We start from the raw sequence: 121896 nt of genomic DNA, 5'->3' as shown, positions 1-121896 counted from the left end.
ATTTCCTGCAGGCTTCAGTGATTTCTAGTTGGAAATTGGTGATTTATAGTGATCTTTGGTGAGATTTCATTATTTATTGTGGGGTTTGGAGCTTTACGATGGTGTTGCAGTGATTTCTGGTGATTTACAGAAGTGCTTCAGTAATTTCTGTTGATATCCAGTGGGAGCATGGCGGGGCTAACACAGTGCACTGCTGCCTCATAACATCGGGGGCCCAGGGATGATTCCTTGGGTGACTGTCTGTGTGGAGTTTGCACGCTCTTTCCATGCCTGCATGGGTTTCCTCCAGGTACTCTGGTTTCCTCCCACAATCCAAAGCTGTGCAGGGTGGGTAAATTGTCTATGCTAAATTGCTCCTTAGACTCCCAAAGTGTGTGGTTTAGGTGGATTAGCAGGGTAAATATGTCAGGTTACTGGGATAGGGCAGCGGGTTTGGATGTTCTGTTGGAGAGTCGATGCAGACTATGAGCCAAATGGCCTTCTTCTGTGCTGTTGTGATTCTTTGATGACTCGGTTACTCAGTAATTTGCCACAACACCTGGTGATGACTGGCAGGCACTTGTTGATTTCTCATGGGGAACCGGTGACTTTCCCACGATACTCAGTGATTTCCACCAACACTCTGATTTCCAGTGGGGACCCAGTTATTTCTGGTGACACTTGGTGATTTCTCGTGATATTGGCTAATTTCCAGTGACACTCGGTGATTTATTGCGACAGCCAAAGAATCACAGAATGATTGAATCCCTACAATGCAGAAGGAGGCCATTCAGCCCATCGAGACTGCATTGACTCTCTGACACAGTGTCTTACCCAGGCCATCTCTCTCGCCCTATCCTCCTAACCACACACACTCCAGATGGCTAATCCAACTCAGTGATTTTGGTGACTTAGTGAAATGAATTCTGACGGGGGCTTGGTGAATTCCAGTGGGAACTCGATGATTTCCATGACATTCAATAATTTCCCATGACACTCTGATTTCTTGATTTGATTTATTGTCACATGTGTTATTAAACAGTGAAAAGTATGGTTTCTTGCGCATAGAGAAGGAAACGTGCAGAATGTAGTGTCCGTCATAGCTGGAGAAAGATCAACTTTGTATGAGGTTGGTCCATTCAAAAGTCTGACGGCAGCAGGGGAGAAGCAGTTCTTGAGTTGGTTGGTACATGACCTCAGAATTTTGTATCATTTTTCCAACGGAAAGTGGTGGAAGACAGTATGTCTGGGGTACATAGGATCCTTGATCATGCTGGCTGCTTTTCCGAGGCAGCAGGAAGTCTAGACTGAGCCAACTGATGGGAGGCTGGTTTGCATGTAGCCTGTGACTGGGCTTCATTCACGACCCTTCGTAGTTTCTCGTGGTCTTGGTCAGAGCGGGAGTCATACCAAGTTGCAATATATCTGAAAAGAATGCTTTCTAAAGTGCATCTATAAAAATTGGTGAGAGTCGTAGTGGACTTGCTGCATTTATTTAGCCTCCTGAGAAAGTAGAGGCATTGGTGGGCTTTCTTACTTATTAGTCACAAGTAGGCTTACATTAACACTGCAAAGAATTTACTGTGAAAATTGCCAAGTCGCCACAATATGATGCCTGTTTGGGTACACTGAGGGAGAATTTATCATGCCCAATGCACCTAGCCAGCATGTCTTCCGGACTGTGAGAGGAAACCTGAGGACCCGGAGGAAACCCACGGAGACACAAGGAGAACGTGCAGACTCTGCACAAACTGTGACCCAAGCTGGGATCGAACCTGGGTGCCTGGTGCTGTGAGCAGCTGTGTTAACTATTGTGCCTTGGAGACACCAGCATGGAGGGACAAGGACAGGTGATCTGGACACCAAGAAAAGGCTCTCAGCCAATTCTACTTCAAACCTGTTGTGATTTCCTGAGGGAACTGAATGACTTACAGTGACAATCTGGAAATTTCCTGCAACACTTTCCAGCAGAGTTTTGGTGATTTCAGGTGATGCTCCTGAAATAACTTCTGAGAGGCTGGTGCCCCTTCACCAATACATATTTGTTTACAATGATTTGCAATAATGAGACAGGTACTTCCTGGTTACAGAGTTTTCACTCCTTGGTGGGGAGGTAATGGCCACATGGTATTTGTAATGAGTTCAATCAGGCCATTGTTGTATGAATTTCTTCATTAAGAATCCAATTGACGCACCAATCAAAGAGTCTTTGCCCTGTACTTAACCAGGATTCTGTCAGTTCCTCTGATACTCCTGGAGATAGACTGCTAACAGACAGCGCTCTGTGTGCTGCTAGTTGTAAATAATGGGATTTTGGTGAAGGGACTTCTTCCTCCACAGACTTATTACAGTATTATTGCTAGAATACTACTCCAGAAACTCAGCTAAAGTTCTAGAGACCCGGACTGAAATCCAACCATGGCAGGCGGTGGAATTTGGATTTAATAAAAAATATCTGGAATTAAGAATCTACTGATGACCATGAAATCATTGTCGACTGTTGGGAAAAACCCTTCTGGTTCACTAATGTCCTTTAGGGAAGGAAATCTGCTGCCCTTACCTGGTCTGGCCTACATGTTACTCCAGAGCCACGGCAATGTGGTTGACTCTCAACTACCCTCGAAGGGCAACTATGAATGGGAGGTAAATGCTGGCCAGCCAGCGACACCCACGTCCCATAAATGAATGAAAAAAAAAGTCGTGTTGACCTGCACACTCCACATTATATTCCTGTGTAGACTCCCTGCACCAACAGGCCTCAATCAGGGAGCTCATATTCCAGCAGCTCCAGCTCATGGACCTCGTTAAAGTCAACACACCGCCATCACTTCCAAGGACTCGGGTATTTCCGGTTACGCTCGGCGATTTCCGGCAGAACGTCGGGCATTTCCGGCTTGGACTCGGGCATTTCCGGCCGGGACATGGGTATTTCCGGTAAGGAGTCGGCGAGGCTCGGGTTTTTCCGGCTGGGACTCGGGCACTTCCGGCAGAGACTCGGGTGTTTCCGGCGAGGACGCTGCCGTGCTGTCGGCCGCTCGGGTCTGGTGACTGTTGAGATTTGAATCTGGGGCCTCGGGCTGGGTGATGAGAATCCGCGCCGTTCGGCACACTCTTATTCCCGCATCATGACAGTGCTTCAGGAACCCGTGCAGGTAAAACTCGGTGCGATCGTTACTCTTCCTTGGCCCGGACCTGGGCCCGGCGCCCGCTCCGTGGCCGGGGGCCCCGCACCCGGCTCCACAGCGGCCTGCCTGAGAGAGGAGGCTGCGGCAGCATCTCTCCCCCGCCCCGCCGGCAAACCAGCCCCGGACACTGGGCAGGGGGAGAGGGGGTGGGCGAGTGTGTCTGGGACACGAGGGTGGAATGTTAGGAAGGGAGCCCGGGGGGGGGGGGGGTGGTAGTTGGCTGGGAAGGGGATGTTTGCGGAGATGGTTGGGGGGGGAATGAGGAGGGTGTGTTTGGGGGGAATGAGGAGGATGTGTTTGGTGGGTGTGTGGGGTATGAGGAAGGTGTGTTTGGGGGCAATGAGGAGGGTGTGTTTGGGGGGTGTGGGGGGAATGCGGAAGGTGTGTTTGGTGGGTGTGGGGGGAATGAGGAGGGTGTGTTTGGGGGGTGTGGGGGGAATGAGGAGGGTGTGTTTGGTGGGTGTGGGGGGAATGAGGAGGGTGTGTTTGGTGGGTGTGGGGGGAATGAGGAGGGTGTGTTTGGGGGGTGTGGGGGGAATGTGGAAGGAGTGTTTGGTGGGTGTGGGGGGAATGAGGAGGGTGTGTTTGGGGGGTGTGGGGGGAATGAGGAGGGTGTGTTTGGGGGGTGTGGGGGGAACGAGGAGGGTGTGTTTGGGGGGTGTGGGGGGAACGAGGAGGGTGTGTTTGGGGGGTGTGGGGGGAACGAGGAGGGTGTGTTTGGGGGGTGTGGGGGGAACGAGGAGGGTGTGTTTGGGGGGTGTGGGGGGAATGAGGGTGTGTTTGGGGGGTGTGGGGGGAATGAGGAGGGTGTGTTTGGGGGGTGTGGGGGGAATGAGGAGGGTGTGTTTGGGGGGTGTGGGGGGAATGAGGAGGGTGTGTTTGGGGGGTGTGGGGGGAATGAGGAGGGTGTGTTTGGGGGGTGTGGGGGGAATGAGGAGGGTGTGTTTGGGGGGTGTGGGGGGAATGAGGAGGGTGTGTTTGGGGGGTGTGGGGGGAATGAGGAGGGTGTGTTTGGGGGGTGTGGGGGGAATGAGGAGGGTGTGTTTGGGGGGTGTGGGGGGAATGAGGAGGGTGTGTTTGGGGGGTGTGGGGGGAATGAGGAGGGTGTGTTTGGGGGGTGTGGGGGGAATGAGGAGGGTGTGTTTGGGGGGTGTGGGGGGAATGAGGAGGGTGTGTTTGGGGGTGTGGGGGGAATGAGGAGGGTGTGTTTGGGGGGTGTGGGGGGAATGAGGAGGGTGTGTTTGGGGGGTGTGGGGGGAATGAGGAGGGTGTGTTTGGGGGGTGTGGGGGGAATGAGGAGGGTGTGTTTGGGGGGTGTGGGGGGAATGAGGAGGGTGTGTTTGGGGGGTGTGGGGGGAATGAGGAGGGTGTGTTTGGGGGGTGTGGGGGGAATGAGGAGGGTGTGTTTGGGGGGTGTGGGGGGAATGAGGAGGGTGTGTTTGGGGGGTGTGGGGGGAATGAGGAGGGTGTGTTTGGGGGGTGTGGGGGGAATGAGGAGGGTGTGTTTGGGGGGTGTGGGGGGAATGAGGAGGGTGTGTTTGGGGGGTGTGGGGGGAATGAGGAGGGTGTGTTTGGGGGGTGTGGGGGGAATGAGGAGGGTGTGTTTGGGGGGTGTGGGGGGAATGAGGAGGGTGTGTTTGGGGGGTGTGGGGGGAATGAGGAGGGTGTGTTTGGGGGGTGTGGGGGGAATGAGGAGGGTGTGTTTGGGGGGTGTGGGGGGAATGAGGAGGGTGTGTTTGGGGGGTGTGGGGGGAATGAGGAGGGTGTGTTTGGGGGGTGTGGGGGGAATGAGGAGGGTGTGTTTGGGGGGTGTGGGGGGAATGAGGAGGGTGTGTTTGGGGGGTGTGGGGGGAATGAGGAGGGTGTGTTTGGGGGGTGTGGGGGGAATGAGGAGGGTGTGTTTGGGGGGTGTGGGGGGAATGAGGAGGGTGTGTTTGGGGGGTGTGGGGGGAATGAGGAGGGTGTGTTTGGGGGGTGTGGGGGGAATGAGGAGGGTGTGTTTGGGGGGTGTGGGGGGAATGAGGAGGGTGTGTTTGGGGGGTGTGGGGGGAATGAGGAGGGTGTGTTTGGGGGGTGTGGGGGGAATGAGGAGGGTGTGTTTGGGGGGTGTGGGGGGGAATGAGGAGGGTGTGTTTGGGGGGTGTGGGGGGAATGAGGAGGGTGTGTTTGGGGGGTGTGGGGGGAATGAGGAGGGTGTGTTTGGGGGGTGTGGGGGGAATGAGGAGGGTGTGTTTGGGGGGTGTGGGGGGAATGAGGAGGGTGTGTTTGGGGGGTGTGGGGGGAATGAGGAGGGTGTGTTTGGGGGGTGTGGGGGGAATGAGGAGGGTGTGTTTGGGGGGTGTGGGGGGAATGAGGAGGGTGTGTTTGGGGGGTGTGGGGGGAATGAGGAGGGTGTGTTTGGGGGGTGTGGGGGGAATGAGGAGGGTGTGTTTGGGGGGTGTGGGGGGAATGAGGAGGGTGTGTTTGGGGGGTGTGGGGGGAATGAGGAGGGTGTGTTTGGGGGTTGTGTGGGGGGAATGAGGAGGGTGTGTTTGGGGGGTGTGGGGGGAATGAGGAGGGTGTGTTTGGGGGGTGTGGGGGGAATGAGGAGGGTGTGTTTGGGGGGTGTGGGGGGAATGAGGAGGGTGTGTTTGGGGGGTGTGGGGGGAATGAGGAGGGTGTGTTTGGGGGGTGTGGGGGGAATGAGGAGGGTGTGTTTGGGGGGTGTGGGGGGAATGAGGAGGGTGTGTTTGGGGGGTGTGGGGGGAATGAGGAGGGTGTGTTTGGGGGGTGTGGGGGGAATGAGGAGGGTGTGTTTGGGGGGTGTGGGGGGAATGAGGAGGGTGTGTTTGGGGGGTGTGGGGGGAATGAGGAGGGTGTGTTTGGGGGGTGTGGGGGGAATGAGGAGGGTGTGTTTGGGGGGTGTGGGGGGAATGAGGAGGGTGTGTTGGGGGGTGTGGGGGGAATGAGGAGGGTGTGTTGGGGGGTGTGGGGGGAATGAGGAGGGTGTGTTGGGGGGTGTGGGGGGAATGAGGAGGGTGTGTTTGGGGGGTGTGGGGGGAATGAGGAGGGTGTGTTTGGGGGGTGTGGGGGGAATGAGGAGGGTGTGTTTGGGGGGTGTGGGGGGAATGAGGAGGGTGTGTTTGGGGGCTGTGGGGGGAATGAGGAGGGTGTGTTTGGGGGCTGTGGGGGGAATGAGGAGGGTGTGTTTGGGGGCTGTGGGGGGAATGAGGAGGGTGTGTTTGGGGGGTGTGGGGGGAATGAGGAAGGTCTGTTTGGGGGTGTGGGGGGAATGAGGAGGATGTGTTTGGGGGGTGTGGGGGGAATGAGGAGGGAGTCTTTTGGCGGGGGAATGGGCGGGTGCGTGTTTGGCGGGGGGAATGGGGGGTGTCATTGGAGATGGGGGTTGTTGGGTGTGTTTTTCATAAGAACTCGGAGCAGCAGGAGGCACGTGAGCTCCTTGAGCCTGCACTTCCGTTTAACACAATTATGGTTGATCTCACCTCAGCCTTAACTCCACTTTATTGCCCTTTCACTATTGCCCTTCAAACCCTTTCAGATGAAAGATCTGTCCACTTTTTCTTAAATATATTCAAAGTCCTAGCATCCTTCCACTCTGGGGTAGTGAATTCCAGAGACTCACGACCCTTTAAGAGAAGTAGTTTCCCCTCATTTCTCTTAAATCTGCTACCTGTTACCCTGAGACTATGACCTCTCATTCTAGATTGCGCATGAGAGGAAACATCCTCTCCATGTTACTTTGTCAATCCCCCTTATCCACCTTAGTTGGATCTCTGCTCATTTTTCTGAATTCCAGGCAGTAAACTGTCTAAACTCTTCATAAGACAAAACCCCTCATTACTGGAGTCAATCTAGTGAATCTCCTCTGAACTACCTTCAATACAGCTACATCCTAGTGGTGTGCCTCAGGAGTCAGTGCTGGGACCACAACTTTTCACACAATATAGTAACGATTTGGAAGAAGGACTGAAGGCATTGTTGCTGAGTTTGTAGATGATACAAAGATATGTAGAGGTAGTATTGAGGAAGTAGGGGGCTTGGTCAGGTGAGGAGAGTGGTCCAAGAAGTGGCAGATGGAATCAATGTGAAAAAGCGTGAGCGTATGCACTTTGGAAGGACGAATGGCAGCATAGACTATTTTCTAAATGGGAAAATGTTTAGGAAATCAGAAACACAAAGGGACTTGGAAGTCCTTGTTCAAGATTGTCTTGATGTTAACATGCAGATTCAGTCAGCAGTTAGGAAGACAAATGCAATATGAGCATTTGTGTTGAGAGGGCTAGAATACAAGAGCAAGAATGTACTTCTGAGGCTGTATAAGGCTCTGGTCAGAGCCCATTTGGACCCCACGTGAACAGTTTTGGGCATATCTAAGGAAGGATGTGTGGCCTTGGAAAGGGTCCAGTGGAGGTTCATAAGAATGATCCCTGGAATGAAGAGCTTGTTATATAAGGAATCATTGAGGACTCTGGGTCTGTACTTGTTCACGTTTAGCTTGATGATGGGGGGATCTTCTTGAAACTTAGAAGATACTACAAGGCCTGGATAGAATGGATGTAGAGAGGATGTTTTCACTAGTAGGAAAAACTAGAACCAGCTAGCACAATCTCAGGCTAAAGGGATGATCGTTTTAAAACAGAGATGAGAGGGAATTTCTCCAGTCAGAGAGTGGTGAATCTGGAACTCTTTGCCGCAGAAGGCTGTGGAGGCCAGGTCATTGAGTGTCTTTAAGACAGAGATAGGTTCTTGATTAAAAAGGGGATCAGGGGTTATGGGGAACAAGCAGGAGAATGGGGATGAAGAAACTATCTGCTATGATTGAATGGTGGAGCAGACTCGATGGACCGAGTGGCCTAATTCTGTTCCTATGTTTTATAGTCTTAACCCTCTTCAAGCAAGGGGACTGAAACTGTACACAATATTTTAATTGTGGACTTGCTAATGCTTTGTATAGTAGCAGCAATATTTGACTACTTTTATATTCTATTTCTTTAGCAATATATACCAAGATTCTGTTTGCTATTTTTATTACTTGTTGGTTAATGCATGACGACAACCAGATCCCTCTGCACTGAAGTACTCTGAAGTTCTTTTTTGTTTAGATAATTTGTCTTTGTATTTTCCCTACCCAAATGGATAATCTCAGGCTTATCTCTGTTAAAGTCAATCTGCCATAACCATTTGTAAATTTCTTAATTCATTATCGCAAGTTACCATCCCACCTATTTAGTGACATCTGCAAATTTGGCAATAGTACCACTTGTTTCTGTATCTTAGCCATTAATATAGATGGTAATATATGTGGTAAATAGTTACAAATAAATGTTTGGGGGTTGGGTGAGGGAACGGGTGACTGTATTCAAAATTTGTTTGAGTGTCATAAATAGGCTTACGTTAACACTGCAATGAAGTTACTGTGAAAATCCCCTAGTTGCCACATTCTGGCGCCTGTTTGGGGGCACTCGGAGAATTTAGCATGGCAATGCATTTAACCAACACGTCTTTTGGACTGAGAGGAAACTGGAGCACCCAGAGGAAATCCACGCAGACACGGGGAAAACGTGCAGACTCCACATGGCGACCCAAGTTAGGAATTGATCCCAGGTCATTGGCGCTATGAGGCAGCTGTGCCAACCACTGTGCCACCCTGCTACCCCAAGTTAGGTACAAGCTTGATACAGAACCCTCATTACTTAATCTTAGGTGGCAGCAGCACGGAAAACACCTGGAAAGAATGGAATACCAGCTAAGCGGTTGAAGTGTGGAAACCCCACTGGCAGATATATTTCCACCTCCGTTTTGAACTGTGGGAGGAAACTTGAGCACCTGAAGAAATGCACGCAGATGCGGGGAGAACTTGCGAACCCCACATACCCAAGGCATGAATTGAATTGAGACAGCGGTGCATGTGTGGAACGGGGGCTTGGGGAGGGGGTGGGGTGGCATGGCAGTGGCATGTGGAGGGGCGATTGAAAGGGGCATGTGTGCGTGTGTCTGAGGTGTGTGTGTGGGGTGAAGCAGTGGGTTCTATGTGTTTGTGGGGGGAGTGAAGGGGTGTGTGTTGTGGGGGTGTGTGTATGTGTGTTGGGGGTGGGGGTAGGGTGGGGGCATGGTTGGGAATGGGGTGGGGCATGATGGGGGAGTGGCAGGGTGGGGGCAGAGGCATGCGTGGGGCAGAGTGGGGGCGTGCGTGGGTGTGTGGGGTAGGGTGGGGAGGCGGGGGCGTGTGTGGGGCAAAGTGGGGAGGCGGGGGCGTGCGTGGGTGTGTGGAGCAGGGTGGGGAGGCGGGGGAGTGCGTGGGGCAGGGTGGGGGGGGATGGGGCGTGGGTGGGGGGGGCGGGGGCGTGCGTGGGGCGTGGGTGGGGGGGGCGGGGGAGTGCGTGGGGCGTGGGTGGGGGGGGATGGGGCGTGGGTGGGGGGGGCGGGGGCGTGCGTGGGGGGGCGGGGGCGTGCGTAGCGGGGGCGGGGGTGTGCGTGGGGCGGGTGGGGGGGGCGGGGGTGTGCGTGGGGGGGCGGGGGCGGGCGGGGGCGTGCGTGGGGCAGGGTGGGTGGGGCAGGTGGGGGGGCAGGGCCGTGCGTTCGGGGGCTGGGGGGTGGGGGCGTGCGGGGGGCATGCGTGGGGCAGTGGGCGTGGGGTGCGCATGTATGTGGGTCAGGGGCAGGTTGCCTCTGTGTGTGTGTGTGTGTGTGTGTGGGGTGGGGGGAAATGGGGCATGTGTGTGTGGGGCAGTGAAGGGGTGTGTATGTGGCACGAGGGTGGGAGCATGGTGTGGGGGTGGGGAAAGGGGCATGTGTGGGGGGCTGGGAAAGGGGCGTGTGTGGGGGGGTGATGGTGTATGGGGTAGGGGTTGGGGGCTTGGTGATGGAGCGTGGGTGGAGGGAAAGGGGCATGTGTAGGGGGGGTGTGTGTGTTGGGGGGGGTTGAGGAGGGCAGGCTGTGTGTGTGGGATGAGAGGATATGGTGGGGAGGGAGGGCATGTGTACAGGGAATGGCCATGTGCTTTGATTTGGGGGAGGGAGGTGTCCATAAGGTTGTGGCTGCGTATCCTTGCTAAGTTGAAGCTGAACTGGGTATACATTTTATTGGTGGTGTCTTCCAGGTACTGGCCTTGCATTTCTAGACGAAAGTTAATTTAATATTCTTCTCAGCCTGGTTTTACTCTTCATTGTGATACTTCAGGTGAAGAAGACAGTTTGACCGCTCTCTGTGAACAGGATTTTCACTGCATAACACTGCCATTAACTGTTTTTTCATCATCGCTTTGTCACCTTCAGGTGTTTCTCCTGGGGGGTGGGGGGGTGGTGGTTGTGGAGGGTGGGAGGGAAATGTTACCTGTTGGGACGGTTCTTTGAAAGTTAACAACTTTCATGATGGTCTTTAAAAGTAGAATAGTGGTTGTGAGTTTGTCAGCTTTGAACAGTAAAAGTACCATGAGATAAGATTGGTCAAAAAAGGCTTGAAACATGCTTTGTATTTGAGAGAGCATTTCTAGCTGTTCAGAATGAAGCATTGCTGATTACAGGTTTTATAGGGAATGGGAATAATTTGTGGTAATCATTTTAAGTGTATCTCACAAATTGCAGAGATTGGTCGATCTAGTGTAAAGTGTTGGTGCCAGCTGATGTGAATTTTGCTTAGATTCAGTTTTATTTAATTGCATTCACTGGAAGAAAATTGACTTGTGTGGAAGGAAATTCTGAAAACTATCAAATTCTTTATGCTTTAGAGGACAGGAACAAATAATGTACCAGAAATATTGGGGAACAACCAGTTTAGTGAGAGGGAGGAACTGAAGGAATTTGGCATTAGTAATGGTGTTGGTGAAATTGATGGGATTGAAGGCTGATAAGTTCCTAGTGCCTGATAATCTGCATTCCATAGTACTTAGGTTAATGGTGGATGCATTGGTGGTCATCCAAGTTTCTTTAGACCCTGGAACAGTTCCTACTGATTGGAAGTTGGCTAATGTAACCACACTATTTAAAAAGGGAGATAGAGAGAGAACGGAATTATAGATCAGTCGGCCTGATGTCCATTATCAGAGATTAAAAAGCTGAGCACTTGAAAAACTGTGGCAGAATAGGACGGAGTCAGTGTGGATTTATGAAAAGGAAATGATGCTTGATAAATCCACTAGAATTCTTTGAGGATGTAACGAGTAGAGTTGATGAGAGGGAGTCAATGGTTGTAGTTTATTTGGACTTTCAGAAAGCAATGACAATGTCCCACAGACGAGATTAATAGGAAAAATTGAAGTGTATAGGATTGGTGGTAGTGTATTGAGATGGATAGAAAACTAGTTGGTCGACAGGAAACAAGATAGAAATAAATAGTTGTTCCATGTGGCAGTCAGTGATTAGTGGGGTACTGCAGGGATCAGTGCTAGGACCCAAGCTTTCGCTGTAAATTAATGATTTAGATAAGGGAACTAAATGCAATGTCTCCAAATTTTGCAGATGAGACAAAGCTGGTGGGCGGGTGAGCTGTGAGGAGGATGCAGAGATGCTTCAGTGTTGTTTGGACAAATTGAATGCGTGGCAGATGCAGTGATGTTCAACATGGAAGAGTTCATCAGCTGAGGGGGGACAGTACGTGGTAATTAGCAGGAGGTTTCTTTTACCATATTTGATCCAGTGGAATGAGACTTCATGGGGTCCAGATTCAATGCTGAAGACTCCAGGGCAACTCGCTCCTGACTATACTATTGTGCCACTGCAACCTCTGCTGCGACTGCCCTGTCTGTGAGACAGGGCATACCCAGGAACAGTGGTGGCATCAGGGACATTATAATGTATGATTCTGAGAGTATCACTTGTCAGACTTTGAGACAGATCTCCTAATTTTGGCACAAACCTCGAGATGTTAATTAAGAGGGTTTTGCAATGTTGACAGGACTGAATTTGCTGTTAGCAAGGCTGAGTGGTCCATCTGGGTGATTTCATTTCTTTTGTTTCTTTTTGTAGCAATTAAGTAACTTCTAGGCCATTTCTGAAGGCAAGTAATTGTCAACCACATTTCTGAGAGTCTGGTGTCACATGTAGGAAAGACCAAGTAGGAAGGCAGATTTCTTTCCCTAAAGGACATGAGTGAGCTAATTGTGTTTTTATAACAATGGGCAGTGCTTTCATGGTCATCAATAGACTTTTAATTCCAGTTAGTTTTTATTGAGATCCACCATCTGCTGGGTTCCCAGAGTATTGCACTGGTCTCTAGGTTAACAGTCTAGTGACAATATCACTGTGCTGCCGCCACCTCCCCCTTGCATAGCCTTGCCCATAGCCTTGAATGTTGTGACATGCCAAGTGCTCATCCAGGTATTTTTTAAAGGATGAGGCAATTTATCTCTACCACCTTCCCAGGCAGTGCACTCCTGACCGTCAACACCATCTGGATAAAAGAAAGTTCTTCCGTAACCCAGATAAATGTGTAGTGGTCCATTTTGGTAGGTCCAGTGGGAAGAACATAGAACACTACAGCACAAACAGGCCCTTCGGCCCACGAGTTGCGCCGATCACATCAACACCTACCAATCTATAGACCTATCTATAACCCCCAATCCCATTAAACCCCATATACTCATCCAGAAGTCTTTTAAAAGACCCCAGCGAGTTTGCCTCCACCACCACTGACGGCAGCCGATTCCATTCACTCACCACCCTCTGAGTGAAAAACTTACCCCTAACATCACTTCTGTACTTTCCTCCCCGCACCTTAAATCTGTGTCCTCTCGTAACGACCATTTCAACCCGGGGAAATAGCCTCTGAGAATCCACCCTATCTATTCCTCTCAACATTTTATAAACTTCAATCAGGTCGCCTCTCAACCTTCGTCTCTCCAGGGAAAAGAGACCCAGCTCCCTCAACCTAACTTCATAAGGCATGCCTCCCAGTCCAGGCAACATCCTTGTAAATCTCCTCTGTACCCTTTCAATAGCTTCTACGTCTTTCCTATAGTGAGGCGACCAGAACTGCGCACAGTACTCCAAATGAGGCCTGACAAGGGTCTTATAAAGTTGCAGCATTACCTCCCGACTCCTAAACTCAATCCCTCGATTAATGAAGGCCAGTACACCATATGCCTTCTTGACCGCCTCTTCCACCTGCGAGGCCGATTTAAGAGTCCTGTGGACCCGGACCCCAAGATCCTTCTGCTCTTCAACACTACTAAGACTCCTGCCCTTGATAGTGTAAGAAGGAGTATAATATCGAGGGTAAGACTCTTAGCAGTGTAGAGGATCAGAAGGACCTTGGGGTCCGGGTCCATAGGAGTCTTAAATTGGCCTTGCAGGTGAAGGATGTGGTTAAGAAGGCGTATGGTGTAATAGCCTTCATCAATCGAGGGATTGAGTTTAGTGAGATAATGCTGCAGCTTTATAAGACCCTAGTCAGACCCCACTTGGAGTACTGTGCGCAGTTCTGGTTGCCTCATTACAAGAAAGATGTGGAAGCTATTGAAAGGCTGCAGAGGAGATTTACAAGGATGTTGCCTGGATTGGGTGGCGTGCCTTATGAGGATAGGTCGAGGGAGCTCTGTCTTTTCTCCCTGGAGACTCGAAGGATGACAGTTGACCTGGTAGAGGTGCATAAGATGTTGAGACGTATAGATGGGGTGGTTTCTCGGAGGCTTTTTCCCAGGGCTGGAATGGTCGCTACGAGAGGACACGGGTTTAAGGTGCTGGGAAGCAAGCACAGAGGAGATGTCAGGGGTAAGTTTTTCACTTAGGGTAGTGGGTGAGTGGAATCGGCTGTCGTCGGTGGTGGTGGAGGCAAACTCATTGGGGTCTTATAACAGACTTCTGGATGAGTACATGGGATTTAATGGGATTAAGGGTTTCGGTAGGCCTAGTAGGAAGGAATATGATCAACTCAACTTGTGGGCCGAAGGGCTTGTTTGTGCTGCAGTTTTCTATGTTCTAATTTAAATGAGTCTTAATTTAAATAGCCTGATTAGAAATAAAAGGTTTAAATTGCATTCTTTTGTTTGAAGCCGAACTGGTGTGTGAGTCATCTCAGTCCACCTGAGCTCGATACAAGAGAGAGGCATGAGCGCATTCTCAGTAAGCTTTGTGCACCAGATTGGGAGAGAGTCTGAGTGAGGCAACCAGAGTGGGATTGAAACTTGGTAATTTGGAGCAGTGTAACACAAAGGTTGGTGGAATTGTAGATAGCAATGAGGACCATCAGAGGATACAGTAGGATATAGATCGGTTGGAGACTTGGGCAGACAGATGGCAGATGGAGTTTAATGTGGACTATTGTGAGGCAATGCATTTTGGAAGGTCTAATAGAGATAGGAAATACATAGAACTGTACAGCACAATACAGGCCCTTCGGCCCTCGATGTTGTGCCAAGCTATGTCCAAACCCAAGAGCAAGCTGTCCCATTCCCTATCATTCTGATATGCTCCATGTGCCTATCCAGTAACCACTTGAAAGTTCCTGAAGTGTCCAACTCCACTATCACAGCAGGCAGTATATTCCGCACCCCAACCATTCTCCGAGTGAAGAATCTACCTGGACATCCCTCCTATATCTCCCACCATGAACCTTATAGTTATGCCCTCTTGTACCAGCTACATCCACCTGAGGAAATAGTCTCTGCATGTCCACCCTATCTATCCCCCTCATCATCTTATAAACCTCTATTAAGTCGCCTCTTGTCCTCCTCTGCTCTAAAGAGAAAAACCCCAGCTCCCTCAACCTTTTCTCATAAGACCTACCCTCCAAACCAGGCAGCATCCTGGTAAATCTCCTCTGCACTCTCTCCAACGCTTCCACATCCTTCTTATAGTGAGGTGTCCAGAACTGAACACAATATTCCAAATATGGTGTCACCAACATCTGGTATAGTTGCAGCATAACACCATGGCTCTTAAACTCAAACCCCTTGTTAATAAACACTGACACACTATAAGCCGCCTTCACGGTTCTATCCACTTGAGTGGCAACCTTCAGAGGTCTGTGGATATGAACCCCAATATCTCTCTGTTCCTCCACATTCCTCAGAATCCTGCTGTTGACCCTGTCATCCGCATTCAAGTTTGTCCTACCAAAATGAATTGCCTTGCTTTTATCAGGATTAAACTCCATCTGCCACTTTTCTGCCCAGCTCTGCATCCTGTCAATGTCTCTTTGCAGTCTACAAGAGTCCTCCACCTCATCCACTACTCCCCAATCTTGGTGTCATCAGCAAATTTACTAACCCACCCTTCAGCCCCTTCATCCAAGTCATTGATAAAAATCACAATAGCAGAGGACCCAATACTAACCCCTGTGGTACACTGCTGGTAACTGGCCTCCAGTCGGAAAATTTTCTTTCCGCCACCGCCCTCTGTCTTCTATGAGACAGCCAGTTACTTATCCAATCGGCCAAACTTCCTTCTGTCCCACACCTCCTTAGCTTCTGCATGAGCCCATCATGGGGAACCTTATCAAACACCTCACTAAAATCCATGTATATGACATCAGCTGCTCAACCTACACCTCTTTAGACACTGAGGGGGTATTTAACATGGCCACTCCACATGACCTGTATATCTTTGCATTGTGGGCGAAAGCCGGAGCAACCTGAGGAAGACATGGGGAAAATGTGCAATCTCCAACCAAGGCGTGAATTGAACCTCGGTCCATGACACGGAGGCAGCACTCTAATATCGAGTTCTATAATCTGGAGCATGGATAAAGGGGAAACCTATCTATCTGATGCACGTAGATTTGCAGAAGGCATTTAACAGTCACTTAATTCAAGCTAAGATGCATTGTGAGGGAAGTGGATTTCCAGGGAATGGGGTAACAGATGGGTGGCATGCACCTCACCGAGGGAGGGCAAGAGTCAGATTTTGACATCAGGCAGTCAATTTGAGCTGAGCAGACAGTGACTTTTAGAAATACAATGAGCGTTGCTATTGTAAACAAGACAATGCAGGGAGGCATGGTGCATGAACATAATTTCTCAATTTGTGTGCAGTAAACAGACAGCCTGCCTCTTCTGTCGCTCACAATTTTTTTTACCTCCCATGACATATGGGAGTTGCTGGCTGGTCTAGCACTTATTGCACATCCCTAATTGCCCTTGAACTGAATGGCTTGCTGAGCCATTTCGGAAGGCACTCAAGAATCAACCACATTATTGTGGATGTGGAGTCACTATGTCGGCCAGACCAAGTAAGGTTGGCAGATTTCCTTTCTTAAAGGACATTCATGAACCAGATGGGTTTTTACGACAATTGACTCAAATACTGCCTTCCTTTTACCCTTGGCTTTATAACATCGCTATGATTTGCATAGCTCAAGATTGTGTCTCCTTGTTTGTGTCCTTCCACCAGAGGCAGTAGTTTATCTCCAGTTGTCCGAAAACAGACCCCAAGGTTTTGGTACGATCCAGTTCAGGACCAAAAATGTTTTTAAAGCAGACACAGTTTCAGATTTAAGACATCTGCTCAGTAAATAAAGCCACAAGATTCGACAGGTTTTGAACGAACAAAAATAAACTTTACAAGATCCAAGTTAAAACAATTGGCAATATCTATCGTGTATTCTAATATTCAGGATTAATCTGGAAGACATGTAAAGTAACATGCAAGCTGTGGTTGAACGCACCATATTGCACAGGAAATGACAAATGTAACTAAGACAGTTCATGGATTTGTCAACAACCCACCCAGATGTCATTAACACGGAGTCAACTTGCCTTGCTCAGCAAGGGTTGAAGTCTTCACCTTCAAAAACCTTTTCTGAGATCTTTCCAAAAGTAGCCCCAATTAAGGATGGCATTAACAACAGCCCACCTTGCAGGGTCTCCTTCAGTTTTTCTGGATTCCCGCATATGTACTTCGAGTACCAAATCACAAATCTCTGTGCAGAGCAGAAATGACTGCTCCAAAGTTGGATACATTTATCCCATGGTCTACTGAATCATAAGAACATAAGAAATAGGAGCAGGAGTAGGCCATCTAGCCCTTCGAGCCTGCCCCGCCATTCAATAAGATCATGGCTGATCTGAAGTGGATCAGTTCCACTTTCCTGCTTTCTCCCCATAACCCTTAATTCCTTGTCCATCAGAAATCTATCTACCCGTGACTTAAATATATTCAACGAGGTAGCCTCCATCACTTCAATGGGCAGAGAATTCCAGAGATTCACCACCCTTTGAGTGAAGACGTTCCTCCTCAACTCCGTCCTAAACTGCCCCACCCCCCTTATCTAGCTCCTTCATTACCTTGTAAGTCTCTATAAGATCCCCCCCTCAGCCTTCTAAACTCCGATGAGTACAGGCCCAGTCTACTTAATCTCTCCTCATAAGCTAACTCTCTCATCTCCAGTATCAACCTGATGAACCTTCTCTGTACTCCCTCTAAGGCCAATATATCCTTACGCAAATAAGGAGACCAAAACTGCACACAGTACTCCAGTTGCGGCCTCACCAGTGCCTTATACAGCTGCAGCAAGACCTCCCTGCTCTTATATTCTATCCCCCTCGTGATAAAGGCCAACATTCCATTCACCTTTTTGATCACTTGCTGCTCCTGCAGACTGAGTTTTTGTGATTCGTACACAAGGACCCCCAGGTCCCCCTCCACAGTAGCATGCTGCAGCTTTTCACCCTTTTAAAAAATATTCCCTCCTACTATTATTTCTACCAAAGTGGATAACCTCACATTTGCTAATGTTATAGTCCATCTGCCAGGTCCTCGCCCACTCACTCAGCCTATCCAGATCTCTCTGCAGACTTTCTGCGTCCTCCACACAATTCGCTTTTCCACTCATCTTTGTGTCGTCAGCAAACTTTGTTACCCTACACTCAGTCCCCTCCAGATCGTCTGTGTAAATGGTAAACAGTTGAGGCCCCAGCACCGATCTCTGTGGCACTCCATTAGTCACCAACTGCCAACCAGAAAAGCATCCATTGATTCCAACTCTCTGCTTCTTGTTAGATAACCAATCCTCAATCCATGCTAACACTTTACCCCCAACTCTGTGTATCCTAACTTTCTGCAGCAACCTTTTGTGAGGCACCTTGTCGAACGCCTTCTGGAAATCTAAAAACACCACATCCACTGGTTCCCCTCTGTCTACTGCACTAGTCACAATCCAGTAAATTCGTCAAACAAGACTTCCCCTTCACGAATCGGTGCTGCGTCTGCTTGATCAAACCATTCTTTTCTAGGTGTCCTGCTATTTCTTCTTTGATGGATTCTAGCATTTTTCCAACTACGAACATTAAGCTAACTGGCCTGTAGTTCCCTGCGTTTAGGTTACCAATCTTTGGCTGCTTTCACATGCAAGTCTGTTTCCTGCAGCCCTTTTTGTCTTTGGAGCCTGTTACTCTGCTTCCGTCTTTTTAACTGAACTGGGATATATTCCTGTTCTGTCTTCTCTCTGAAACATTTCTTTTGAATTGCCTTTCTGTTCCCTCTCCTTTGTGACCTCTACCTATGTCCTGCCAGGAACACTTATTTGCAATGATGCTGCAGTCACACGACATATGCTTTCACACCGTTTTATTTTCTTGCATGGTCTTGCAGGGCCCAAAGAACTTAGCACAGCAATGTGCATGTGAAGTTTGCTGCTGGTCTCTGCATGCATAAAAGCTTGAGGTCTGTTGGGATTTTTAGGTCTCTGAGTTCCGTTGTCAACTCCCAGGCAAGTTGGCTTTCATAACTGTACCCGATCAACTTGTTCAATCTTAAAACCAGTGGTTGACAGTACACTTTTTAGTATTCAACAAATTCAAACCTTGGTCTAAACATCAGTTTCCAGTCCAAAAGGATACGTCCAATTCCACACACACTCATGTTTGTTGAATGCCTTCAGAAAGCCCATATACATAATATCTATGGATAGACCCATACCTGCTATGTTAGTTACCACCTCAAAAACTTAAACTGGTTTTGTTGGACATGACTTGCTGTTCACAAATTCATGCTGACTCTACTTCGTCAACTCATTTTCTCAATGCTATTAATCTGATATTTGCAGTTCTCTAATCCTGTAATTTTGAACCAAATTTTGGGAAATACACCAACTGTATCTCTACCTAGTCACTTAAATATGAGGTTTTATGGCTCATTGGGTAGTGTTCCAACTTTTGAGCCTGAAGCATCAGGTTCAAATCCTATTCCAGGGCTTGATGGCCAAGGAAGATGTGTCCATAACATAGCCAAACAGGTTGAGCGTGAATTTTTAAGTGCAATGGCAGGCGCTAAGAGTGGCAGAGATTCCTGGTCAACCACGTGATGGAAAGAGAATTGGAGCCTCTACCATCACTGTCCATAACTCCAGACTTCGACATGCATGTAAAAGTGTGTGCTGCCCCAGCAACTGAGATCCTTTGGGCTGTTAGCTGCCTGGCTGTTACAGATTACTTTGGTGCCAACAGCATGGTATTCAGCCTCCTTTCCAGCTGGGGTAGATTTGAGACTTGCCTAATCTGTGATGGCAATTGTGGCACTGGACCAGATCTGCCTTAAGGCCGAGAACTGTAGAAGTCAACTTGTTTTGAAGCTAGAGAGCAGCACCGTGGTTAGCACAACTGCTTCAATTGACCTGGGTTCAATTCTCAGCTTGGGTCACTGTCTATGCAGAGTTTGCATATTCTCCTCGTGTCTACGTGGGTTTCCTCCGGGTGCTCCAGTTTTCTTCCACAGTCCAAAGGTTAGGTTGATTGGCCATGCTAAAATTGCCCTTAGTGTCCTGGGATGAGTCGGTTAGAGAGATTAGCAGGTAAATATGTAGGGAAATGAGGTTCGGGCCTGGGTGGGATTGTGGTTGGTGCAGACTCAATGGGCCAAATGGCCTCTTTCTGCACTGTAGGGTATGTATGATCTATGACATCAGACTCTAGAAATTTGTCTGTTTTTTGTGTTGTTGCATATGTTCAATCAAGTTATTTCCCTCATTTTTAATTTTCCTGTTCACATCAACAGAGCTTGTTTCTGTTATCTTGTTAACTTGGATATGCAGTTCCTTCTTGATCCAAGACTTCCTGTTTCTGCGTAATGTGCCAGAGGGGCTCAATGTTTTCCATGTGGGGAAAGAATAGGAAAATGGAATTTCCTGCGAAGTTCTTTGAAATAACTGGAATAGACATAATGGGCTGATTGACATCCTCCTGAGCTGTAAGATTCCATGTGTACAGAATTATTCAAAGCTTAAATAGAAAGTGTGGATGTACAAAGGGACCTGGATGTTTTTTTCAAAGCTAACATGCAGATGCAGCAAGCAATTAGGAAGGTTCATGGTATATTAGCCTTTATCGCAGGACAAGTTGTGTACAGTAGCGAAACCTTGCTTCAATTGTATCGAAACATGGTTAGACTGCACCTAAGACTTGACTTCAGTTTTGGTTCCCTTAGACGGATGTTATTGCGATTGAAGGAGTGCAACAGAGGGTCACCAAACTTGTTCCTGGGTTGGTGGAACAGTCTTCCGAAGAGAGATTGGGGAAATTAAGCTTGCATTCTCCTAAATTTTGAAGACTGAAATGTGGTCACATTGAAACCTGCAAACTGCTCAAAGGGATAGAAAGGGTTGATGGTTGGGGAGTCTAGAACCAATGGGCATGAGTTCAAAATAAGGAGGAAGCCTCTTAGGGCTGAGATGAGAAGGTTTTTTTAGTCAGAGGACCATTAATCTTTGGAATTCTGAGTGCACCAGACAGTTGTGGAAGCTCTATGTGTGTGTTTAAAGCAGAGATTGATAGTTTTCTAAATAGAAATGACATGAAGAGTTATGGGGATGGTGTGTGTGGGGGTAGGGGGAAGAAAACATTTAAGGGGGTGATTAGCAATGATCATATTGAATGATAGAGCAGGCTTAATGGGCTGAATGGCCTATTCCTGCTCATGTGTTCGTAAGACATAGATAGTGTGAAAAGCACCTGATGTAATACTGACCTCTGGGGAGCAGACTGATCTGGGCTTTGAACCCAGGATTTTACACTTCTCTGCCACTCAAAATGATTATCAACTTATTAGTTGCCACTTGTCACATCAGTCTGAGTGAGCTTGCAGCCAGATCTGAGTTGAGAGGTTATTGTGTGAGCTGATGCACAGTGGAACCCACGCTTTCAGATAATAGTCTGATTTCCAATTGGAAGCCTGTGCACATGTATTAAATATTTTTCATATTGATAATTTAGATCACCCTGAATAAAATATAAAGCCTGTAGCTCAGTTCAAAACTGTATTGGTTGAATTGAAGCAAAAACAACTTGACACATGAGGGGCACTTTGTTAATGCTGCATGCAATCTGAACTTGTTTTTCAGAATTAAAACTATAGTACTTCTGAATAAGCAAAGCAGTACCTTTCTCTTGGGGCAGCACAGTTGCACAGTGATTAGCACTGCTGCTTCACAGCTCCAGGGACCTGCGTTGAATTGCTGGCTCGGGTCACTGTCTGTGTGGAGTTTGCACATTCTCCTTGTGTCTGCATGGGCTTCCTCCGGGTACTCCGGTTTCCTCCCACAGTCCAAAGCTATGCGGGTTAGACCGATTGGCCATGCTAAAAAATTACCCCTTAGTGTCCTGAGATGCGTAGGTTTGAGGGATTAGTGGGTAAAATATGCAGGGATATTGGGGTAGGGCCCGGGTGAGATTGTGTTCGGTGCAGACTTGATGGGCTGAAGGGCCTTTTTCTGCGCTGTAGCGATTCTGCGACTATTTGAGTGAACACTGCCAGACGGAGCTTGCTCTCAGATTGGACTTGCTTTTATGTGACTGAAATGTATTGGAAGTGCGCTGAACTGATGTTGAGATGCAAATCTTCCAAGGAGGAGATGGTAAAGCTGCTATTCATATGTACACTTCCAAGAGGTGATGGAGAATGAAAAGCGCATCTTCCTTTTTAAGCACTAAGTTAAATTGGATAATTTAATCTATTCACTCGAACAGGAGTGGTTAAGGTAGTCAGAAGTGCACAAATTTCAGAATATGTCAAGCCAGTGTTTTCAGGCAGGGTGTGCTGGCAGGCAGAGTCGTTGTAAGAAGTCTCAACACCAGGTTGAAGTCCACCATTTGGTAGTAAGTGCCACTAGTTTTCGGAACGCTGTTCCTTCGTCAGGTGAGTGGAGAGTTCTGATCACAGACAGGGTATATATAGGCGCACACAGTTTACAGAATACCGATTAGAATGTGAGTCTTTTCAGCTAATCTGCTATTCGAGTCTTAAAGGTACGGACAATGTGAGTGGACAGAGCAGTAAGCACAGGTTAAAGAGATGTGTATTGTCTCCAGACAGGACAGTAAGTGAGATGTTGCAAGTTCAGCTAAGTCGTGGGGGTTACGGATAGTGTGACATGAACCCAAGATCCCGGTTGATGCCGTCCTCGTGTGTGGAACTTGGCTATCAGTTTCTACTCGGCGACGTTCTCCAAGGTGGCCTTCATGACACAAGACAGCACAGAGTCGCTGAACAGTTGCCTCAACCGGGATCTTGTCTTCATGTCCCACTATCTGTAACCCCCATGACTTGCTTGAACTTGCAACATCTCACTTACTGTTCTTTCTGGAGACAATACACATCTCTTTAACCAATGCTGAATGCTATCACCACTCACATTGTCTGCACCTTTACGACTTGAGTAGCAGATTAGAATGCGAGTCGTTGCAGCTAATCAGTATTCTGTAAACTGTGTGCCTTTATATACCCTGTCTGTGATCAGAACTCTCCACTCACCTGCTACCAAATAAACCAGTTGGACTTTAACCTGGTGTTGTGAGACTTCTTGCTGTGTTTACCCCAGTCCAACGCCGGCATCTCCACAAGCAGAGTCATGCCATCTTGTACAGAAGTGCTAACATTGACCAGACTGCCTGAAATGTGGGTTTGCCGTGGGTTCATATTCTTGTTTTCATCCTTGCATTGTTTATTCAGTTTTCTCAAAGGAAAACTCAACAGTTGTGTTGAACTAATTTATGTATCCTTGTTTTTGCTCTTTCCCTTTGCTGAGTCATCTCATGAACAATGATAGATCTGCTTTATTGCCTCTTCCCCTTCAGAATGTAGCTGAGATCAGCCAACTGTCCCACAAATTTGTTTCTTCACAACTGTTGCACTTTTTTTCTGGAACATTGCACTGAGTTAATTTCTCTACTGTGCCACCAGTTGTGTTCCTGGCTTTCCCCTTGCACTCTGAACTTGAAGGTTTATTTTTATGGTCTTCCATTAACTCTGGTTCCGTAAATCTCATCTTGTTCTCTTTGCCTATCTGCCTGTCTCCTTTTGCCCAAAAGATCATCACTTTCAGTCGACAATCTGCCCTGCCAGTGGTTCCATGTCTGTATTGAGGCCTTGTTCCATCAGCCTCCATTCTTAGTCTGTATTCACTGAGACTCTTAGTTTGACACTTAGTAATTTTTTTTCTGTAAAAGACTGGGTGATCTCAAGTTGCAACTCTGTATGCTTCTAACAGCACAATTAACATATGTTTTGTTCAGATTGACACTGCTAACCATTTGTCTTCTATCAACAGGCTGCTATTTGGCATGCACTTAACCACTATGCTTACCGGGATGCTGTCTTCCTCGCAGAAAGGCTTTATGCTGAAGGTATGTAGGAACTGGAGCACTGAATGTGACTGCATGAGTACCATCTACCCATTAGTGTTAAATTAACAATTCAATCATAGAATCTCTACAGAACAGGAGACCATTCGTGCCATCAAACCTGCACTGACAGTAATCTCATCCAGGCCCCATCCTCTCTTAACCCAGCTAATCTCCCTGACACTAATGGGCAATTTAGCATGACCAATCAACTAACTCACACATCTTTGGACTGTGGGTGGAAACTGGAGCACTTGGAGGAAACTCAAATAGACACTGGGACAATGTGCAAACTTCACACAGTCACCTGAGGCAGGAATTGATTCCGGGTTCCTGGCACTGAGGCAGCAGTGCTAACCATTGTGCAGGATTAAAGTAACCTTGTCTTTGCCTACTGGTTGTAGACGGAGCCCTGAAAGCTCAGCTTGCAGCTGGGACATTGGATGCACAGGTAGAGGGCAGTGTGGCACTGTGTATTGCAAGACAGCTTCAACTATGTATTTTTCTTCCCAGAAAATGTACAGCACGTTCTCCACTTGTAATCAGTCTTTACTTTTTCCATCCATTTCTACCTCTCAACCAAAAATAATCCTACAGTTCAGCACAGAACTTATCTGGATCGCAGCATGATGCAATGTACATCATTTAAAAAAACATAAGAAATAGGAGCAGGAGTAGGCCATCTAGCCCTTCGAGCCTGCCCCGCCATTCAGTAAGATCATGGCTGATCTGTTGTGGCTCAGTTCCACTTTCCTGCCTTCTCCCCATAACTCTTAATCCCCTTGCCTATCAAAAACCTATCTACCCACGTCTTAAATATATTTAGCAAGGCAGCCTCCACCACTTCAACGGGCAGAGAATTCCAGAGATTCACCACCCTTTGAGTGAAGAAGTTTCTCCTCAACTCCGTTCTAAACTGCCCCCCTCTTTATCTTGAGGCTGTGCCCTCTAGTCCTACTGTCCTTTCTGAGCGGGAAGAGCCTCCCCACCTCTATCCTATCCATCCCATTCATCATCTTATGTCTCAATGAGATCCCCCTCATTCTTCTAAACTCTAACGAGTACAAGCCTAGTTTATTCAGCCTCTCCTCATAGTTCAACCCCCTCAACTCTGGACTTGCTGCCTCATTTGTATAGTGGAAGTGGTGATTTTTTTTTAAAGCACAGCTTATGCTAAATGACCTGTTGCCGAAATCCCAAAGGGAAATGTGGAACAGCTGCCAAAATGATTATTGTAGTTATTTTGAAATCAAGAAATGACATCTCTGACCAATTGTGATGATTTTACATTAATGTAAACATTTATTCAAAAATCAAAAAAAGCACTTAAAATCACAAGAATTACTTCAGATAGTTAATAGTACTTGAGAACAATTCAAAAGATCTTAACTTAAAATACATTGAGTTAACCTTCCCTTTTCTACTGGCAGCAGCCCTTGTAGATTTTTACACCTATAGAATTCCAGTAATTTTTAGCACAAAAAGTGTCTTTTTGCTTTTGGATGTCCCCTGAGGCTGACGGCAACTGGTTCTCTAGATCTGATCTTGTCCACACTGTCTTGTGGGATATCCGACCAGCTGCCATAGTCTTCTGGAAGACTGAATCAGCTGTCCCCTCGCACAGTCTTCGGTGTTTTCATAAATGCATTTTGATCTCCTTTGATCTCTGTCTCTCACTATTGTTTGACAGTCAGAAATTCCTTCTCCCAGAACTGATCAAACACTTTTATTTTATAAAGTAAACATACTCTATCTTTGCCTCAGTTGCTGACAGTTTTTACAACTGGCATGTGTTCCCTTTTAAACAGAAAGAACCAACTTCAAATCTACTTGTATTACCTTTGGTAAATTCCTATTGAAGTTCCTCTTGGTTCATTCACGTATCAAAACCGCTGCTTAGTAATGTTTAGACCCTTGCGGTTTCTGTCTTTTTATCCAGTTCCAGAAATCGCACTCCAGTACATATTCCAATATATAAGAACTATGACAGTGATATTACTAGAAGTGAAAATATTACAGTTCCTCCTTTTCCTGACAGGATACATACATTGAGGTACTTGGCAGAGTACCTACCATAAGTGTGTCTACTAGTGATTCGTTGCAGTATTGGATCTATCTATTATCAGTGCTGAAATTCCTTCCTAGTTAGAGTCCAGCATTTGCTTGAACGATTCAATCAGTCTGTGTCATGGAGTCATACAGCTACGGAAATAGGCCTTTCAGCCCAACTAGTCCATGTCGACCATGGTGCCTTCCCAACTACTCCTAATTGCCCATGTTTGTCCCATATCCCTCTAATCCTTTTCCATTCATGTACTTAGCCAAATGCTTCTAAATGTTGCTAGTGAAACTGCCTCAACCACTTTCTCTGGCAGCTTATTCCATACATATACCACCTTTTGTGCGAAGAAATTGCCCTCAGGTCCCTTTTTAAAATCTTCCCCCCTCACCTTAAACCTATGCCCTTTAGTTTTCAATTCCCCTACCCCAGGAAAAAGATTGTGTTCTCGGCACAAACTGGAAACCTGTTCAAAGGACCAACTTTCTCTGGGGGAAGGACCACCACCTGACATGTAAACTAGATCTGGCTTTCAGTAACTTGCTTGGTCCTCAAAATATTTAATTGGAATAGATGGTTAATGAAGATGCTTCATGCTGAGAATTAGCCTGGATCGCAATATCCCTCATTCTGTGATGAAGCCAAAACTGGACATTGTATCTGAGCTGAGGCCTGACAACCAACTTATACAAAGACAAAATATTATGCTTTATCTTGTAATCATATGATCTATGAATGCACCCTTTCAACAATGGCATGAAATGATTTTAGACACTTGTCCACTACAACGTTTCTTATACACGTACTTGAATAATTTTCCTTGAAGAATGTGCGTTTTTCAGCATTCACCTTGTACGTAGCATGATTGCTAAATTGTATGCTTCTCAATACCAGCATCTGGATGAATAATAAAAATGGCCCAAACCGATGGTCCCATAGCACTAATTTCTGTGGGACAGTTCTTAAAACGATCCAGATCTGTAAGTTGTGACTTTGAGCATCTGGCCTTCCAATGATCAGTCAACTACATTTATTGCCATTATTTGACTTGATTTATTATTGTCACATGTATTGGCATACAGTGAAAAGTATTATTGCACGCTATACAGATGAGGTATACCACTCAGGAAAGGAAACGAGACTGTAGAATGTAGCATTACAGTCCTAGCTAGGGTGTAGAGAAACATCAACTTAATGCAAGGTAGGTCCCTTCAAAAGTCTGGCAGCAGCAGAGAAGAAGTTGTTCTTGAGTCAGTTGGTACGTGGCCTCAGAATGTAGTATCTTTTTCTTGACAGAGGAAGGTGGGAGAGAGAATGTCTGGGGTGTGTGGAGTCCTTAATTATATTGGCTGCTTTGCCGAGCAGTGGGAAATGTGGACAGAGTCAACGGATGGGAGGCTGGTTTGTGTGGTGGAATGGGCTGCATTCACGACGTTTTGTAGTTACTTGCGGTCTTGGGCAGAGCAGGAGACATACCAAACTGTGATACAACCAGAAAAAATTCTTTCTATGGTGCATCTGCAAACGTTGGTGAGAGTTATAACTGACATGCCAAATTTCCTTAGTCTTCAGGGAAAGTAGAAGTGTTGGTGGGCTTTCTTAACTATAGTGTCGGCATGGGGGGACCAGGACAGATTACTGGTGATCTGGACACCTAAAAACTTGGAAGCTCTTGACTCTTTCTACTTCATCTCCATTGATACAGACACGGGCATGTTCTCCTCTAGGCTTCCTGAAGTTGATGACAATCGACTTAATTATTGAATTAACTTGGATCTCTCAGAGAAAACTCCTGTTTCTTGATGCCTTAAGTGGACATTGTCTACTGGGTTTCTCTAATATTTGAAGAAGTTAATCCGATTTGTGAGGCTTTTCAAGCCATGTTTGGCTTAAATATTTTCTTTTATTTATGCAATCACGTATTGCATCCCTCTTTGTTCCCTCAAGAATCTTTCCTATTACTGATATCAAACTAAAGCCTCCAATTATTTGTCAGTCTTGTCTCCTTTTCTAAAATCCATATTCCAGCCGGTTGGAAGCAAAATGCAGTGCACCAAGTTATTTAAAAAAGAAAGGGGGACTCAGAAAGCGTGTTCCCTGTGATCCTCGCTTGTCGGTCAAATGCCCAGCTGCTTCATCTGGTTCAGGTTCTTAATTTTGTCTTGAACAATCTTCATCTATGTTAATGCTACCAGTTTTCTTGTTCATTTAGTTATAAAGTACAGCACAGGAATAAGCCCTTCGACCCACCAAGCCCGTGCTAATAGCTGACTGCTTTTCTAAACTAAAGATCTTCTGTCCCTCTATTCCCTGCTTTTTCATACATCTGCCAAGATGCGTCTTGAACATTACTATTGTAACTGCTTCTACCACCACCTCTGGCAGTGCATTCCAGGCACTTATCACCATCAGTGTAAAACAAAAACTTGCCCCTCACATCTCATTTGAACTTTCTCCCTTTTACCTTAAACCTATGTCTCCAAGTAATTCTCATTTCTACCCTGGGGGAAAAGATTCTGACTATCTGTTCTATCCAGGCCTTTCATAATTTTTTGAAACTTCCATCACGTTGGCCCCTCAGCCTCTGATATTCAAGTGAAAACGAAGCAAAGTTTGTCCAATCTCTCCTCGTAGCTAATACTTCTCAACAGCCAACATCCTGATAAATGTTTTCTGTACCCTGTCAAGTCTCCATATCCTTCTGGTGGTGTGATGACCAAGAACTGTGTGCATTATTCCAAATATGGCCTAACTAAAGTTCTATATAGCTGCAACATGGCTTGCCAATTTTTATGCTGTATGCCCCATTTGATGAAGGCAAGCATGCCATGTGCTTTCTTGTCCACTTGACCCACTTGTGTTGCCAGTTTCAAAGAACTGTAGATTTGTAAGCTTGGAGCTCTATGTATGTTAATACTTCTAAGGGCTTTGCCATTTACTGTTTATTTTTGTCCTGCATTAGACCTTTCAAACGGAATCACCTCACATTTGGGATTAAATTCCAGCTGCCGTTACTCTGTCCAAGTCTCCAGATTATCAATATTTTGCTGTATCCTCTGGCAGAGGGATATCCTCACTGTCTGCAGCTCCCCAATCTTTGAATCATCTCCAAACTTAGTAATTAGAACACCTACGTTCTCCTCCAAATCATTTATATATACAGAGAGTTCCCAGCACTGATCCCTGTGGAACACCACTGATCACAGATCTCCAGTCAGAAAAATACCCTTCCAATGCTACTCTATCTTCCATGACCAAGCCAGTTCTGTATCCATCTTCCCAGCTCACCACAGGGCCCATGTTCTTCATCTTCTGTATGCCTGCCATGATGGACACTGCCAAAGCCGTTACTGAAGCCCATGTAGACAACATCCACCATCCTGCCCTCATAAATCATCTATCACTTCCTCAAAAAAAACTCAATCAAATTGGTGAGACACAACTTCCCCAGCACAAAGTTATGCTGCCTATTGCTAATAAGTTTTTTTCCCAAATGTGAGTAAATCCTGTCTCTAGTAATCATATCCAATAATTTTCCCACCACTGCCATAAGACTCGTTGACCTGTAATTTCCCGGTTTATCCTCATTGCCTTTAAACAAAGGAACAATGTTGGCTATTCATCAGTCTTCTGTGACCTTGCCTGTGACTAAAGAGGACACAATGATTTCGTCCAAGATCTCAGTAATTTACCCTCGCCTCAATATTGTGGGATAGACCCTGGGGACTTGTCTACTGTAATGCTTTTCAAAACAACCATCACCACCTTTTTCCGAATCATAGAACCCTATAGTACAGAAGGAGGCCATTCCGCCCATCGAACCTGCACTGACCACAATCACACCCACACATTTCCCCTAGCGAATACCCTTAACACTAAGGCATAATTTAGCATGGCCAATCCACTGAACCCACACATCTTTGGACTGTGGAAGGATATCGGAGGAAATCCACACAGACATGGGGAGAATGTGCAAACTCCACACAGACTGTTACCCAAGCCGGGAATTGAACCCGGCTCCCTGGTTCTGTGAGGCAGCAGTGCTAACCACCTTGTATATTGACATGCCCTAGAATATGAACATTTACTTTCTAGACTCACCATCCATCATGCTGCCCTCCCCCTTTGTGGATACCGATGCAAAATTGCCGCCAAGAACCTCGTCCACGTAGTCTAGCTCCATGCGTACATTCCCTTCTTTGTCCGTGACTGGACTTGCCCTTGCCCTAACTACCCTCTTGCTCCTTTTGAATATTATAAAATGCCTCGGGATTTTCCTTAACTCTGTTTGCCAAGGATGTTTCATGGCCCCTTTTAATTATCCTAATTCTTTAAGGGCTCTGCTTGTCTTTGGTTTCCTAAACCTTGCATGTGCCACCTTTTTGACTGAACTCTCAATTCCTCTTGTCAGCCAAGATTCCTGAATCTTGCCATCTGTATCCTTTATTATTGTAGGAACATACTGGTCTTGAATTCTCATCAACTGTCTTTCAAAAGATACCCACATGACAGATGTGGCCTTACCCCCAAACAGGTGCCCCCAATCCACATTCCTCAGTTCCTGTCTAATGTTGTTGTCGTTGGCCTTCCCCCAATTTAATACCTACTTCTGAACAGGCAAAAAAAACTGTACTACGCTTAACTTCAGTGCTGTTGGTGACACTTGGCGTTTGGATTATTAACCCCCTGCCCCTTCACCGCCAATGTCCTTGGCCTCAGTGAAGAAAACATTTTTGTTGAGGAGTATTTTTGTTTAAATTGAGTTTTTGAGAGCTTCTACCACTGATAGAAACACTCTGGCACCCCAGAGATCATGACTTCAAATCTGACCACGATAAGATGTGATTTATGAATTTGTTAAATCAGCAAAGGATGTAAAAAAAAACTGACCAATTATGGTAATCGCTCTAGAGTTTGCCAAAGTCCTCAGTGAATGGAACTTAACCACATCCGGTCTCCAGTAGACAACTCCTGAGTTCTAGTCCCAAACTCGAACAAAGTGGGCAATGAATAACCTGCATCTCCCATGTTCTGAGAATTCAAGAGAATTGCGTTTATCTACAGGAACCTGCAGTGGATAAAGCATATTAGAATTTAGCTTATCTCAATGGTGAAGATGCATATGAAAAGCAAAATATTTGAATAATATTCATAGGTTAAACATTTAGTTTCCTGTCACCTTGGTGTCAGTGATTTGTGTTCAGTGAGAAATTGTGAATTATGAGTCTTTAAGAGCTGCGTTCTTTCATCTTGCAGTGCGTTCAGAAGAAGCTCTGTTTCTCTTGGCAACCTGTTACTATCGCTCAGGGAAAGCATACAAAGCCTACCGGCTTTTGAAAACACATAGCTGTACTACCCCTCAGTGCAAATATCTTCTTGCCAAATGTTGCACAGATCTTAGCAAGTAAGTAAATGGAAATAAAGTTTGAAGGTAATCATAACTTTTAAAAATTCTAAACAAATTGTGCTAGAGGCTGTAATTAGGTGCTGCATAACAAAGCTCAGATATGTGGTGCTGTTCTCTGAATGCAGAAGGTCATGTCTCATTACAATCATATGCTCCATTGGCACTGGGTGGGTGAATGGCTTTGGTTCATTTAACTAGATCTAGTAATGCATTGCAGGCAGGCGTGCTACCCTGGGTCTGTTTGTCTTAATCCAGATTCGCAGAGTAATTTCCTAGTGTCCAACACTGAAAAGATGCAAGTTGATGCAAGTTGATGCAAGTTGATGCAAGTTGATGCAAGTTGATGCAAGTTGATGCAAGTTGATGCAAGTTGATGCAAGTTGATGCAAGTTGATGCAAGTTGATGCAAGTTGATGCAAGTTGATGCAAGTTGATGCAAGTTGATGCAAGTTGATGCAAGTTGATGCAAGTTGATGCAAGTTTCTTCTGTTGCCTTTGTTTCCGTGCTCACTTCTTTGGGCAAGAGTCCTTCCCCCAATCCACAGATCCTTTCATGTGTCTCCAACATTCTGTCTCCAATTGGACACCCCCACCGGGACAACTATCTGCCTTGTTCTTTTAATTGGGAACTATCGCCGGGACATTGGCTGCCTCAATTTTTCTGCCCCCCTCACCCATTCCAGCCTCTCTCCTTTCCAGTTTTCCACTCTTTGCTTCCTCAGGTCCATCCCTGACATTGTCATCAAACCTGCTGACAAAGGGATGCTGTTGTCATCTGGTGGACTGACCTCTATCCCACAGAGGTTGAGTGCCAACTCTCATACTTTCTCCTACTTACCCCTGGACCATGACCACAGCACTGAACATCAAACCGTTATCTCCAACACTGACCTCATTTCCTCTGGATGCCTCTCCCCTCATAGCTTCTAACCTCGGCATCTCCCAACCCCAGACAGCCCGCTTCTACCTACTTCCCAAAATTCACAAAAAGGACTGTCCTGGTCGGCCCATTGTGTCAGCATGCTCCTGCCCCACTGAACTTAATTCCTCTTAGCTTGACTGCATCCTCACTCCATTTCCTCCCCACTTACATCCGAGATCCCTATGATGTCCTGCATCATATTGACAGCTTCCAGTTCGCAGGCCCTAACTGCCTCCTGTTCACCATGAATACGCAAGTCTCTACACCTCCATCCCACACCACGACAGCCTGAGAGCTCTTAGTTTCTTTCTTGAAATGAGGCCTGAACAATTCCTATCCACCAACACTCTCCTCTCTTGGCTGAACTTGTTCTATCTCTCAACAACTTCTCCTTTAACTCATTCCACCTTCTCCAAATCAAAGGAGTAGCAATGGGTCCACGCATGGGTCCTAGCTACGCTTTTTTTTATGGGGTATATGGAACGTTCCTTGTTCCAAGCCTACAAAGGTCCCCTCCCACAACTTCTTTACCGATACATCGATGACTATTTTAGAGCTGTTTCATGCTCTCAGCCAGACCTCGAAAAACTTTGCTTCCAGTTTCCACCCCTCCATTACCTTCACCTGGTCCATCTCAGACACTTCCCTTCCCTTCCTTGACCTTTCTGTCTGCATTTCTGGCAATAGACTATCTACCAATATCCATTACAAGCCCACTGATTTCCACAGCTATCTGGACTACAGCTCTTCACACCTGACATCCTGTAAGGACTCCATGCCTTTCTCTCAGCTCCTTCGCTTCCTTTGCATTTGTTCCAATGATGCCACTTTCCAGAGTGATGCTTCTAATATATGCTCCTTTTTCCTCAACCGTGGATTCCCATCTACAGTTGTCGACAGGGCCCTCAACAGCGTGCAGTCCATCTCTCGTGCCGTGACCGTCGCCCCCTCCCTTCTCCCCCAGAACAAGAATAGAATCCCCCTTATTCTCACATTTCACCCCACCAGCCTCCGCGTGCAAAGCGTAATGCTTATTTTCGCCAACTCCAGCATAATGCCACCACCCTTCATTCTCTCTGTCGGCATTCCGCAGAGACCATCCCCTCTGGGATAACCTAGTCCACTCCTCCACTGTATCCAACACCCCTCCTGTCACTCATGGCACCTTCCCATGCAATCTCAGAAGATGTAACATCTGTTCCTTTACCTCTTGCATGGTCCAAAACATTCCAGGTTAAGCAGTGTTTCACTTGCACCTCTTTCAATTTGGTCTATAACAATCGCTGCCCCTAATATAGTCTTTATATTGGAGAGACCAAGCGTAGACTGATCGCTTTGCTGAGCACCTTCAGTACGTGCGCAGTCAGGACCTTGACCTTCCGGTTGCTTGCCATTTGAACACAGAATCCTGCCCCTGTGCCCACATGTTTGTCCTTGCCTTGCTGCAATGTTCCAGTGAAGCTCAACGCAAACTGGAGGACCAGCATCTCATCCTCCAGCTAGGCACTTTACAGCCTTTTGGTCTTAACATCGAATTCAACAAGTTCAGATGATTTGCTCTACCCCACCTCAACACCTTTTGTTTTCATTCTTTTTTTTAAACTGTTCTCTACCTTTTATTTCTTTATTGTCTGCCTTCATTTCTCTTCACTCCCACTCTTTATCCTCTTTCCCTTAGCTTTTCTCCCCCTTTTCTAAATCTTATCTCTGTTCCATCTATTTCCCTCCCTTTAGCTTCTCTGCTGGTTGGCCATTCACACCACTTATTCTCTCTGTGAACAGCTATTAGGAGTCTTTTCCACTGGTTTCTGTGGCTATGACTCATCTTTCATTCCCTCCTCCTGCAGTATAAATATCTTCTACTTTCTTTGCCTTCTAGCTTTGGCAAAGTGTCACTGGACTCAATGTCAGCTCTTTTCTCTCCTTACAGATGCTGCCAGACCTGCTGAGATTTTCCAGCATTTTCTCTTCTGGAAGTTAATGCTTGTGTCCTGCTTAAAGGAGGTGTCGTGCATGTGCTTGCAGTATCAAATTGAATAGATCCCCCTTGTCTCTGATGAATGAACAATCATGATGTTGAAGTCCCAGGATGATGTTTAAAACTTGGTTTTGATGATTCAAACATTTGAAGCTTGCTGAATGTGGACCACCAGTTTTTATACCAGATAGTGCATAACAAAGCTTCAGCACTCTCCTTTTTCTTTCTTGCCCCCCTTCCAAATCCATTAATCTTTCATCTCTATCTTCCCCAACTTTCTGATTGTCTTGATTTTTTGGTCTTTTGACCTTGGACATTATAATTGAGATTGCTAACTTCAAATAAAGCAGGAAGCCAACTTGGAATTCTCTTGGCCGAAATGGCTGAGCCACCTTAATTTGTTGATCATTTGACAAGCTGACCCTGCCAATGTTTTAACTGTTCATGATGAACCATGCTTTACTGTCCTGGTGAAGGAAGTCCAAATGATCTTTGGTTTAGACAACTTCTTTTAAGAGAGCTATTGCCCAATCTCCCTCCTGTTTTCCTTAGGTGCTATTCCTTGGTTGAATTCTTGCGGCAGGATGCTGTTTATTATTCTGTGAAAAATATGGAATGACATGCTGAGAGTAGATGGCAATGAAAAGTGTCCTACCACCAGGGATTCAGTATATAATAGGCTTGGAGCTACACTTAAGAAGTAAATTCTCTAAAATTAAAATGATGTGCTTCAAATAAATGTTTGGTGGCTGTGTTGTTTATTTTTGAACCTAAATTGCCCAGAGAGGCTGGAAATTTGGACTGCATTTTTGCTGACTTATCTAGGTTATGGCAGGAAAAGAGTTGCTCTCACTGTCTACAGGGATTTAACCTTCTAACTGGTCACCTATTAAATGATCTCTGAATTGTAATGCCTTCAGTCGGGGAGGAAGGTAACTTATTGTTCTTGGTCAAGCAAAGATGGGGGGAAAAGAACTCCAGTATATGGAGGAGAGAGTTGTGTTTTAAAAAAGACAGCTTTGTTTGACCCTACCCCAGCTATCTTCTCTTATTGTTCTAAAATAATACCCACTTCTTGTTTCCCTAGGTTGGCCGAAGGAGAACAGATTCTAGCTGGTGGAATATTGAACAAGCAAAGAAGTCATGATGACATTGTTACAGAGTTTGGAGACTCGGCTTGTTTTACTTTGACTTTATTAGGTCATATATACTGGTAAGGCAACATCAAACTGAAAGAAAAAACAAAAAATGTGCAGGTCCGAATTAGTGAGCGTACCAGAGTAGCAAAGGGTGCTAAAGCAGTTGGTAACAGCTCAAAAAGGAGTATGAAATAAAACTTAGAAGGGATACCAAAATCAGCATAAACCATGTGTACAAGTACATTGCCTTGATCATCCTTTTTCCCCCAATGTGGGCTCCTTAAACTGGGATGATGTCAATGAAAATAAGGAAATGGCAGATATGCTGAAGCATGATTTTGCATCAGTTTTTTTGCTAGTGAAAGAAGGAAATTATCAGGGACACAAACTCTGCAAAATTGATATAAGTAAGATAACTGCACTTGAGAAATTAGTGAAACAAAAATCCCAGGACCAAGTGGTTTCCATCCAATGTTTTAAAAGAAGGAATTGAGAACATGGCAGATGCCCTAAATATAATCCTTAATTTAGAAACCATTCATTTAGACTGGGAAATTACATGTCTCACTTTGCAGTTTAAAAAAAGTGAAAGGGAAACCAATCGGCCTAATGTAAGTTATTAAGAAATTTAGAGTATTATTAAGTTTAGAATGACGGAACATCTTGAAAGTTTCAGCTGGTCAGAGAGGGGCAACATTGATTTATATAGGTTAGGTCATGCCTGATAAATCTGATCCTTTTGAATAGTGACTAAATTAATAGACAGAGGAATTACTATGTATTTAGTCAACATACCTACTTCCAGAAGGCCCACGTGAAAGACTGTTAGCTAAAATTGAAACTATTGAAGAGTCATAGAAGTTACAGTGTAGAAACAGGCCCTTCAGCCTAACTTGTCCATGCTGCCCTTTTTTAATGACTAAGCTAGTCCCTATTGCCTGCATTTGGCCCATATCCCTCTTACTCATGTAACTAAACACTTTTTAAAGGACAAAATTATACCTATGTCTACTAATACCTCTAGTAAAAAGTCTGACAACACCAGGTTTTAGTCCAACCGATTTATTTGATAATAGATTCACAAGCTTTCGGGGTTAGTCCCTTCGTCAGGTGAATGGAGAGTTCTGGCCTCAGACAGAGCATATAAAGCACAGACAGTCTGTCTGTGCTTTATATGCTCTGTCTGAGGCCAGAACTCTCCATTCACCTGACGAAGGGACTAACCCCGAAAGCTTGTGAATCTATTATCAAATAAATCGGTTGGACTAAAACCTGGTGTTGTCAGACTTTTTACTGTGTTTACGCCAGTCCAACGCCGGCATACCCACATCATTACTAATACCTCTGGCAGCTTGTTCCAGACACTCACCATCCTCTGAGAAAAAATTGTCCCTCTGAACTGTATTTCTCCCCTCACCTTAAACCTATGCCCTCCAGTTTCAGACTCCCCTAAATTTGGGAAAAGATATTGACTAACTGATCTATGCACCTCTTTATTTTATAGACCTCTATAAGATCAGCTGTAGGTTTCCTACGCTCCAGAGAAAAATGTCCCAGTCTATCTGGCCTCTCCTGAGAACTCAAACCATAAAGTCCCGGCAGCATCCTAGTAAATATTTTCTGCACTCTTTCTAGTTTAATAATCCCTTCCTATAATAGGGTGACCAGAACTGTACACCATATTTCAAGTATAGCCTTACCATGTTGTTCGTCCATTGTCATCGATGAGGACCTCGACACCATTAGTCATTTTGAGGCTGGTTGAGGTGTGTCCGAAGATGACTGATCAGGCCAATTCGGGCATGGAATGCCCTGGCACATATTGAACAGACTTGTATAGACACTGTAGTTGTTGCACTGGTGGCTCTGGACTTGCACAGCTCGCGCTTAAGTTGTGCTTTGGCAATACACCTTGCTTTGTGAGCTTGACCACCTTTGTGGATGAGGCAGCACCAGGTAGGGCGGTTTTGTACCAGCGTTTCCCAGGTGGTCGTGTCAATGTCAAGCAACTTAAAGGAGAGCTTGAGTCTGCCTTTGAAACGTTTCTTCTGCCCTCCATGCGAGCGTCTTCCAGCAGAGAGTTCCCCAAAAAGGAGCCGCTTGGGTATATGCTTGTCTGACATACGGATAACATGACTTGCCCACCTGATCTGAGCTCTCATCAGCAGTGTGTGGACTGGTGGTAGACTTGTTCTAGAGAGAACTTCAGTGTCTGGTACTTTGTCTTGCCATCGGATGCATGATATTCTGCAAAGACAAGTCATGTGGAAATGATTGCACTGTCTTGCATGACTTTGATACACAGTCCACATTTCACAGGCATACAGGAGGGTAGTGAGTACCGCGGTGCTGTTGACCTTCAGTTTTGTTGCTGGGCTGATTCCTCGACGTTCCCATACAGTGGAGCGCAGAAAACAGAACTTGCCTTTGCTATCATGCAGTTAACTTCTGTATCAATAGTCACTGCTTGGGAGAGGGTGCTGCCAAGATAAGTGAACTGGTCCATTGCCTGTAGTTTCTGCCCTTCGATTGTGATTATGGGTTCATGAGGAGCAGGCTGGTGCATGAGTTCGGTCTTTTTAATGTTGGTAATCCCAAAGTTGTCACAAGCCCTTTATCTAAGATAAATATCCTGAATCCTGATTAAAATGTTTTTACTTTCCATTTACCAAATGTCCCTTTGCCTGCCAACAGACTACCCCCATTAACTTTTGAAATTTCCTGTCTATACCTTCAAAATTGGCTCAATTTAGAATTTAAACTTTTGGGCCAGATCTATCATTCTTCATAGCTCTCTTAAAACTAATGTAATTACGGTCACTGGTCCCAAAATGATAACTTACTAACACTTTTGTCACTTACCCTTCCTTATTTCCCACGAGGAGGTCAAGTTTTGCCCCCTCTCTGGTCGGGCCATCCACATTCTGAATGAGAAATTCCTCCTGAGAATACGCAAATTTCTCTCCATCCAATCCTCTAATACTATGGCTGTTTCAATCAATGTTGTGAAAGTTAAAATTCCCTACTATTATCACCATATTTTTCTTGGAGCTGTCTGTAATTGCTCCCCAATTTTCCACTGACTATTGTACAACCCTATTAAAGTGTTCTCCCCCCTCTTATTTCTCAGAATTAAAGGTCTTATTCAAAAATGGAGATAAGAGTTGTTTTCCAGAGATGTGGTGAGAGTGACTACCAAGGCAACATTTTACTAAGTGTGGCATCAAAGAAACCTAAGAAGACTGAGTTCACTGGGAATAGGGGGAAAGCTCTCCATTGGTTGGAGTAATGCCGAGCACAAAGGAAGTTGGTTGCGGTTGTTGTAGGCCAATCAGCTCAGCCTCAGGACAGGAGGACATTGCAGATGCCCAAACTATAATTCTCAAGTTCTCTTGATTTGGAATCTATTCCTTTGGAAAACTCTGTGTCATTTTGCTAGGCTGAGCAATCTTCAGCTACTTCATCAATGACCATTTCTCCTTCAAAAGTGGGGATGTTTGTTTTATGTTTGCATGTTTGGGACAATTTGTGATTTGACAGAGTGAAGCAGTCCATGTCCATCTGCAGCAAGGCCTGGGCAACATTCATGCTGGGGCTAAGTGGCAAATTTCTTTTTGCTAGTACTTTTCAACCAAGAATCTGACCATCTCCTTAACATGGAACAGGCATAACCATTAATGAATTTCCTTCCATCAACGTTGTCTGAATTAGTGTTGCCCAAAAACTTAACTGGAATAGCCATGTAAATGCTTTGACTACGAGAGCATGCCAGAGGCTTGGAATTCTGCAGTGAATAACTCCCCTCCTAACTCTCCAATGCCTGTCCACCATCGATAATGCTCAAGGCAAGAGTGTGATGGAATACTCTGGCTTGAATGAGTGCAACTCCAACAACACTTGAGAAGCTTCACACCACCCGGGACAAAGCAGCCCATTTGATTGGCACTCCAACCACAAACATTCACCACTGATTAAAAATGGCAGCAGTGTGAACCATCTGCAAAATGCACTGCAGCAACTCACCAGCACTCCTTTGACAGCACCTTCTGTGATCTCTACCATTTGGAAAGAGAAGGCATGAAAGCACCACCATCTGCATGTTCCCCTCCCAGTCACACATCGTCCTAACTTGGGGCTATACTGTCATTCTCATAGCACTCATGGTGCAGCTGCACCAGATGGCTTGCTCACTACCACCACCTCCAGGGCAAGTAGGCATGAGGAACAAATCATGACTTTGCCAGCAACGTCCACACACAATGGAAGAATTTGGAAAAGTCGAATCATCACTTACCTGGACAAGTGCTGCACCAACAAGTCTGTTTGACCTCATCGAAGGCAAAGGAGCGTGTTAGATCAGCATTCCCCTGTCACAGTGGCTGCAGTGTATACTCTGCAGAAACTCACCAAATTTCCTTTGACAGCCCCTTCGCCTGCAAACTGTAGCATCTCGCAGAACAAAGGCAAGAGAAATGTGAGAAATGTAAGAAACCACTTGCAAATTTTTCTCCAAGTCTCCCACTATCCTGCTGTGACATTTGAACTGTTCTTGCTGTTCTTTCACTGTTATTGAATCCTGGAATCAGCTGCCCAACATCAATCACCATGAGGCAATTCCTCCAGCCCAAGAATATCAGGACAGGGGGCTGAGGAGCAGAAGCCATTTTGATAAAATCATGGCTGAGGCCTCACTTCACTTTTCTATCTGCTCCCATTAACTTTGACTTCCTTGTCTATCAAAAATCTGTCCAATTCCATCTTGAAATTACTCAATAACTTTGCTTCCATTAATTTCAGGGGAGGAAGTTCCACAGATTATAATAATCCTCTAATAGAAACAAACCCTCCTCACCTCCACCTTAAAAGGTACAAGTCTTATTTTTAAAATTTGTTGCTTAACTTTGGTCTATGCCACAAGAGGAAACATTCTCACAATATCCAGCCTATTAAGTCCCTTCAGGATTTTGTATGATTCTGTAGGACCACCTCTCATTCTTCTAAACTCCACTGGATGCAGTTCAACCTTCAAGATAAGTCCTCCATCCCAGGATGAGTTGAATGAACCTTCTCTGAGCTACTGATGCAATTATGTTCTTTCTTGAATGAGGTAACGATAACTCCACCAGATGTACTCTAGGTATAGTCTCACCAAAGCTTGGTAGAATACAGTACTTTGATATTTTTATACTTCACCCCCTTGCAATAAATGCCAATGTTCCATTTGCCTTCCAAATTGCTTACTGTACTTGCTTCCAAACTTTCTGATTCATGTACCAGGATCCCCAGATCTCTGCTATTGACTTAAGGAATCTTTCTCCAATTAAATAATGTGCTGTTTTTCCATTCTTCCAAACTTGGCAAGTTCAAACTTTCCCGTTTCATATTCCATCTGTCACATTTTTGCCCAGTCACTTAACCTGTCTACAACCCTTTGCAGACACACAACCTCCTCTTGACAACTTGTTTTCCTACTTCTGTTGGTGTCATCAGCAAATTTGGTTACCATGAGTTTGATCCTTTATCAAAGTCATTAATATAGATTGTAATATTTGAGGCCTTGGTCCTGATCCCTGCGGCACTGAACTAGTTCAAACTTGTTACATGAAAAAGACCCATTTATCCCTATTTGCTAACCAGTCCTTCTGTGGTAACCCAAACCAAATGTTTTTATTTAACCTTTGTGGCACCTCACCAAGTACCTTGTTGAAATACAAGTTCACCACATCATCCATGCTAATACCATTAATCATTCCTCTTTCTCTGTTGAACACATCCAGTACTTCACACTTCTCCTTGACTACAGTATCTGCACTGTCCGCCAGTTTTGTAAATGCACAAAGTACTCAATGAGAATGATTTCCACATCCTCTGCCTCCATGCATATTACCTTTTTGATGTTTTTGGGCCCAACTCTAAGGTTTGAAACTATAATTTTTTACCTTATTTCACCGTGGATGATATATCATTCTCAGTCGTCTTCTCACTGGGATATATCTTTGTCCAGAGCCATTAAGTATCTCCTTCAAAGTCTGCCACTGCATTTCCCTTGTCCCTTTAACTTAGTTTCCTGGTTCACTTCTGTCACTTTGGTCTTCATACCCTTATTTGAATTTAAATGCTAACGGTAAAACTCTCACACTTCTTCCCTTCAATCTGAGCATGAAATTCTGCTATAGTATAATTGCTATTTCCTTGATTCCCCTTTACTTTGAAGTCATTGATCAATCTTGCCTTATTGGCGATTGATAGGTCGAGAATAACATGCTCCCTGATTGGCACCCAAATATACTATTGTAAGTAATTGTCTTGAATACAATCTTTGAACTGGGCTACCTTTGCTAAACTGATTTGTCCATGAAGATTAGAGTCACCCAGAATTATTATGGTATTTTCCTTAGAAATCCTTTTTGTTTCTTCCTGTATGCTATGTCCTCCAGTTACTTTTAGGGGTCTTATAAGCTACTCCTGCAAGTGACCTCTTAACTCTCCAATATCTTACCTTTACCCAAACTGATGCTGTATTTTGCCCATTTGAGCTAAGATGATCCCTACTTAGTAGTTATTGCAACACCTTTTACTCTTCAATATTCAGGTTCAAGCCATGGTCACCTTGCAACCATGTTTCTGAATGGCAATCAGGTCATACATATTTCTATCTGCAAACAACTCATCTATTTTTGTTACTATTGCTGCATGCATTCGGATTCAAGGCTTTTAGCTGTTTGTCTACTATTTTTTGCTAACTCTGGCTTTATCTGCTGCTGAATTTGTGTACGTTCCTATGTTCTGTCAATTCCTACCACGTTCTGGTATCGTGGCTGAAATTGCTACTCTGCTCTATGGCTTTGGTTTTCTTCGTTTTACCACATCTTCTCTTACATAATCCCTTCCCCAACTAGTTTAAAGTTCATCTTATTGCCTGAGTTACAATTGCTTGCCTGAACACTCATCTAGCATGGTTCAGGTGCAGATGCCCCAATGGTATAGCTCCCCTCTTAGCCCACTACTGTTGTCAGTGCCCAATGAATTGAAACTCATTTCTCCATACTAGCTTTTGAGCCACGCATTCAACTCTAATCATATTTACTTTCCATCAATTTGCTCGTGGCTCAGGTAACCATCTGGAGATTGTAGCTTTTAGATTGTGCTTTTTAATTTAGAAATTAGTTACTTACACTCTCTATAGCATTAATTTCCAAGTCCTGTGTCAAACTTTGGTGGACCACAGCAGCTTCCCATGGAGAGTTCCTCCTACAATCCTGAGCAGATGTACTGAACAATGGCACCAGGCAGGCAAGAATCTTCTGGACTCTTATTCTCAGTTACAGAGAACTGTGAGCTTGTCCCCTAATTGCTATTCACTCACTGCTGCAATGCATCCCTGCACCACTTGTCATGGTCAATTTGCTTGTCTACCTTACGATCTTTGCTCTTATCCATACAACTGAAAGAGCCTCACATGTTGAGTAACGAGAAAAGCTGAGGCTTTCCACTTTGATCTTTTGATTCCCTCACTCAGTCGCACCCTCCTGAGTAAATCAGATGACCCTAGCTTTAACGGTGTGACTGCCTTCTGGAACAAGGTATCTGGGTAACTTTCCTGATGTATCACTGTGTCTGAATCTCAGACTGCAGCTCATTTCCTCTGACTGCAAACATATTTCCTCTGGATCACAGTAGTGTCTGAGTTTCCATGTGTTACAGCTGCAACATATCACCTGCCCAACCACACATTATATTTGAATTAAATAATCATTGTCTTCAATTTTAATTGATGTCTCTTGTCCTGCCTCCGCTTGTATTCTTATTTCATTATTGTTGAAAAACAGGGACATGTTGAAGATTTTCACCTTGTACTCATCATGTCACTTTGCTATAAGGGGAAAACAATAGTTTATACTGTATGAGAAGTGAGTGCAGATTGGTTGGCAAGTAGACATTTGGTAGAGGTGTGGCTATGTAGAACGCACTAGGTGCCTGACAACCACCAAGCATTGTTTGAAATTTAAATCCGGAAGCTTGACCCTAGTTATTCAGGGAATCACTCTGAGGAATAAATTAGCAAATGCGTGTGCATGTTCTTTCTGTCTGCAAAGAATAAGGCCCTGTGTATTAACACATGTAGCTTTTCGTACATGCAAACGTTCCACACTGCGAGCTTGATTGGTGATCTTAAATTGGCTGTCAGCACAACTCTTAGCACATTGAGCATTATTTGGAAAATGTCCAATTGCAAAATCACAGCCAACGTCAGACTCTTTGCATGAGTGCTGTGTGTAGTCTGCACCTTGTCTGTTGCAAACCATGGTTGGGACACGTTGTTTTATGCAATCTGCCATTCATTGGGATGTATGATGTACATACTTGGCATCACACTGGCACTGAAATTCATTTACCACATTACTCGTTTGTGTGATAGGCTGAATATTTTTTCATCCTGTTAATGGAGAATACCACTCATGTTGCAACTGCATAGCAGCAATGTGAAACATTAGTCTCACCTGTTGCTTAAATTTTTGAGATATCTTGCCCTCCTACAATAGTCTGAGACAGGCTGGACACTTTTCAGGGCCGAAAATGGTGGCCTTTGGTCTGTCTGATTTTGCACTATATACAGTGCAAAATGTTGTGATCAGGGTAGACATCATCTCGCAGGATGTTTCTAATGCGCCCTATTTCAGCATCAAACCTACATAATGAGCAAATGCTCAGAGCCCTTTTTGCAAGGGTGCCAATGAAACTGATCTGCATGTGGAACTGTAAGAATCCCAGCATGAAAATTGACAAGTAAAGGTGGGCTTTCATACGCCATCTCCCAGTGGAATTCAATACATAGTAACAGTACCATCCAAATATCGGGAAAATGCAAGGGGTAGGAGGTTAGGTGTCATTTGATCAAAAACATACTTCTTATGGAACCCAACAAAGATATTTGTGAAGCTGGGCTAAGGAGATCCCGTGTCTACATGATTGATTTGGGCATACACTGTTAAAACTGAACTGTGCATGTAACTGTGTTCATTAGTTCACTGAATACTGCTTCATGCAATGATGGCAGGTCTCGATCACTATGATATAGTGCTGCAGTGCAAGTATATATAGGTCGACCAGAGTCTACTTGCTCTGGTGAACTCGTCAGCACTTTCTTCTCATGCAGTATAAGTTGTTGCTTTCCGCTTATCAATGTCCTTGCAAAGTATTCGATTGCAAGATGTGTTTGTTTTCTTCTAGCACCACTAGGTACTATGTAACCAAACGACTATTCTTATTTCAATTAATATTCTACTTAATTCAGGAATTTAAAATAGGTTAATTAGGAAATACTCAGCAGCCTAACACCTTCCCTGCGATATCACATCTCGATTCTGAACACACAGACCAGCAACAAGAAGCTGGTCCCGCACGGTCTGCCTGATGTCTTGCTGTGATCTGGTACTGTGCTCTCTGCCTTAAATTTCATTTGCCACTTGTCCGCACGTTCCGCTGACATTACAGGTCTGCACTGTCTGCTTCACAGTTCGTTTCTCTGCACATTGTGAAATTATGCCCTGTACACCATGTTCTATATAATGGATATATATCAGGAAGTGCAAGAGTCCTAACCCTGAACCCTGTAGAATTCCAGTACAAACCTTCTTCTTTTGACAAAACATCCATTAATTGCTACTTTGTCTTCTGTCATTCTGCCAATTGCTTATCTATGTTTCTGCTGTCCCTTTTATTCCAGGAGCTCTAACTTGGTTCGCAACTCGTTACATGGCAGTCTTATCAGGTGAAAATCAACAGCATTACCATCTTCAGCCATCTGTTATCTCATCAAAACACACCATGTTTGCTAAACATGATTAGTCCTTAATAAATCTATGTTCGTTTTCCTTAATTAACCTAGACTGCTCAAGTGACTTCTTAATTTTGTTCCTGATGTCCATTTCTAGAAGTTTTACTGGCTCTGCCTATCTTCAGACCCTTTTTTGAACAAGGGTGTATGTAGTACTTGGAATTCCTGAGCCCTGTTGCTCCACTGCTGAATCAAAAGGAAGACTGCAAAATTGTGACGGTGCTTTTCCAGTCTACTCTATCTTCTGTATCCTTGAATACATCTCAAATGGCCCTGGTGTCTTATTAGCTTTTAAATACAAACAGCCTACCCAATGCTCCACTTACTTACGTTTCACTAGAACCCGGGCAGCATGATACTTAGGAAAGAGGGATGCAACATATTCAGTTAATTCTTCAGACATTTTTCCTGCCTCCAAGCTGAAATCCTGTTTTTGGTCCCTAATTGGCCCCACTCCTTTTATCACTCTTGGACATTTGGATTCCATTTTATGTTAGGTAGCAGTCTTGATTCATACTCTCTCTTTGCTTTTCTTTCTTGAATTTTCGCAGTTTCCCTCCAGCCTTTCTATATTGAGCCTAATTCTTGGGTGTATTATCCACCTGACATTTGTCAAAGGCACACCTTTTCTCATCTTATTCCCTGCCTGTTTTATCATCCAGTAAGTTCTGGATTTGTTTGTCTTGTGTTTTACTGAAACATTGACTGTGTCTGAGCTATGTCTTCTCTGATGGCAGCCTATTGTTCAGTTACAGCTTTGTCAGCCAAGCTTTCATTCCAGTTATCTTTCCAGAACAATTCTTAGTCCATTGAAGTTGGCATTTTAAAAAATTCATTCTTGGGAAATGGGTGTTGATAGCCAGGCCAGCATTTATTGCCCATCGCTAATTGCCTTAGAGAAGTGCTCCTGAGCTGTAATCTTGAATTGCAACAGTCCACGTGATGTAGGCACACGCAGCTGTAAGGTTGAGAGTTCCAGGATTTCGATCCAGTGATGGTGAAGAAACACTGATATATTTTCAAGTCAGGAAGGTGAATGACTGGAGGGGAACTTGCAGGTGGTGGTATTTCCATGTGTCTACTGCCCTTTTCCTTTTAGATGGCAGTAGTCATGGATTTGGAAGATGCTGTCGGGGAGCTTTGGTGACTTGCTGCAGTGCATTTTGTAGATGGCACACTTCTGCCACTATGCACCAGTAGTGGAGAAAATGGATGTTGAATATAGTGGAAAGAGGTGCCAATCAAGTGGGCTGCTTTGTTCTGGATGGTCTCAAGCTTCTTGTGTTGTTGGAGCTTTTCCAAGCAAGTAGAGAGTATTCAATCAAACTCCTGACTTGTGCCTTGTATATGGTGGACAGGCTTTGGTGAGTCAGGAGGTGAGTTACCACAGGATTCCAAGCATCTGACCTGCCTTTGTTGGCACGGTATGATTCCAGTCAATGGAGGGTTCTAATTGACTCCAGTTTTGCTCAGGCTCTTTAATGCTACACTCGGTCAATTGCTGCCTTTCACCTCTGGAGTTCTGCTCATATCCGTAGAATCATAGAATCCCTACACTGCAGAAGAGCCATTCGACCCACTGAGTCTGCACCAACAGCAATCCCACCCAGGCCCTATCCCCATAATCCCACATATTTACTCTGCTAATCCCCCTGACACTAAGGGGCAATTTAACATGGCCAATCCACCTCACCTAATCTTTGGGCTGTGGGAGGAAACCCACACAGACAGAGAAAATGCAAGCTCCACATACACAGTGACCTGACACTGGAATTGAACCTGGGTCCCTGGCACTGTGAGGCAGCAGTGCTAACCGCTGTGCCACCCGTTAAATGCAAAGCACTTGTTAATGTTTCTGTCTGGTTTCAAGTGGGGAACATTTTGCATTTTAAGCCAACATGGTAACCACTACACTACAGAAACAAAGCTGTAATGATACCAGAAGTTGAGTAGCGCTGGTGGAACCCAAACTGAGTGGCAGTGAACAGATTATTGGTGACTAAGTGCCACTTGTTGGCATTGTTGATGATCCCTTCATCACTTTACATGATAATCTAGCCTACGCTGACGGAGTGGTAATTGACCTCGTTGGATCTGTCTTGCTTTTTATGTACAGGGCGTACCTAGGCAATTTTCCACATTGCCAGGTAAATGCCAGTGTTGTAACTGTACTGCAATAGCTTGGCTAGGAGCACAAATCTTCTGTACTATTGCCAGAATAGTCTTAGGGTCTATGCCATTGTAGTATCCAATGCCATCAGCCATTTCTTGATAACACATGGAGTGAATCAAGTTGGCTCGTGTGGCGTCTGTAATACCAGGGACCTCTGGAGAAGGAATTTGAGATGGATCAACCACTGGGTGTTTTTGGCTTAAAACTTGCAAATGCTTCAGGTTTTTCTATTGCTCTGATGTGCTGGGCTCCCCCTCATTGAGGATGGGGATATTTGTGGAGCCTTCTCCACTGAATTGTTTTAATTGTCCACCACCATTCATAATCCTGGCTGTGGCAGGATTGTAGAGTTTTTAGATCTGACCTATTGGTTGTGAAATTAGCAACATAGGGACATAGGAATTAGGAGTGAGAGTAGGCAATTCAGCCCTTTGAGACTGCTGTGCCATTTCATATGATCATACCTGGTCTCTACCTCATCTTAACTCCACTTACCTACCTTTTCCCTTTTATCCTGCTTTGGATCAAATATTTATCTCTTACTTGAATTGATTGATTCTGCATCCACTGCACTCTGGGGCAGTGAGTTCCATAGATTCCAACTCTCTGTGAGAAGTGCCTTCTCCTTATCTTGGTCTTGACATCCCCACCCCACCCTTACTCTGACTTCTTGTCTTGGACTGTTCTAGAAGGGGAAAGTTGCTTAACATTTACTTTACTGATCTCGTTGAGTATTTTTATGTATTTCAGTCAAATCCCCCTCATTCTTCTGTGCTCTAGCAAGTACAAGCCCAAGCTACTCAACCATTCCTCATATGATGGCCCTTTCAAACCTGGATTCGAATGAGTGAACCCCCTCTAAACTACCTCCACTGCCATCACATCCTTCCTCAAAAAAGGTGACCAAAACTGAACACAGTACTCCGTGTGGTCTCACCAATACCTTATACAATTGTAACAATGCTTCTCTATTTTTATTCTAGACTCTTGGCAATAAATGCCAAGATTCTATTTGCTTTCCTTATAACATTCTCCACCTGCACACCCACTTTGAGACCCATGCACAAGGACACCCAGATCCCTCTGCACAGAAGCCTTATGAATCTGTTTGCAATTTAAATAACTTGCCATTTTATTTTTCTGGCCAAAATGGATAGCCTTACATTTATCCACATTAAACTTCATCTGCCAGATTCTCATAGCCTGTCAATATTCATTTGTAAACTTTTTATCTATTCATCGCAGCCTGTTCTCCCACCTATTTTCACGTTGTCAGCAAATTTTGCTATGTTATACTCTGTCCCTCCTTGTAGATCATTGATATAGATTGTAAATAGTTGTGGTCTGAGAACTGAACCCTGGCGCTGTGAAGCAGCAGTGTTAACCACTGTGCTACCATGCCGCCCCGACTACTGTGCTACAGTGCCGCTTGGGATCTAACCTTCTGGATCAGTCTCCTATGTCTTCTTGAAGTCCAGTTGGATCACATCTACAAGATCCCTGTTATCTACCTTGCTGGTTACAGCCTCAAAGAACTGTAGCAGGTTTGTCAAACAAGACTTGCCCTTCACATAATTGTGCTGACGCTGCTGGATTGAGCATTGCTTTACTAGATGCTCAGTCACCTCCTCCTTAATGATTAACTCCAGCAACTTTCCCACCACAAAGGTCAAGCTGACTGGTCTATGGAATTGCTTTGCTTTAACTATTGCTTGCTCCCGATGCTGTTTGGCATGCTGTGTTTTAGCTTCATTAGGTTGACACATTTTTAGGTACACATTGTGCTGCTCCTGGCATGTCTCCTGCATTACTCATTTACCAAGAGTTGATCCCCAGACTTGGTGCTAATGGTAGGGTAGAGGATATGCTGCCGCATGAGGTTACAGATTATGGTAAAGTACAGTTATGCTGCTGCAGATGGCCCACAGCACCTCATGGTTGCCCAGTCTCAATTTGCTGGATCCATTTGAAATCAATCCCATTTATCTCGATTACTTGCTGCTTGTTAATTTTGTCCGTCATGGGTATTAGGTGATATGGGGCATAGTTGGGTTGCAAATTGTTGAAATGGAAAACAGGCCTGAGGGGTTAAATGGTATGGTGAATCAGGCCAGTGACTTGAATTGGCGTCAAAGCCCAGTTGGTATCTCTGGAGTAGGCTCAGGGGCTGGATGACCTACTTCTGCTTGTATTTCGTATATTCTTATGTACGACAATGTATATTAGGTCAGGAAGATAATGGTTTAGTGGAAATCGGTGTACTGAATCAAATTCCTATCTTTCAAAGATCCTGAAAAATATATGGAAAAGGCTGGTGTACCACTATTTCCACTGATGACAACGATATCTAATACCAATGTCAAATTAAAACACCAGCCAAATCTTAATCAGTATTTACACTTAAATCAGTATTTAATTTAATAGGCATTTACTAATTTTTGGATTTTAGAATTTCTCACTTCAACAGAGTAGTCTAGAATGATGTCAGTCATGGTTCTGTCAGTAGTACTCTTCCCTCCGAAACAAGACTTGTAGCTTCAAGTTCAGAGCATAAAAATCTAGGCTGACGCTGCAGCACAGGACTGAGGAATTGCTGCACTGTTGGCAATGTCATCTTTGAGATAGATGTTAAACTGAGATCCTGTCTGCTCTTCCAGGTGAATATAAAAGATCTTATGGCACTGTTTTGAAGAGGAACAGGGGTGTTCTCCCTGGTGCTCTGGCCAATATTTTATCCTTGAATCAACATCACAAATACAAATTATCTGCTTATTATTGCATTATGTTGTTGGGAACTCATTGTGAAAATTGGCTGCCTTTTTCCCTACATTAAAGCATGAACAATACTTAAGATTCCAATTAAATTCTTTTGAATTATAATCTGGTGTTTGTGAAAGGTGTTATGTAAATGTAAGCCTTTTTAAAATGAGTGCTTAACGGCATTCCTCAATAAATCAGCCAGTATGGAATAAAACAGACATTTTGTTTTACAAAAAACTAGCTTATTGGCTTGCACTGTGCTTTTGCCTCAAAGTCATAGAGTCATACAACGCAGGAAAGGGTCCATTGCAGCTTCGCCAGCAATAATTAGCATGAAAAGCAAGCTCATCCCATTTTCCAGCGCTGCTGCTATATCCTTGAATGTTATGATATTTCAAATACTTATCCAAATATTCTTCAAAGTTTGAGAGGTTTCCGGCCTCCACTACCTTCGCAGGCAATACTTTACAGATTCTCACTACCCTCTGATTTTTTAATCAAATCCCCTCTGAATCTCTTGCCCCTCACCCTCAATTAAGTTTAAGTTAATTTAAATTTATTTATTAGTCACAAGTTGGCCTACATTAACACTGCAATTAAGTTCTCTGGCACTTCCTCAGCGAGAAGTCTCAACACCAAGTTAAAGTCCAACAGGTTTATTTGATAGCAAATACCACTAGCTTTCGGGGCTTTTCCCCTTCGTCAGGTGAGTGGGGAGTTCTGATCATAAACAGAGTATATAAAGGCACACACTGTTTACAGAATACTGAGTAGAATGCGAGTCTTTACAACGAATCAAGTCTTAAAGGTGCAGACAATGTGAGTGGAGATAGCATTAAGCATAGGTTAAAGAGATGTGTATTGTCTCCAGACAGGATAGTGAAATGTTGCAAGCCCAGGCAAGTCATGGGGGCTACAAATAGTGTGATGTGAACCCAAGATCCTGGTAAACCTGTTGGACTTTAACCTGGTGTTGTGAGACTTCTTACTGTGTTACCCCAGTCCAATGCAGGCATCTCCACGTCATGACTTCCCCAGTAGCCAGAGAGGAATTAGAAAGTAGACAGATGGTTTCAGATAGATTCCTCTGTAAATTTGGATGAATGGCAACATAATTGGACCTGAGTTGAAACGATTTGGTTTAATCCCTTAGTTGCCCCTCTCCAGCATCTGTTCGGATACACTGAGGGGTAACTTTGCACGACCAATGCACCTAATCAGCGCGTCTTTTGGACAGTGGGAGAAAACCGGAGCGTCTGGAGGAGACTCTCACAGACAGAGAGAATTTGCAAACTCCACACACAGTGACCCAAGCTGGGAATTGAACCCGGGCTTCTTCTGCACTATGTGATTCTGCAATAAATGACTCTTCTGAGAAAAGCAGAGTTGGGTCCATTGATGCTCCAAAAGGCCCCGAAGTTGAACCATACTACTTGAAGGAATTGGATCATTTATGTTCTTGTTAACAGATTTTCTGCCATTTTTGCATGTAGCTTAAATCACATTAGTTCTGTTTTAGTGTTGTCTCTTCTGTTGGATAGCCTTTTATAGATTTTAAATTAGTGATCTATAGTTAGTAGAAATATGGTTAGAGATGCAAGTAAATTTGTTCAATTGTTGGTATTAGAATTGAAGCGTTGCAACGAAACAGTAAAGATTAAAACTGTCAAGAGAGCAGAATAAATATTGTGGAATGTTAGTTCCTTGGTTCATATGAGGTATGAATGGAATCCAAGTAAGCAAGGGATAAAAGAGAAAATGCTGGAAAATCCCAGCAGGTCTGGCAGCATCTGTAAGGAGAGAAAAAAGCTGATGTTTTGAGTGCAGATGACCCTTTGTCAAAGCTCTTTGGCAATTGATTGATTGATTGAAAATCCAAACAATTGTCAACCAGCTGGTTCAATCCTTGATTGCAGTAAGCTAGTTGATTCTTCTGTTTCTATTGCTCCGGAGTGTTACAGCTAGCCTCATTACCTGTTGGTGTGGGCATAACAAATCTGCCCAGGCTCCTCCTTTGCTTCCTCTCTGGATTGTTCTGGCTGTGCTGGACAAGTCACATTCAAACACTCCCTGTTGTCTTTTACTGCACATTTGGGCAAGAAATTTGGATTAAAGGTTGATTTTTGGTGAACGTTTCTCCTCACGTTTAAAGTTGTAAATGAGGCTGAATTCTTGGGATGTGACCATTCCTTGATAGAGCCCATTCAGATTAGACTTCTACTTTGGATCTCTTGGGTTGTGTTTTATGCTCTGATTTAATTGCCATGTTATGATCTAATAATTGTCATTTTGTTTAAACAGTAAAACAGACCGAATGGCCAAAGGATCAGAGTGTTACCAAAAGAGCCTTAGTCTAAATCCCTTTCTTTGGTCCCCTTTTGAATCCTTATGTGAAATAGGTATGTTGTCGAAATGTTTTACAACATTTTTTTAAAAATTGCCAAAAACTGAAGTAGAAGCTGAATACTTTGTCCGTCTCTCCGTTTCAGGTGAAAAACCAGATCCCGATCAAACGTTTAAATTAACATCTCTTCAGAATTTTAGTAGCTATCAACCAAGTTTATGTATGCCATTGGTTTTGAATCACAGCGTGCAACATAGACAACCGGACACTGTATTAATGGAAACACCACAGGACACAATAGTGAGTCTGGTTTAATCCTAGTTTCCTCCATGCTGCTGCATCTTGTACTTCACTGAGCATTATATTCCAGATTTTGCTGTTTCAAAGCCTTGTTATTTCTCTGAATGTGCTTTTAATGAAGGAGGGGATGACACAGTTCAATATTCAATGGTTACTCTTCTCATGTTTGATCCTAAGATGTATTACAACTTGACAGAAGCTTCTTTATGAATTGGCTGACTGGGTAAGAACATAAGAACATAAGAAATAGGAGCAGGAGTAGGCCATCCAGCCCTTCGAGCCTGCCCCGCCATTCAATAAGATCATGGCTGATCTGTCGTTGCTCAGTTCCACTTTCCCGCCCTCTCCCCATAACCCTTAATCCCCTCTCCTATCAAAAACCCATCAACCCGCATCTTAAAAATATTTAGCGAGGCAGCCTCCACCACTTCAACGGGCAGAGAATTCCAGAGATTCACCACCCTTTGAGTGAAGAAGTTCCTCCTCAACTCCGTTCTAAACCGCCCCCCTTTTATCTTGAGGCTGTGCCCCCTAGTCCTATTGTCTTTTTTGAGCGGGAAGAGTCTTTCCACCTCTATCCTATCCATCCCATTCATCATCTTATACGTCTCAATGAGATCTCCCCTCATTCTTCTAAACTCTAACGAGTACAAGCCCAGTTTATTCAGCCTCTCCTCATAGCTCAACCCCCTCAACTCCGGTATCAGCCTAGTAAACCTCCTCTGCACTCCCTCCAAGGCCAAAATATCTTTGCGCAGGTGCGGCGCCCAAAAATGCACACAGTACTCCAGTTGCGGCCTCACCAATGCCCTATACAGCTGCAGCAAGACCTCCCTACTTTTATATTCAATCCCCCTCGCTATGAAGGCCAGCATCCCATTCGCCTTCCTGACCACCTGCTGCACCTGCAAGCTGGGTTTTTGCGACTCATGCACAAGGACCCCGAGGTCCCTCTGCACCGTCGCCTGCTGCAGTTTTTCGCCTCGTAAGTAATAGTCCTTCCTACCATTTTTCCTACCAAAGTGGACCACCTCACACTTGCCAACATTAAATTCCATTTGCCATTTCCTGGCGCATTCGCCCAGCCTATCTAGATCCTTCTGTAGACTCTCCACACCCTCCGCACAATTTGCCGTTCCCCCAATCTTGGTGTCATCAGCAAATTTCGACACTCTACACTCGGTTCCCTCCTCCAGATCATCTATATAAATGGTAAAAAGCTGAGGCCCCAGCACCGACCCCTGGGGCACTCCACTAGTCACCATCCGCCAATCCGAATAGCACCCGTTGACCCCCACTCTTTGCCTCCTATTTGACAACCAATCCTCTATCCACGCTAACACCCTACCCCCAACTCCATGTCCCTCGACCTTCTGCAATAACCTCTTGTGAGGCACTTTGTCAAACGCCTTCTGAAAATCTAGAAAGACCACATCCACCGGCTCTCCTCTATCCACCGCCCTAGACACATCCTCATAGAACTCCAGTAAATTTGTCAGACACGACTTCCCTTTAATGAAACCGTGCTGCGTCTGCTCTATCAAGCAATTCCCTTCAAGATGCCTCGCAATTTCCTCCTTAATGACAGATTCTAACATTTTACCTACCACAGACGTTAAACTAACTGGCCTATAATTCCCCGCCTTTTGCCTGGCACCCTTCTTAAACAACGGCGTAACATTAGCCGTTTTCCAATCATCCGGCACTTCCCCGGAATCTAGCTACGTTTGGAAAATAACCACCAAGGCATCCACTATCACCTCCGCCATTTCTTTCAGAACCCTCGGATGCATTCCATCCGGTCCTGGGGACTTGTCCACAATCAGTCCCTCCAGTCTGTCGAGCACCGCCTTTCTAGTAACAGTAATGTCATTAAGACCCTCCAGTCCTACCACCTTTCTATCGCTAACACCCGGCAAATTATTCATGTCCTCCTCCGTGAAGACAGAAACAAAAAAGTTATTCAATACCTTAGCCATATCCCCATCCCCTACCACTAGGTCCCCTTTCTCATCCTCTAAAGGACCAACATTCACCCTAGCCAGCCTCTTCCTTTTTATATATTTATAAAAACTCTTGCTATCCTTTTTTATATTAAGCGCTAGCCCAGCTTCATAGTTTCTCCTACCCTTCCTTATCAACTTCTTTGTCAATCTTTGTTGACATTTAAACCTCTCCCAATCCTCTTCTCGCCCACTACTCTTAGCTACTCTAAATTCCTCCGCTTTTAGTTTAACACTTTCCTTCACCTCCTTTGTTATCCACGGCTTATTACCTCTCCTCCTACTATCCTTTTTGACCATCGGAATAAATTTCCGTTGAGCACCAAGAAAGATCTCCTTAAAGATCCTCCACTGCTCCTCAACAGACCCTCCCTCCAACGCGCTCTCCCAGTCCACATTCCCCAATTCTTCTCTCATCCTACCGTATTTCCCTCTATTCAAACAAAGGACGCGTGTCCGGGAACCCACTTTCTCCTCCTCCATCTGCACCAGAAACTCCACCATACAATGATCACTCTCCCCAAGAGGATCCTTCACCACAAGGTCCCTAATTCTACCCGCTTCATTACATAGCACCAGATCCAAGATAGCTTGCTCCCTCGTCGGCTCCAACACACACTGTTTGAGGAAACTATCCCGGCAGCATTCCAAGAACTCTTCCTCGAGCCCCCCACGTCCAACATGGGTCGACCAATCAATATGCAGATTGAAATCCCCCATAACTACGGCCGTCCCATTCCTGCACGCCGCATTTATTTGCGCGTTAACAGCCCGCCCCATTTCCAGATCATTATTCGGGGGCCTATAGACGACACCCACCAGCGTCTTCCTCCCTTTGCTGTTCCTAATCTCCACCCACAACGATTCCACCCTCTGCTCCTTGGCTCCAATATCATCCCTTGCTACCACCGTGATGCTATCCTTAATCAGTAGAGCTACGCCCCCCCCTTTTCCCTCCTGCCTATCCTTCCTAAACACTTGATAGCCCTGTACATTCAGCTCCCAGTCCCTGTCACCCTGCAGCCACGTCTCTGTAATGGCCACCAGATCGTATCCATTTGTGTCGATCTGCGCCATCAGCTCATCCACTTTATTCCGAATGCTTCGTGCATTCAGATAAAGTGCTTTCATCCCAGCCTTCACCTGGACCCTATTTGCCGCAATGCCACCAACTATACTCACGCCCCCTACTCCCTCTATTATTGGGACATCCTCGGCCTCTTCCCTTACATGTACACTCTCCTTAACTTTAGACCTCGTAAGGTCACCTACCCTCACACCCTCCCCCCCCTAATTAGTTTAAAGCCCTGTCTACAGTCCTCTTTACTCGATTCGCCAGCACTCTGGTCCCAGCACGGTTCAGACCAACCCCATCCCTCCCGAACAGGTCCCAGCTACCCCAATACTGGTGCCAATGCCCCATAAATTCAAACCCATTCCTCCCACACCAATCCCTGAGCCACCCATTCACTTCCTTAATCCTGTCAACCCTACGCCCATCTGCACACGGTTCAGGCAGTAGCCCAGAGATAACCACCTTGTCGGTTCTACTTTTTAATTCCATTCCAAGCTTTTCATACTCCCTCCCCAGATCCTCAGTCTGCATTTTGCTTACGTCGCCGGCACCCACATGTACCACAACGACTGGATTCTCACCCTCCCACTCCAGGTTCCTCTGCAGCCCAGCTGCGACATCCCGTACCCGAGCACCAGGCAGACAACACACCCTTCTGTGCACTTTGTCATTGTGACAAAGGACAGTGTCAATACCCTTCACCCCACTATCCCCAATAACTACTACGTTCCTTTTCCTTTTCTCTTTGCCTATGTCCTGCTGCAGCACTGTACCGTGTGCAGCTTGCTCACCAACCTCACCTGCCTCGTTCTCGTCCAACTTGGAAGCAAGAACCGCAAACCTGTTATGCAGATTAAGAGGCTGAGGCCTCCGCTCCTCACCCCCCTTCCTCTTCCCAGTAGCCCCCTCTTGTCCCTGACCCTTAGAGTTAGCCAGTCTAGGGGGGGTGGATGTCACTTGCACCCCATTGACAATGGCACCCTCTCTCCCCTTGATGAGCCTCAGTGTCTGTAGCTCAGAGGCCAGCTCATTTACCCTGAGCTGGAGCTCCTCCAGCAACCTGCACTTACTGCAGACATGGTCACTGGGATGAACCCTAGGGTCCACCAGTTCCCACATCATACAGAAACCACACATCACATGCCCCTCCATTATTTACTGTAGTAGTTTTGAAAAAAATTTTTTTTTTTTGGTTTTTTTGTTTTTCAAATGAACTCACCTGGCCTTTTTTCCTTCCAGCCCTTTTTGATATTAAGCCCTAGTGGCTCACTCTGCTTCCCTCTCACTCCGCTGCCCGCTCAGACGCTGCCCGCTGTCTACACCAGGCCTCCTTTTAAACCTGGCGCTGATTTAAATCTGATGGCCCACAACTGCCTGCTAACCACTCCCTCAGAATTCTTAAAGCAGTAAATACAATAAATAAATGCTTTAAACAGTTCTACAAAGAACAAAGTGCTTTAAACTTATTTTAAACTGGTTTTTAACAGGTAAAATCTTAGCTCTCTCTCTGCTCCTTCACTCGTCTGCTCCAGCAAACAATGGAAGGCTTCACCTTGTGGTCAGTTGATATTTAAATCTGATGGACCACAACTGCCTGCTAACCACTCCCTCAGAATTGTTAAAGCAGTAAACACAATAAATAAATGCTTTAAACAGTTCTACAAAGAACAAAGTGCTTTAAACTTATTTTAAACTGGTTTTTAACAGGTAAAATCTTAGCTCTCTGCTCCTTCACTCGTCTGCTCCAGCAAACAATGGAAGTGAAGTGAGTGAAATATCCTGAGTTTATACAAAATTAATGATTTTATTGTATTGTATGAGCTCTTCAATGGTTGTTAGTGAAAGAAGCATGCAGATGTGCCCATAAGATTGCGGATTTGATTTCAGCTGGTGATGAAAAGGGTTAATCCCAAATCCAGAGCTGAGCAGAGCTAGTTGAGGTGAGTTTATTTGAAGGTCATGTCGAGGTCATGTGGAGTGTTGGACTTAGTAGCCTTTTATTAGCCATTTATGAGATCATAGATTCCAGAGTAAAGGTATCATTTTGTGTGAACTGTACCTTAGTGGTTACACTCTTGGTTCTGACTCGTAAGATTGTTGTTTCATGATCAACTCCTGAGACATAAGCATGTAATTGGCAGGCAGTTGAGTGCTGCACTTGTGAAGAGCTGTCATCCTTCAACTGAGATGCTCATCTGAGATCCCATCTGCTATCTCAGATACATCCTGTAATGCTATTCGAAAAACAGGAAATTACTCTAGTGTCCTGGTCAATGCTTTTCTCTCTCGAGCATCACTGAAAACAAGTTTTCACAGTCAGTAATATCATGAGCTGATTTCTTGCCTTACAACAGTGACTACACATCAAAGCTACTTTTGTGAACAACATGAAAAATATCATGTGACTGCAATGTTGTCTTCTGTGTGTATTCCTAACACTCATGCTGTCTGGAGCATAGGCTCCTCTTGAACACCAGCAAGTTGCATTTAAGTAGCCCTATTAATGTTGAATTGTCCCAAAATGCTTCAGAAGTAAAGCCATATAATCAATGCAGAAACTAACTTACCAGGATGGTGTAAATAAATATGATCAAAGGTCTGTATTTTAAAGAAGATACTGGAGTGAAAGGGGAAGCTTCAGGAGGGAACCTTGAACTTGGAGCCTAGGCATGCTGTCAATATCACCCCAAGTTTAGCTTATAAGTACCTTTCCTTTTAGTTCTTACACTAATCTGTTTGCTGTAATTATCGGAAATGAAGTTCTTCCGTCAGTGACCTCCTTCCAATCCCTGTCCTTTTTCTATTTACCCCAGTCATGTTTATGCACCTTTGCTTCAGCCTGACAGTGGCAACATTTGTGTCCTGCGAAATGCCGATCTTTAGAGGGACAGTTATGCAGAATGCTAAACTGTGTCCTTGAAGAATGACGAAGTAGGGCATTGGAGAATAATTAACATAATTGAGGGATTCTAAGATCCACACAGCAAGGCAAAAAGTGAGAAGACCAATAGGATACATCAGTTCATTCGCACAGTTACACAAATTGAGTCATGTGCAAAAATGCGTACAGTATCAGAACTTAATGAGTTAAAAACGCAAGTTCAACTTGAAGTATATGATGTAGTAATCATTAGAAAGCTGACCACAACTTGTGTGAATATGAATGTTTTTAAGCTGCAGGAAATAGGCATAGATGCAAAGTTGATAAAGAAAAACACCAATACTGTGCATAAAAGATTTCCATCATGGTGATGAGAATGTGAGAACACGTTGAATAAAGTTCAGAAAAAATGAAGATACAAAACTTGGAGTTATCTACAGGCTTGAGAGTGGTGATGGGGGAGGGGCACACAGAATGGTGTTCGTGGGATGTAAATAAATGGAGATGAGAAAAGCATGGAACAGAAACATTGTGGTCACAATTCAGGATTTCATTTAAAACTGGAGAAACAGAATAACTTGAATGATAAAGGTCATGAATGTATAAAATATATTCAGGGCAGCTTTTTCAAACAGTAAATTTAGAACTGAAAGAAACAAGACATTGAGACTGTATAAAACCAAACTAAAGGATTACAGAGCTTTGGTTTTCACTTGAACAGAAAATCTGTTGGAGGGTGATCGGATCATATTATGGCAGTTGTTGAAATGAGATAACGAATTTCCTTAGCTTAGGACAGCTGGAAGCTTCTATATTTTTTTTGCAGGTGACTTGTATTCCATCCTGCAACAACTGCTGCTTGTTTTGACTTTTGATACGCTAAAAATACTAAGGAACTTCATCGGAGCATCCTCAAAATCTGCCAAATGCCATGAGGGAAGGTGACAGTATTCGGTCTGATTTGGGTCTTAAAGCTTATAAAAAAAGGAGACAGTGAAAGGTTTAGTTGGGGAATTTCAGAACTTCAGCCTTGCACAACTGACAATGGAGTGATTTTAAAGAAAGGAATGTTTTAAGAGGCCAAAATTGAAGAGCAGAGTTATCAGTTGTGGGGCTGGAGGAGTTTGAGATCAGGAATGGGTGAGTGGAAAATGAGGATGAGATTTGCACAAGCCACTGTAACTCAGTGAGCATGGCCATTGGGTGAATTGGGAGTTAGCGCATGTTTGCAAGCAGAATTTTGGATGAACCTCCAGTTTGAGGGGTTGAAGCTGGCTGACTGTCAGAGAGTGTTTGAATAGTCAGGTCTAGGGATAATAAAGTCATGTATGGGGAGGGATGGAATTATAAAAATATCTGCAGTACAAAAGGCCGCTTGGGTACATTCAGCTCCTTGCAAGAATATTTTAGTCTCTCTCTCTGTCCTTTTACCATAGCCCTACAATTTTATTTGTCAACTGGCACTTATTCAGTTTCCTTTCTGCAAGCCATGGCAGTGCATTTCAGATCCTAACCACTTGCTGTATTTTTAGAAAAGGTTTTCCTCCTGTCACTTTGATTCTGTTGTCAGTCACTTTCAATCTTTCTCCTCGGGCTCTTGATCATTCTGCCAACAGAACAAATTCTGTGTTTAGACCCATTATAATTTTGACCCTTTCGAGTCATTTTTCTGTATTCTGTCATGAGAGCAACTCCAACTTCTCCAATCTGCCCACATAACTAAAATTCCTGAAAACATTCTCAAACCTTTCTTGTGCTCTGTCTGAAGCTGTCATGTCCTCAAGTGGATGCCGTGCTGAATTGAGGCTGAATCAGTATTAGATAAGGATTCATAACTTCCTTCTTTTTGTCCATTATGCCTATACTTTAAAAGTCTAGCTGACAAACACTTTTCTCAACTGGCCTGTGCCACCTTCAGTGATTTTTGCACATATTACCCCAGCTCTGCTCCTGCACTTCCTTTTGAATGGTACCCTCTAATTTATATTGCCTCTGATTTTTCTTGCTACCAAAATAAATCACCTTGTGCTGCTGCATTAAATTTCACCTATTGCACACCTATCCATTCCACCAGTCTGTCTTCTCTACCGTCCTCAGATTCTCAACAGTTCCAAGTTTTGTCGTCTGCAAATGTTGGTGTTGTGCCTGTACACTAGGCCATTAATTTGGATAATATCAATGGAGTACTGCTATGTATCTTAATTGAAAGAAAATAATTATCCACTGCTGGATGTTGGTGAGTTGGCTGGGGTCATTGTACACAGCCCACCTGATGTCCTTTTGGTTGATGTTGCTGGGGAGCCACAGAAATAGGTTATCAAAGATAGATGCTTGGGAAATTGCAGAGGTAATACTGGGAAGCGAAGTGACTCTTGAGCTGCCACGAGATAATGGTACCAGCTGAGTCTAGCTGCAGCAAGCTGGATGACAGAGGAGAAGTGTTGGGAGAGGAATAAAGGAGCTGAATATTATTTATGTGTAGGAAGACTGCAGAAAGCTGCAGCGCAGAGGGATTTGGGGGTCCAAGTGCATAAATCACAAAAAGATCAGCTAATAGAGAAGGCAAATGGAATGTTGATCTTTATTTCAAAGGGAATGGTATATATATGGTACACATTGGTGCCAATGATGTAGGAAAAAAGAGTGAGGAGGTCCTGAAGAGTGAGTGTAGAGAGCTTGGTAGGAAGTTAAAAAGCAGGACCCTGGGGGTAGTAGTCTCAGGATTGCTACCTGTGCCACGTGCCAGTGAGGGTAAGAGTTGGATCGGATGCTCAGGTGGATGAACACGTGGCTGAGGAACTGGTGTAGGAGGCAGGATTTCAGATTTCTTGATCATTGGGACCTCTTCTGCGGCAGGTGGGACCTATACAAGAGAGACCTGAACTACAAGGGGACCAATGTACTTGCAGGGAGGTTTGCTTGTGTTATTGGGGAACATTTAAACTGGATTTGCAGGGAGATGGGAACCAGAGTGCCAGAGCAGATTGTGGAGTTGGGGTGAAAATAAATGATGTTACCAGTTCATGCAAAATCTCAAATAGAAGGGTTGTGTGTGGTGGTAATAATCTTCTGAGGTGTGTCTATTTCAATGTCAGGAGTATTGTGGGGAAGGCAGACGAGTTGAGGGTGTGGATTGACACATGGAATTATGACATTTTAGCCATTAGTGAAACATGGCTGTAGGAGGGGGCAGGACTGGTAGCTCAATGTTCCAGGGTTCCTATGTTTCAGACATGATAGAGGCAGAGGGATGAAGGGTGGGGGGATGGCATTGCTGGTCAGGGAAAATGTTGCAGCAATGCTCAGGCAGGACAGATTAGAGGGCTTGTCTACCGAGGCCATATGGGTGGAGCTGAGAAACAGGAAAGGTATGACCACGTTAATGGGGTTGTATTATAGGCCACCCAATAGTAAGCGAGAATTGGAGGAGCAAATCTGCAGAGAGATAGCAGACAACTGCCGGAAACATAAGGTTGTGATAGTAGGGGATTCTAATTTTCCACATATAGATTGGGACTCCCATACTGTTAACGGTCTAGACGGGTTAGACTTTGTAAAATGTGTTCAGGAAAATTTTTTAAATCAATATATTGAGGTACCAAGTAGAGAGGATGCAATATTAGATCTCCTATTAGGAAATGAGTTAGGACAAGTGGCGGAAGTGTGTGTAGGGGAACACTTTGGTTTCAGTGATCATAATGCCATTACTTTCAACTTGATCATGGATAAAGATAGATCTGGTCCTCAGGTTGAAGTTCTAAATTGGAAAATGGCCAAATTTTGAAGAAATGAGAGAGGATCTAAAAAGCGTGGATTGGGACAGACTGTTCTCTGGCAAGGATATGATTGGTAAGTGGGAGGCCTTCCAAGGAGAAATTTTGAGTGCAGAGTTTATATGTTCCTGTCAGGATTAAAGGCAAAATGAATAAGAATAAGTAACCTTGGTTCTCGAGGGATATTAGAACTCTGACAAAGAAGAGGAGAGAGATTATGACATAGGCAACAGGGAACCAATAAGATGCTTGAGTATAAAAAGTGCAAGAAACTACTTAAGGAAATTAGGAGGGCTAAAAAGACATGAGGTTGCTTTGGCAGTCAAGGTGAAGGATAATCTGAAGAGCTTCTACAGGTATATTAAGAGCAAAAGGATAGTAAGGGATAAAATTGGTCCTATTGAAGATTGGAGTGCTTGGCTTTGTATAAAACCAAAAGAAATGGGGGAGATATTAAATGGGTTTTTTGTATCTGTATTTACTAAGGAAACTGGCATGGAGTCTACGGAAATCAGGCAAACAAGTAGGGAGGTCATGGAACCTATACTGATTAAAGGGAAGAAGATGCTTGTTGTCTTGAGGCAAATCAGAGTAGATAAATCACCAGGACCAGACAAGATATTCCCTCAGACCTTGAAGGAGACGAGTGTTGAAATTGCAGGGGCTGTGGCAGAAATATTTAAAACGTCGGTGTCCATGGGTGAGGTGCTGGAAGATTGGAAGATAGCTCATGTTACGTATTTTTTAAAGGCTCAAAAAGTAATCCGGGAAATTATAGGCCGGTAAGTTTGATGTCAGTAGCAGGTAAATTATTGAGGGAGTACTAAGAGATAAGATCTACAAATATTTGGATGGACAGGGACTCATTAGGGAGAGTTCACATGCTTTGTGCTTGGTAGATCATGTTTGACCAATTTATTAGAGTTTTTTGAGGAGGTTACCAGGAAAGAGGTGAAGGGAAGGCGGTGGATGTTGTGTACATGGACTTCAGCCAGGCCTTTGACAAGGTCCCTCATGGGAGGTTAGTTAGGAAGGTTCGGTGGCCAGGTATACATGGAGAGGTAGTAAATTGGATTAGACATTGGCTCAATGGAAGAAGCCAGCGAATGGTAGTGGAAGATTCCTTCTCTGAGTGGAGGCCTGTGATTAGTGGTGTGCCACATGGATCAGTGCTGGGTCCATTGTTGTTTGTCATCTATATCAATGATCTGGATGATAATGTGGTAAATTGGATTAGCAAATTTGCTGATGAAACAAAGATTGGAGGTGTAGTGGACAGTGAGGAAGATTTTCAAAGCTTGCAGAGGGATTTGGACCAGCTAGAAAAATAGCAGATGGCCTTTAATGCAGACAAGTGTGAAGTATTGCATTTTGGAAGGACAAACCAAGGTAGAACATACATGGTAAATGGTAGGACACTGTAGAGTGCAGTAGAACAGAGGGATCTGGGAATACAGGTACATAATTCCCTAAAAAGTGGTGTCACAGGCAGATAGGGTCATAAAGAGTGCTTTTGGCATATTGGACTTTATACTCAATACTTTGATTTATAAGAGTTGGAATGTTACAGTGAAGTTGTATAAGACATTGGTGAGGCTGAATTTAAAGTATTCTGTGCAGTTTTGCTCACCTAATTACAGGAAGGATATTAACAAGGTTGAAAGAGTGCAGAGAAGGTTTACAAGGATGTTGCCAGGACTTGAGAAACTGAGTTACAGAGAAAGGTTGAATAGGTTAGGACTTTATTCCCTGGAGTGTAGAAAAATGAGGGGAGATTTGATAGAGGTGTATAAGATTATGATGGGTATAGATAGAGTGAATGCAAGCAGGCTTTTTCCACTGAGGCTTGAGGAGAAAAGAACAAGACGACATGGTGAAGGGGAAAATGCTTCAACGGAATATTAAGGGAGGGGGGATTCTTCATCCACCAGTGGTAGGAGTGTGGAATAAGCTGCCAGATGAAGTGGTAAATGCGGGTTCACTTTTAACATTTAAGAAAAACTTGGACAGGTACATGGATGAGAGGGGTGTGGTGGGATATGATCTAGGTGCAGGTCAGTGGGACTAGGCAGAAAAATGGTTCAGCGTAGCCAAGAAGGGCCAAAAGGCTTGTTTCTGTGCTGTAATGTTCTATGGATCTATAAACATTGGGAAGTCTTGCTAAAACTATACAAGACACTAATTTGACCACACATGGAATACTGTAAACAATATTGCAGGTGCGCTCAGTGCAGTGGAGAGTTGGTGCAGCCTCAATGGGCTGAATGCTTCCTGCGCTGTAGGGATTCTGTTCTATGATGATTTTTGGTCCACTCATCGAAAGAAATATTTGCTGGCATTGGAGGCAATCCAGAAAAGGTTCATTTTGTTGATCCTGTTTTAGGAGGGATTTTCTTATCAGAGTTTGAGTAGGTTGGGACTGTACTCATAAGAGTTTAGAAGAATGAGATGATTTTATTAAACACACAGGATTCTTGGGATTTGACAGGGTAGATGTTGAGAGGTTGTTTCCCCTTATGGAAGAGTATAGGACCAGAGGGCATAATCTCAGAGTAAAGAGTCACCCATTTAAGACAGAGGTGAGGAGCAATTTCTTTGAGAGTAGTGAATCTGGAATTTTTTTTACCGTGAGGCTGGATCGTTAAATGTGTTCAAGCTCAATGGACAGATTTTAATTGGGTAGGGAATTGAGGGTTGTGTCAATAAGGTAGGAAAGTGAAGTTGAGGATTATCATATCAGATCCATCATGATCTCATTGAATGGTGGAGCAGACTCGATAGGCTGAATGGGCTACTTCTACTCCTGCTTCTTATATTCTTATGTGGCTAACTATGTCAAAGGCTGTGGACATATCAAAAAGGATGAGGAGGGCTAGTTCACCTTGGACACACATCTAGGAAGTCACTTGTGAATTTTGCTTACAGTTGCAATGGTGTGGTCAGTGTAGAAAGCTGATTAGAAAGATTGGCTTTTAGGAAAAGTGAGTCCTGATTTATGAGGTAACAGTATATTCAAGAACTTTGGGAGCTCAAAGAAGGTTGACAGCAGTAGGGTAGTCATTTACAAGGGCTCAGGGGTCAAGGGTAGGTTTTCTTTTGAGGAAATTGATTGTAGATTTGAAAAGATGAGGGACAATATCCAAGAAGAGGAACAAGTTAAAAATAAGTTGAGATGGAGGCCAGGATGGGAAGTTGGGTGGCCATCATTTTAGTGGGAACAAGGTTGAGGAAGTAACATGACATGAAAGGACAAGAGGGGCAAAAGCAGTGAAATTTGAATGCAAGATCAGAGATTTGCTGGTCAGGGGAGATTTTGAGGAGGTTTGACTTGATGGGCAGAGGTGAATGGTTTCTGGGAGGATAAATTGCACAAAATAATCCACAGGTGATAAGAACTAAGAAAATTACAGCACAAGAACAGACCCTTCAACCCTCCAAGCCTGCACCGACCATGCTGCCCGACTGAACTAAAACTCTCTACCCTTCCAGGGACCATATCCCTCTATTCTCATCATGTTCATGTATTTGTCCAGACACCCTTTAAAATTACAATCATATCTGCTTCCACTACTTCCCCCAACGGTGAATTCCAGGCACCAACCACCCTCTGTGTAAAAAAAAAACCTGCCTCGTACATCTCCTTTAAACCTTGCCCCTCGCACCTTAAACTATGCCCCCTAGTAATTGGCACTTCCATTCTGGGGAAAAAGCTTCTGACTATCCACACTGTCCATGCTTCTCATAATCTTGGAGACTTCTATCCGGTTGCCTTCAACCTCTGTTGTTCCAGTGAGAATAAATCAAGTTTCTCCAACCTCCCCTTAGCTAATGTCCTCCATACCAGGCAACATCCTGGTAAATCTTTTCTGTACCCTCTCCAAAGCCTCCACATGCTTCTGGTAGTGTGGCAACAAGAATTAAACATTCCAAGTGCGGCCTACCTAAGGTTCAAAAAAGCTGCAGTGTGACTTGCCGATTTTCAAACTCAACGCCCCGGCCGATGAAGGCAAGCATGACTTATGCCTTCTTGATTACCTTCACCGTCGTTACCACTTTTATTGACCTGTGTACCTGTACATTCAGATCGCTCTGCCAATCAGTACTCTTAAGGGTTCTGCCATTTACTGTATATTTCCCATCTCTGAGACCTGACAAAATGCGTTACCTCATGTCTGGATTAAACTCCATCTGTCATCTCTCTGCCCAGGCCTCCAATTGACCTATATCCTGCTGTATCCTTTGACAGTCCTCACTGCCACCTGCAATTCCACCAACCTTTGTGTCATCCGCAAACTTACTAATCAAACCCGTTACATTTTCCTCCAAGTCATTTTTATATATTACAAATAGCAAGGGCCCCAGCTCTGATCCCTGAGGAACACCACTAGTCACAGCCCTCCATTCAGAAACGTGCCCCCCACTGTCACCCTCTGCCTTCTATGATAAGCCAGTTTTGTATCCATCTTGCCAGCTCACCTCTGATCCAATGCAAAGTTACCTTCTGTACCAGTATGCCACGAGGGACCTTGTCAGAGGCCTTACTGAAGTCCATGTAGACAACATCCACTGTCCCACTCTCGTCAGTTATCTTTGTCACTGCTCAAAAAAAATCGATCAAGCTAGTGACGAGCTCCTTTTCACAAAAACACATTGCCTCGACTAATACATCCACTTATTTCCTAGTGCGAGTAAATCCTGTCTCGAAGAATCCTCCAACAACTTCCCCACCACGGATGTAAGGCTCACCAGCCTGTAATTACTTGGATTATCCTTGCTACCCTTCTTAAAGGAACAATATTGGCTGTTCTTTCATCTTCTAGGACCTCCCCTATAGCCTGTGAGGATTCAAAAATTTTTCTCCAGGCTTCCCTTGTCTCTCTCAATATTCTGGGGTATATCCCATCAGCCCCTGGTGACTTGTCTCCCTTAATGGTTTTCAAGACCCCCAATATCACCACCTTTTTGATCTCAACATGACCCTGACTATCTACACACTCTTTCCCAGACTCCTCATCCATCAAGCCCTTCTCTTTGGTGATTACTGACAGAAAATACTCATTTAATACCTCACCCACTTCCCCTGGCTCCACACAAAGATTCCCTCCCCTTTGTGGGCCAACCCTCTCCCTGGCTACCCTCTTGCTCTTTATATATGTATAAAAAGCCTTGGGATTTTCCTTAATCCTGCTGGCCAATGATCTTTTAGCTCTCCTGACTCCTTGCTTAAGTTTATTCTTTCCTTGTCGTCCACGCTTACTTTGTGTTCCCAGTCCCCTGGCCTTTACAAATGCTTCTGTTTCTATTTGACTAGGTTCAATATCTCTCACTAAGGTTCCTGAAACTTGCCAAACTTATCCTTCATCCTTCCAGGAACTTGCCAGTCCTGATTTCCTATCAACTTGCACTTGAAAGCCTCCCATGTGCCAGATGTTAATTTGCCTTCAAACACCTGCCCCAATCTACATTCTTCAGTTTCTGCCTAATATTGTTATAATTAGCCTTCCCCCAATTTAGCACCTTCAGCTGAGGCGTACGCTTATCCATCAGTTCCATAAAGCTTACTGAATAATGGTCACTGTTCCCAAATTGCTCCCCTTCTGAAATGTTGACCACCTGGCCAGGCTCATTCCCCAGTACAGCCGCTTCCCTAATTGGGCTATCTACATACTGTTTCAAGCAACCCTCCTGGATGCTCCTTACAAACTCTGTCCCTCCCACGCCTCTAGCACTAAGTGAGTCCCAGTCAATTTTGGGGAAGTTAAAATCACCCATCACAATAACCCTGTTACTTTTACATCTTGCTGAAACCTGTCTCCATATCTGTTTCTTCATTGCTGGCTATTGGGAAGTCTGTAGTAAACTTCCAACATTGTGTCTACACCCTTCCTATCCCTGAGGTCTCCCTATATTACCTCACTGTCTGAGCCCTCCGAGGTGTCCTCCTGCAGCTGTGATATTCCTCTTAATGTGGGTATGCCGGCGTTGGACTGGCGTAAACACAGTAAAAAGTCTGACAACACCAGGTTTTAGTCCAACCGATTTATTTGATAATAGACTCACAAGCTTTCGGGGTTAGCCCCTTCGTCTGAGGCCAGAACTCTCCATTCACCTGACGAAGGGGCTAACCCCGAAAGCTTGTGAGTCTATTATCAAATAAATCGGTTGGACTAAAACCTGGTGTTGTCAGACTTTTTACTATATTCCTCTTAACCAGTAGTGCAACTCCACCAACTCTTTTACATCACCCTCTATCCTGCCTGAAACATCTGTATCCCGGAACATTAAGCTGCCAATCCTGTTCTCCCTTTAGCCAAGTCTCTGTAATGGCAACAACATCATAGTTCCAAGTACTAATCCAAGCTCTAAGTTCATCTGCCATTCCTGTTACACTGCTCGCATTGAAACAAATGCATCTCAGTGCACCAGACCCTCTTTGATCAGCAACCTCAGTCTGTCTGCTCTTCCTCTGAGTCTTACTGGCCCTATCTTGAATTCACCTTTGCTTTGGTTCCCATACCCTGCCAAATAAGTTTAAATCGCCCCATGTAACACTATCAATGAAAGATACGAGCAAGTAAATATGCTGACCCATCACTGGCATCACAAGCTATTTTTCTGGCGTCTTAGCAATTAATCAGGACATTGTCAAAACAGAATGCTGCAGGTTGTTGTTGTGGAGAGGGGGCTAATTATTACGTCTGAGTTGAAACACCATCAATGATTGTTAAATTTGGGTCATTAACCAAAGGTAGATCTTGATTAATAACTGATGCATCCAATATTGGTGCTTAGAACACAAAGTGGACTGCACTTGTGCTGTATAAAGCTGGCTAATCCTTTCTGAGATTCTACTATTCTGCTCCACCTTTCTGATTCCACATGTTCTGCAGCACCTTTATCATTTATTCACTCAATTTAAAGCCGGATTCAGCCTCATTGATGATGCTTCATGCCCTGTTGAGCTTACACCTATTGGAATTTAGAAGAATGAGAGGTGATCTTATTGAAACAGCGGATCTGAGGGGACTCCGCAGGGTGAATCCTGTGAGGATGTTCCTTTGTGAAGAACTAGGAGACACGATTTAAAAATTTGGTCTCCCAGTTAAGATGGGAGATAAGACTTTATTTTCTCAGAGAATCTTTTCTCTTCCTCTTGGAGCAGTGGAAGCAGTTTCATTGAACTTATTCAAGGCTGCATGCAAGGCTGATTTTTGATTGACGAGGGAATCTACAATGGAGATTGTCATCACAATTCCAGTTTTTTGACTATCAGATTAGCTATGAATTTATTCTTGTTTTAATTTTATTTTGATTTATTATTGTCATGAGTTAGTATACAAATGAAAAGTATTGTTTCTTGCATACTGTACAGACAAAGCATGCTGTTCATAGAGAAGGAAACGAGAGTGCAGAATGTAGTGTTATAGTCATAGCCAGGGTGTAGAGAAAAATAAACTTAGTGCGAGGTAGGTCCATTCAAAAGTCTGGTAGCACAGACGAGATGTTATTGAGTTGGTTGGTATGTTACCTCAGACTTTTGCATCTTTTCCTCAATGGAAGAAGGTGGAAGAGGGAATGTCCAGGATGCGTGGGGGTCTTTAATTATGCTGGCTGCTTTTCTGGGGCAGTGGGAATTGTTGACAGAGTCAACGGATGGGAGGCTGGTTTACATGATGGATTGGGCTACATTCATGATCTTTTGTATTTCTTGCAATCTTGGCATAGCCACCCCAAGCTATGATAAACCAGAAAGAATGCTTTCTATGGCGCATCTGTAAAAGTTGGTGAAAGTCGTAGCTGACATGCCAAATTTCCTTAGTCTTCTGAGAAATAGAGGCGTTGATGGGCTTTCTTAACATAGTATTGGCATGGGGGGAATCAGGGCAGCTTGTTGTTTTGTTTTTGTGCCCAATTGATTGAGGGGGATCATCATTTTCAATATATATTATGTCCACTGGTCATTTACTCATTTCTAGCAAGGAGTTCAATTTGTTTCAAATTGTGTGTCTTATCATTCAAATCTTTTGAGCTTTTCTGATCAGTAAACTACACTATTAGTTTGAATGTTTGTGAATTGCAAGGTCTCATTGATAAATTGCACTTGATATCACTCGCTGTCCAGAGAGTAGCTCTTCAGCTGGAGTTGCCAGAAGCAGCTTTCAATTTAATTTGTATCAGAAATTAAATTATCTGTTGCCACATGAAACAAAGTGTTGTTTTTCATAATGCAACTGCTCACAATGTTATATGCCTAACGTAAAGCAAATTCAGAAGTCTTGATGGTGCAAGAAATGGGTAAATTAATTCACCCTGTTATGCGGGAAAGAGAGTTGAGGCAAGTAGAGTCCTTTCTGCCCATTGCACAAGTTCCACTTTGATCATAACCATTATTTTGTAAGGCAATGGTAATGTTTACAAAGCTTACTGTCTCTTTAAATGCTCTGCAATCATGTCTTTAATATCAACTAGTATCTCAAAGTTATAGCATGGGAAGCAACCATATGGGTCAGCAAGTCTGCAGACTATTTGCTTGGGTTGAGATTGATACCACCACCTGTTCCTGTATCCCTTTAACCTCTTCCTTTATTTACCCATTCAGTGTAACCTTGAATTTTGTTGTCATTTCTGCCTGAACCACTCATAGAATTGTGCTAATAAATTTCTTCACCCCATTCCAGATTTCTTATTTAATGTTGTTTATCTGGCCCCTTATTCTTAATCCCTCATTTAGTAAACAGTCTCCTGCTACTTCTCGAGGTTTGGTTTCTGGTTTTAAGTTGAAAAATGATGGTGCGTTGACTTGACGACATGGTTTGGAGGTCCCATCACATTATTCATGTTCCTGAGAGCCTTCAATTCTTCTCCTAAAATATGCAATTTCCCCACAACTAGTTGAGGTAGCTTTAGTTCACTGGGTGAAGAAAGCATGAGTCAAAGAATGAAGATTACCCTCGAACTTATCTGTTGTTCATGGTTTTTTTTTTGTAGGAACTGAACAGATTAAACCTTGAATCCTCTGCCAACTCCAAATATTCCTCAATGATGACTGATTCATCAGTATCTTTAATTGATCCATCTGTTATTTCTCCTGATTCTGTGCCTCTTGGTTCTGGATCTTCAGTATTGTGCAAACAACTTGTAAATAAACCAAAGTCTGGGAGGAGTTTGCTTGGTGGACCTGCTGCTCTTAGTCCCCTAACACCAAGGTAAAATTCTTGTTCCTTATCTCCAAACCAAGCTTTCATGTGTTCGTTCATTCCTGTTATGCTAGTCTTGATGTATTGGTTTTTGATAGTTATCAGCTGTGGGGATAATGTACAAGAATTGTGACAGCCATGTACCTCTTTGACTGGAGGAAATCTGCCATCTTGTTCTCTTTGTAGAACTTGTGGTAATAATGCTTTGATGAATCTCCAAATTTCTCATTTGTTTGAATAGTTGGGCTTCTGTACCAGCAACCAGAACAAGGCAGGACTTTGCAGCAATATGGGTGGATTTTATTGCATGAAGCGCTCAATTTTAATGAAATAGTGAGCGAGACACGGAGAAAGATAATCCATTCTCTTTTTTTTCTGCTTATTCACCTTTTCTCAACATATAATCTGTTGTCCCTTGAGCTCTTTTATTTTTTTCTGCTCTTGTCACCTTTCTTGGAAACTTGTCCTCTAAGTCTTGCATGCATGTAAAATGGGAATTAAAAAATGAGTTGACTTATCCAGCCTGTCCCATCCAGACGTGTGATTTACCTTTTAAAAAAGTCTCCTCTGAGCCCACAAGTGAACAGCAGGTGACTGCAGTGTCTGCAGTTACTAACTACCTTTTTATATCTGATTTCGACTGGCAGCAGCTTATACAGCTCCTTTATGCAGGTTGAGTGAATGTTTGTTGTTTGCATCTTCGAGCAATCTATTCTGTGGTGTCCAACCTAACATTTGTTGCACTGCTGCCATCTATTCTTCACTCTCGTCCAGCTCAAATCGATCTCTGCCTATCGCCATGTTAAAAATCTCAGTTGTAATAATAAAATCGGAGCTTTGTGTTGCAAAGATTTTATTCTAATGCCGTGATTCAATTTATTGAAGTCCAACACTTCCCCAACAAAGATTTGCTTTGATCATAATTTTGAATACTTCTGTTAGCTTGAATTTTGATTCTAAAGGAAACAGAAGCTGAGTTATCATTAGGCTTATTAGTACTGTCTCAATTTAAATTCCTTTGCGCAGTCTTCTCTGCTGCCAGGGTGGCTCTGCTGCCTCACAGCCCCAAGCGCCCAGGTTCAATTTCAGCCTTGGGTCACTGTCTGTGTGGAGTTTGCACATTCTCCCGTGTTTGTGTGGGTTTCCTCCAGATGCTCCGGTTCCATGCTAAATTAACCCTACTGTTAGGGGGATTAACAGAGTAAATATGTGGGGTTACGGGGATAGAGGTTGTGGTCTGTGCAGATTCGATGGGCCAAATGGCAGCCTTCTGTACTGTAGGGATTCTAAGCTTCTATGATATACAATGTTTTGAGCAGTAACATCATTGTACTGATTAGATGGCTAGAACCAGATATCTGACTGAGAGCAGCAGTGAACCTTTTATTTGCCACTTCTGCAGTCCAAGCAACAAACACATTTCTAATTGATATCTTGAAAACCTGCTCCACCTCCTGATTTTTTTTGGTTCTTGTTCTCCATCTCGATGTCCTGAGTGATTTTGGCCCTTTGCTGTTACAGATCGGTTTGATGCGCTAGTACATCCTAAGCAAAAAAAAGGTTACTGCTGCAGTTTTTATGCAGCGATTTGTGCAACATATTCAACTAAATGGACGTAAGGTGTAAAGCCATCATGCCTGTAAATAGAATCACTGGTACATAGTAAGTTTAACTTTTATTGTGGTATATTGGCTGTTCAGCGTAGGAGGGATTTAAAATGCACATGTAAAATCTGTGTACAATTAAATTAAATAACAGCATTTAATTACTTTTCAGTTTTGGAGTCTTGCCCCTGGAGACTCCAAGCCCAGGTGATGGTTCCTTTTTGCCAAACTATACAAATTCTTCATCTGTAATTGATTCATCCTCTACAGGAGGCCCCACAAAGAAGGTAAGATTATATGAAAAAACATGGTTGTGATGGAGTGAAAATTTGAAGAACTCACAAGATTGTAGATTTGAAATTGATTGTTATAAGGGGGCCTTGCATTGACAGTATCACTTTTCTGTTGTTGCCTCCTTTTCTACCCTAAAGTCTGTAGCGCGAATAACTCAAGGTGGAACCAAGGCAGTCTTTACGCAAAGTGGAAACAGCCGAGATGTAACTCCAACTCCACTGACTCAGACACAGACTTCAGGTCCACAGACCAGGTAGCAGTCCAGCAACATTTCCTGTCTTGAGATAGCAAATTAATTGAGTTGAGGTATAAGTCATCCATGATCTAATAGAATTGTGGAAGAGGCTCATCGTGGTGAAGTTGAGGCCAAAATGCATGATTTCAAGAAGGAATTAGATATAGCTCTTTGGGCTAAACGGATCAAGGTATATGGAGGAGAAGATGGGATCAGGGTATTGAATTTTGTTGTCCATGGTATGCGTGAACGGCGGAGCTGGCTTGAAGGCTCAGTGGTCTACTCTTGCTTCTAATAGCCTCTGACTACCTCGATGTAAGATTAAACCAAATGCAGCAGGTACAGAAATGGAAAAAGTGGACCATGCAAATCTATGTTTTGACTTTAAGCCATTCCAGTACTTGAACAAAGATTTGTAATTACCTTTTATGGTATTCAAGTGCCACCATTATTGGAATCAGACGCATTGTATTCAGATCTTAGCCAGGCCATGGGCAAACAGACAATGAGACCACAGAAGGTTTGAGTAAGGTGAGAAAATCCTGGACGTTTCCTTCATCACTTTGAATGGGAAGACATTATTGTACAGGGACTTTCATGGTTAACCACTTCTTGCAATCTTTTTTATTAATAGTTCTCTTGTATGTATTGCAATTAATATTTCCCTGAAGTGTGGGCTGCACAGAGATTGCATACAAATTGAATGACTAGGCTTAATAAACCCCAGCCTGTGGTATCCAGGCTGTCGTGTGGATCATTCAGTGCTAAAACTAAGTGTCGATTTACTGTGCTCCATCTGTGTGATGAATTATCCAATTTGTTAGCCCAATGAGGTTTGTGATCTTTGGTTGGTGTTTGTCTTTCTGGACTATTTGGCTCCAGGATGACTTCAGGACCAGAGCTGCTGAATGAAAAGCACTCCCAGATTTCAGGGCTGGTAACAAAATGCTCCAATTCTGGGCCAAGTCAATCCAGAGCACACTCACCTGAAGCTCAATCTCTCCTGGGCTTTTGCGGGTCCCTTATCCTCTCTCCCTGCCCCGTTCCCTCCCCGCACCCCCCCTCTCCAGCCCCTCATGTTTGGGTGGTTGGGGTTTGATGCTCTGTCCTGCCCCAGTTTGAGCTAAAAGCTGAAAATCTTACAATAAAAATAGAAAATGCTTGTAATCGAGTTAGCTATTGTGAGCAGTCTGTTTGTTTCAATGCATGGTACATTTCAGATTGTAAGAAAGCCAATGGAAATGGTCAGATAAATGCATGCTCCTGGCATGGAGTGAAAAGAATGAATGAATTTCACCTCCAGGCCAGGTTTATGATGCAGATTGGGTCATTCATAACGTAGATTGAGCACGGCAAATCAATGTGACTTTAGCATCGACCGAGTCACGCCTAGCAGCCTGGCACTATAGGTTAAATGATGGTGCTTGCGTTTATGACATTCAGCAAGCTGTGTGTAACCTCCTCTGGGAAGTTTGTGTTTATGTCTGGGAAAGGAGACAAAATGTCCAAGTGTGAGGAGGAGAAGAATGGAGCTGAACAGGGAAGGTTAGAATGGGATTTTTGATATGTGGGAGAAAACAACGTGTGTGTGGAGAATTAGAAAAAACATATTAGTGAATGTCAATCAGAAAATGATAAAGGGGGGAGAGGGGTGAGAGGAGGGTGTGAATGGGCTGTAGTGGGAGAAGAACAATGTTTTCTCTCTCGGGTATGGAGGATTCTGGATGTAGCACATGTTCAAATAAACAAGCTGCTCACACTATTTACAGTTTAATGACATAGAAAAGGTAAGCTGCTTGTGGGTGAGAAAGTACTGCTCAGGAGTTTGTTGCCTGCTTTGCAATTAGGAATTTGTACGATACCCAACCTTTTGCCCATTTGCTTTTGAGAATGGAGCACGTGTTGGGCTCTGGGGCTGATCTGAATTTGCAAAGATGTTCCCCTTCGCATGAGATTTGACCTTGGCTGAAATACTGAGCAACTGTGAAGACTGCCAGACTTAACTATGCTTTCTCTCCTGATCTTGTTCAGTGCAGCACAGGTACTATTTCCAACCAGTACAGTCCCCACCAATGCACCTGGCAATGCACCACCCCGGAGAAGTTCCAGACTATTTACAAGCGCCAGTTCGACTACCAAGGTAACCAGCGCTAATACCAGATGTTTACTTCAGATCATGTGAACCATTGCACAGGTTCCCCTTGTTGGCAGTATTCTGGTTTAATGATTTAAATGTAAAAATCAAGACACTGCAGATACTAAAAATCTAAAATAGAAATAGACACTGCTACAAAATACTTAGCTCATCAGGCAGCGATTGGGCTATCTTTTATGTTTTTAACTGAACTGTGTTTTGGGCATCACTTATGGCAATGCATTCTATGTTCTCATTCTCTGTGTATAATTAAGTACATCCTCATTATCTGCCAGCTTTCTCTGATCCTGCATCTTTACCACTTGTTCCGAACTCATCAACCAATGGCAACAATCTGAAAAAAATTCCTTGTTAAAACCTCTATGACCCTATTAAGACTTTAAATGATGAAGCTTTTTAAATTCCTTTATTAACTGTAATGTCTAAACATAATCCTTTGTTACCAATGTTCCAGTGGACCTTTTCTGTATTCTTACTATGGTTATAAATTTTTTCTCATGAGGTGCCCAAAACTGAATGAAGTCCTTCAGCTAGGAATATACGACTTAGGAGCTGGCATAGGCCATTTGGTCCTTGGAACCTGACTGCATTTGATAACTCCATTGCAGCTTTGATGGGTAGTCTCTTGACTATCAAATGTGAGAACTTGAGGCTGAATTAGGCAATGACCTAGCCAACACTGTTTTCTATGGAAAATAATTCCACACACCAATGATGCTTTGAGGAAAAAAAAGATTTTCTTCATTTCTGTCTTAAAAGGGAGATCTCTTGAATGTGTCCCCTCGTTTTTGTCTCTCTCATTTTCCCATTACCCTCTTATCAAGTTTCCTCAGGATGTGACGTGTGTCAGTAAAGTCACCTCACTCTCTTCTAAGCTCTAATGGGTAATGGCCCAATGTTAAACTTTCCTTGATAAGATCCCCTCATCCCAAGAATTCAGTGTCAGTGTTTAGCACATCTTTACGTAGAACCCAAAATCTTATTTGTTGTTTTTGTGATCTTTTTCTATCTGCACCTGATTGCATCCCTAGATTTTCTCTTTCTCAGTTCTATTATGGTTACTACTGTTCAGATAATCCACCTTCATTGCTATTGAACATTTATGATCCTTTTGCACAGAAAGTGAGACAACTCTATCTGCAGTTGTCTGTGACCATGGTATGTGACCATTTTCAAAAGTAGGCACGTACTCACCCATCAGTAGACAAAGTTCAAGTGCGCAGAATCTTCCCCTCTACTCTCGCAAATCACCTTTTATAGTATTTTCTGTAACTTGTGTACTTGGCAGTCATCATATAGATTATTTTTTCATGGTAACAACTCATCTGACTTCCTTATTCTTGAAGATACTGAGAAATTTATTTGTTTAATGTTTAGCATTTGCAGCTATTCTCTTTGACGTCCATAACATATAAGGCCCCAAGATGTGCTGGAAGTCTATGTCAGAGGTTCCCCATTAAGATTTGCCCTGTAGTGTAAATGTTTCCTGGGTAATTGCCTTCCATGGGAAACCATCTGAAGATGAACTCCTCCCCACCTCAAGTCTAAAGATGTGTGGGTAGGTGGATTGGCCATGCGAAATTGTCCCTTAATGTCAGGGGGACGAGCTAATAATCCTTTAGAAGTACCCTCAATTGACTTTTCTGTCCAACACCCACATATTTACTGCTGGTAAAGGAGCTCGGCATTCCTCTCCTGAAGGAGTACAATTCCCTGCTACTTCCGGCGTGTATGCTTAACTCTGATGCTATTGACGCTTTAACTACTGGTACCATGTATATTCGTGTAGAAATTGAGACTTTGTGTAACTTGCCCTTTTAGGTGAAAGACCATGGCTTGACTTTTATACAGGTCATTGAAGTCCTGCAGTGCAGAAAGAGATCATTTAGCCCTTTGTGTCTTCACCAACTCTCCGTCAGCGCATCTTAGCCAGGCCCACTCCCTGCCCTAGCCCTGTAACTCCACGCATTTACCCCGTTAATTCCCCTGGACAGTAGAGGGCAATTTATCATAGTATCCCTACAGTGCAGAAGGAGATTATTTGAGCCATTGAGCCTGCACCAACAATAACCCCATCCAGGCCCAGTCCCTGTAAACCCACGTATTTATCCCACTAGCCCCCTGACATAAAGGGGCGATTTAGTTTGGCCAGTCAACCTAACCTGCACACCTTTGGTTTAAAAGTACATTTTGTATCACACACCCATCTTTTCCTTGGCCATTGCATATGAAAATCTCAGATATTCTGTATGCAGGCCTGGGTTTTAACAGCCTGTATGTATCACAACAACAGGGAAATAAAACTTGTTTTCATGGCTTATTTTAACTTTTGTTATAATCAACAAGAAAACACTAACATTGGTTCCTTGACAAAATGTTCTCTGCGTAAACCTCTCCCCAGCTGGTTTTGAAATCATTTTTAATGGCCAAACCACCTAATCTGCACATTTTTGGACTATGGGAGGAAGCCAGAGCACCTGGAGGAAACTCATGCAGACATGGGGAGAACATGCAAACTCCACAAAGTCACGCAAGGCTGGAATTAAACCCAGGCCCCTGATATGGTGAGGCCGTATTGCTCACCCATGTTTTTGAATTGACATGTATGACTTCGGGCCCAAATGAAATTCAGAAAAGGCAGTCACAATGGAATAAAGTGAGAGCAAACAACACTTGTTTCTTTGAAAACATTAAAATTAAATTTGAGTTTTGCATTGAAATTGAATCAATAAACTCCAGGATTATACTTTGATTCTGGAATTTTTGTGTTGGCCTTGAAAAGTTGGGTCAACTTTTAGCTGAGATATGAGAAATTATATTTTCAGTTAAAATTCATGTGGTCAACTTGCATGAGATTGATTTTTACTCAAGTACTTCCTGTAATTGTTACTTGCATGTTTATTCTAACATTTAGATTCACAATGTATTTTTAATATTGTCACGTGTATTGAGACACAGTGAGAAGTATTGTTTTTTGCATTGTCAAAGCATGCAGTTCATAGAGTACATAGGGGAGATCAGAAGGAGAGGGTATGGAATGTAGTGTCACAGTCATAAATAAGGTGTAGAGAAAGAGCAAGTTAATGTAAGGTAGATCCATTCAACCTTGTGTAAGGGTACTTTTTCCCTTCAGTATCTCATGTGATTTACCCCTGTCGTATAAAGTCAAGCACTCACACCCTGACCTGTGGTTTATAACAAAGACGCTCAACATTTATCTTTGCATTTTAGGACCTGCCCTAGGGCAGATCACACTTGAGTTTTGCAGGTGAGATTTATGAGCCATGTTTGAGGGGTGAGTAGCAGTTTCCCATTGGATTTGACAAGGCATTTATCTTCGAAAAATCTTGGTTGGATTGCAACTGTTGGCCAAAACTCTGTTTTAAGCTGTGTAACGAATAAAGGTACAAAGGCTTTGCTATGTAAACTCAATTTCCTTTATCCTGTAGTTACATAAACAGCAGTAAATAGTTGCAATGCTTAAACCAAATGCTCACTATCTGTTCCTTAACTTAATGTTGATTTCCACTTGCAATTAAAACCTGGCCAGGAGTTTGCTGAACATGAAATCAGACCTTTGTTCTCTTTCCAGATGTTGTCTGTCTTTGAGCTTGGTTCCCAGGTTCTTCACACTGCCTTTCTTAACAAGCTCTTTGTGTTCGCAGAGTTAAAACTCCAAAAGTTCCTTGGTAAACAGCCAATGAATTGATCAGAACCACAACTGAATCATTGGATTAGGCCTATCAAATGCAGATAAATAGGTCATTAGTCACTCCAGACCTCATTTCTCCAGGCCTCCTAAGTGCATATTGTTTACATTCCAATGCCCAGCTAAGGAACACTGGCTCTCAAAAATCTGTGTATATCACTTCCCTGCCAAGGAGAAGCTGTTGTGTACGATACCTTCTGTCCTTTGTCAAATTCCAGGCCACTGGCCATAAAGAAATCTAGCATAGTGAAAACAAACAACTTCAACCTAGAAATCAGGTTTGCTTCGAGTCAGAGGTTTATAGCCCAACTTCAAATCCATTCCGCTGTTTTTTTTAAAACCCCTAAGCTAATCCCAGTTGCCCGCATTTGGCCCATATCCTTCTATGCCCATCGTACCCATGTAACTATCTAAATGCTTTTTAAAAGACAAAATCATATCCGCCTCTACGACTACCTCTGGCAGCTTGTTCCAGACACTCACCACCCTCTGTATGAAGAAATTGTCCCTCTGGACACTTTTCTATCTCTCCCCTCTCTCATTAAACCAATGCATTCTAGTTTTAGACTCCCCTACCTTTGTGAAAAGATATTGACTATTTAGTTGATCTGTGCCCCTCATTATTTTATAGATCTCTCTGAGACACCCCTCAGCCTCCTACATTCCAGAAAAAAAAGTCCCAGTCTATCCAGCCTCTCTTTATAATTCAATCCATCAAATCCCAGTAGCATCCTAGTAAATCTTCTATGCACTCTTTCTAGTTTAATAATAATCTTTCTATAATAGGGTGACCAGTATTGTACACAGTATTCCAAGTGCGGCCTTACCAATGTCTTGTACAACTTCAACAAGGCGTTCCAACTCCTGTATTCAATATTCTGACCGATGAAACCAAGCATGCCGTATGGCTTCTTCACCACTCTGTCCACCTGTGACTCCACTTTCAAGGTGCTATGAACCTGTACCCCTAGATCTTTGTTTTGTAACTCTCCCCAATGCCCTAACAGCAAGTCATTGATTTAAGATTTTTCAGCGTAAGTTAATCTCCATTCAGCCATACAATCAAAATTACAGAGCCTTTCAATTCCTTTGTGATGGCGTCGTGGAGGAAATGGCACGTATACGCCTCACTGGATATCAACTCAATATTCAGAACCAGGATTTTGGTACTCATTTGCCAGGACTGGCATGACAACCATTGCACCTCTGAGGTGGAAATATCACCTGTGAGCCAGTGAAATCAATAATTAAACCTGAAAATTCTAAAGCTCTTTCAAGGGAATCATTTTTTCAAGTAAACCTTGTGTGAAAGCCCTTTTTAATCCTTTGTATTAGTACTTGTTTGGGTGTACCTTGATTGAATTTTGCTGGATGTATTAAGCTGTTGTTAAGCAGTTACACTTGGGTAGTGTAGAAATGCTTGTGCTGATTCATCTTGTAATGTTCTTCAGCTGCCTATGTATGCTAAGCTTTGTATTTGTTTTCAAACAGGAGAACAGTAAAAAGCTGAAGATGAAGTTTCCACCTAAAATTCCAAACAGGAAGCCAAAAAACAAAACTAGTAAAGGAGGCATAACACAGCCAAACCTCAATGACAGTTTAGAGATTAGCAAACTGGATTCTTCAGTCATCACTGAAGGCAAAGTCTCCTCAGTAACACCTCAAGTACAGGCCTTTAATATACAAAAAGCAGCTGCGGGTGAGTTCCTGTCCTGGGGAATAACTTTTGAAAGGGTGGGCTCGGTCTGTTCACAGACTTCAAAGCACATGTAATGAATGCAGTGATTATCTGTCACCGTGTCTTATTTGGATATTGTGGTAGATTTTTATTCGTTTAACTTGGGTTCATATCTGTGTGACCTTAGACAAGGTGGATGCAGATGACTGAGGTGCTTTGATTTATCCAGGACAAGACCTTATTCATTTTTTTCTTTCCTCAATCAGCATGTCATTTAATTTAAAATGAGTCAAGATTTTTACCCTCCTACCCTTCTTTCTGCCCTTTTTCACATTTTCTGATTTCTTAGTTTTGGAGTGTTCTATGAAGGTTGGATACTGTCTAAGATGACTTTACATTGATTACTAAATCTATGGGTATAGATAGCAGGAAATGTGATGATGCTTTATCACAGCTGTGCTCAATCCTGGCTTTGCTTGAATATTCTCAACCCTTGCAACAAGGCTTCCTGATGAGCAGGAATCCAGATTGGTTTAGTCATCTCCTCCAACATCTTTCCTGAGAGACCTGGAGCAGCGAGCAACTGTACGTTTATTAGCTGACTCTCAATCTGTAAAATAAATACCAACTCAAATCATACCTTTCCTATTGAGGGGAAAAACTCTGCATTTGAGCATTATCGGACTGAACATTAAATAGTTCCAATATTTTTGATCCACTATTCTTCTCACAAAAGTTGCTCCTATTAATTGCTTTGTATGAGATTGTCCCTGCTGTTGGATGGGAACTTACCCAACTGTTACTTGTCTCCTTTTTCTAGTGCCTTTATACTGTGAAGTAATAATCTTGATAAAATTCTACCTAAGTATTTATTTCCTTGTGTATATAATTCTGTCAGGCCTTTCCTCAATCACCCGCCTTTTGAAAGCTGAAGCCCTCCAAATTGCTATAGTGTTTTTTTTAATTCATTCATGGGACATGGGCATCGCTGGCTGGCCAGCATTTATTGCACATCCCTCGCTGCCTTGGATGGCAGTTGGCAGTTAAGAGTCAGTCATATTGCTGTGGCTCTGGAGTCATATGTAGGCCAAATCAGGTAAGGTTGGCAGATTTCCTTTCCTAAAGGACATTAACGAACTAGATGAGTTTTTCCAACAATCGACAATGCTTTCAGGTCATCAGTAGATTCTTAACTACATGATTTTTATTGAATTCAAATTCCACCATCTAGTTAGCACTGCTGCCTCATGCACAAGGGACCCAGTTCAGTTCTGGCTTTGGGTGTCCGTTTGTGTGGAGCTTGCATGTTCTCTCTGTCTGCATGTCTTTCCTCCGGATGTGCTGGTTTGGTCCCAGTGTCTAAAGATATACAGGTGAGGTGGATTAGCCATAGTAAATGCATGGAATTACAGGGATAAAGTAGGGATTAAGCCAGGGTAAAATGCTCTCCCGAGAATCGGTAAGGGACTCGATGGGCTGAATGGCCTCCTTCTGTACTGTAGGGTTTCTGTAGTTTTAACAGACATTTGCAATGTCACCCATAATTAAGATGTGGCTTCACCAAGAAGTCTCTCAACACCAGGTTTATTTGGAATCATGAGCTTTCGGAACACTGCTCCTTGCTCAGGTTGACTCACTGTATAACTTTTTCAAGACATCTGTGCTCTGATATTCAAATCCTCCTGCTATGAAGACCAGCATGTACTAGCTTTCCTCACTACCTCAGTGACTGTTCCACTATGACATCCAGGTTATGTTACACTTCCTCTTTTACTAAACTACCACCATTCAGATAATACTCTTCCTTCCTGTTATTGCCGAAGTGGATAACCTCATATTTATCCATATTATATTGCTTTCACTAATTATTTACCCACTTAGCCAGCAAGTCCAAGTCATCCTACAGCCTCATGGCATCCTCCTCACAGCACCCACTGCCACCCAGCTTGGTGCCACCTGCAAATCACTACAGCAGTTCCTCAGCAAAGTTTCTAGGCCTTCACCTTTCAAACCCATGACCACTACCAACTAGAAGGACGAGGGCAGCAGACACCTGGGAACACCACCATCTGAACATCACTCACCATCCTGATTTGGAAATGTATCACCATTCCTTCACTGTCATGAGGTTAAAATCTTGGAAACCCCCCCCCCCCCCCCAAATATCACTGTGGGTATGCCTACACCAAAAGTACATGCAGTGAACTTCAAGAAGGCAGCTCACAACCATCTTCTATAGGGCATTTCGGTGTGAGCAATAAATGAGGGTCAGCCAGCGATGCCCTCATCCCTAAATTAAGAAAAAGTTTATGGCTTTGCCAGTTTTGCTCCTGCTCCCCTGCACAGTGAGCCAGCCGTGCTTTGTGGGTGAGGCCTTGGCTGTACTCCCCGATGAAACCATGACTCGGCACTCAGAGTAGAATTCTGCTTGGAGAGTGAGACACGCTGGGGAATTCTGCATTACCTACTTGGATCTCCTTGACTGTTCGGCTGTTGTCCATTCCCTATTCCTTCTCCTGCTTTTTATACTTGCTGGTTTTAGTGCATTCCCATTGTTGATTCGCATCTGCTCTGCCGCAGTTAATTGCGCTGTTTCTGCTGTGTTACTTCCTATTCCTCTTGAATATTTTCTTACCAGCATGTTAAATCTCCACTTCTGTCCCTGTCTGAGCCATAATCACTACCTTTTCAAATCACCCCTGTCCATTTAGCCTTCCAACCTTGATTGTCACACAGTGAATATTAACACATGTGGACTGCAAGCCTGCCATGGTTTATCTTGTGTTTTCCCCAATCTTTTCTCTTTCGGGACTATATGTTAGAATCCTTTTTGTTTCCCAATCCTTTTTCTATGTCCTTGTTCTATGTTTTTGTACCTGTGCTGTGTTCTGGTGTCCCCTCTCCCTGCCAATTTATTTTATATCCTGTTACACAGCTGATGTTAACTTTTTCATTTATTCACTTAGTGTGGATTTTGCTGATGATGCAATTATTGCCCTCCAAGTTTATTTTAGTGTCACAATTAGGATTACATTCACACTGCAATGAAGTTACATGAAAATCCCCTAGTCGCCACACTCTGGCGCCTGTTCGGGTACACAGAGAGAATTTAGCATGGTCAATGCATCACACTAGTAGATCTTTGACTATGGGAGGAAACTGGAGCATCCAAAGACACTGGGAGAACATGTGGACTGTACGCAGACAGTGACCCAAGCTAGCAGTTGAACCCATGTCCCTGACACTTAGGTAGCAGTGTTAGCTGCTGTGCCACCCAGTGTGCGAGTGGCTAGGTTAACTGTTGCAGGGGATAGTTCAGGGTCTGTGTCTCTGGGGTCATATCAAAGAACAACCCAGCACGGGAAACAGGCCCTTTGGCCCAACGAGCCCGTGCTGCCATTTCAACAGAGCATTTTCCTACACCTACCCTGCCCCATGTGTATGTGAACGGTACCCCTAATGTAGCCAGATTCAGGGGAGAATAGTGTAGGGTCAATTTGGTACACCAATCAGCCTAAGAGCACATCTTTGGGGTGTGGGAGGAAACCCACGCAACCACAGGGAGAATGTGCAAACTCCCACAGACACAGGCCCAAATCCATGTATCTGCACAGCTAGCAGTGATAGTCACTGAGCTGTTGTGATATCGTAGGCCAGATGAAGTAAGGTCAGCAATTTCCTTCCCTCTGCTAGTTTCATGGCTACTCTTATTCATATTCTGTTTGTTCTAGATTTATTTAATAACCTGAATTTTAATTCAGTAGCTGCTGTGGAGGGATTTGAATTCAAGTTTCCTGTCCAGTAACATAACCTCTAACTTCTCACACAATTGCTCTCAAATTTGTCACTGATTTGATTGCATTATTCTGTGATTTTTAGTAATTAGCTCGAGATGTGTCTTGAGTTCAGTGACTCCCAAGTATTCATCTGGTTGTCCTTCTGCATAAACAATTTTTAGTAAATCTATATCAAACTTCATGTATCTTGCTGATTTCTTCATGTTGCTTGCTTTCCTAAATTAATTTATTGTGATTTTTTTTCTAATTTTCTTGCTGTGTGCTGTTTCCTTCCATCCCTATTTCATCATGTGCCTGCAGCTTTGTGTAATGAACCTATGTACTTCTGCCGACAGTGCACTGCACAAGCTTTAATTAATGAAGACTGTAATGCCTCTACCTGAGCTGCAGAAGTGACTTTTGTCTGAGTGAAAGTCTGCAGATGAAGTATTGCTTTACCCTTGGTTCATCTAAATCAAGCTCCTTGTGGGTTTCATGCAGTGCTGCACTGAGATGTTACATTTGTACGTTCAGGATATGACATCAAAGACAACTACAAATTTGTAGAAAGTATATCTAATGAGATTATTTTTAAAGCCAATTAATGCTTCGGATGTGAAAGGTTTTGTTCTGTTTCAATAAATGTAGGAGTTACCTGAACTCTGAAATCTAAGCACGTTCTGAAATGAGAAGTCTGGCAGCCTGTAAATACCAATCCTGCAAGAGTGACCAATGTGAAATTGGGAAATCGTGCCTTTGAGGCTGGCACAAAGTTCACATGATGTGGATATGCCGGCGTTGGACTGAGGTAAACACAGTAAAAAGTCTGACAACACCAGGTTTTAGTCCAACTCTCCATTCACCTGACGAAGGGGTTAACCTGAAAGCTTGTGAGTTTACTATCAAATAAATCGGTTGGACTAAAACCTGGTGTTGTCAGACCTTTTACAAAGTTCACAAACAGGGCATATAAAAACACAAACTCATTTACAAAATAATGGTTGGAATGCGAGTCTTTACAGGTAATCAAGCCTTAAAGGCTTAAAGGTACAGACAATGTGTGTGAAGAGAGGGTAAAGCATAGGTTTAAAAAAATGTGTATTGTCTCCAGCCAGGACTGAAATCCCACTCACCTGATGAAGGAGCAGTGCTCTGAAAGTTAGTGACTTGTGCTACCAACTAAACCTGTTGGACTTTAACCTGGTGTTGTGATACTTCTTTCTTTACCCCGGTTCAATGCCAGCATTTCCACATTATATAAAAGAAACCTAGTGCCTGCTCTGTGATTAGAATCCTTACAGTGCAGAAGGAGGCCATTGCCTGCACTGACAATAGCATCCAGGCCCTATTACCGTAATTCTATGTATTTGCCCTGCTAATCCCCTGGCACTAAGAGGCAATTTAGCATGACCAATCACCCTAACTCTTTGGAGTGTTGGAGGAAACCGGAACACCTGGAGAAAACACATGGAGAACGGTCAAACTCCACACAGTCAGTCAGCCGAGACTGGAATTGAGCCCAGGTCCCTGGCACTAAGGCAGCAATGCTAACTACTGTGCCGTAGTGATCTTTCTAGCATCATAAATGTCCCTAATGTTCTCATTGGAGTAATCCCGAAGGGCTCATTTCCTTCTCTGCATAATGCAGTGGTGGTGTGCACGTTTCTGTCCCGTTTATCTTGGGTGGTGTTCCATGTCATCTAACAACGAATCTTCCATTGTTGCTGTTTTTTTTGATTGCCAGATGGACTCATGAACCTGCTACGTGAAATGGGGAAAGGTTATTTGGCACTCTGCTCTTATAACTGCAAAGAAGCAATTGGTATCCTGAGCCAGCTTCCTTCACATCACTACAATACCGGTTGGGTACTCTGTCAGATAGGAAGAGCACATTTTGAGCTCGCTGAGTATATGCAGGTAAGTGGATGGCTGAATTGACAAAAGCATGTTTGAAAGTTACCCGTGTGAAATTTGAATGATACTACATCCAACAAGCTACTATAGATCTGAAAAACTGATTGAGCCACAGAAAGCTGTTCATTCTGCATTTTCCCAAACCAGAAATTTTCAAGTAAGAATGCTTTAAATCACTTCTCTGCCTTTTGGCTAAGATCAAGTGTTAGATCGAACCCAAGATAGGGTGCAGTGCCTTATCTTGTAAGTTTGGATCTTGTTTCTCTCACTTCTGGGAACCTTGAATTGGATTTAATTTGAGTTGTTTTTCGAGGTAACAAGGAGATGGATTAGGACTTTTCCCCATACACACCGCATATCCTCCCCTTCCCCCTACCATCCCCAACCTCTGATCAGTCTTCTGGTCTATGCTAGAGATGGGCATTCTGCTTGCAATTCAGTTGGAAACACTTAGCTCAAATAATTGTCAGGAGGGATGTGGTCTGTGGATCCAGTTTTTCTCTTTTCTGCCTTTGCTCCCACAGGTCTGCATCTTCTGCCTTCCTCTCCTGGAGGCACTTGGCACTAACCTTTGCTAGAGTAAGTTTTCATGAATGGCCTAGTAATCTACTCCAACTCCATTCTGCATTGGAAACATTTTGTCTTATTCTAGGCAGAGAGGATATTTTCAGAGGTGAGGCGTATTGAGAGCTACCGAGTTGAGGGTATGGAGATCTACTCCACCACTTTGTGGCACCTACAGAAGGATGTGACTCTCTCTCTCCTCTCCAAGGATTTGACTGAGATGGATAGAAATACACCAGAGGTGAGTTGTCATTTGATTTCTTTGTAGGGACTCCATTGAAGTTGTATTCAAGATGAACCTGACGGAAAAGATGATTCGGGGTGGAGACAGATTAGTAGAGAAGGTTGAAATTGGGGAATTCAGTGTCAGAATGTTATTTGCAGATCCTGTTACCCTTTACAACCTTAGTCACCACTCTTTCTCATGGGCAGCTTCCTCCTGGATAGTGAGACCAATGTTCATGCTGTCATTGCTAGAAACTGAATTTCAGGAAAGCAGATGACACTGCTTGAACATCAGATGAGAAAACTTTGTCCTGGGAGACAGCAGACAGAGTGAAACGTTTTTATGAACTCAAAAAAATTATAGGAATGGTAGAGCGATTAGTCATTACAGCACAGAAAGAAACCATTTGGCCATTCAAGCTTGCTGGCTCTCTGTATAGCAATCGAGTTAGTCACATTTCTCCTGGTCTATCCATGTAGCCCCACCAAATTTATTTCCTTCAGTGTCCATCCAGCTTCCTTTCGAAATAAGTAATCATCTCCATTTTTTCCACCACCCTCATGAGCAAGAATGTCCAATTGATTACCACTTGCTGTATTGAGAAAGTATGTCCTTCCTCACAGATGGCCTACAGCTCTTGACCAGAATCTTCAATCTGTGTTGCCTTGCGCCATTAATTAATGGGGACAACTTTTCTTTGTCTACCTTACCTGTCATAAGATTGTACACCTCTTATCAAATCTCTCCTCAGCCTCCTTTGCTCCTAGGAGAACAGCAACATTCTCCAATCTAACCTTGTGGGTAAAATCTCTATCACTGGAATCATTCTAGTGACAGTCCTCTGTAGCCCAGGTTTTATTAGTAGAGTACAAACAAACAAGTTTAATGTTAAACCTGTGTAACTGTAAAGCGTACTGATTCAGTTTCGGCTGGAGATTGTCTCCAGCAGAGGCTGCCCCACTTTTAGAAGGATGTGAAGGCATTAATATGTATGCAGAAGAAGGCTCATGCAGGAAAAAACTAGCAAGCAGAAGGGCCTCAAAAGGAGCAATTTCCAAGTCTCACTTGCTAGTCAATGTGGATGTAGATGATGGAGCAGATAAATGTTTGGCTGAGAAATGGTGCAGGAAGGAGGGCTTTAAATTCCAGGGACAATGAGACCAGTTTTAGTGAGGTCAGTCCGATACAGGCCTGGCAGTTTCTGAACAGAGTAGACATCAATGTCCTTGGGAGTGAGGTTTGCTGCTGCTATTGTGGAAGATTTAAACTACCTTGACACGGGATGAGAACCAGGGTGTAACAGAGGAGAAATATGGTGCACAAAGAATTGAGAGAAACAGTTAGCACTGGAATAAGAAATAAGTTATTAGATGGGACCAGAGTGAAAATGAATGCAGTAAGATCTAAATTTGGTTTATGGAGCGTAGGGTAAATCAGGTCAGTGAGCTGCAGTGCAGTTGGCCCAGATGGGCTATGTCATAACCATGATGCAGATCAGCTCAAGAAAGGGTCCAAGGTTAAGCCCAACGTTACAGGCCAGACAGTTTAACACCAGCGGTGAGAAAGCTTTTAGAAACAATAATCTGGGATAAAATTAATAGACGATTGGCCAAACGTAGATTAATTCAAGAAAATCAACACCAATTTGTTCAAGGCAAATAATATTTAATTGGTTGAATTTTTGATGAAGTAACAAGTATATGCTCATAAATGAGTAATGGGATTGATCTATACATGGCCTCCAAAGGGCTTTGAAAAAGTGCCACGCAACAAACTTGCCAGCAAAACCAACCCCATGGAATAAGAGAGAGACAGTGAAGAGGGCTATGGGGAAAAGATGGGGGAGTTGGACTAGCTGAGTTGCTCTTGCAGTAAACCGTTTGACACAGTGGGCCTAGTTGCACTTTTTGTGGCGTAAGCACTCTATGATTCTGTAACGTAAGAAGGAAATTTGGTTGTGTGGAAATCTGTGAATAGGATTGTTGTGACTTGAAGAGGACATCAGTGGATCTGACAATTGAAAGCAAAATAGAAAGAATGTGAGGTATGCATTTTGACATGAAGAATAGAAAAAAGTCTTGTGCACTGCAAAGTTGGAAAAGAAGCAGAACCACCAAGGAAACTGGTGGCTCTGCTCCTTCTCATTGGAACAAAAATAACTGAAAGGTCCAGAAATATTCTAATTTGAGAAGTTCTTAATCTGGCAGACCTCATTGGCAGACGTACATTGAAGCATGAGGCAGCAAAAAGAGAGGAATAATTCAGAGTCTGAAAGAATTTAGTTTTCTGTGAAGATGGGTGTTTGAAAATGGGGCATCCCATTAAATATTGAAGAAAGCAAAATCCATTACTGCCTTAAAGGAACAATCTTGAAAGAAGATAAAAGACATGGAGTGACAACAGGGAGCTTGTGCAAGTGAAGTGGGCCCTGTAGCCTTCTCCTACATTGCAAAATTCTTTATGCACCTGCTGTTACTGACCGATTGAGGAAAGTCACCCAAGTCTCACTGTCTCTTTAATTACCTGGTTGTTTCAAATAGGCCACTGATTGACATGTTGGAAAGCTTTTCACTGTTTATATTTTCCACCATCTTCGGCCTTGGTTCTCGTCCAGTTCTTCAGCCTTAGCTCTGTCCATCTCTGATCTACTTATTGATTTACTGATGGGCGATAATTGTTGAGTGGTCCTAATTTCTTTCACTATTCATTTGTTGCAAACCTGGTTTACAGAGAGTTCTGCCACTGAATTTCCAGGGTATCTTTAAATTTAGATTATAGCAATCAAGCACTATCATAGATAAAGCTGTTTACTTCAATTTATAGACCTGTCAGTTTATCCTAGATGAGTTGGTGTATCGGATAAGGAAATATTTGGTCTTTGAGACACTCCTCTTATTTGAGTTCCTGATCTCTTCCCTCATGCCCACGGTATTCCAGCTTCACCTTTTTTTGATAACAAATCAAGTCTACACCTTTTATTCTTACTCAAGTCCACATCTAGTATCTGAACTACTTGCTCTCTTGAACATGTAACTTTAGATCAGATTTTACCTTCTGTCTCTCCTGCGTTCATAGCCCAAACCCCTCTCTCTCTCTCTATGCCTCAATTGTTCCTTTTATCCTTGGTGCACTCTATTCACCACTCATCACTGACTTATCTACCTGTTTGAGGTCAGCTCAGGTGAAACCAGTTGTCCAGGTCAATATTTATATCACCACCAATTCTGGCACCAACATGTGTATCAGTCAGATGCTCAAAATCTAGATTGTTCCTTTTGTAATTGAGATATGATAACATGATCCTATGTGCTCAACAAGTCCACTTGATTGTCCAACATATGTTATCCATGAGGATAAGCTAAACAGTGTGAGGTGTGAAAGATTTCATTGTATATTAAATACTGCAGCCTAGTATTAAACACAAGCCAGGTTAGTTTAATGCTTAAATCCATGCTTCTGCTGTGAGCAAGTTTTGTGCCCTGCAGTTGTGGTTGGAAACACACTGTGGAATGGATGCTGCCTGTGCAGTTGTGCTGAATTTTTTTTTCCCTCACAGGCTTGGTGTGCAGCAGGGAACTGCTTCAGCTTGCAGCGAGAACATGATATAGCAATCAAGTTCTTTCAGAGAGCCATCCAAGTGGATCCAAACTTTGCTTATGCGTACACTCTCCTTGGTCACGAGTTTGTGTTAACAGAAGAGCTGGACAAAGCTTTGGCCTGTTTCAGAAATGCAATTCATGTAAACTCTCAACACTATAATGCCTGGTAAGCAGAGGTTGTTGACATTCAGGAGTGGCTTTGTAAAGTGTTAGTTTTGGCAGCCCTGAGATTCCACTGTGTATGGTAATGCTGACCTCTGCCAACTAGAAGAAGCACAACCTTGGAGTCTGGATGAACTCAGGTAACTTGTGCTGAATGTATAGTTAGGTTTAATTCCAGAATTAATTAAACATATATAGAATAGAATGTTCCAGCGTAGCATAGGTAGGCCCTTGATGTTGCACTGACCTGTGAAACCTATCTAAAGCCCATCTAACCTACACTATTCCAATATCATCCATAAGTTCTAATGATGACTAGAAACTATTTTCAATTGTCATAAAAACTTAACTGGTTCACTAATGTCCCTTTAGGGAAGGAAACCTGCCCATCCTTACCTGGTCTGGCCTACGTGTAACGCCAGACCCACAGCAATGTGGTTGACCCTTTTAAATACTCTGTCAAATGGCCTAGGAACCCAGTTAGTTGTACCCAAATGCTAATGAAACCAGATGTACCACCCACTTCAATCCAGGCACTGGAAACACCAGTGTCAAACCCCATCCTGTCAACCCCGCAAAGTCGTCCTAACATCTGGGGACTAGTCAAGGAATAGCCTGACATAGTTATCTTCACGGAATCATAACTGAGAGATAACACAGCAGACATCACATCACCATTCCTGGATATGTCCTGTCCTACAGGAGATCGGGGTGGGGGGAGACAATTGGGAGAGAGTTATTTGGGAATCCTCTATCAACTGTGGACCCATGAAATCTCATGACACCAGGCTAAACATGAGCAAGGAAACCTCGTGCTGGTTACCATGTACCATTCAGTCTCAGTTAATGAACCAGGCCACAGCAAGAGTACCGTGTGCAATTCTGGTCTCCACATGTTTCAAAGTTTGTTTATTAGTGTCACAAGTAGGCTTACAATAATGCTGCAATGAAATTACTGTGAAAATGCCCTTGTCACCACATTCTGCTGCCTGTTTGGGTACATTGAGGGAGAATTTAGCATGGCCAACACACCTAACTCGCACATCTTTCGAACTGTGGGAGGAAACTGGAGCATCTGGAGGAAACTCATGTAGACATGGGGAGAACGTGCAAACTCCACACAGACTGTGACAAACTGGGTCCCTGGCGCTATGAGGCAGCAATTCTAACCACTGTGCCACCGAACTGTCCCAGAATATGATCGCACTCAATTGAGTACAAAGAAGATTGACCAGGAGCCTCAGCTGGAGCATTTCAGCAATGAAGAGAGGCTGGTTAGGTTAGGGTTGTTTTCTTTAGAGTAGAGAAGCCTGATTTGGGGGGGGCACTGATTGACGTGTACAAAATTATAAGGATAAATCGGAAGACATTTTTCTTCTTAGTTGAGGGTCTGTAATCAAAGGCATAGATTTAAGGTAAGGGGCAGGAAATAGAAGGGATTTGAGGAAAGACTACTTCTTCCGGAGGCTGGTGGGTATCTACAACTCTGTTGGAAAGGCTGGTAGAGGCAGGAAACCTCAGAAAATCTTAGAGGCATTTAGATGAGCACTTGAAACACCATAGAATACTAGATGACGGACCAAGCGCTGAAGATTGGGATGAGATTAAATAGATTAATGCTTGATGGCCGGCACTGAACGATTTCTTTCTGTGTTGTAAAAGTCTATGCCTCCTCCATGTTGAGCACCACCTGGAGAAAGCACTGAAGGTGATGAGGGTGCCAAATGTACTCTGGATGGTGAACTTCAATGTTGATCAACAAGAGTGGCTTGTTAGTGCCATCACAGACCGAGCTGGCTGAGTCCCTAAGGACATAACTGCTCGACTGGGATTGCGACCGGTGGTGAGGGAACCAACAAGTAGTGTTACTTGTGACACTAATAAATGAACTTTGAAACTTAAAATAGACTTGACCTCATCCTCACCAATCTGCCTGCTGCAAATGTATCTGTCCGTGAGAGTATCAGTAAGGGTGACTGCTACATCGTCCTTGTGGAGACAAAATCCCAACTTGACATGATGTGGGGTATCTTCAATGTAATGTGACAATATCACCATGCTAAATGGGATAGACTTCAGACAGATCTTGCAACTCAGAAGTGGACATCCATGAGCAGTGAGCCCTCAGCAGCTGAATTGTACTTTGCCAAAATCTGGAGCATCATGCCCTGGCACATATCTCACTTTATCAATACTACCCTCCATAACAACACAGTTGGTGTACCTACATCCCAGGGACTGCAGCAATTCAAAAGACAGCTCACCACCATCTTCTCAAGGGCAATTTGGGATGGGCCAGTGATGCCCAATAAATAAAAAAAAGTTCAGAACCAAGCTTCCTGCTAGCCTATTTCAGATCTTCACTATTTACAAACGCTTCCTTGTATTTGCCTGAGACAACGATGAATAAGTGTTTAGAACTTTTGATATCTTTTATATTGTTTCAACAAATTCCTGCACTTTGTCTTCTCCCTGCATTCTAACATTTGCAAAACTTTATTTGCACAGTTGATTTTGGGGACTGCTAGATAACTGGTTTATTTTGGCCATGTTTATATTTCTCCTGCACATACAGGGTTCCTGGTTTTTCATTTTGTTCTTCCACTGGTTTGTTCTTTTTAATGTACGTTTAATATAATTTATCATTATGTTGTGGTACTAAATGCAGGTCACTTGAACCATATTGTACTCCAAAATCCCTGAAGTCTTACCTCAGTATTCTGAGCTAGCTCTAAAGCAACTTTCCTGTCGTGGAGTCCCGAACACACTGACCACCATTGTGTATTTTCTGCATCAAGTCACTGGTTGTTGAGTACAGCATTATGTCAATGGCCCAATGTCGGAGCCATCTTCTGATGGAGGAGACACGGTACCAGAGAAGGATCAGCATTCTGAGGCAGATGGGCCAGGAGGTCACTTGGACTAGTGCAAAGTCACGACAACACAAGGAGGACATGTTTAATTGCACACTGGACAAGGAGTAGGCCTCGGGCTTCTTAGGATGATGGGGACTGTGATTAGGGAGCTGATGTAATTCAGTGCAGTGAATGCATTTAACTCAACTGTCAGAGAATACATCCTACATATTTCATTGTGCAGTTCCATCATCTTGACAGGATGACATGGATCAGACTCCTGCTTCAATCCTCTTCTGTCTGCTAATTAAACTAAGACAATTCATTTTGTGCTTTTCTGTAAGGTATTATTTCATCAACCTCTTTAAGTTTGAAATCATCCTGAATATTTTCTTGCTCTACATTGAACTTCATTGAACCACATTTATGCAATCCCTATAATTTAATCTTTCTCAGCCTGTGTACAACATGCTGTGTCGCTTGCATTCCAGTAAAAGGCGCTGATTGTGGCTTTGATATTCTGTTATCATTCACTTTTCTCTGCATTCACAGAAGTCGGTAATTTGGCTCAACAAGTCTGCTCCGCCATTCGATGAGATCACGACTGATCTGATATGATAATCCTCAATTCCATTTTCTCAACTTATCCCCATTTCTTTCCCATCTACCAGGTTTTAGCCCACTGACCTAACCTGTTCTTATCCTTCTGTAGACCCTTTGTGACATCTCCACCACTTGTCTTCCTATCTATTTTTGTGTCATCCACGAACTTGGCAATAGCACATTTTACCTCTCTTGTCTAAGTCATCATTATATATTGTGAATAATTGTGGCCTCAGCACTGACCCCTGCGGCACTCCATTCCTCAGGTTTCAAATCACAAAATGCCCCTCTTATCCCAAGTCTCCATCTTCTATAGTTAGCCAATCCTCTATCCATGCTAATATACTACCCTCAACACCATGGAGTGGTGCAGTGGTTGGCACTGCTGCTTCAGAGCACTAGTAACCTGGGTTCAGTTTTCACCTTTGGTGATTGTATTAAGTTTGCACATTCTCTCCATGTCTGCATGGGTTTTTCCTGGGTACTGCAGTTTTCTTCCACAGTCCAAAGATGTGCAGGTTAGGTGGATTGGCCATGCTATATTGTGCTTCCTTGTCCAAAGAAATGTAAGTTAGGGGATTTAACGGACAAAAAAATGTGGGGCTATAGGGATAGGGCTTGGTTGGGATACTCTGTCGGAAAGTCGATGGGCTCGATAAGTCAAGTGGCCTCCTGCACTGTAGGGATTCTATGATTCTTATCTTTTGTGCATTACCTTATTGAGTGCTTTTAGGAAATCCAAGTATATCACATCTACTACTTCCCCTTTATCTATCCTACTTGTTACCACCTCTAAGAACTATAATAAATTTGTCAGGAAAAGGAAACTCAAGTTATTGTCCAACTCTGTGAAGCTGAATGAGGCGTGTGTAATCTTCTCTTGTCTGCAGGTATGGTCTGGGGATGATCTACTATAAGCAAGAAAAGTTCAACCTGGCAGAAATACATTTCCGAAAGGCTCTTAATATCAATCCCCAAAGTTCTGTATTGCTGTGTCACATTGGTGTGGTAAGTAAGCAGCAAATAAATTTGAAAGCAGTTACTTGGTTGTATAGAATCTGATTATTACTGAAGAGAGATTTTTTTGGTGAAGATTTATGTTTTGCACTCGACAAACACAAGAATGCCAAATGTCAAGTATAATTTGTGCTACAAATGCATCACAGCTCTGCTGCAGGACAATCTGATCACTATTTACTGCATAATGCAAACTCATAAATGAGCTAAAGACTGTCACTTTTGGATATGAGCAGTGCCCAGTCAACTTCACATTGAAGGATCAGTATCTTCAAAAACAAACAATAAACTAAGCAAATATTTTGTGGCTATGTTGTTTGAACATCCAGTGTCGTTAGCCTTTTCTTGATATCACGTGGATTGAGTTGAATTGACTGAAGATGCATTTGTGATGCTGGTGACCTTGACAGGAGGCAGAAATGGATTACCCACTCAGCACTTCTGGCTGAAGATAGTAAGGTGGTGAAGATGGAATTATGACAGACAATTATAGCCTATTGTATAGAGATGAGTATTCAACAGGAAGCTGCACTGTAATATGTCCCCAGTTGAGGTTACAGTAGGGGTTTGATTTCAATTCACAGCAAACTTCATTCCTGTTGTTTGCTTTAGTATTGAAGTTGGGGATTGATTTTGAGATATCTCTGACTCTTAAGAGAGGCAACAATCAATGATTTCAGAAGGAAATTGAAAGAATTAAGCTTGCTGGGCTACAAGGACCAAGTAAAAGAATGGGACTGACTGGACTGCTCCACAGGGAACCAGCAGGGACTCAATAGGCTGAATGGCTTAAATGACTCTGCAAAGATTTCCTAATGCACTGTGCAGAGTCTGCACGTTCTCCCTGTATCTGCGTGGTTTTCCTCTGGGTGATCTGATTTCCTCCCATAGTCCGAAAGACATGCTGGTTAGATACATTGGCCGTGCTAAATTCTCCCTTGGTGTACTCGACAGGCACCGGAGTGTGGGGACTAAGGGATTATCCACAGTAACTTCATTGCAGTATTAATATAGGCCTACTTGTGACAGTAATAAATAAACTTTAACTTTAAAACTTTAAAAAAAACTTGAATACTAACAGGATGCTGCTGTCAGACCAGAAAGACACTCTGCCATCCATATAATTTAGTAACTTTCTGTAAGAATTTCAGTGGCACTGTATTACTCAGTAATCGGCAGATCAAATCAAACAGCATATTCCTCTGTGTGATAGGCAGAGTGCAGACTGTACTTGACCAGCCCTCACTTGCAAAAACAAAACACTTAGTGATATAATTTTGTGATTAGTCAGGATTTGCTGAACATGTGCTAATAGCCACATGAATAATTAATTAAGATAATTAATCATACTTATAACATGCTCATTAGCTTGGTAGAAGTGATGTACATTCATACACACAGACCCATTCTTTGAAAACTAAAGGAATATGTTCTAGCCTTGTGCATTTTTTTGAATTACCTGGAAGCATGGGGAACCTAGAATTGCCTGCTGTTTTCTCCATAGTGATATCTTATTTTCTTATTTGTTCAGTAGGTGTAGGCATAATGGGTGGACCAGTACTTCTAGCCCATCCCTAATTGCCCTTCAAGTGAGTGACATGCTAGTGAAGGAGAAATGGTTAGGATTACTTATCCAGTGACATTATTACACCACTATCTTCCTGACGTTCCAGCTTACGTCTTCTTTCTCTTTGCTTGCTTTGTGTGAGAGATTCTGTCCACTTGTTGAACAGAGATCTTAAGATCCAAGAACCCATAAAGCATTGAATCCTTACAGTACTGAAGGAGGTCATTTGGCCCATTGAGTCTGTACCAATCACAATCCCACCCAAGCCCTAATCCTGTTACACCAAATTTACCCTGCTAATCCCCCTGACACTAGAGGCAATTTAGCATGGCACATCTTTGGAATGTGGGAGGAAACTAAAGCATCTGGAGGAAACCCACACAGGCATGGGGCGAAAGTGCAAACGCCACACAGACAGTGACCAGAGGATGGAATTGAACCCAGGTCACTGGTGCTGTGAGGCAGCAGTGCTAGCCACCCTTAAACAGATGGACTGTGGTGGTCAGCACCTTAATAGTCAGGAGTTGCCTGACTTGAGGTGGATGGTGACAGACCAATGGGACAACATAATCTCTCCTACCATTGGAGACAGCCTGTAGCACTTGCTATCAATGCCAATCCAGTTGGGCTCATCACTCATTCCCTCCTTTGTTGCATCTGCAATGAGACTTGAGTGTGCAAGTCTGGGCAAAATTTATGGAGCTATTGAAACATTAGGGCACCCCTCTTGATGACTCAGTTGGGTCTGAAGAAATGGAAAGCATTATCTTTAGTGCCAACTTGATTGCAGGAGTTGCCAGAAAGATGACATCAGTCATCTTGAGCATCAGTCTGCTTTTGGAGTCCACTCTGTGTTTTTTGTCAGGAATTACTCACTTAGCATTGAACTCTTCTGAGATATCCACATGACAGTGGAGTTATGTACCCATGGCTAGGAGTTAAAGTCATGACTGGCCAGACGTGAGCAGTGAGCTGGCATACTGCATGCCTGCAAGCTAAACCTGCTCTGAATTCCTTTAACTTTTAGTTGGGGCCTTGAGGGATCCAGTTTCTGTGTGCTGCCAGAAAGCAAAAAGGGTGTTTTTCTGATGGGAGGACTGTGATCAGTGGTGTTCATGATGTGGAGATGCCAGCCTTGGACTGGGGTAAACACACTCAGCAGCAGGTTAAAGTCCAACAGGTTTATTTGGTAGCAAAAGCCACTAACTTTTGGAGCACTGCTCCTTCGTCAGATAAGTGGGAGTTCTGTTCACAAACAGGGCATATAAAGACACAAACTCAGTTTACAGAATAATGGTTGGAATGCGAGTCTTTATAGGTAATCAAGTCTTAAAGGTACAGACAATGTGAGTGGAGAGAGCGTTAAGCACAGGTTAAAGAGATGTGTATTGTCTCCAGACAGGACAGTTAATGAGATTTGCAAGCCCAGGCAAGTCGGGGTTACAGATTGTGTAACATAAACTCACGATCCCGTCTGAGGCCGTCCTCATGCATGTGGAACTTGACAATCAATCGCTGCTCAGCAACTCTGCATTGTCACGTGTCGTGAAGGCTGCCTTGGAGAACACTTACCCGAAGATCAGAGGCCGAATGCCCGTGACCGCTGAAGTGTTTCCCAACAGAGAGAACAGTCGTGCCTGGTGATTGTTGAGTGGTGTTCATTTCATCTGTTGTTGTAGTGTCTGCATGAACTCCCCAGTGTACCATGCCTTGGGACATCCTTTTCTGCAGCGTATCAAGTAGACAACCGAGTTGCAAGAGTATGCACCATGTACTTGGTGCATGGTGTTCTCACATGAGATGATGGCATCTGTGTTGATGATCCTGCATGTTTTGCAGAGGTTGCTGTGGCAGGGTTGTGTGGTGTCGTGGTCACAGTTCTCCTGCCGGCTGGGTAGTTTGCTGTGGGCAAAGCTCTGTTTGAGGTTGTGCGGTTGTTTGAAGGCAAGAAGTGGGGATATGGGGATGGCCTTGGTGAGATGTTCGTCTTCACCAATGACATGTTGAAGGCTCCAGAGAAGATGTAGTAGCTTCTCTGCTCCAGGGAAGAACTGGATGACAAAGGGTACCCTGTCCGCCGTGTCCCGTGTTTGTCTTCTGAGGAAGTTGGTGCAGTTTTTCGCTGTGGCGCATTGGAACTGTCGAGCGACATATCGTGTTCCTATGGGGGCATCTTTCAGCATCTGGAGGTTCTGTTGCGATCCTTCTCATCTGAGAAGATGCTGTGTGTATGGTGGGCTTGTCCGTAGGGGATGGCTTCTTTAAAGTGTTTAGGGTGGGAGCTGGAGAACTGGAGCATCGAGAGGTTCTCTGTGGGCTTGGGGTACAGTGAAGTGCTGAGGTGAACCGTCCTTGATGGAGATGTGTGTGTCCAAGAATGCAACCGATTCCAGAGAGTAGTCCATGGTGAGTCTGATGGTGGGATGGAACTTGTTGATGTCGTCATAAAGTTGTTTCAGTGATTGTTCACCATGGTCCAAAGGAAGAAAATGTGATCCATGTATCTAGTGTTTAGCATCAGTTGAATGCCCTGTGCGGTGAAGAGGTTTTGTTCAAACCTGTGAATGAAGGTGTTGGCATATTGAGGTGTGAAATTGGTCCCCATGCTTATTCCATGTGTCTGGATGAAGAACTGGTTGTTGAAGGTGAAGACATTGTGAGCCAGAATGAAGCTGATGAGTTGTAAAATTGCATCTGGTAACTGGCAGTTGTCAACATTGAGTACTGAGGCAGTTGCAGCAATGCCATCGTTGTGGGGGATGCTGATGTAGAGCGCCGAGACATCCATTGTGACGAGGACTGCTCCTGGTTCAACTGCTCCATGTGTGCTGAGTTTCTATAGGAAGTCCATAGTGTCATGACAAAAGCTGGGGGTTCTTTGTACAATAGGTTTCAGGATGCCTTCGACAAAGCAGGAGAGGTTCTTGCACAGAGTCCCATTGCCCGATACGATGGGACAGCCGGGTGTTTTTGCCTTGTGTATATTCAAGAGGCAGTAGAGACACGATGGGTCAAAGCCTCTTCTGCTCTGTATAAATTCTATGATTGTGCTCTTGTGTTCTTGTATTATTGTAAATAACTACCCATGGAATTTTTTTTAACAGGTTCAGCATGCACTAAAGAAGTCAGAGAGTGCACTTGAAACACTAAATAAAGCCATTAGTATCGACCCAAAAAATCCTCTATGCAAATTCCACAGAGCCTCCATTTTGTTTGCAAATGAAAAGTATAAAGTAAGTATGTTATGTTGGGGTTTTATACAAGATGTTCAGAACTGGCTTCAGTTTCCCATGACATCTTTACTTTTCTCTTCATCAGGCAGCATTGCAGGAGCTTGAAGAGCTGAAACAAATTGTCCCCAAAGAGTCACTTGTTTATTTCCTAATAGGAAAGGTAAGAGATTTGACTTTTGTCGTGTTCCAGAATCTAGTGTGCTTTCTTTCTCTGTTTCCTCCTCCTCTGCCCTCCCCCATCGTTATTCATAGTTGCAGTCTCCTCATAGCCCTCAAAACCTTTTTTGATTCTAGAAATCTATCTATTTTCTCAAATATTTGAAGTGGACTCCACAGAGTTCCTTAAGTTCGCCTCCCTCTGAATGAAGAAATTTCTTCTAATGTTAGTCCTGAATAGCCTACCCTGTATCCTGAGACTGATTTCTTGTTCTGGACAAACCCCCAGCTAGAGGAAACAACATCCCTGCATCTGGCCTGTCCAGCTCTGTTAAAGTTTTACATATTTCAATTTAGATCCCCCCTCGTTTTTCTAAATTCCAGTGAATACATGTCCAGTCCATCCAATTTCTCCACGTGCACCTCTCCAGCCATCCCAGAAATCAGTCTGGTGATCCTTCACTGCACTCCTCCATGACAATATATTCTTTCTTAGGAGATCAAAACTGCACACGCTACTCCAGATGTGCACTCTCTGGTTATCAACTGTTCAGCCATTTACTTGTTTATTTTTCGTAATTTCAATCAATCTCTTCCGGATCCTTGATTGGACACTCCAGACTAACATTTCAGTGTTGAACTGAGTGGCTCCTATACTGAGAAGTGCCACCTTTCAGATGTGATGTTAAACAGTGACCTCTTGGGTCTTGCTGGATGCCCTGATTATGCTGAAAGAACAGTGTTGTTCTTGGCCAATATTTATCTCTTTCAACATCACAATAACATATTGATTCATTTATCTCTTCTTTATGGAACCTTGTGCACAAGTGGCTGCTGGCTTTCCTGAATGACTAAACTTCAGAAATATTTCATTATCTAGAAAATAATTTGGGATATCCTGATATGATACAGAGCCATCTTGTTCGTTCAGGTGGCTCTTTAATAGTGCACCTGTAGCTGCAGCAAGTTTCCCCACTGCAAAGCTTACTGCACTGTAGAATTGTATGTGTCTTCTGTGCATCCTGTCAGCACTTAAATATTAAATACAACCATGTGGGAAATGGAAAATGCAGGAGAGCACATTTCTGCTCTAGTGGTGGGTATGACACACTGCTGCTGAAGTTCTGTTCCCTGGCTTTATTAATAGGGGCATAGAGTAGAAGGTTATGCTGAACTTTTATAGAACACTGATTCAGGATACCACGCTTGAAGGAGGGCGTGAAGGCAATGAAGAAATTGCAGAAAAAAGAGCAGAAGGGCTCCAGGATCAGTTGAGAGGAGATTAGCTAGTAGTGTTCAAAATCATGGGGGGGCCTGGACAGAGTATGCAGGGAAAAGCTGTTAGACTAATGGAAGGTTTGAAACAAACGGGAACCAATTTAAGGTAGCAGCAAGAGAATCACAGAATTCCAACAGCGCACCTGTATCTCTACCCTGTTAATCTCTGATACTAAGGGGTAATTTTGCATGGCCAAGACACCTAACCCGCTCAGCTTTGGACTGCAGGGGTAACAAAAGAAAAATGTTTTCATGCAGCATTTGGAACACACTGCCTGAGTGTGTGGTGTCAGCAGGTTCAGTTGAGGCGTTCCAGAGGTAATTGTACTATCTGGAAAGCATGGCTCCAGAGAGAAGGTGGGTAATTGCTCATTCAGAGAACCAGCACAGACACAACAGGCTGAATGGCCTCATTGTCTGCTGGCAACCAAATTTGTCCTGAACCTGATCTGGTCAACTTCAGACTCTGCAATACGGTTCAGTTAAAAAGTTTAAAGTTTATTTTTAACAAGTAGGCTTACATTAACACTGCAGTAAAGTTAGTGTGAAAATCCCCTAGTCGCCACACTCCTGCATCTTTTCGGGTACACTGAGGGAGAATTTAGTATGGCTGGTGCAGCTAACCGGCAAGTCTTTTGGACTGTGGAAGGAAACCGGAGCATCCGGAGGAAACTCTCACAGTCACCCAGGCTGGGAATTAAACCTGGGTCCCTGGCAGTGTGAGGAAGCAGTGCTAACCACTGTGCCTAAGTGCCCTCTGAAATGGCCAAGCCCCACTCCTCAAGCTCCATTGGAATGGGCAAGAAATACTGGCCTAGCTAGTAACATCGACATCCTGTGCAGGGGAAAAACATTTCAATGTGTTTTAATTTTACTGTACTGTTTCTGTGCCGTGGTGCCATAGTGGTTAGCATTTCTGCTTCACAGTGCCAGGGATCCAGGTTCAATTCCGGCCTTGGGTAATTGTCTGTGCACATTCTCCCTATATCTGTGTGGGTTTCCTCCAGGTGCTCTGGTTTCCACTCAGCCCAAAGATGAGCAGTTGAGATGGGTTGATCATGCTAATTGCCTCTTAATGTCCAGAGGTGTGTAGGTTAAGGGGAATAGCCATGGTGAATACACAAGGTTACAGGAATAGACCAGAGGGAAGGGTCTGGGTGGGATTCTCTTTTAGAGTCAGTGCAGACTCAGTGGGCCAAGTGGTCTTCTCCTGCACTGTAGGGATTCTATAAATTTTGTGATTAATACCGTTAATTGAAGCTGACCAACATGCAATAACACCAGTGTATTTCTCCCAACAGGAGTATTCGAGTGAATGTCCTACACCAACTTTTTTTTCTAACTAAATTCCGCATGGAAGAGGGGGCTGAAGGGTGGGTTTGTAAATTTACTGATGACACCAAGATTGATAGAGTAGTGGATGTGGTGGAGAATTCTTGTAGGCTGCAAATCGACATTGACAGGATGCAGAACTGGGCAGAAAAGTGGCAAATGGAGTTTAACCCTGATAAGTGCGAGGTGATTCATTTTGGTAGGACAAACTTGAATGTGGATTACAAGGTCAATGGCAGGGTTCTGAAGAACGTGGAGGAACAGAGAGATCTTGGGGTTCATATCCACAGATCTCTGAAGGTTGCCACTCAAGTGGATAGAGCCGTGAAGAAGGCTTATAGTGTGTTAGCATTTATTAACAAGGGGTTTGAGTTTAAGAGCCGTGGGGTTATGCTGCAACTATACTGGATGTTGGTGAGACCACATTTGGAGTATTGTGTACAGTTCTGGTCACCTCACTGTAAGAAGGATGTGGAAGCATTGGAGAGAGTGCAGAGGAGATTTACCAGGATGCTGCCTGGTTTGGAGTGTAGGTCTTATGAGGAAAGGTTGAGGGAGCTGGGGCTTTTCTCTTTGGAGCAGAGGAGGATGAGAGGTGACTTAATAGAGGTTTATAAGATGATGAGGGGGATAGATAGAGTGGACGTGCAGAGACTATTTCCTTGGGTAGATGTAGCTGTTACAAGGGGGCATAACTATAAGGTTCATGGTGGGAGATATACGATGGATGTCCGAGGTCGATTCTTCACCCAGCGAGTGGTTGGGGGTGTGGAATGCACTGCCTGCTGAGATAGTGGAGTCAGACACTTTAGGAACTTTCAAGTGGTTATTGGATAGGCACGTGGAGCACACCAGAATGACAGGGAGTGGGTTAGCTTGATCTTGGGTCCAGACATAGCTTGGCACAACATCAAGGGCCGAAAGGCCTGTACCATACTGTTCTATGTTCTATGTGCAATTTGTGGATTCAGAAACACATCTTCTATCGCAGCTTCCCAACATTTTCACGTTCTTGCCCTCAGGTTTACAAGAAGTTAGGGCAGACGCACCTGGCTTTAATGAACTTCTCCTGGGCCATGGATCTTGACCCAAAGGGAGCCAACAACCAGATCAAAGAGGCTATTGATAAACGCTACTTACCAGATGATGAGGAGCCTGTGACAAATGATGGACAGCTTAGTGAGGGGTACCAGTATGATACAGGTTGGTATTAGTGTATTTTGGGATTCTGCATGGGTATTGGGCAGTCGTGGTGGTGAGTCTGGAGTATTTGATCACGTTGATCATTTTCCTGAAGCTGAAATGAAATGGCCTCATGTTGGGTTCCAAGGCAGACCAGAAATACTATGAAAATACCCATTGTCCTGCGAACACTCAAACTGAAAAGACAACACTAATAAAAGCAGGTTTTTTTTAATGTGTATGGCAAATTCTCGTCTGCCAGCATGTATCGAAGGTTTTCCTAAGCCATGTGCTAAAGAGAATTGAGGAATGACCCCCCCCCCCCGGCCCACCCCACCCGACCCCACCCTCCGGATTCAACATTACCTGACCTGAGTGCACTCAACTCTGCTGTAGTCCAGTGTAACTGATAGCTCCCACAAACTGTCCTTATGAGCCAAAATATGCCTTTAACTGCCCAATATCCAGGTGAATGATAACAAGACAAAGAGCTATAGCAGAGTACTGGAATGAAGCATGTGCCACCAATGTTCTATGACGTTGCTGGATGAACGAATAGTACATACTAATCATACCAAGGTGTATGGCATAAGCCAAAAGCTAATTTATTTAACACTTGGGATTATTTCGGATAGGTTCATTAACCTATCCGAATTGGCAATAAATCTTCACTGGCGTTGATGCATTAGGTAATGAAGAGTCTTCATACTGTAGTACTTTGTATGCATTGAACCTTTGAAATGGGTGTTCACTTTTAGTATGCTGCACTACTGCCATAGAAGCTAACTAGCACCAACCTTCTAGTTAAAGGACTACTATTAACTAACATTGGTCATCCTGCACTTAAAAATCTCTGGGAACAGCGTGCCAGTCTAAAGTATTGCCAAAAAGCGTTGGTTCACCCCAACCTGCTGGTCTAACATAGACCTTCAGCTCCAGACAGAGCATGGCCCCAGGATATCTGTGCCAGGTAACTTGAAACAACCGGTTCAGGAGGCAGTGCAAAAGGGAGTTACATTTCAGGCCATCACTGATTTGGATGTGGATTCCCTGGTATGAAATATTTATTGCAAGATCATTAGAAACATTATAAGTGCCACCAAGTCAAATTCATCAAATATTGTACCCACTTGTTTCAACTAGTGTTATTATGGCCTCATTGCTACATAGATATTTTCCCCGTTAATTCCCATCCAGTCAACTGTGTGGTTTCCTATTGCTTTCTATCCAACAAAATTCAAGAACTGTGTGTTGCTGTACTTTGCCCTTAGATGGCGATGTTAGGCAGCCTATAGCAAAAGGGCTAAAGTGCACACAAAGGGCTGAAGTACATCCAGAAAGACAGCCAGGCATACGGAAAGGTTGGGGGCAGTTACCTAGATGAGGTTTCTTTGCAGGAGTGTACATAGCCCAATGTCACGTGTGCATTTTCAGCTTGCAAGGTGTGTGCATCAATACTGATAGAATGAGAAAGTGATTGGGAGGAACCTTGTGTTGAACATAAATGCTGACAGAAACGTGGTCATATGGTCTGTTTCTGTACAGTGCAAATGATACAGTAAGCATTACTGAGACTTGACTGCAAGCTGGTATGACTGGGAACTTAGTAATCCAGGTCAGTGAACTTTTGAACGTGACAGAAAAATTGGGAAAGGGGAGGTGAAGCAACATTATTGATAAAGGACAAAATTGAAGGGAGAGAATGAAGTAATGGAAACACCATGCAGTAGAGTTGAGAAACAGTAGAACTGGGAATTGTAAGGAAACCTCTGACCATAATGATGTCATTGAAGATGGATGGATAATTATGGATAAAGAAAGCAATGTAAGGATTTTACAAAATGTAATAAACCAAAATTAGTTAACAGACGGACATTAAGGGAGCATCTTGCAATTTGTGTCCGTGACATGATTGAATTTGAGTTTGAGGTATAGTCACATCCAAGGTTTTAAGTTTACGTCAGGCAAATTTCAGTGAATGGACCCCGAACAAACTGCGATGAACAATGGTGAAAGTTTTGGGGGTGGGGAGTGGGGCAAGCTAAATTGCTCTGGCTGAGAGCCTGTACAAGTTTTGTTGAGCCAAATGGCAGCTTTGTGTTGAATCATAGAATTGTTACATTGTAGGAAATATTTTTTCATGTAAAGGGTTTTGGAAATCTGGAATTCCCTTCTCTAAAAAGACTTTGTGAGCTCAATTGAGATGTTAAATACTCGGATTCACAGATTTGGAGAAAAAATATTACTAAGCAATCTGGGTCAAAAACAGGAAAATGGTATTGAGACATCAGGCATAATCTGATTGAATTACAGAACAGGTTCTAGGGGCTGGATGGTTATCACTTCCCTTGTAAATTGCCTGCATCAATCAGTGACTGGCCTTCATTATATGTTTGCGTGTCAGTACAGACCAGCAATGAAACTCGGGGTCACTGTATCTGTGTAATTCCTTTAATGGTTCTGATGTTGCTTTGTTTGTGGAATTGACCAAAAACTGAAGTCCTGATGCAGATGACTGGAGCCAGGCACTCACTCTGATTTGTTCTCTCAGCTGGAACAGATGAATCCCAAGAAAGTAGCATGACTGATGCTGACGATACCCAGCTTCATGCAGCAGAGAGTGATGAGAGCTTCAACTTGTAAAAGCCATCTCAGCCAAAATATGGTTTCAGAGCAAGAGCTGCTACTCCCTGACCTATCCTCACATTAAACCTGTATTTCTGCTTTGAGCATTGTCTGTCTGGTGCAGTTTGCCAATGTTAAGAACGTAGACTCGAAACACCCATTACTGGGCCACAAGGAAACCTGTCAGCGTCAACTTTTAATTTCCAGCCTCGGCAATATTCGTGTTAAACAGGGGGCTTTGTTTTTAAATGTAAATGCTATGACTGATTTAAAAATGAACTTGCGCAACTCCCCCTTCCTCTGCTATTTCTGCTCACGCAAGACTTGACCATCACTGTCACCAAGTTCATGTTGTGCTGCTGTTTTTAACCCCCTGTTAATCCTGAAAGGAGTTCCTGCTAAAATCATTGGGGGTACGAATCCAGCGGTGAGTATTACCTCAATGATTGGCCAGAATAAGTTGCAAGCAGTTGAAATGGCAGCAATTTTCAAGCAGCACTTGGGTCACGCTGGCCACGATGTTGCTTTGGCCAGTAGTCGCTGTGATTGGAGGTATTTTATATCTCTCCCTGTCTTTAATACACCATAGAGTGCAGAGCACCCTCTCTGAAAAGTGCACATGCTGATTGCTTACAATGATGGCATCCTTTAAGTTCGCACTGATACAAGAGCCTGCTGTCACTTTGTGAAACCAGCAGAAGTGTTGACGAATGGAAAATGCAATGTATGTGTGTGGGTGTGTGGGTATGTATGCGTGTGGGTGTGTGAAATGTAGTCTATTTTTTTAATTTCGTTTTTCATTTAAAACTGTAACTTGGTGTCTTAAGTGGATTTTTTCCGTTGCTTATCCCTTTTTAATTTCAGATATTTGTACAGTCTTAGAAAAAGTCTTTTTGTTAATATATTTGCACCTCAGTTTAATGATGTGAAAAAAAATCCAAAATAAAATACTTTGAAAACCTTTTAGTAGTTGAATGTTGATGGTTAATGGTGACTCTCCCCCTTGGGATAATCACTGCCATCATTCTGCTGGTGATCTTCAACATGCCACAGTTAAGAATGTTATATTGACACAAGTCTGTGTCTGAAAGATGAATTCGACCTACAGTCAGACATTTGAAGGTTTATTACAGATTCAATGTATCATTTACTCTTGATCAGCTGCTGAAATTACAATAATGTTTTGTTACAGAAGATCCATTACAGTTGGGTGAGTTCAATCCTTCATTTGCCTGCCTTCAACTCCCAACCTCGCTTCACAGTTACCTTGTTTTCATAACCATTGCATCTCTGTCATCTCTCATGGAATTTGAATTCAATTAATAAATATAAAATTAGTTTCATTGTTAGCTAGCTTTTTTCCAAGTCCCAGCTAGTTTGCAAATAACTTCTATTGAAGGAAATGTCACATTTACCCTGTCCACTGAAATGGTTCAGCATGTCACTCAGTTATATTTGCCAAACCACTCCAGAAGAGTCAAAAAGGAATAAAACCGGAAGACCACCTGGCAAGACTTCACCAGAAATAATACCTTTTTAAAAGAGTTTAGGGCCTCTGCCTCCACCACCAACTCAGGCAGCAAATTCCAGACACCACCTACCCTCTGCAAAAACATTCCTCCTTATGTCCCCTCTAATTCTTCTGCCATTTATCTTGAATCTATATTACCTGGTTCTAGAATTCTCCCAAGGGAAATAATTCTATCTTGTCCACTCTCTCTCTCCCCCTCAGAATTTTGTACACCTCAATCAATCATCCCTCAGCCTTCTTTGTTCCAAGGAAAATAACCTCAACCCATCCAATCTCTCCTCATAATTACACTTTTCTGCACTGCTGCCTCATAGCACCAGAAACTTGGGTTCAGTTCCTGGCTTGGGCCGCTGTCTGTGTGGCGTTTGCACGTTCTCCCTGTGTCTGCTTGGCTTCCTTTGGGTGCTCCGGTTTCCTCCGACAGTCTGAAAGATGTGCTGGTTAGGTGCATTGACCCAAACAGGTGCCAGTGAGGTGGCTAGGGGAATTTCACAGTAACTTCGTTGTGGTGTTAATGTAAGCCTTACTTGTTTTGTGACTAGTAAGTAAACTGTAAAATTTTGAACTTTTCTAGCCCTGGCAACATTCTTGTAAACCTCTGCACTCCAGAACAATTACGCCGTTCCTGTAATGTGATCCGAATAACACACCACTCCAGTTGTGGCCTTACTAGGGTTTTATGCAATTCCTACATCACTCCCCTCCTTTTTTATATTCTATATAAATATAATTCCATTCTCCTGCCAATGAAAGAACATTCCATATGCCTTCTTTACAGCCTTGTCTACTTGAATGCTGCCTTTAGGGACCTGTACTTGTACACCAAGATCTCATTTCATCTACCCTTCTTAGTATATTCCCATTCATTGTGTATTCTCTCTGTTTGACCTCCCTAAATGCATTATCTCATACTTCTCTAACTTAAAATCTGTCTGCCACTTTACTGCCCACTCCACAACCATTGATGTTGTTTTGTAGATTATAGCTATCCTCTACTCAGCCAATCGCTGTGTCATCTGCAAATTTCCCAATTGTGCCCCCACATTCACATCTAAATCCTTAATATATAATAAACAGCAAGGGGCCCAATACCGAGCCCTTTGGAACACCACTTACTTCCCATTCACAAGGGCATCCTTTGTTTCCTGTTACTAAGCCAACTTTTGATCTAGCTTGCCACATTTATCCTGTATTTGCCCTGGATCCCATGCACTTTTACTTTTTTGACCAAACTGCCATGTTGGACCTTGTCAAACACCTTGCTAAAATCCATGTACACAACATCCATTGCACTACCTTCATCAAGCACCCTCGTCACTTTCTCAAATAATTGTCATGTTTGTGAGGCAAGATTTTCCTTTAACAAGTCCATGCTGACCATCCCTGACAAACCCATGCTTTTCTACATGACAGTTAAGGCTATCTCTCAGGATTGATTCTATTAATTTGTCCACCACTGATGTAAGCCTAACTGGCCTATAATTGTTTGGCATTTCCTTCGTTGCCCTTTTTTAAACAATGGAACTACATTTGCATTTCTCCACTCCTCTGGTACCTCCTCAGTATCAAATGAGGATTGGAAAATCATCCTCGGAGTATCTGCTATCTCCCTGACGTGCTTCAGCAGCCTCGGAAACAATCCATCTGGCCCCAGCAACTTACTGACTTGCAAGGATTTCAACCCTTTATGAATATCCTGTCCAATGTATGTTCCTCCTGGACAAGTAATTCTATGTCATCCCTTTCCTTTGTAAATACAGACACAAGATAGTCATTTAAAACCCCACAGCCTCTGTATCTACTCACAAGTTTCCTCCTTCATTTCTGATAGGTCCCACTTTTTTGTTAACTGTTTACCATTAATGTATTGGCAACACATCTTTGTGTTTTCTTTAACTTTGTTTGCTAATATTTTGGTTAGGCCTCTTTTGGAGTGTTGCATGCAGTCTGGCCACCACACTACCAGAAGGATGTGGAAGCTTTGGAGAAATTGCAAAGAAGGTTCACCAGGATGTTGCCAGGTGATGGCTATGAGGAAAGGCTGAATAAACTGGGATTGATTTCACTGGAAAGATGGAGGTTGAGGGGAGACCTGATAGAGGTCTACAGAATTATGATGTGGTGATGTTGGCATGGACTGGGGTGGGCTCAGTAAGAAATCTCTCAACACCAAATTAAAGTCCAACAGGTTTATTTTGGAATTGCGAGCTTTTGGAATGCTGCTCCTTCATCAGGTGAGTGGAGAGTTGGGTTCGCAAACAGGGCATATATAAACAGACGCAATTGTAAGATAATGGTTGGAATGTAACTAACTTACTGGAGGCATTTGAGGTAACAAAGGGTCAGTGAAGGTAATGCTGTTGGTGTGGTGTACTGGACTTTCAGAAGACATTCTATACAGTGCCACACAACAGACTTGTGAGAAAAGTTGTAGCTCATGGAATAAAGGGGAAAGAAGAAAGGTGGATTCAAAATTGGCTGAGTAATAGTTAATTGAGTAATGATCAAAGGATGTTTTTGGGGCTGGAGGAAGGTTTATACCGGTGTTCAGCAGAGGTCGGTTTTGGGACCCTTGCTTTTTCTGATATATGTTAATGATTTAGATCTTGGTGTGCAGGGGACAACTTCAAAGTTTGCAGATGAAACAAAACATGGAAGTATTATAAACTATAGAGAGAACTGTTGAAATTCAAAAGGACATAGTCAAGTTGGTGGAGTGGGCAGATAGGTGGCAGATGAAGGTCAATGTGGAGAAATGTGAGTGATGCATTTTGGTAGGAAAAACAAAATAAAACAAGGGGTAAAATTCTTACAGGGGGCACAGGAGCAGAGGAACCTATTGTATATTTGCATGGATCAACGGAGTGGGGCAGGACAGGTGGAGACAGCAATTAACAATGTATATAATATTTTGGTGTTTATTAATAGGGGCATAGAGTACAAGAGCAAGCAGGTTATGCTAAACTTATACATGATACATCTTAGATTACAGCTGGAATATTGTGTATAGTTCTGGGTGGCCACACAGTAGGTACGATGTGAACGTTTTGGAGAAAGTGCAAAAGAGATTCATAAGAATGGTTCCACAGATGAGAAACTTCAGTTATGTGGATAGATTGGAGAGGTTGGGACTGTTCTCCTTGGAGAGAAGGTTAAGCAGAGATTTGATAGAGATGTTCAAAATCATGAGGTGGCTGGAAAGAGTAGAGACAGAGAAACTTCCCACTTCTAAAATGTTGAAAAATGAGAGGGCACAGATTAAAAATGATTTGCAAAAGAAGCAAATGTGACGTGAGAAAACCTTTTCACATGGCTAGTGATTGGGGTCTGGAATTTGCTGCCTGGAAGTGTTGGGGGAGGCAGATTCAATTGAAGTATTCAATAGAGCATTAGATTTTTATTTGAGTAGAAACAATGGAGATCGGGGAAAGGCAGGAGAATGTTAATAAATCACAGTGCTCATTTAGAGAGCAGGTGCAGACATGATGGGCCAAATGGCTTCCTGTGTCACAATAATTTTGTGATTGTGATACTTCATCAGTTCAAAGAGAAAGTGGTAATTTGGAGAAGGGGGTTTTGAATTTGAATCTCAAATTCCCTACAGTACAGAAGAGGCTATTTGGCCTATCGACCCTGCACTGACATTCTGACAGAGCATCTTATCTAGGCCCTCTCGCTCACCCTTTCCCCGTAACTCTACACACTTAGCATGGCCAATCTATCTAACCTGCACATCTTTGGAGTCTGGGAGGACAGTGGAGCACCCGGAGGAAACGCATGCAGGCACAGGAAGAATGTGTAAACTCCACACAGACAGTGACCCAAGCCAGGAGTCGAACCTGGGTCCCTTGTGCTGTGAGATAGCAGTAAAGTAATAAATCTTCTTTGTTTGTTTGTTTAATGAAAAAGAAGTCTGAGTTCTCACTGTTTCTGCAAACATTTCTCATTCAGGTCCAAAATTTCAGGTTGGAATATTCTCAGATATTACATAGGCCAAATGTATAAGTAAATAGACTGCACTGTAAGTAGAGTATTAAAACTGACTTCATAATTCATCGTGAAATGCAGGGAGGTATAATCTAGCTTGGATGTTGTGAGACACTGGAAGATTGTTTAGTTTGGAATTAGTGGAAGGAACTACAGTGGTCCTCACAGTTTTATCAAAAATACCAACAACAGATAAGAACATAAGAAATAGGAGCAGGAGTAGGCCATCTAGCCCTTCGAGCCTGCCCCGCCATTCAATAAGATCATGGCTGATCTGTTGTGGCTCAGTTCCACTTTCCCACCCTTTCCCCATAACCCTTAATCCCCTCTCTTATCAAGAACCCATCAACCCGCTTCTTAAAAATATTTAGCGAGGCAGCCTCCACCACTTCAACGGGCAGAGAATTCCAGAGATTCACCACCCTTTGAGTGAAGAAGTTCCTCCTCAACTCCGTTCTAAACCGCCTCCCCTTTATCTTGAGGCTGTGCCCCCTAGTCCTACTGTCTTTTTTGAGCGGGAAGAGTCTCTCCACCTCTATCCTATCCATCCCATTCATCATCTTATACATCTCAATGAGATCTCCCCTCATTCTTCTAAACTCTAACGAGTACAAGCCTAGTTTATTCAGCCTCTCCTCATAGCTCAATCCCCTCAACTCCGGTATCAGCCTAGTAAACCTCCTCTGCACTCCCTCCAGGGCCAAAATATCCTTGCGCAGGTGCGGCGCCCAAAACTGCACACAGTACTCCATGGTAGTATTGAAAAGTAACTGGAATAAGGGATTGAATCATTCACAGTCAAGAGACAGTAAATGAAAGTTTTTAACCTTTAACAATAACTGGAGCTAAGGAGAATTCTCCAGAGACTTTGGCATTTTAACATATGATTCCTATAAAAATAAATCATTTTAAGACCGATATCTTAAGAGAGAATTCTTGGGGAAAGTAAGAAGTAAACCTAAGTACATAACAAAGTATGGTTTATTTGTTAGTCAGGAGTATGGCTTACGTTAGCACTGCAATGAAGTTACTGTGGAAATTCCCTAGTCACCACACTCTGGTACCTGTTTGGGTACACTGAATGAGAATTTAGCACAGCCAATTCACCTAACCAGCACGTCTTTTGGACTGTGGGAGGAAACTGGAACACCCAGAGGAAACCCATGCAGACACAGGGGCAATGTGCAGACTCCGCACAGACAGTAACCCAAACCAGGAATCAAACCCAGGTCCCTAGCGCTGTGAGGCAGCTACCTACTCTGCTGTCCATTTACATAGCGAGAAACTACATTGTTAAATTCAACATGTTTGTTTTATTTAATTCTTTAAAATACAATACAGTTTGATTTGTTTCAGAAAGGTGAAATCTTGTGGTGTAGTTCTATTGGTTAAAAAGAGAAAATGAATGCCCTTCAATGTAAAGTTACAGAGAAAGGACATTGATAAACAGAAGGGGAAGATTACAAGGATGGTGTCAAAATGATTAGGAAAGGACGAACAAGGTGGATTGCTTTATTCTTGAGAAGGGAGGGTGACCTAAGAGTGATTGAAAATGATTCAAGTTTTGATAAAGTGGATATAGAAATAACGTTCCCTCTTGTGGGGCAGATCTTAAATGTGGGGAGACAATGGCCTGATGGTATTATCACTTGACTATTAATCCAGGAAAAATTCAACTAATGTTCTGGGGACCTGGGTTCGAATCTTGTCATGGCAGCTGGTGGAATTCAGTGAAAGTCTGGAATTAAGAATCTACTGACCACCATGAAACCATTGTCCTTTAGGGAAGGAAATCTGCTGTCCCTACCTTGTCTGGCCTACATGTGACTCCAGAGCCACAGCAATGTGGTTGACTCTCAACTGCCCTTGGGCAACTAGGGATGGGCAATCAATTCAGGCCAGCCAGTGACGCCCATGTCTCATGAATGAATAATAGAGGCCATCAATATAAGAGAGTCATGAAGAAATCCAGTAGGGAATTCAGAAGAAACTTCTTTACCCAAAGAGTGGCTGAAATGAAAAATGTCGACACATTGAAGGGGAAACCAATATCGGGGGATAATGCGATATTGAACTGGTGTACTGGCCTTCGTTAATCGAGGGATTGAGTTTAGGAATCGGGAGGTAATGCTGCAACTTTATAAGACCCTTGTCAGGCCTCATTTGGAGTACTGTGCTCAGTTCTGGTCGCCTCACTATAGGAAAGACGTAGAAGCTATTGAAAGGGTACAGAGGAGATTTACAAGGATGTTGCCTGGACTGGGAGGCATGCCTTATGAAGTTAGGTTGAGGGAGCTGGGTCTCTTTTCCCTGGAGAGACGAAGGTTGAGAGGTGACCTGATAGAAGTTTATAAAATGTTGAGAGGAATAGATAGGGTGGATTCTCAGAGGCTATTTCCCTGGGTTGAAATGGTCACTACGAGAGGACACAGATTTAAGGTGCGGGGAGGAAAGTACAGAGGAGATGTTAGGGGTAAGTTTTTCACTCAGAGGGTGGTGAGTGAATGGAATCGGCTGCCGTCAGTGGTGGTGGAGGCGAACTCACTGGGGTCTTTTAAAAGACTTCTGGATGAGTATATGGGGTTTAATGGGATTGGGGGTTATAGATAGGTCTATAGATTGGTAGGTGTTGATGTGATCGGTGCAACCCGTGGGCCGAAGGGCCTGTTTGTGCTGTAGTGTTCTATGAACTGAGAATTGAGGGATACTGGGTAAAAGGCATGAGTGAAACAGGAATGTTAGTATGGATTCACTGGACTGAATGGCCTGTTCCTCTGCTGTATATTCAATGTGATTGTTGGATTGTGGGCTCAAAGTGGAAGTGCTAATCTGTGAGATTTGATTGAGACATTGTTCCTTATGTTGGTTATATCCCTAAGTGGCCAGAAAACTGCTCTGATCAAATGCTGATTGAATTACTGGCACAGTTGGAGTCCGGTGATCCAGATTTGATTTTATTACACGATACAGTGAAATATCAGAACATTACCACAGTGTGTCCCTGTCCTTCTGCACTTACTAAACACAACAGCAGAATTCTCATTTACTCAAATACAATTTCAATAAGGTGTTTCACAAAGAAAACAAAAGACCTGATTTTTATTTACAAAGTTGACCAACTTTAGAAACATACTGACATAGAAAGGTTGATAGATGACGCTGCCTTATTTACTGTCAGATGATTGATTTGCTGGCCAGAAGCTGCAGGAACAACATTTAAGTCGATGGCTGTAATTCCAGGTTGAATTCCACTTTTCGATCAGTCTTCAGTGAGTTCAGGCAGTCTCTGCACCCAATCCTCTTTGTTCTCAATAGTAAATTGTACACAATTGCAGCCAAGACTCCTCCAAGGAGGGGCCCGACCCAAAAAATCTGCAACAAGAAATGCAATTTAAATTCTAAAGCCTGAGACAACAGGTAAAACAAAGCTAAAATGAAACACCTAGAGATGAACGCTTCTCTGTCTGTAGGGCTGTGGCGATTTCTTTGTTCAGTAGGTGTCTATCATCACCAGTAAGCCTCAAAGAGATAATTTTAAACTAATCCACACATGAGAAACTGAAGAAATCCAGGGTGCTGTTGTTCTGCTTTTAGCTTGGTGGAAACGGAGTGGGGGCAATTACTCCAACTAACCCCATTACTCCCAACTTCTCAGCAGGGCTGGAGTCAGCTCTCTATGAAGCCAAGTGTGGAGTTAGAGCTTGGGCTGGAAGAGACTAGGCAGGTAGGTTTGACACTTTGGGGCAGATTTTCCAGGCTGGAGACAGGAATTGAGAGATGGAGCTATCCCAAAGCTGCTAACTCCCTTTCCACTCGAGACGGTGGGATGTCCTAGGGTTCAGGCCCCAAGTGGTTTGGGGACAGACTTACTTTCCAGTGGCAGGCTGGAGGTGAGAGTGGAGCAGAGCTGGGTTCAAATCAAACAGCTTAAAATACACATCTCCATTCCAAAAAGTCCCAAGCACTTCCAAGGCAACCAGTGGCTTATCCCTAGACAGTTGACCTTCTGGCTTTAAGCATCCCCCCTCACCTCCCCTTCCCTTCCATGCCCACCAACAACCACACGCCCCCCCCCCCCCCCCCCCCCCGCCAACCAACACCCTCATCTTCAGCCCACCTTGTAGAACAAAGTTGATGATAAACAAGTTATCAGATCAGAGCAACAGGTGAAAGAGAAGGAAAGGAAAAGACATCTTTATCCTTTGTGAGTCTGAGGAACCAAACACCAATATGAAATGTCCAGAGGCAGCCGTTCCCAGGGAAAAGAAATTCTCCCAACAATTCCAATCAGGGAGAGGGGGAGAGAAAATCCAATGCAATAAATCTGAAGATTGATACTTGAGTACAGAGTTTCATCATCCACTCAAACTATACCAGAAGGTCGTTCCTGGAAACTTGGATCAAAATGGTTACCCGAAGAAAGGTGTTCTGAAGTGATCCAGACTGGATTTTGTTATATGATACAGTGAAATATCAGAACGTTACCACAGTGCGTCCCTGTCCTTCTGCATTTACTAAACACAACAGCAGAACTCTCATTTAACAAAGAACAAAGAAAACTACAGCAGGAACAGGCCCTTCAGCCCCTCCAAGCCTGCACCGACCATGCTGCCTGTCTGAACTAAGCTACCTACCCTTCCGGAGACCATATCCCTCTGTTCCCATCCTATTCATGTATTTGTCCAGATGCCCCTTAAAACTCACTACTGTATCTGCTTCCACTACCTCCCCTGGTGGCGAGCTCCAGGCACCCACCACCCTCTGTATTAAAAACTTGCCTCATACATCTCCTTTAAACCTTGCCCCTCGCACCTTAAACCTGTGCCCCCTATTAATTGACTCTTCCACCCTGGGAAAAAGCTTCTGACTATCCACTCTGTCCATGCCTCTCATAAGCTTCTATCAGGCCGCCTCTCAACTTCCGTTGTTCAGTGAGAACAAGCCAAGTTTCCCCAACCTCACCTCATACCCAATGCCCTCCACATTAGGCAACATCCTGGTAAACGTTTTCTGTATTATTTTCAAAGCTTCCACATCCTTCTGGTAGTGTGGCGACCAAAATTGAACACTATATTCCAAGTACAGCCTAACTAAGGTTCTATAAAACTGCAACATGACTTGCCAATCTTTAAATTAAATACCCCGGGCATGGGGTATTAAATTCAATACCATGCCATATGCCTTCCAATTTCTCCACCTGCATTGCCACTTTCAGTAGCCTGTGTACCTGTACGCCCAGATCCCTCTGCCTATCAATACTTTTAAGGGTTCTGCCATTACTGTATATTTCCCATCTGTATTAGACCTTCCAAAATGCATTACCTCACATTTGTCCAGATTAAACTCCATCTGCCATCTCTCCACCCAAGCTTCCAAGCTATCTATATCCTGCTGTATCCTCTGATGGTCCTCATCGCTATCCACAAATCCACCAACATTTGTGTCGTCCACAAACTTACTAATCAAACCAGTTACATTTTTCTCCAAATCATTTATTTATATTATGAACAGCAAAAGTCCCAGCACTGATCCTTGAGGAACAGCCCTCCATTCAGAAACACACCCTCTCTGTCTTCCATGACCCGAGCCAGTTCTGTATCCACCTTGCTGGCTCATCTCTGATCCCATGTGACTTCACCTTCTACACCAGTCTGCCATAAGGGACCTTGTCAAAGGCCTTACTGAAGTCCATGTAGACAACATCCACTGCCCTGCCCTCATCAATCATCTTTGTCACTTCCTCAAAAAACTCAATCAAGTCAGTGAGACATGATCTTCTCTTCACAAAATCTTGTTGCCTCTCAATAATACGTCCACTTATTTCCAAGTGGGAGTAAATCCTGTCTCGAAGAATCCTCTCCAATAATTTCCTTACCACTAACGTAAAGTTCACTGGCCTCCTGGATTATTCTTGCTGCCCTTCTCAAACAAAGAAACAACATTGGCTATTCTCTAATCCTATTATCTAATTGAGGATACAAAGATTTCTCTCAAGGTGCCAGCAATTTCCTTCCTTGCCTTTCTCAGTATTTGGGGGTATATCCCATCAGGCCCTGGGGACTTGTATAACTTAATGCTTCTCAAGAACCCCAGTACCTCCTCCTTTTTGATCTCAACATGACACAAACTATCTATACACCCTTCCCCATACTCATCATCGACCAAGTCCTTCTCTGTGGTGTATACTGATGCAAAATATTCGTTTAATACCTCACCCATTTCCTCTGCCTCCATGCATAGAATCTCTCCCCTTTGTCCTTGAGTGGGCCAACCCTCTCCCTGGCTCTCCTCTTGCTCTTTATATATGTATAAAAACCCTTGGGATTTTCCTTAATCCTGCTGGCCAGTGATTTTTCGTGACCCCTTTTAGCCCTCCTTACTCCTTGCTTAAGTTTTTTTTCTACTTTCCTTGTATTCCACATTTGCTTTGTGTGTTCCCAGCCTCCTCACCTTAACAAATTCTTTCTTTTTCTCTTTGACTAGGCTCACAGTATCTCTCGTTATCCAAGGTTCCCAAAACTTGCCATACTTATCCTACATCCTTATAGGAATGTGTCAGTCCTGAATCCCTATCAACTTCCACTTGAAAGCCTCCCGCATGCCAGATGTTGATTTGTTATTGAACATCTGTCCCCAATCTACATTCTTCAGTTGCTGCCTAATATTGTTGTAATTAACCTTCCCCCAGCTTAGCACTTTCACTTGAGGACTGCATTTTTCCTTATCCGTCAGTACCTTCAAACTTAATGAATTGTGGTCACTGTTCCTGAACTGCTCCCCTACTGAAACATCGACCACCTGGCCAGGTTCATTCCCCAGTACCTGGCCCAGTATGGCCCCTTTACACAATACAATTTCAATAAAGTATTTCACTGGGGGGCGTGGGGACGGACTGGACGATCTTACCGGCTCATTGTGCCAGTCGATCGGTGGCAAGCAGTAAGTTCACGAGAGAGGTGAGAAACTGGATTGCTGGTGTGATCAGCCTTGTGCTCGGCAAGGGACTGTGGCTGAGTTAAAAATTTAAATTTTAATTTAAATATCATTAGTGGCAATATCAAACCCCGGCAACATTCTTGTAAACCTCCTCTGCACTCTCTGCAGAACAATTATTTCCTTCCTATAAGATAGTGACCAGAACTGCAGACAATACTCCAGTTGATATATTTCCATCGTTACATCCCTGCTTTTATATTCAATAGCGCTCCCAATAAAACAGAGCTTCCTGTATGCTTTCTTGACAGCTTATCTACCTGTCCTGCTACCTTCGGAGGCCTGTGGATATGAAATACAAGGTCTCTCGCTTCCTCTATCCCTCTCGATGTCCTCCTGCTTTTCAAGTATTCCCTTGCTTTGTTTTCCCTCCTGAAATGCATGATCTCACATTTTTCCAGATTAAGTTCCATTTGACATTTCTCTGTCCACTCAACCAAACCATTATCTCATTCTGGGATCCACAGCTATCCTCTTCACTCTCAGCTACACAGCCGATTTTTGTGTCATCTGCAAATTTCCCAAACATGCTTCCCACGTTCAAATCTAAATCATTAATGTACGCAACAAACAGCAAAGGCCCCAGCACTGAGCTGGGGAATACCACTGAACACTGTTGATGGTTGGGCCTAGGACACTAATCCTGAGGAACTCCCGCAGTGATGACCTGCGGCTGAGATGATTAACCTCTAACCACGACACCCACATTCCCTTGCGCCGGGTCTGACTCCAACCAGTGGAAAGTTTTCCCCGATTCCCATTGACTCCAGTTTTCTTAGGGCTCCTTGATGCCACAATCTAAACTCCTGCCTTGATGTTACGGGCAGTCACTCTCACCCCACCTTTGCAGTTCAGCTCTTTTGTTTACTGTGCCCGCAAGTGACCAACTTCCATTCTTTTATGCAACTTTCAAACCATACACGGGGCTGAATTAAGTGCTCTCCTCTCTGATGAGTTTAGTGGCGAGAGGGTAGCGGGAAGGTGGAGACCTTGTTAACGTCCCACCTTCGCCCCAATTTAGTTGGCGGAAGCCCTTTCTGCCCTGCCATTGACTAATGTCCTTTTAAAGGCCTCATCCTGATGCTTCTGCTATTAATCCAGCAGAGGGCAGGGGCTTCCCATGTGGCGTGAACAAGTATCCCTGGCATGTTCACCTTCGAGCCTCCGTGAGGTTTCTTTATTCGAATGCACTCGGTGTCTGACCGAGGGATCTGGTATTGGGAGGGAATGCTACTGAGAGCCACCCTCTGGGTTTTACTGCCACCACAGACCAGTAAAACTATTGGTTTTATTCCCCATCTAGGTATATCTAAGGTGAAGATGTTTGCCAGCTGTTATGTCTGGTGTCTTGGCATTGATGCTAACACTGAGACCTGCACAGTGCACAATGCCAATTGCAACAGATTAGCTGAACCAGCAGTCGAACCTTCAAGGTGGTTCCTTGAGGGGGGGGGGGACCCTGGAGATCAGAGTCTCACAATTCCTTCTGGGTTATAGAACCGCTGTACACTCTACTGCAGAACACATATTGATGGACTGATATTTTAGGACCAGACTGAATTTAACCGATGAGGGTGTGGAGCAGTCAGTGCAGTCAGAAGACTGGTGACCTGGAGTTAATACAGTTCTCAGAGTTTCATCCTGCCCGGAACCTTGTCCCTGTACCCATCCCAGAGCAGGAGCAAGCTCATTTGCTGTACTAGGACACGGGGGCCACTCAATCCTTACTATCAGAGGGAAACCTAAATCTACCCCCCCGACCATCCTCCGGGACAGCCAAAGCACTGACCAGTGCAGAGGGAGGGGGATATCCGTCAGCTCCCCGACTGTGAGCTGCTCTCAGTCTCGGTGACGGCGAGGACCATCCCTGAACTGCCAGTGCCCGCAATCAATTTCCTCCTCGGGAACTGGCATTAAAGTGGTCACCAACCTGGCCTGGTGGTTAGCACCGCTGCCTCATAGCACCAGGGACCCAGGTTCAATTCCCACCTCAGGTCAATCACTGTGCGGTGTCTGCATGTTCTCCCCGTGTCTGCGTGGGTTTCTTCCGGGTGCTCCGGTT

General features: G+C 43.7%; 2 protein-coding genes across 3 annotated transcripts in view; one reads left to right on the top strand and one right to left on the bottom strand.

The window, feature by feature from the left end:
- Positions 1-2994: 2994 nt before the first annotated feature.
- On the top strand, positions 2995-108289 carry cdc27 (cell division cycle 27). 2 transcript variants are annotated; one of them, XM_080213522.1, is made up of 19 exons: positions 2995-3131; positions 23638-23713; positions 31026-31173; positions 35164-35289; positions 52288-52385; positions 52476-52630; positions 71351-71568; positions 73336-73450; positions 73595-73710; positions 75724-75832; positions 81048-81255; positions 86755-86927; positions 87577-87729; positions 91271-91479; positions 95824-95941; positions 100622-100750; positions 100836-100910; positions 104539-104719; positions 107250-108289. In XM_080213522.1, exons 1-19 carry the CDS (start codon positions 3105-3107, stop codon positions 107339-107341), a joined length of 2526 nt encoding a protein of 841 aa, XP_080069648.1. In that variant the 5' UTR covers positions 2995-3104; the 3' UTR covers positions 107342-108289. The 2 variants fall into 2 exon arrangements, with proteins under 2 accessions (XP_080069648.1, XP_080069649.1); XM_080213523.1 differs by lacking the exons at positions 2995-3131; positions 31026-31173.
- A 7423-nt stretch (positions 108290-115712) lies between these two features.
- Positions 115713-121896, bottom strand: part of LOC145358993 (aquaporin FA-CHIP-like) — a 26464-nt gene continuing 20280 nt past the window's right edge. Inside the window, exon 4 of the mRNA XM_080213350.1 lies at positions 115713-116213. Within this exon, the coding sequence (XP_080069476.1) occupies positions 116058-116213 (156 nt within the window). The 3' untranslated portion in view covers positions 115713-116057. The remainder of the gene's footprint in view (positions 116214-121896) is intronic.

This window comes from Carcharhinus amblyrhynchos, chromosome 27, assembly GCF_965287045.1.
Source record: "Carcharhinus amblyrhynchos chromosome 27, sCarAmb.v2.hapA, whole genome shotgun sequence".
NCBI lineage: Eukaryota > Metazoa > Chordata > Chondrichthyes > Carcharhiniformes > Carcharhinidae > Carcharhinus > Carcharhinus amblyrhynchos.
This window is presented reverse-complemented; position numbering and strand designations above follow the sequence as displayed.

Bases quoted from the DNA above. Each gene is read 5' to 3' on its own strand.
- cdc27 (XM_080213522.1), top strand. From the start codon at position 3,105: ATGACAGTGCTTCAGGAACCCGTGCAG. The intron at 35,290-52,287 runs GTAAGGCAACAT...TTGTTTAAACAG, and splicing joins TTATTAGGTCATATATACTG to TAAAACAGACCGAATGGCCA. The intron at 100,911-104,538 runs GTAAGAGATTTG...TCTTGCCCTCAG, and splicing joins TTTATTTCCTAATAGGAAAG to GTTTACAAGAAGTTAGGGCA.